This window comes from Palaemon carinicauda, unplaced genomic scaffold (assembly GCF_036898095.1).
Source record: "Palaemon carinicauda isolate YSFRI2023 unplaced genomic scaffold, ASM3689809v2 scaffold95, whole genome shotgun sequence".
NCBI lineage: Eukaryota > Metazoa > Arthropoda > Malacostraca > Decapoda > Palaemonidae > Palaemon > Palaemon carinicauda.
Window position 1 is genome coordinate 104,178 of NW_027172258.1, and position 144,179 is coordinate 248,356.

Below are 144,179 nucleotides of genomic sequence, written 5' to 3' on the forward strand. Positions count from 1 at the left end.
GTACTTGAAAACGAAATGGTCTTCCTTGGAGAGAAGCTGGCTGCTTCCTATTGAGGGGAAGACTTACCTTTACAACCTCTAGAAATCAAAGGATTAGAATTGTCATGAATGGGGTTAGGAGGATAGTAAGCTCCTTCTGTACGTGGTGTAGTTACTGATCTGTAACCTCGCGGTTTGATGTTGCTCAGGCATACACTTAGGCGATACTTTTTAAAATTCTCACTAGAGGTCTTCTTGCATCATGGAGGAGAAAACTCCCTGACCTGTAAAATCTGAATAAAAACACTATCTTCCCTGTTAATCACAGTTGTGGGAGGAGATGGAGACCTGATAAGATTCATCAAGGGTGGCGAGACCAATCTAAGTTGTAATGTCTTTCTCTGGTTGCAAAAGAGCTGAAGACACAGGATCTACATCACTGTGTATGATCTCGGGTTCACTAAGCATGATAGGTGATGACACAACAAAATCTTGAACAAAATAGCCATCTACTACAGGTAACGGAGTTTTGGGAATCTTCGATAAGGATGGATCTGAAAGAGAAAGGTCAGGAGTTGGGAATGAAGGTCTGCTTCTTTCTCTCAGCAGAGGAAGACGCAGAGGGGGAGCGATCACTCTTTCGCTTTCTTTTTCCAAAGACTATTTCATTTCTGCCATTGAGAGGGTGGCCAATCCTGGCAAAATTCACAAGTAGAGATAAAGGAGCATCGCTTACCCAAACACTCAGGAAGCAAAGGATGGGGATGTACCTCCATTCAACTCATGTGGGTGCCACAAGGACAGGTTTTGATATTCACTCGAGAAACTGAATCACAAATGTAGTGAGAGTAAAGAAAAAGATCATGCACAGCAGTCAAAGCAGCTCCTGATAAGATCGGCGACCCTGATAGGGCTAGTGTCTACCTCTAGAAAAAAATGCTGATGTTAAATGATTCAGTCGTTCACTAGAAGTGTTCGGTGTTTGGTCAGCTACACCCGGTTCAATAGACGAGTTAGTGCTTCCATATGCACACAAACCTTCCCCTGCCAAAGAGGGCATGTTGTCTTGATGACCCACTCGATCTTAGAGAGAGTTTTTTGCATTTGAAAACTGCTTAATTAAGAGTATCATGGTATCTCTCTTTTGACTAGAGGGGTGGAGGTACTCCCAACATATGACATGCACGAGGGTAGTTCGGAAAGAAACTGCCAATTACATAACACCTCCCAGTCACCTGAGCACAGGGAGGTTTTCCAAAGCCGACAACAAGGTGGATAAGATTTGTATCTTCATGAAATAGGATGCTACACCTGGATCCGAATGCTGACTAACAAACATTTGGAGACACAAACACAGATCCAAGTGAAAATAAGATAAAGAAATTAAACATTATATCATTTAATACAGTAAGCAAAATGACATTTGTGATAACCTGATATCTATTCCATATGAGACCCAACTATTGGTTGACTTTAGTAGCTGGAAATCATAAGCATGGGATTCAGGTTAGGTCTACAATAGGCCAAAAATTCAACAAAATTTGACTTAAAAACAGCTTCTTGGAACCAATTAAGTTTGAAAGTTGAGGACTTCTTATAATCATAAAGGATGAAGGACCTGGATCTAGGCCTACATCCAGACGGGACTGGTTCCTGTTTAGAAGTTCATCTGAAACTCTTTCCCTTCTCTGGGATCTAATTCCGTTCACGGTGAGAGATCGACTCGTGAGCAGAGGATAGTGACAGCAATTAGTCATCTTACATTCTGTAAAAAAAAAGATTTGTAATATAACCTTGAAGAAAGAAAGGGTTCAATTCCTCTCAACTAAGAAATGATGAAAATTAGTTCTGTGAAATTTAATATTTCTGAAATAAATGGGGGTTTTCCCAACTTTCCACTTGAGAATTACTTATATGCAAGATATGGATAACGATAAAGAACTAAATCCCCTTCGTTTAAGTGATGGCTGGTCATGATAAGAAGCAGGAGGGATAACTCTTGGAAAGGGAGGATATGGTTTTGCACTCTTTTTCTGATTATATATCAATATAAAGATCTACTGTAACATGTAAAAACGAAAATTCATTGTTGTATTCAGAAGGTTTTACCGATGAATGGCTGAAGAACTCAAAACAAGAGTGTTCCGTACAAGTACCTAGATGTGTTGCAGAAAAACTAGCGTAATGTAGCAGCACATTAAAAAAAAAAAATTGTAAAGTTGGTATGCCAATGTTCAGGTGACACACATACTTAGACGCGTGGGGGTAGTTTGTGGAACTGCAGACAGCGTTATTCTAACCTAACGCTAAGTTAATAAGACATATCTTATTGAATTTTCAGTAAAAAATAATATATTTTTTCCTGCAAGACAACACTTCTCTCCCTGTGGGGTAATAAGAAGGTATGTGAATAAGATTTTATTCCCTCAAAGACAATGTACTTGTAGGAAATATTTGTTACGCAGCCTTAAGATTGACGTTGTGTACTCTTTGGCATACACTATTGTGTAGCATTTGGACAGGCAAAACTTACTGGGTAGAGGAGAAGTCTCCTTGATCTGCTATATCTAAAACAAAGAGCTGATCACACGAGCTTAGCACACTCGGTATTTGCATCCAATGATACGGGATCAGATACATTCGGATCAGGGCTAGGAAGAAAGGGTATTGCTTCCTTTCTCTTAAAGGTTGAAAAGCTGCATAAAATAAAGAATATAAATTTATTAAGTATAATACATATATAAAGGCTGGGGGTTGAATCCTTCCAACCTCCTTCTACGTTCATATATCTTACCCACTGCGAACCTCAAAAGTGGAATTCACATGATACCTTTTTCACCTGCCTATAAAAAGAATGGTGATGAAGGTACCGCAAAGGTGACCTCAAGACCATCGCAAAATCTCACAAGCACTTGTTTAACACTCATTAGAAAAAGTCACGATCTAGGAACAAAGCAAACAGACATGTGATTACTACGGCGACCAGAAGCAAAGTGACACCAGCATCGCCTCGCCGATGCGTGGGCGGAAGCAGGATGCAACCATACATTGTTGCCACGTCCACCAGTTTTTCTTCTACATGGTTGGAACAAAAGTGCGCCAAGAATTTACCCATTTAAATGACAAGTGTTTGTAATTGCGTGAGAACAAATAAGTTTTTAACAATATAAAACCTTATGCTGGACATATGTCTGAAACAATGTTATACCGGTCTTCAACATACAAACATTCAGATAAAAAACGAATCCAGCTGAAATTATAAATCTCAGATATTGTATCAAAAAGTTCATACTGTAATTGAACATTATTTGTTGACATTTGTAGCTGAAAATTGTAGACATGTGTTAGGTGAAAAGTACCAAGCCAAAAATTTAACAAAATTAGATTTAAACAAATTCTTGGAACCTATTAAGTTTGAAATTTGGAGTTTCTATAGTTTCAAGATAATAAATACAAGAAAATGACTGGTTGAAATCAGTACTGATATCACAGAAATAGTTCAGATTATATAAGGCATTTCTCAAACAGCAGGCAAAATATCTGAATGTTGACACAAAAGTCTCAAACTTTAAGAGATAGAATAGCAGGCACAATATCTGAATGTTGACACAAAAGTCTCAAACTTTAAGAGATAGAATAGCAGGCACAATATCTGAATGTTGACACAAAAGTCTCAAACTTTAAGAGATAGAATAGCAGGCACAATATCTGAATGTTGACACAAAAGTCTCAAACTTTAAGAGATAGAATAGCAGGCACAATATCTGAATGTTGACACAAAAGTCTCAAACTTTAAGAGATAGAATAGCAGGCACAATATCTGAATGTTGACACAAAAGTCTCAAACTTTACGAGATATAATGGCAGGAAAAATATCTGAATGTTAACACAAAAGTCTCAAACTTTACGAGATAAAATGGCAGGCAAAATATCTGATTGTTAACACAAAGTCTCAAATTTTAAGAGATTAAATGGCAGGCAAAATATCTGATTGTTAACACAAAAGTCTCAAATTTCAAGAGATTAAATGGCAGGCAAAATATCTGAATGTTAACACAAAAGCCTCAAACTTTAAGAGATTAAATGGCAGGCAAAATATCTGAATGTTAACACAAAAGTCTCAAACTTTAAGAGATAAAATGGCAGGCACAATATCTGAATGTTAACACAAAAGTCTCAAACTTTAAGAGATAAAATGGCAGGAAAAATATCTGATTGTTAACACAAAAGTCTCAAATTTTAAGAGATTAAATGGCAGGCAAAATATCTGATTGTTAACACAAAAGTCTCAAATTTCAAGAGATAAAATGGCAGGCAAAATATCTGAATGTTAACACAAAAGCCTCAAACTTTAAGAGATTAAATGGCAGGCAAAATATCTGAATGTTAACACAAAAGTCTCAAACTTTAAGAGATAGAATAGCAGGCACAATATCTGAATGTTAACACAAAAGTCTCAAACTTTAAGAGATAAAATAGCAGGAAAAATATCTGAATGTCAACACAAAAGTCTCAAACTTTAAGAGATAAAATAGCAGGCAAAATATCTGAATGTTAACACAAAAGTCTCAAACTTTAAGAGATATAATAGCAGGCAAGATATCTGAATGTTAACACAAAAGTCTCAAACTTTAAGAGATATAATAGCAGGCAATATATCTGAATGTTAACACAAAAGTCTCAAACTTTAAGATTAAATAGCAGGCAAAATATCTGAATGTTAACACAAAAGTCTCAAACTTTAAGAGATATAATAGCAGGCAAAATATCTGAATGTTAACACAAAAGTCTCAAACTTTAAGAGATTAAATGGCAAGCAAAATATCTGGTAATAAGAAACCGAATTTCCAAATCCTTATACAAATTAACCAATGAAAAAACTTTAAAAAATTTCTGGTTGTTTAAGTATTTTCATTTAGTTAATTTCATCACAAACATCACACCCACACTCAGCAAAGGAACTCTTGAAATAGTATAACTTTCTTTTCAGTAAACAATGTTTTAAGATGAAAAAAATATAACTATAAATAAATTACTTTGGAAAAAAGAATTGAAAAAGAGTGGATAAGAAACTTTGAAGTAAAATGGAAGTAAAGTCATGTATGTACTGTTTTCAACAAGATTTTCATTTCAAATAATTTAATCAAAGATATAAGAAATGGTCGTATGTTTAGTTATTTTCTTCCGAATAAGACTTTACAATAATTTTCTATGAAAACAAACCTCTATGATGCATAAAAATCTTATGGTCTAGAACTTAAGACAATCAACCAAATGTTTTCTAATTTTGATCAAATGAGTTTCTACAGAAATATCCCAATATGTTTTAGTCATTTTTATTTTTCCTAAGTCAACAAACACAAGTCCTTTAACAGGAGTATAATTCAAGCAAATCTGGAAACTTGACTGATAAAAAAAATTATAATGAGGTGTCGGTAGATGCTAGCGGGTGAGAGAGAATCCCCGCCCACCACCTTTGACCTAAGAATTGCAAGTCAGTTCAGGCATGAATTATAACTTTGACTCAAGTTTGAGTACAGTTCTTTCCAAAAGTACAAAAAACCCTCATCCATTATCGGGAGACTTATCCTTAGGAGGGAGGAAGTTTCTATAACCAAACTTGTTGGTTTAAAATCCCTTGATGTCTAACACTCAGCCCTGTAGAGGTGCAACCGTTGACTGCAATCAACCAGAGAACATTTTCTTAGGTGATGAGCTAAGTTTCTGTTTATAGGGACAGTCAGGTATGAACTTATCCTTCCAGGACACACCGTCTGAAATGCATAGCTTCAAAAGTATCGAGGAGCCATACTTCTATGCTGGTCCCAAATCCAGATAAATGGCGAGAGTTGGCTGCAGGAAATGCATCCGCCTGTAGAGCAACCGGGATATACCCTGTTCATGTGAAGCCGGGGGCCTCACCTGACCCAGCCGAAAAATGGGCAAGGGTTACCATCTCAAGGACGAGCGTGGTTGAAGGCGGAAGTCCAAAATTATAGAATTGAAACCATGACCAGAAGTAGAGATGTGGCAGGTGTAATGGAGAGAATGAAAATTGTCATCTTGTGGGTGCTAGAGACAAGGTAGAAAGCAAACAAGGTAAGATAGATTGGCAGTCAAAGTAAGATTATATACAGAGGAGCCAATGAAAGGGGGAAAGATGTGGAGTGGGTGTTGTCCTTAGTAAGGAAACAGAAAAATGTGGTTCCAGAGGAAAGAAAGTTTTAGAATAATGAAAGTAAAACTGTGCTCTGGGGAACATATCTAAACGTAGCCAGTGTAAGAGGAGGAAATTAAGAATATATTTTGGAAGGAAATGACTGAAGTGGTAACATCAATAGTCCTGAAAGAAAGACTGGTTATATGTCGTGACCTAAATGGACACATTGGAAGTAGTCGGGGAAAATATTAGACTTCAAGGAGGTCATAGTATGGGGAATTTAAATGAACTAATAGTAGATTTTGCATTATCTTTTATTATTATTATTATTATTATTACTAGCTTAGCTACAATCCTAGTTGGAAAAGCAAGATGCTATAAGCCCAAGGGCTCCGACAGGGAAAAATAGCCCACTGAGGAAAGGAAATAAGGAAATAAATAAACAATATAAGAAGTGATGAACAATTAAAATGAAATACTTTAAAAACATTTGATATGGCAATAAACAACACCCTTTTTGCAAGTGCTGTAATGATTATAAAACATATAGTGATGGGAGACAGGAAACAGATTTTCTGCTGTGTAGAAGTAACCATTTGGCAGAAGTAAAGAATTGCAAAATCATAAAATGTGAAACTTTCAGCCGTCAACCCATCAACACAGGTTAGTTGTTTCAGATTATGATGAGAGAGAGAGAGAGAGAGAGAGAGAGAGAGAGAGAGAGAGAGAGAGAGAGAGAGAGAGAGAGAGAGATTCTAAGGAAGCAAACCTGCACAGCATAAGACTAGCAGACGATGTGAGCATCTGGTGGATAGAAAATAGCTCAATGTTATTGAGAACAGATGAAGAATTACTTGGGAAAACATCGGATTGAGAATCACTCAATAACAGAGAGAATCAGTGGAGGAACCCAGATACGCAACATAAAATAAAAATAAAATGAGAAGCAAAGATAGTGTATGAAGAAATGGTTCTGTCAAAAATGAAATAGCTTGGAAGAATGAAAATAAAGAACCAATACATATTGTAGGTAGAACAAAGGCAGAGGGAATGAATGAGTTGTTTGAGAATATAAAAACGCTGATACGCTTGGCTGAAGCCAGAGCGAGCCGGAGCACCGTCTTCTAAGTCAGGTGCCTGTCAGATGACTAGCGTACTGGTTCACAGGGAGAAGCCTTAAGATCCCTAAGAACCTGAACCATGTACCATGGAGGAGGTCTCACTTCCGACTGGGTGCAGGTAAGTTCGTAGCTTCGTATGAGCGAAGAAAGATCCAGCGAGGAGGAATTGTCTAACCTTTGAGCCTGAAGGCCAGGCTCTAAGGTCTGATCGAAACTGTTGTATCAAATTGACCGAAGTTTGTACGACAAACTTGTTCAGGGCTAAAAGGACGATGGTGGGTCGCCAGCCTTCAGGCGCTTCTTACAAGAAAGAGTCGTTTGAAGAACCTTGGAGGGAGCCGCCGACAACCCTTTGCCGATCCCATGGCATAGGGGCTCAGCGACACCGGATTCGCTGACAGGGGAGGAAGAGATGCTACGAAACGGGACACGAAACCCCTGGCTGATCATGGAGATCGTTCAGGAATAGGCCCCGAGTTGCTGCCACTTGAAGGCGCAAATCCAGGCATCCCCCCACTGGGGGATGCAGGTAGGGGTTGCCAATTCTAGCGTTTGCAGCCTAGGCCACCCCCTCTAAGATTATTGCCCTCCCAAGAGGGCTCCTCGCCCTTCGTCCCCGACAGGAGGAGGGAGGCTGCATAGACACCTTGTCTAGCTGCCCGTGCCGGGTCTGATGTCCTAGGCTGAATGAGGCTGTAGAAGTTGAGGCGCTGGAGGCTTGTAGGGACTGGAAATAAGCGCTTTGGAGGAGCGAATTGTGATACGATTCTCCCCACCTCTCAGTTGCTTGTTCCTTGTCCTTGTGCTGAAACAAGCCCCTTCCAAGGATGGAAGAGAGTCTGGGTTGCCGAAATCCACGGTAGGGACCAACGAGAGAAAGCCTCTCGGTCACTGCATCTCAATGCTTCAACATCGAGTTTGTCCCCAAGTTTGACACTTGGTGTCGGGAAACGAAAGGTGCATGTGTCCGAGAGGAGGAAAGTTCCATAACATTCCCGGAGCTACCTTGTATAAAACCTCGTGTCGCGACCGGATGGCCAGAGACTCAAGCTCGACGATCAGCCACGAGGTGGCCTGCCTGGCACCCTTCGCGGCTTCCTCCTGGTTCAAGATTCCCGAAGATGAAAATGTCACCTGCCCGGTGGAGAGTTTCTCGAGGGAAAAACCCCGTTAGGTCCGTTGCACGGAATGGTGAAGAGGAAGAGCTAAATCAGCCTACCCCATGATCTCGAAGTATTCCCGCTGTTGACGACTGACAGAGGCAGTGTCAGCAGCCACCGTTGGAGGGAAGGGAATCGGGCAATCCTGAGGAGAGGGATGATGGGGCCTGTCTGAAGAGGGAGAAGAATGTTACCCAGACTCTTCTGAAGATTCTTCACGGTTTATACATGTCATGCTCTGCGCTTACTAGGTGAAGATCGTGGCTATGATGATCTGAAAGTACGCGCTCCAGAAACACTCGCCAGGTTGCCCGTGTTGCAAAAACCCGACGGGAATCGAGGTCAAAATTGCCCTTGGCGCTCGCGCGATGGTACAATCGTTAGTTCGCACGCGGGTGAACATGTGTGCGCATGCGCGTGAGGACGCGAGGGCACGTGGGCACGGTTGGAAGACCGAAAAACGCGTAAGTGAGCGATGGTTCATTGCGGGAGATGGCGCGTCGGCGGGAGATGGCGCGTCGGCGGGAGATGGCGCGTCGGCGGGAGATGGCGCGCTGGCGAGCGATGGTTCATTGCGGGAGATGGCGCGCTGGCGAGCGATGGTTCATTGCGGGAGATGGCGCGTCGGCGAGCGATGGGACGTTGCCGAGCGATGGTGCGTAGCGACCGATCGCGTACAGGAGAGCCAATGCGCGGCCGCGTACGGCGATCTGAAGCGTGGGCGCGTTGAAAACGCTAGCGGGCTGGCGAAGAATCGCGCGCGATCACTAGGAGATCGCCGGCGCGTAGGAGATCGATGGAGCGCGGTTGCGCGGCCGGAAGATATCAGAGAGGGGCAGAACCAGATGGTGAGGTTGCGCAAAATAGCGAACGCTCGTGGGCGAGTACAGAAGACTTCTCGTGGGCGCGCGGGCGCTCAGAGACTCGGTCAAATCTATAGCACAGAAGATCGTTGGCGAGGAGGTGAAGGAATCAAGACTTTCGCCCCCACCCACATCTGTAAGCTCGTGGAGAACGCTGGTGCACCTTGCGCACATCAGGAAAGGGCGCAGAGATGTGTGCTGGTGCGCAGGTGATCGTGGGCGTACAGGAGACCGGTGGCGCCCAAGGCGCGTAGCAAAAAAGGGCGACCAGAAGTGCGCTGGCGAGCTGAAGAGGGCTGGCGCACAGAAGGACTCCTAGGCGCAGGTGAGCGCCGGCGCACAGGTGAGCACTGGCGCGCAGGTGAGCGCTGGCGATCAGGAGATCTACGCCGAGACTCAGCTACAGGAGATCGTAGGAGAGAAGTCTGGAACACAGCAGGTGAACGCGGGAGCGCTACTGCGAGCGAGCTCGCAGGAAAATGTGGGCGCGCAGGTAAAACCTGGCACTTAAGGGACTTACCCACAATGTGGAGTAAGCCCTTAGCCCCAAAGGGACCGGTGCTCGTAGGAAACGAGGTACGTTGGAGCCCACAGCGCATCTGCGTCCAGGAGAAGGTCTGGTAGGAGGATCCTCTGCGGGGAGGGTGAAGATGAAGACGACCACAGGCAGGAGCACCATCATCAGACCTCCGAAGAGGAGTCTCTGTAGTGAACTCCCCCAAGGGGGAGAAGCACTCGTAGGAGAGACCGTGGCATCAGCTGGCCCCGAAGGGGACTGAGCCCTCAGCAACAACAGCAGAAGGAGACCTCCGAAGAGGAGTCTCTGTGGAGAACTTCCCCCTCGGGGAAGAAACACTCGCAGGAGAGACCGTAGGGCTCAGCTGTCCCCCGAAGGGGACTGAGCCTTCAGCAACAACAGCAGAAGGAGTCCTCCAAAGAGGAGTCTCTATGAGTGTCCTCTCCCGCGAACGAGAGAGGAAAACTTCGTAGAAAAGACTGAAGATGGGGCCCAAGGGCCGAAGGGTCAGCCAGTGACCTAGGAGCCAACCTCCAAAGAGGCGCTCCTGCAGCTGCTCAGCCCCTTGAGCGTAGCTGCAGGTGAGACCGCTCAGCACCAAGAGCATAGTCGCACAAAAACTATGGTCCGAGAAGTAATCGCTCAGCCCCTTGAGCAAGGTTACAAAAGTGGTCGCTCAGCACTAAGAGCAAAACCGCCGGAGGACCAGGAACATATAATTATTAAAGGTAAGAGAAGTTTCTCCCAAAAGAGAAAGAAACTCAAACCTGGGCAGGTAACCTCCCTTGGAAGGGAAGGTACCCACCCAAGGAGGCGAACCTCCTGAGAGTTCTAACATGAACTGAAGAGCTGTCGGGTGCCTCAGGAGAACTACCGGGAGAAGGAGACTCGCCCCTGACGAAGTCCTATAGAGGAGGCCGCAACAGCCGACTCCCCGAGTCCCAACAAGACAGCTCTGCTTCGTTGTCACATTAGGCAAACGGAAAACAGATCGTTAACTGTGAAAATAAAAAGTAATTAGTTTACATTCATTCCCCGGGAAGACTCCGAAGAGGAAACCCGAGGGAAAAGAACACAAGAATTACATAACAGGCAAGAGCCCCAACCCTACCCACACTCACGGGAAGGGGGAAGGGCGAGAACTGTAACCAAAACTGAATTATAACAGTTATAAAAATGCAATTCATAAAGGAATGTTCACTAAAAGTAAGAACGAAACACCCCGAAGGGAAACGTTCTAGAAAGCTGAAAAGTTAATAAATACAATTAGCTTAAATAATGAAAATATAATTGAGATAAAAAGTACTGCGTAGCAACTCCACCCGAAAGGAGGAGCTATCGTAGAAACGTAGTAAAAGGTGAACGACCTCCAGAGAGAGAGAGAGAGAGAGAGAGAGAGAGAGAGAGAGAGAGAGAGAGAGAGAGAGAGAGAGAGAGAGACCGTAGTCAACTACACTCTCGCGATCCTACGCTGAACCCCACCTTCCCCGTAGGAAAAGAGGAGTAGAGGAGAACAGAATAATAAGTCCAGCGATGACGACTCCCCACGGCGCCCGTGGAAGGAGGCGACCGAAGGACCAAGGAAGAGATCGCGGACCATGAAAATACATCGTAGTGGCCTGACTGCCGGCGGCCACACGGTGATATCGTACACACACACACACAGCACGAACACTGAAAAGGAAACTTACTGATTTCTATATTCAAATATATACATAAACATAAAAATATGTTTGCATATATACATGAGTAAAGAAAGTAAGTAATTAAGTAAAGAAAAAACAAATGGCTGCCATGCGAGGACGGGAACAGTAGACATCCGTTCATTGTCAGAGCCATAAGCGAAGTGAATCAGTTCACCAGTGTATGAGGGGGTAGGGGTAGCTAGCTACCCCTCCCCTACCCCTGCTAACTAGCGCAGGGGTAGTTAACCCTAGTTTAAAATCTAATGGCTCACCATTTCAGCTACGCCGAAAGCAATACCCTATGTAAATAGCGTGGTTTGTATTTCGGTTACGGAACAAATCACAAATTTTTAAGTAATTTGTATTTTTCCTAACATACTTACCGAGAACTACTTTCTTAGGAGGTACCTGGAATCTCCACTCAACCGACCAGAGTTTTGTGTAGTTTACCCTACTTCCGTTTTCTGTGAGGACTACCCCAGGCGGAAGGATACGTGCCCTGAGGCTAGTCCCGAGCTAGGTCGCGTGTTAGCTTGGGCCTCGACCCTCACTAAGCTCTCTGGTCGCGTCGTGATACCATCCCGATGCTCTCCGTTCTCTGTGCGACCCTTTGTGTCCCCGACTCGCGTGTCCCACGTGATATCCCTGTACTGTACTTTCCCTTGTGTTCTTGCGTGTTCGCTTGATTCCCTTGTGCTTTCCCAAGTGTATTCCTTATCCTTTCCCTGCGTTCCTGTGTCTTACGGTGGTGTGTTGTGCATTATGGAGCATGCCCGCCGTTGTCCTGGGCCTAGAGCCGGGAAGTCGTGTGGAGCGTTTTTGTCCAAGCCGGAGGTTGACCCGCTTGAAGATCTCTTTGTAGTAACCTTCTTCGGCTACTCTACCGTTGACAAAAGTATTTTGCATCTGTGGCTTGTTTGAAGAACCTGTAAAAAAAAGAAAGGTTTGGAAAAGTGGCCGTATTTGTTCATTCAGTCAACTTCACTTATTATTAGCCAAACAGAACAATTCAAAATAAACAAACTAACAAGTAATTCTTATAAAACAGAGTAAATATAAAAAATCTATCATACTAAAGAATCAATCAACTACTGAAACTTCACCCACTACAATCTAACCTAAGCGAAACTTACGGAATTACAAAACATAATAAACAGAGGAGCAACACTCATAAAAGGTGTCCTACCCTGAGAAAGGATCACTCCTATACTAGTTGAATTACACTGGCTATTGAAACTAGAAAATTTTTATTAGATACTGTATGTGCAACAACCCATCAAGTTATCAGAGCCAGACAACCAAAAATCCAAAGGAATTTCTAAACGTTGTGCAGCCAATGAATCATGTGGACACAAAAATAGTTACCAATGGTTTTAAATTTACTGCAGGTCCTAGAGCTCTCAAACAAGTGGCCCCAAAACTATACAACAAGCTCTCCACTAGACATTCGAAAGACAAGATACTAACCCTTTTACCCACAATGGACGTAATGGTACGTCTCACAAAACTCATCCCTTTACCCCCCATGGACGTACCGGTACGTCCTTGCAAAAAACTGCTATTTACATTTTTTGCATATTTTTGATAAGTATGAGAAACTTCAGGCATTTTCCAAAAGAATGAGACCAACCTGACCTCTCTATGACAAACATTAAGGCTGTTAGAGCAATTTAAAAAAAAATATATTGCAAAATGTGCTTGAAAAAAAAATGCCTAGGGGTTAAGGGTTGGAAAGTTCCAAATAGCTTTGGGGTAAAAGGGTTAAGGCATTCAAAAGAAACAGAAGACTTTCGTGCTTTCTAGGTGCTCTGATAACGTGGATTTGACAATTAAAATAGAATACGCTGTGTGATACTCTAAATCCATAAGAATATATTCGACAAACAGATCCTGTAAGTCTTGTAGTGCGTAAGGTTCCCGCGTGCAAGTACCAGGAAAATAGTAATTAAATTAAAACAAAAGTAAAGTAAATGAATGAATGATCAGCAATTCAAAATTAAGACGTTTGAGATCACAATCCCATCAAACTAAAAGAGATCAAGACAACCAAAAATGAAAATGAGAATTTTGTTGCTGGACAATGCATGCCTTCAACACCTCAATAGGATTAAAATTGGATTAAAGAAACTTGGCCCATACGGAGTACAAAGAGGTAAGAGAGCAAGATGGGAGAAAGAAACGAGGAATATTTGTCCTGCAGAAGGGTAAGAATTAACCCTTTTACCCCCAAAGGATGTACTGGTACGTTTCACAAAAGTCATCCCTTTACCCCCATGGACGTACCGGTACGTCCTTGCAAAAAAATGCTATAATTTTTTTTTTTTTTTTCATATTTTTGATATTCTTTTGAGAAAATTCAGGCATTTTCCAAGAGAATGAGACCAACCTGACCTCTCTATGACAAAAATTAAGGCTGTTAGAGCAATTTAAAAAAATATATACTGCAAAATGTGCAGGGAAAAAAATAACCCCCTGGGGGTTAAGGGTTGGAAATTTCCAAATACAGAAGCCTGGGGGTAAAAGGGTTAAGTGGGGCTAGAGACTAAATGCATCAGATCCCCCAAAATGGAATAAGTTAACAGAAGCCATCAAAAGCAAGTGAATTAACAGATTGGACGGCAGAAGATGAAATTTATTCAGAGAACTAATTTCCCTCAGTCCAGTGTCTACAATGTACTAGCTGCTGAAAGATGTGCCATACCCACAACAAACAAGTATCTAAAATACTTTTAATAAACAACCAAATTGAATGGCTTGTTGATTGAGTTTAACCCTTTTACCCCCAGGCTATTTGGAAATTTCCAATCCTTAACCCCCCGGGGGTTATTTTTTCCCAGCACATTTTGCAGTATATTTTTTTTAAATTGCTCCAACAGCCTTAATTTTTTTCATAGAGAAGTCAGGTTGGTCTCATTCTCTTGGAAAATGCCTGAATTTTCTCAAAAAATTATCAAAAATATGAAAAAAAAAAAATTTTATAGCAATTTTTTGCAAGGGCGTACCGATACGTCCATGGGGGTAAAGGGATGGCTTTTGTGAAACGTACCAGTACGTCCTTTGGGGGTAAAAGGGTTAAGGTGCGATGCAATACATCTTCGCAATCCCTGTTTACCAACGGTTATATAAGCGGATGAGAAAACTTTTTGGTTGCGGAGGAAATGACCCCCTAATCTCAATGAAGTCACTGGCAGCAGGGTGACAGATATGGTTTAAGGCGAGAAAACTGTCTCTTCGGCTACTACTCCTGATGCCTGGCGGATGATCTTACTGGAATTAGTATTCGACCAGCAGGGGTCACTTGTCTTAGGAAGATAGGCACTACGCATCACAAGGAACCGGCTATCCTTTGATGAATCTAGCCAATGAATCCTCCGAGGCCCTTTGCGTCAATAGGCGTAAGAGAGGATGAGTTAAGTTATTATTTAGCCATGTATTGAAGGCACAAGCAGATAATGCATGGTTGAAATACAGTGATTATTTAAATAAAAAAAGCAGTATCAAAACTTGCAATACTGCAGTACTGACTGTTACTTGTGCATTGCAGTAAAGTAAATACAGTTTGAGTGTGCTTTAGCCAAACTTACATGTCCAAACCTAATGAAAACTCTCATTTTCAGAAATTTCCATTACGTGTAGTTAACGGGCACCATGAAAATGCAAACTGACAGAATGAGTAATGAGCAAATGGTTTTGTGAAGGCGGAAATTTAAGAGAAAATTATGTAATAATGTAAAAAGACATTATGACTGAATTAAAACATTTACACCTCCAAGAGCTGATCAGTTCAACTTCCCTTTCCTGCGAATGTCTTACTCAATTGGAGTAACTGTGTCGCTATTTATACCTACTGGGATATCCAAGGTACCATGACTCTGCCGACTGGCTTCCTGAAAACCAATGTTCTGACATGAACAATGCCCTCGTTTCAGGCTACATATATTTGTGTACTATAATATCAGCAGGTTTCCCATAAATCCTACATTCCATGTAGAGTAGGTTTATTCAATCGTGGTCATATTGTACTGAAAATTCTATATACTATATTACTATAATCTTTTCCATCCTTTTTACCACAGAATTTTTTTCTTTAATGGCTTGCTTATATAACCAATGGCAAACATGGACTGCTAAGATATACTGCCTAGTAGGAGATGAATGGAAAAGCATTGAACTAAAAGCTCAAGATAGAGACGACTGGCGAAACCTAACCTAGGCCCTTTGCGTCAATAGGCGTAGGAGGAGATGATGATGATGGTGAGTGGCTTGCTACAAATTCATGGGCTCCCCTGGTTACATATTGCTACTCACTACAGCAATTACGATGATTGACGCAACCATCATTTACAAATCAGACAATTCTATGAGTTCTCTCTAGTGCCTTTATAGCACTATCACACTACCACAAAGTAAATCGCAATTTGCAATGCACCTATCAAGTACAACGAGTACAGTATCTGATAATGTAAGTCCTTGTACCAAAATACAATACCTTATAAATCATATTCCAACCCAGAGACGTATGGGAGCACCGAAAGGGGAGAGGATGTGCAACGGCTCCTCACTTATCCTTCCCCTTAGTGAATTAGACTGGGTAAAGTCTATTTGGGGGTGCAGATATCTATGGTTATCTTAGGATACGTCCCTGATTATACACAATACCTACGGATAGTCATTCCGGGGGTTGGAACCCCATGATACCCGACTGTAATTCTCTTGTAATATCACTCACAGAAATATTATACAGTAGGAAGCAGCCGAAGGGAACTTCCATCAGGACGACATGGCTCGAGCCCAAAAATTATATTCCAAGTTTCCTATTTTACCACAAAAGATATTACAGTTTTCAAAGGGCATATGGCTGCATTAACTAAAGTGAGGAATTACATTACATAACCATCCATCCTTCCATATACCAAAGGCACTTCCCCCAATTTTGGGGGGTAGCCGACATCAACAAGAACAAAACAAAAAGGGGGACCTCTACTCTCTATGTTCCTCCAGCCTAACCAGGGACTCAGCCGAGTTCAGCTGGTACTGCTGGGGTGCCACAGCCCAACCTCCCACATTTCCACCACAGATGAAGCTTCATACTGCTGAGTCCCCTACTGCTACATAACAGCATGTGAAAAATATGTACTAAACGGTTAACTTCATGAATTTTGGTACACATCACGAGAGGTTAAAGACACATCCAGTCAACTGGAAATGTAAAAACGTTATCTATGGAGGGAGGCTCTGATTCCTGAACTATAGGCTCAATGAAATTTCTTATTCAACTATATCATACATCATCTTGGAATAAATATTCCAATACTATTCCGTAAAAGATATTTCTGTCACGAATATTACTACCTATATGGTAGAGGTACCAAATACATTTCTAAGCTTGCCATCATGTTTACTATAACTAAATCTAATAAAAATTAATGAAAATAGATTTTTAACTTAACAAAATCAATCACAATGCTATATACTGTAGTAAGTATAGTAATTTTGGTAGTTATTTTTAGTTTTTATCTATTCCATACTGCCTTGCTTATCAGAACTATAAGGGCTGTAGCAACCTGTTTTCCAAGAAGGGTTGCACCTTGGAATATCTTCAGCATTAGTAATAACTAATGGATGATTATAGTCGTTGGTTTGCTGCTGTAGATTTGGCAATATAAAGCCTCACTTTTCAACCCTTGATTGCTAGTGTTTTTTTTCTTCTAAGAAACCTTTCAAAGACAACATATTTAGCTGTATCTAGAGTGAAAAATATTTACACAGTCCTGCATTTGGAGTATTCTATATTAAAGGCATGGATGCAAGAATTGTTCCACACACCCAACGGTCATAGAAAGCACCGCTAACAGTGCCTTGAGTGAGCAAACTCCAAGATTGTTCTCTGTCCTCAGCATACCACACCACAATGGGCCCAAAGTGAAACCAATACCTTTCTCTAAATTATTCCTATTCCTACCACTCGCTTTCTACTCTGGACTTTGTAACCATTACTTAAATGTGTCTTCCCCTACTACTAAATGTACTAGAGACCAGCCATCCCAAAACTTTGCCTCTACCTTAAACAGATAATGCATGCAAAAAAACTGAGGCACTTTACTGAGTTACCTCCAATGCCTTATCAAAAGAAGAGTTCTTGAAATTTAATGTGGCCCCTCCACTTTAGGAAATGCAAGCTCTTGAGTGTTTATACCCTCGTGATGATAAAAGACCCGAGTAAGACTGCCAAGGCTCTTTTTTTTTATAAGGGTTGTGAAGAAAGTCCAACACCACAGAACATATTTCTGTACGATCCCAAAAACTTCAATGCAATGTTCAGTTTCAAAAAGACCTGTTCTCCAGGATCATCATGCATAATAACCTGTTAAGAAGGTATTTCTAGGTCCCGCACAGCCTATGAAATGATTTTGTTCTTGGCCATGAATTCGCAAAGCAAGGAGTAAACACCTCGAGTAGCAGAAAAGCCTTACCTAACCGTTGGACTGAGTAACTGACTTACTACCTTTGCAGATGCAAGGGCTACCAAGCATTGAATTTTGACCAGCAGATTGACAGTCTCCAAGCCAAAGAAGCCTTCCTCGTAAATTGGAGGTTCACATCCAAGTTCCACCGTGTTTTTATGTAGAACAGATTAACATAAGTTTTTTTTTATAGTTTATATATGATAGATCTGTTTTAATGTTGTTACTGTTCTTAAAATATTTCATTTTAATTTTTTTTATATCTTTTCATAGTTTGTTCATTTCCTTATTTCCTTTCCTCACTGGACTATTTTTCCCTCTTGGAGCCCTTGGGCTTAAAAGCACCCTGCTTTCCAACTAGGGTTGTAGCTTAGCTAATAATAATAATAATAACAGTAATAATAATAATAATAATAGCATGGCAGAGGGAAAAATAAACAAGCCAGCAAACTGTTTGGATAAGGAGAGCTTACATTTTTTTTTTATTTATGAGTCAGGGCTGTCTTTTCCAGAGGACGATCGGCAACAAACTTAGGGAAGATTCACTGAAATACCAAATGCATATGAATCTAGAAACGCTGGTTCCATAGAAACACACCATATGAATTTGCCTGATAATTTATCGGAGACTCGAGTACCAGCCCAAAACCGAGGTCCAGTAACTCGGTGACTTTGAGGCGGATATAGTTCAGTAGATCAGCCTGGATGAAACTGAAGTAAAATACTAAAAGCACACATAAGGCCTCTTTAATTCTGGGAAGTAGACATACAACACTGCTGCTATCATACAAACACCACAAACCCACCTAACCTAACCTAGTAGTTCCCAGGTCACTAGCCCTAGCCGGGGGCAAGCCCCGGACCCCCTTCGTAGGTCTCTCTCCTACAGAAAAATAGCGATGGGCAGCATTCTAAATGATATCTTAACCACATTGTAATAATAAAAAAGTTACTCAGGATTACCTTAATATTCGTAGTCACTGAAGTCTAAATCCTCGGGTTCTTGTGCCTTCAACCTCTTCCGGGGTGGAGGATTGATGCAGGACTTGAATTTGCGCGACTATAAAACAGTCCACCCGAACTAACCTTTCGTTTCCGTGCGCTTACATCATCACGAACGTATCTGTGGATACCTGTGGGTAGCAAGATGAAATATACATTATGTAGAAAAATATTCATAAAAATATACAAGGTACAATAAAGATTTCTAATTCCATTTACTGTCCCAGAGTAAAAACCAGAAGAATGTTCTACACAGAATAATCTTATATAATACAGTACAGTGAATATTCTGGGCACAATACTGTACTAAGAAAATAACAGCAAAAATATCTTTATATATTTCCATCTTATCATCTCCTCCTACGCTTACTGATGCAAAGGCCCTCATTAGATTTTACCAGTCGTCACTATCTCGAGTTTTCAAATCAATACTTCTCCATTCCCGATCTCCTGCTTCTCGTACCTGGTGGAGCCCAGTTAAACATTTGGCGAACTAATTCCCCAAACCATCTCCATCTACCCCTCATGTTTCCATCTAGTGTTTGAATATGAAACAGATTTATAAATTTGGGGCATTTGACATTGAACTGGCGTCGGAAAGTTAATTCAGAATAGGTTCGACTGGGCGAATCTCCCGCTGGTTAGACTGAAGTAAGATTAGGAGAGGTTGGATGGCACGATTCAAAAGAACTAGATAGAACAAAAGTTATATAGAAGACTGAAAGGTTCATCTAGCAATGCCCCCACTCCCACCTACGGGAGTACATGCCTGGTGATTGCCAGACTAGGGTTCGAGTCCCGCGCAAACTCGTTATTTCCTTTGGTCGCTGCAACCCCATCGTCCTTGAGAGCTAAGGATGGGTGGTTTGGGGGAGCCTATAGGTCTACCGGCTGAGTCATCAGCAGCCATTGCCTGGCCATCCTTGGTCCTATCTTGGTGGAGAGGGGGCTTGGGCATTGATCATATGTAGTACATATGCTCAGTCTCTAGGGCATTGTCCTGCTTGATAGGGCAATGTCACTGTCCCTTGCCTCTGCCATTCATGAACACCATTTAAATCTTTACATGTAGATAACACTAATAAATAAAGGACAGTGATGGCCGTTCTATAGCCTAGTAGCTGCTTTGATCATAGCTGTCAAGTTTTGAACCTAAGAAAATGTAAAAATTCATTCTCTACATCAGATATATAGAGTAACATCAAGCATGATTAAAAGGACTGTCCCTATAGTAAAAAACGTTTTACTCAACAGTCAGATATATAAAGTTAGGACAAAGTGGCAAAAAAAAAAGCTCATAATGTTTTTTATACATGTCATTATAATCATTATCATTATTATTATTATTATTACTTGCTAAGCTAAAACACCAGTTGGAAAAGCAGGATGCTATAAGCCCAAGGGCTTCAACGGGGAAAATAGCTCAGTAAAGAAAGGAAATAAAGAAATAAACTACGAGAAATATTGAACAATATAAAATATATTAATAACAGTAAAAACATAAAAATAGATCTTCCATTTATAGACTATAAAAACTTAAATAAAACAGAGGAAAAGAAAATAAGATAGAAAAGTGTGCTCCAGTGTACCCGCAAGCAAGAGAACTCAGAGGTTTGGACATTTATAAGAGATATTTATCATCATTTAATGTACTGCAGAGAGACATTTCAACTGATTTAGCTCTCAAACTATACTAACATACACTTACACATATGTCATTTACAAAACTTAAAACTGGGTTTAGGTTTAAAGGTCGCTCATGAATGGCAGAGGCAAGGGACAGTGACATTGCCCTATCAAGCAGGACAGTGCCCTAGAGACTGACCATATTACATATGATCAGCACCCAAGCCCCCTCTCCACCCAGGCTGGGACCAAGAGGGCCAGGCAGTGGCTGTTGATAACTCAGAAGATAGACCTATAGGCTCCCCTGAACCCCACATCCTTAGCTCACAAGAATGGTGAGGTTACAGCGACCAAAGGCACTAACGAGTTTGAGCGGGACTCGAACCCCAGTCTGGCAATCCCCAGGCAAGGACGCTACCACCCGGCCACCGGTGATTAGTTTGATATCACTTACTTGAGGCATGCAGATTCATACTAAGTACAGTAATATTTAGTCGCAGATAACGACATAGCATAGCTTGACAAAGATTTCCTCAACTGTGATTTTTTAAAGGCTAACTGAAAAGTTTAATGAGCTACGAAATTAAGAAACAAGTCTAGTGCATCTTTCAGAAGCAACCAGCATTATGACAAACCAAAATAATGCCATGAAAAAGTTTATCAAATAATTGCTACTGTTTTCTACACAAATTGAGTATGTTTCATAATAAACTAACTTTTTTTTAAGGATAATTGGGCTTTGGATAAAACACAAAGAGCAAAGTGTATTGCCTAATGTCGGATAAACAAACTGGGGTTCTGAATGTACTTTATGTAAACAATAGCAAATTATTATTAATAGCTAAGCCACAACTCTTGTTGGAAAAGCAGGATGCTATAAGCCCAAGGAGCTCCAACAGGGTAAATAGCCCAGTGGGGAAAGGAAATAAGGAAACATAGAATAGTGCACCTGAGTGTATCCTCAAGCAAGAGAACTAACCAAAGACCATGGTACAGAGGCTATGGCACTACCCATGACTAGAAAACAATGGTTTGATTTTGGAGTGTCCTTCCGCTAGAGGAGCAGCTTACATTAGCAAAAATCTCTCCTACTCTTACCAAGTGGAAAGTAGCCACCGAACAATTATAGTCCAGTAGCTAACCTGTGAGTGAAAAAGAATTTTACTGCACTATAATTGTTCAGTAGCCACTTTCCTCTTGGTAAGGGCAGAAGAGACTCTGTCGGTATGGCAAGCAGCTCTTCTGGGAGAAGGGCACTCCAAAATCAAACCATTGTTCTCTAGTCTTGGGTAGTGCCATAGCCTCTGTACCGTGGTCTTCCACTGTCTTGGGTTAGAGTTCTTTTGCTTGAAGGTACACTCAAGTACACTATTCTATCTAATTTCTCTTCCTCTTGTTTTGTAGTTTTTTAGTTTATATAGGAGATATTTATTTTAATATTATTACTCCTTAAAATATTTTTTTCCTTTCCTCACTGGGCTATGTTCCCTGTTGGAGCTCCTGGGCTTATAGCATCCTGCTTTTCCAACTAGGGGTGTAACTGAGTAAGTAATAATAATAATAATAATAATAATCCAATACATTATCCTACATCAGGATAAACGCAGATGCTGAAGGATCGTAATCCACAGCAGCATTCTTGGCCTCACTAAAGAGGGCAGGGGACACTACGTTAATAAATTCGTTCGCAAAGCTTTGGTCACCATCCTTCGGTACCGGAACTCCAACAACGAAGGATCGGACAAGGGAAGTTCAAGACTTGAAAAAGACATGATCCCTCTAAGCCTTCTTTTCCCTACAGCAGCTGAACTTCTCCCATTGCGAGGGCAACTACTCACTGCAAGGATCAAAAGGCAAATTCGTAAGACATCTATGTCGACTCTGCTCATGAAGGGGCCACAAGGGTGAACTTCAAGGCCCGGGCAAGTTGTCAAAAACACTTGCTTGACACTCGTACTATAGTCCATTTCTTTTATCGAGGCAAATTTGCACCGACTCGCAGCAGTGCCCTTTCAGCTTGTTAAAGTTTCCTGATCGCTGATTGGTTAGAATTATCTCGTCCAACCAATCAGCGACCAGGAAACTTTTCCGAGCTAAAAGGGCACCGCTGCGAGTCGGTGCAAATCTGCATTGCTAAAATAAATTGACTATACTGTAATTATAAAGAAAATATTGATAACACACAGCACTGTGACGATTAAATGTTATCGTTACAAAGAGCAGAGCTAGGCAGAGTGAGCACGCAGCCGTTAGTATCATGACACCGAAGTGCATGGTGGGCCCAAGAGTCAGCCATACCAGACCCTAGATAATTCTTCAATCTGTTCGTAACAAATCTGCGGCCAAAGGTAAGCCATATAAATGGATTAGGTTTGTATCTGCATGGCAACAAATTATCTTTTACACCCAGATTTATAGTAACAGGTATAATTAAAAGGATTGTTCCTACAGTAAAACCTTTTTTCTTTTAACACGCAGACGTATAAGGTATTCTAGAGGTAAAAATAGGGTCAAATCCTTTTAACGCATGCCATTACATAGGTTTAGACATTATGACACTGCAAGGAGAAATTTTACCGACACGCCTACCCAGACGTCATTTACAAATCTTAACACTAGAGCAGTGATTTATTCAAGATCGCTTACTTCAAGCAAGCAGTTCCATATCAAGTACAGTAATACCTACCGATAATGACATTAGCTTGATCTTTTTCTTAAAACTGTGTCTGTTTTTAAATGACAGTTAGTTCATGAGCAAGTTCCTGGATTAATGTTTTAAAAGACCCATTTCCCCTGCCCAATCTCTTTTCAGTTCCATCCGATACAAGAGGACGACTCCCCATGAGGGGTGTTCAATCTACACTACATTACATAAATTTTTGTAATATCATATGTTTCAGTATTCAAATATACAGTACTTATAGCTCCCTATGTTCTCTTAAATACACAGACATATAAAGGTTTAAAGGTCGCTCATGAATGGCAGAGGACAGTGACATTGCTCTATCAAGCAGGACAATGCCCTAGAGACTGACCATATTACGTAAGATCAGCAACCAAGCCCCTCTCCACCCAAGCAAGGACCAGGGAGGGATAGGTAATAGCTGCTGATCACACTGCAGATAGACTAAGAGGCTCCCCCAAACCACCATCCTTACCTCACAAGGACGGTGAGGTCGCAGCAACCAAAGGAACTACCGAGTTTGAGCGGGACTCGAACCCAAGTCTGGCAATCACCAGACCACCACAATTAAAATGTCAACAAAATTCGACTTACAAAAAACTTCTTTGAACCTAATAAGTTTGAAAATTGATGACTTTGTGTATATACCTTAATTCTGATCAAACAAATTAATGGAAACAGTGGAAATTGTCCAGAAATAACATTAAAAAAAGATTGTCGTATATAAATATATCAAAATGTTGGGTTTCATAATATTTTTACCTAATATATAAACTATGAAGACTTATTTGACCATCTTTCAGATTTTCTTTCAAAATTACTGGAATCCCCCAGATTTACTGGAATTCCCTAGGTAAATACTGGAATCCCCTACAATACCACTGCAAACCCTTAGGAATCGATAAGTAATAGTTGTTTTTATTAAAATACGTTATTTTTATGTTTTCAGCATCTCTATTTTTTATAAATTTGCAGGTAGAACCTTGGCTAAGGGTTGTGACCTGGGAAGAGGGTCCGGGGGCTTATCCCAAACTAGGGGTTGTGACCTGGGAAAGTTTGTTTCCTGGGAAGGGGATCCGGGGGCTTGCCCCCACTAGGGGTTGTGACTTGGGAAGGTTTGTGACCTGGAAAGGGGGTTAGGGGGCTTGCCCCCACTAGGGGTTGTGACCTGGGAAGGTTTGTGACCTGGAAAGGGGGTTAGGGGGCTTGCCCCCACTAGGGGTTGTGACCTGGGAAGGTTTGTGACCTGGAAAGGGGGTTAGGGGGCTTGCCCCCACTAGGGGTTGTGACCTGGGAAGGTTTGTGACCTGGAAAGGGGGTTAGGGGGCTTGCCCCCACTAGGGGTTGTGACTTGGGAAGGTTTGTGACCTGGAAAGGGGGTTAGGGGGCTTGCCCCCACTAGGGGTTGTGACCTGGGAAGGTTTGTGACCTGGAAAGGGGGTTAGGGGGCTTGCCCCCACTAGGGGTTGTGACCTGGGAAGGTTTGTGACCTGGAAAGGGGGTTAGGGGGCTTGCCCCCACTAGGGGTTGTGACCTGGGAAGGTTTGTGACCTGGAAAGGGGGTTAGGGGGCTTGCCCCCACTAGGGGTTGTGACTTGGGAAGGTTTGTGACCTGGAAAGGGGGTTAGGGGGCTTGCCCCCACTAGGGGTTGTGACCTGGGAAGGTTTGTGACCTGGAAAGGGGGTTAGGGGGCTTGCCCCCACTAGGGGTTGTGACCTGGGAAGGTTTGTGACCTGGAAAGGGGGTTAGGGGGCTTGCCCCCACTAGGGGTTGTGACTTGGGAAGGTTTGTGACCTGGAAAGGGGGTTAGGGGGCTTGCCCCCACTAGGGGTTGTGACCTGGGAAGGTTTGTGACCTGGAAAGGGGGTTAGGGGGCTTGCCCCCACTAGGGGTTGTGACCTGGGAAGGTTTGTGACCTGGAAAGGGGGTTAGGGGGCTTGCCCCCACTAGGGGTTGTGACCTGGGAAGGTTTGTGACCTGGAAAGGGGGTTAGGGGGCTTGCCCCCACTAGGGGTTGTGACCTGATAAGTTTTGTGACCTGGAAAGGGCGTCCGGGGGCTTGCCCAAGGCTTGGGGTTGTGACCTGGGAACTACTAGGTTAGGTTAGGTGGGTTTGTTAGGTTCTGTACCCTTTTATATATTGTGTAAAGGGTATATAGAAAATATGCTTTAAAATACACATTTTATTTAATTAACTTACTAAAAAATAACATTTTAATAAAAACGCTTATTTTTTATCGATTTCTAAGGGTTTGCTGTGACATTGTACGGGTCATTTATAAATATATCAAAATGTTTGGGTTTTATAACTATAATTTGACCAAATGTTCTGTACGTTTCTATAATTTCACCAAATATAAACACTATGAAGACCTATTTGACCATCTTTCAGATTTTGTTTCAAATTATCGAAGAATAATTCATACTTTCAGACAGCTGATTGTAAAATTAATATACCGAAGAGGAAATAAGTTAAATTTAATTCAATGTTTCTATTCCTGAAGGACAGCTATGGCTCCACCCCCCCCCCCCGGGCCACGCCTACCTTATACCTAAGTTAACTCTTTTCCTCCTAGCTAATCTATATGACTAATTAGCTAAATCTAATTAACAATGGCTAAATAACTTATGATTTTTGCACTGACTTGACAGACACCTTTGACCAATTGAGGCAAATTTAAATAAGAGGTGGCAGCTTCGAGCTGTCAGAATTTCGTACGAAGATTTTGAAATAACTTACGTTATGTTATCTTTGGCAGGGATTAAGTGACACAATATGATGTATCCTTTAAAATGGAGACACTAGGAGTCCTAGGATTAATATCCTACGTGTCTACTTCCTATTGGCGTCTGGTGAAATCAACTGGAGGAGTTTAAGTAAACACAGGGTGACAGGAGAGGACAGGGTTGCCAGATTTTCTAAATGAGAAAAGGCCAACTTATAATTAACCACAGCTTTAAAAGGCCAGTCCATTATTAGAAAAAAGGCCAAAAATATAGTATTTAAAGCCCACCTTTTTTATGATATTACTAAAGGCTAACTAATTTCTTAAAAAGGACATTTGAAATTTTTTGGCCTGAAAAAAAGGCCAAACTGGCAACCCTAGGAGAGGAGACGGACTGGAAGGCATTGTTGCCAGATGCTTTAGTGCAAAAATCCCCAAAACTCACGATTTAAAATACCAATTTCCACAAATATATTTAGCTTTTGATCATGTAGGGCTTTACTCATACAGAAATTACTCACCATACTTCATATAGAATGCAGTTAATTAATTGCAACAATATAAATATATACTAATTTTCGTTTCTTTATATAAATTTTTACTGAATATCCCCACCAGACACCCAAAAATACTCAAATTTAGGGATAAATTCTCAGATCTGGCAACACTGCTGGAAGGGCGATGTTTTTCAGTTTATCACTATAATTATTAATATTATTATTATTAGCTAAGCTACAACTTTAGATTAAATCTTCCATATAGTTTTTATAATAAGATGGAGAAATATATCATTGAAAAGAGGAATAAAAATCCCCTAATTGTGTTTAACAGAATTTTGATTTTCCTCTCTTTTTTCATGAAGAAAATCAAGAAAAAAATCATCAAAAAAAGAAAAAGGAAAATCGTAAATCTGTCACAGAATTATTCGAATAATAAAGAAGTTTTGATGGTATTATTTTCAATACAATTATTGTCATATTTGAGGAGAAATATGTATTTTTTTATATATAATTCTGATTTTTGCTAATAAATCAAAAAGTTTTTGATCAAATGACTTGAAATTTTTACATGATGAAGTTATTATATACATCTAAAACATATATAGAAATGGTGTATTTTGAATCATTAGAAAAAAATACAGAACGAAAAAAAAAATGTTGGTTAAAACCATTATGAAATTCATTTCAAAATGAACTTCAAAGCGTAGATATCCATAATACTGTAGTTATCATTGATGTAATAAAGAAAATGTGTTTTTTTTATGCAAAACGAATTAAATAGATCATATAGGAATATGACCGATACATTGCTACTCGCCAACCGATGACGAGCAACTGCTACTGCTAGTAGCAGTTGCTACTTGCTCGTCATATTCTGTAATTGTAATTATAGACGTCAGTTGAAAATCTAATTAAAAACTCAATGACGGAATGAGGGTTTGAGAATAACACTAATGAGATGATTAATATCAAAATGAAAGAGTGTAACTATTGACCATTACAAAATAGATTATGGTCATAATTACAGCGGAAATAACAATAATAAAGATACAAAGTGAGTGAAGACATGAAATTTTAAGGAAATTTTACCTCTGGGAGTGTATATCCCATGGAAATTAAATTATGATAAATGCTTCTGGCTGAGCAAGGATTCGAACCTATGCCCTGAGCCGCAACAATCCCTGCAGGGATGACTTTGCAAAACGTAAAGTAGTCCCTGCAGGCACTGTTTCGACTCATGGCATAGGTTCGAATCCTTGCTCAGCCAGAAGCATTTATCATAAATGAATTAAAAGGGGATATACATTCCCAGAGGTAAAATTAGATATTAGATGCCATTGTGGTTGATATTTACATTGATTAAAATCACGAGTGTTAGTGATACATATTCATAACAGCTTATGTCAACAAGATTACTGTATACCACGAGAGAGAGAGAGAGAGAGAGAGAGGAGAGAGAGAGAGAGAGAGAGAGAGAGAGAGAGAGAGAGAGAGAGAGAGAGAGAGAGAGAGAGAGAATTAGTAGATTGCTTAATGAGTTAGTTATAATGCACAAACCAGAAGACGATGAGCTGTAATGGTTCTTATGATAAGGAGCAATAAGGTTGCTTTCTTAAATCTGTTTGAAGTGGCATATGCCTTTTTTTTATCAAATTAACCCATCTTTTCTTTACTTCAAACTTTTTATCCCTCTTAGAAATAGCTCTCTCTCTCTCTCTCTCTCTCTCTCTCTCTCTCTCTCTCTCTCTCTCTCTCTCTCTCTCTCTCTCTCTCTCTCTCTCTCTCTCTAACCCTTATGTTCAACAATTCAAACACAACGACTCACCGTTTACAACCACCAACAGTGAGACATTTCGAAGAATAGAAAGAAAATACAATCTTCATTTAGAGGTCTTAAGGTAAGAGTTATTACAAAACACTACAAAATAATACTATGGACTCACCACCCAATGGCATGAAGCTGTAACGACTCGCTTGTCTTGTTGAAAGAGAAAAGACAAGATTAGTCTAATGATTTCATTACTTCTTCTTCTTTGTCTGCATCATTTCCCACTTTTATGTGGGGTCCATGTTTCTGGCCAGCTTTCTCCATCTACCTCTGTCCCACACTTCATCACCGGTTAATCCCTTTGATCGAAGGTCATCCTTGATACAGTCCATCCACCTTCGCTTCGGTCTCCCTCTCCTTCTCGTTCCCTGTACCTCCATTTCCATCGCTCTCCTCCCAATATACTGTTCATCTCTTCTCATGATATGACCATACCACCTCATTCTACTTTCTTGGATCTTATCTGATAGTTTTCTAACTCCTGTGGTACCCCTAATTACCTCATTCCGTATCTTATCTCTTCTTGCCACCCCACACATCCATCTCAACATTCTCATCTCTGCCACATCCAGTTTCTTCTCTTCTGTCTTCTGTCTAATGATTTTATTACAAATATACAAAATATCATAAGTTCATATGGTAGCCAGATGTGGTATATATGAAATAAATGACAAAAACCTTGTGAAATTCGGTATTATAACTTGTTCACATTATAATAATATATAAATAAAAATAACTCAGATATAAATAGTTGTTGGATGAAATTAAAAAGACAAAACGAACTGACTCAATGGTATGTATAATAAACTATTTCAAAAGTTCAAACTTGCAGCAAATGTTTTTATGTTGAACAGGCTGATGTAAGTCTTTTTATAGCTTATACATGAAATATCTATCCAAATGTTGTTAATGTTTTTAAAATACTTTATTCTAATTGTTCATTACTTCTTATATCGTTTATTTATTTCCTTATTTACTTTCCTCACTGGGCTATTTTTCCCTTGTTGGAGCCCCTCGGCTTATAGCATCTTGCTTTTCCAACTAGGGTTGTAGCTTAGCTAGTAATAATAATAATAATAATAATAATAATAATAATAATAATAATAATAATAATAATAATAATAATAATATCCCAATTTACAAGTTACACACAAACACTACGTATCAAGACTACAGTATCTTTGGAGAGTTCCTAGCCAATCTGTACATACTACAATTCCCAAATTGGTAAATATTTGAACATCTGAAACCTAGTCTACTGACATAAACCTCATGGCAAAATCTGTGGAAATTTGTTGGCCTTTCAGGGAGATACTGAAGTCAAACACTGGGGCCTGGGGAGGCCGTTCAATAGCTCTATGAAACTGAAGGAAACTCTGAGTCGCAGTATAAAATGAAGAAATTAAATGGAAACACTGTGTGTGTGTGTATAGGCAAAGGGAAAATGAACCATAACGAGTGAGAAGGATCCAATGTAACACTGGCCAAAGGACCCCCTAACTCTCTAGCAGTAGTATCTCAATTGGCTTTAATCTACGATGTAGATGCCATTACTACTGCTACTGCTACTCACAGCATCGAAGGCGTAAAGCCCATGGGCTCCAACCAGGAAAAATAGTCCAGTGAGGAAAGGAAATAAATAAACTACAAGAGAAGTAATGAACAATTGAAATGAAATATTTCGAGAAGAGTAACAACATAAAAATAAATCTTGCATAAATAAACTATAAAAACATTAAAAAAAAATAAGTGAAATAAGATAGAATAAAGTGTCCGAATGTAAATTCAAGCAAGAGAACTCTAACCCAAGACAGTGGAAACCCAAGGTAGGCTACATTGTATCATTATCATGAACTAAATCAAAACTTTTAATATCTGGTGTTTTCAGTAACCAATCAAATATATATTTGAAATTTAAACTTACATTCAAAGGATTTTTAGGTGTTTATAACTTGCTCTTTAAAGAATGACAGAGGCAGGACAACCCCTTAGAGACTGATCATATATACACATGATCAGCACTCGAGCCCCTTCACCCATGCTGGGATCAGAGAAGGCCAGACAATGGCTGCTAATGACTCGGCAGGTAGACCTATAGGCTGCCTCAAACCATCCCATCCATAGCTCTCAAAGATGGTGACATATACTAAATTTAAACAGCTCGTTGGGCCAGATGTTTTAGTGTATATAAGAGACATTAATCTCTGCAAGTTTTAGAGTTCCTGATAAAGAAACCCAACTACTTTTTACTCCTAAACTTTAAAGCTCCTGGTAGTTAACAGAAAGTATAAACATTATTAATTCACACCAATCTAACTATATAGTTTATTTGAATATCAAATTATACTAATGTCAATATTACATCAGCTGGGATAATTTTCAGATCATAAGATTAATCAACGGGTTTCATTATCTGTTTAATATTTGCCTAAATAGTATACTACAGCTTCACACACACACACACACACATACACACACACACACACACACACATCTAAGATCGTGCCCAAAACAGATAATTCCTTTAAATAATTACATTATACTTTAATTGTAACAAAATACTAACTAAAGCCATGTAGTTTATTCACCATCTAAGCTCATTATAACAATAATATCTATTGAATGTCCAATATTAGCGTTTTCAACACCTCGCTCAAACCAGCAAATAAAATTATTCAGTCATTTAACCAATGCATCCTACTATTGATGACGTCACTAAAACGTATTTTCTTATTAAAAACGCAGATTTAGTTTTTAAAATGTATCTTTTTGATAGATTAGGTTATATAAACATCTTATAAGGCCTATCTCTATATATTTTGCTGATATATATCTTTAATTTCCCATAAAATGATAAATCTTCAGCCACGCCTCTCCCAACTAGACATCGTAGCCAGACACAGTCTATTACCCTTTCGAATTTGACGTATTTATTTAACTTACGGTCTTTAATAAGAGCCTTTATTTGTTTAATTAAAGAATTAATAACTTTTATAAGCTTATTTTTGTAAAATCTAACTATCTGAGTCCCAGTTCATCTGATATACGTATATGTATTCCCTCCCCCCTAGGCCTGACACGTAATTTCATTCATAAAAATACAGTTCTATGACGTCACATATAACCAACAATCACAGCAAAACACGAATCAGCCAATGAGACAATAGATATTTCCCGTTAAATATACATAAGCCAAGAGGGTTCCTCTACTCTATGGACTGGTGTTGACAAACAAATAAATAGTGGTAAAGCTTTTTGAACTTTTAATGGAATAAGTAACTGGTTTCTCGAATAGCTCATAAATCGCAGGAACTCTCTCTCTCTCTTGGCGGGATATTCCATTCCCTCTGATTGGCTGTATCCTCTGAGCTGTGATTGGTTGTCACATCTGTTTACAAATTCCCACATACAAGTTGAACATCGTAGCCAAAACCTAGTTAATTATTTCTTCAAAAAAGACATATTTATTCAGCTTAAGCAATTGAACAAGATTCATTATCTATTTTAATATTAAATCAATTCTATCATAAGTTTGATTTTATGAGAAATATAATTTATAAGACCCAATTCATCTGCAATACGTATAGATATTTCACTCTTCTCGAGTTGAATTCATTCATAAAATACTACTGCCTGACGTCACATACAACCACTAATCACAGCAGAGGATGTATCAGCCAATGAGATGACAGATATTTCCCGCTCAAAATGCATAAGGTGAGAGGGTTCCTCCGACTTATGAGCTGCTGTTGACCAAAAAGTCAGCTTCACGTGAGCCATTTCGCGTAAACGCTCTAGCTAATGACGTTTTTTCATCCTATTATTGTTTTTCGTAAGCATTTTAATGTAGATTTACGGGTAATTGGGCAGGTTTCTCCAACAGCAACTCATAAGGCCCCGTAACTCTTGGTGGTACATTCTAGAGTTCTGATTGGCTGTATCTTCCACAGTTCTGATTGGTTATTGCCTTGTCTACTACGGTTTCACGCACAAACGAACACACCTACATAACATCGTAGCCAAAACAACAGTCAATTATTCCTTCAAATATATCTTATTTATCTAACTTACGACCTCTAATAAGATTTCTTATTTACTTTATTTTGAAATTAATAGTATTAATAAGATTATTGTATGTAAAATTTATTTTTTAAGCTCTAATTAATATGAAATACGTATAAGTTTTTTACGGCTTCACGCACAAACGAACACACACACATATATAATCGTAGCCAGAAAGTTAGTCAACTATTCCTTCGAATATGACTTATTTATCTAACTTACAGCCTTCAATAAGATTCTTTATTTATTTTATTTCAAAATTAATAGTATTACTAAGACTATCTTTTGTGAAATTAATTTTTTCAAGTCTGATTAATCTAAAATACGTATAGGTTTTCCATCCCTAGGCCTTATACGTAACATCCATTCATAAATATGAGTGTCTGACGTCACATACAACCGACCAATGAGACAGCAGATATTTCCCGGTATAAATGCATAAGGTGAGAATATTTTGTAATACCATATACGCAAAAAAAAAGTTATTATTAAACTCTTTTTGTTTAGTTAAAAGACATTTAATTAAAGTATTCTTACATTTATAATGCATACACCCTTCTCCTTTCTGTATTTAAGTAAATACAACGAGTGTGATGGATAATAACGTCATCAATCAAGAACCAATAAAAATCTCTATGATTAATGACGTCATTATTCAAGAACTAATAAAGAACACGAAAGTTAATGACGTCATTATCAAAGCAAGCAATCACAACACATAACCTTCCCACTAGACGAGCTTAACACTGCGGCTTATGAAATGCTATTGGGATATTCCCTTATCCGACCCTCATTTCATGAAAGATATATTTTACTTGTTAAATGGTTTTATGCAATGCTGCCATTTGAAGAAATTCTGGTGAAGCAATTTTGTCTCGAGACGCTTTGCATAGTAAATAAAATAACTCGTTTTGTTTTTTGACAAGAATGAAAATAGCAATCTAGCTGACTCATGGAACCTATTTCAAATATATTAGACATATAATAATGTATTAAGGAAAGCAAATACATTAATGTATACTGTACTATGAATATATAATGAATATATATGTCTATTATATGATTATGTGTATATACGTATCAACATAACTGTTTCCTATGGCACTGGAATAACTAAACTCTTATATATGGATTATAAATCGTATTTTAATGTTCTATTGGTCATTTATACATAATATATTGCTCATTTAATCGAAATAATAATGATTTTGGTTGATTTTATATTGTTTTACCTTTAAGCTTCGCTATGGAATTATGCCAGCCAGAACTAAAAAAAAAAGTAATGTCCTGTATATGGGAATAATATAATATAGCATAAATTTATGAAAATATTATAATAATTTAATTATTGTAATAAAATATAATATATATGGTATTAAAATAACCAACTTTATCATATTAAGGTAATAAATTAATTATAATATACTGTAAACTGCAATACAATACACAAAATGGCCGTTGTTGGCTGGCCCAAATAATGCCAGCACATGTATTAACATTTCATATTTCGTACTGTATTTTCAAATAACGAGGCACAAAACTAATTAAAATAGAACTAAAATTTATATATAATATTTTTTAAAAGTATGAAAACTCTTATAAATCATAAATAAGTATTTAAAAAATGAAAAATAAATTAAAAAATTGGAATAATTTTACTTTTCTTTCCGGTTTTGCATCCAGAGATGAATGTAAACAAAACAACGTTTAGTTGAACGTTTAGTGTAATCCGTATTTGAAAAAAAAGTATATTTTAACAAATAGTGTCTATTTTACGTAAGAAATTTATACGCAAGATTGATGTAAATGTTCGAAAAGTTTATAAAAAGTCATATATTACGATCATAAACTTAATTTCGCTGATTTTAGTTGAATCCTGGACCCAAAGGTCTTGTCCCAAAAAGGAATTATTAACAATTTGCTGTGAGTATAACATTTTAGTCTTTTCTCTATAAATATATAATTTGTATTGAACGTTTAATTTTACTTTCGCAGAACAAAACTATTAGTTCAGGCTTGATTGCAAATAGGGAAGTGTGTAATAACCACCAGTTTGCATGGCATACCTTAACCCTTTTACCCCCAGGCTTTTTGGAAATTTCCAACCCTTAACCCCCAAGGGGTTAATTTTTTCCCAGCACATTTTGGTGTATATATCTTTTAAATTGCTCTAACAGCCTTAATTTTTGTCATAGAGAGGTCAGGTTGGTCTCATTCTCTTGGAAAATGTCAGAATTTTCTCAAAAAATTTTTATAGCATTTTTTGCAAGGACGTACCGGTACGTCCACAGGGGTAAAGGGATGGCTTTTGTGAAACGTACCAGTACGTCCTTTGGGGGTAAAAGGGTTAAGTTACATGGCCTATAGGAGTCATTGCTATTAGGTGTAAGTTTAACCCCATAGCAGACCTGGTTTATTTGGTAAAGTTTTACTGTATTACAGATTCTCATTTCGAACAGAAAATATATGTTTTCCTGTAGTAAATAACGTGATTTGACCGAATTTCAACCGCAAACCAACAGAACAACCAATTCGACTAACTTTAAGTAGCCGAACTGGTTGCTGTTATTACCGATGAAATGAAGGTCAAATTTGGTCAAATCACGTTATTTACTATAGGAAAACATATTTTCTGTTCAAATGTTTAAATATAATGTCTTTTATTATATATATTTTGTTAAAATGTTTAGATATAATGACTTGTTAAAATTCCGTGTCACTTCACTCACGTATGTACTGCGAACGATAACATTAGCAACGTTATCAATGATACACAGCGTTACCAACGTTATGGTGGCATTGCTAACATTAGCAATGCTACGGTAATATTATCATGTGTATTTTAAAGAATGTTTCTGTATACCCTTCACACAATATGTAAAAAGGTACAAAAAGGGTACAGAACCTAACAAACCCACCTAACCTAACCTAGAAGTTCCCAGGTCACAAACCCAATATAATGTCGTTTGTTATATATATCATTTGTTCCATAACTGAAATACAAACCACGCTGTTTAAGATCAGATCAGATTCAGGTTGAGGCTTTGCCTTTGCAACGGCGCCTCTGTGTCTTTTAGTTTTGTGTGTTCCTTATTTTCACTAGTTTTTCTCTTTTCATCCACATTTGTTGTAGTACTCTTTTCTTATTTTCAATATTGTCTTCACAAAAAAGGAATTTTCCAGCTGTTTGTGCACTATCTTCTTCCTATTGTTGTTGGAGCTCAATTGCTTTTATTCTTATATCACTAAACTGTGGACAATATAACATAAAGTGGTTAGCATTTTCTTCTACATCACAGAATACACAGTTTATATTTCCATCTTGGTGTCTGTTTCTTATATTCAAGCCCAGTGAGTTTGTCCTTGCTCTGAATAATAAAATTGACGAAAATGTGTTGTCATACACTTCCTCCTCCTTGATTTCACTTTTCCAGTTTTTATACAAAATTAGATTCTCCTTGCACTCCATTTCACTCTTCCATTTGCTTGTGTCCCATTCTCTCGTTCTCTTCTTTATTTCCTCTTTCGTACATCTCTTGACTTCTCTCGTCACCATCCCACATTCCTCAGCATACTTCTCACATGCATCCACCACTTCCTCTCTTTTTCTTCCATATCATTGACTATTGCTGATAGTAAGTCCTTTTCTCCCTTATAAATGCTATTAAGGTACCTCAGCTTTCCATCGTTAAGTTAATTACGTTTGTTCCACATAATATAGAAGGTAGTGCTACACTTTTCCAGTATGCTTTCCCTATCATTATCTTATTACAACTTTTTTCTATGTAAGATTAGCTAGCTTTTGCGCCTTAACTATCATTTCACTTTTCTGTGTTTTGAACATATTCCTACTATCATCTACCTTGATACCTAGGTATTTAATATTGCTTACTACTCTTATTCCCTCTATATTATCTGGTTTCTCCTTCATATTATATATAAGTACACTACTTTTGTCTCTATTTATGTCTAAACCACACTGCTCTGCTATATCTATCACTTTCCTTATGTTCAATTCAGCATCCTCTATTCTCAGCAAGCACTAGGACACCATCAGCAAAAAATAATACTACTAGCTTTATAATATCATTTTTAAAACCATTACCTTCCTTTTCTACTTGTTTTATAATCTGATAAGTAATTAATTTGAATAATGTTGTAGAGCCAGTACAGCCTTGCTTTATTCCACTACTCACTTAGGTTAGGGAAAGGTCGTTACAATGCGTCGTCCGCTGAAGCCACGGCCAAGTTAATCGGTCGTAAAATTTCCTCCAAGCATTGTTTCCTGCCTGACTTATAATAACACCTGTTGGGCGGCGCGCTCATCGCCTATCAGCCGGTGGCGCAAGCTTGAACAGTTATCGATGTTCGGACTTATGTTTTCGCTAATTCCAACAATCGTCATTTTTAACCTCTTATTAAGATTGTTATTTCATTGGGACACGTCCTGAAATTATGCCGAATACTAATTTGTTATATATACAACCAAAGGTTAGGTTAGCCAACATCTAGTTAAAGATATTTCGGTAGATAAAGCCAGTGTCAAACAAACCAGCCTAACTAACCCTTTTGTGGGCCGCGTGATTTCAAATTTTTAATCCCCCCCACCCCACATGACCCAAGATTGACCTGGAGTCGATCCTTTCCAACTCTAACCACCATAATGGATAGACGTGTTGCGCATAGTTACTCTTTGAGCGATGTTGTTGAGTTTATCACTCATATTGATCAAATTGATTCGTTGAAGACAATAAGGTATTTACACCTACTAGACTTTACTCGAGTGTCCCCCGAATTTTTTCGTTATTTATTTCAAAAATAGCACTTAGGTGATTTTAGGGGTCCAAGTGAGAAGTGTAAGATTGGTGGCGCAAGAACCCGAGGATTTTGGTTTTAGCGACATCGAATATTAACCCTTTCGCCCCCAAAGGTCGTACCGGTACATTCTTGCAAATCACTGTTATTTACATGTTTTTGATAACTTTATGAGAAACTTCAGGCATTTTCCAAAAGAATGAGACCAACCTGAGCTCTCTATGACAAAAATTAAGTCTGTTAGAGCAATTTAAAAAAAAATATATAGCAAAATGTGCTCAAAATTTAACCTTTTGGTGCGGGTAAAATGGTTAAGGTAAGCCTGAGTAACTTTTTTACTATGACAATGTGGTTATAATTTGGTTATAATTTTGGGTGCTGCCCATACCTTTTTTTGTGTAGGAGAGAGACTTATGAAGGGGGTCCAGGGGCTTGCCCCCGGGTAGGGGTAGTGACCTGGGAACTACTAGGTTTGGTTAGGTTGGGTTTGTATGTTAGCGACAGTGGTTGGGAGGTCGCTGGGGGCGTTAGGCCCCCCCCGGTTAGGTCACGAGGAAGGTAAGGATATGGCTTGTAGGCCAGGGTAGGAGGGGAATTTTGGGTTAGTTGTCCATTTTTCTCGCACATTTCCGACATCCATGACCAGAGTGGTCCTAGTATGTAGATGTTGGGACAAGCATTTACAAAACTAGTGACTTTAACATTATTTCATTCCGTGATTATTCCCGTGGAAAAGAGACGATTTCGGACTTTTTTTACTCGATTTTCGGCCGGTCCAAGGGCTGTCCCCATAAATTACAAAGGCTCTGACATGGCTAGGTGGTGTTCTCTGCAAGCAGGGGTTTCCTGTCCATTGTTATACAAAGGCTCCAGTGTATGGTATGCGGAACTAACACCAATTATTCATGTATAGTCAGTCCTCTGTCATTGTTGGGGCTTTGGTAACATAGACCTTTGCGAAGAGCGAAAAATCACGTAATATTTAGCTCTAGGGCGAGTCTACACGTAAACCGCTAAAATAGCTGACCACTGTCTATGCTCGGTCGACTAACACCCTGAAGTAACTGTAATACACTGTTTTCACATGGTTTCTATCATGGTATTTTAGTTCATATCAATTTACAAAGGTAATTGTTTATTACAATGCATGGACACTACTTTACTGTTAAGGCAAGATGACTCAATTCGTACAAGGCAAGACAACTCGATGCCTAAGCGGCATTCCTACAAAGCAAGATGACTTAACTCCTAAGCAGCTTTCCTACAAGTCTCAACGACTCGATGCTTATACTGCTTTCCTACATGACAAGACAACTCAACGTTTAAGCGGCTTTCCTACAAAGCACAACGACTCAACACCTACGTGGTTTTCCTACAAGGCAAGACAAATCAACGCCTAAGCAGCATTCCTACAAGGCAAGATGACTCAATGCCTAAGCGTCTTTCCTACAAGGCACAATGATTCAACGCCTATGCGGCTTTCCTACATGGCAAGACGACTCAACGCCTAAGCGGCTTCATTACAAGGCAAGACAACTTGACGCCCAAGAGGCTTTCCTAGAAGACAAGACAACTCAACGCCTAAGAGGCTTTCCTAGAAGACAAGACAACTCAACGCCTAAGAGGCTTTCCTAGAAGACAAGGCAACTCGACGCCTAAGCAGCTTTATTACAAGGTAAGACAACTCGACGCCCAAGAGGCTTTCCTAGAAGACAAGACAACTCAACGCCTAAGAGGCTTTCCTAGAAGACAAGACAACTCAACGCCTAAGAGGCTTTCCTAGAAGACAAGGCAACTCGACGCCTAAACAGCTTTATTACAAGGCAAGACAACTCGACGCCCAAGAGGCTTTCCTAGAAGACAAGACAACTCAACGCCTAAGAGGCTTTCCTAGAAGACAAGACAACTCAACGCCTAAGAGGCTTTCCTAGAAGACAAGACAACTCAACGCCTAAGAGGCTTTCCTAGAAGACAAGACAACTCAGCGCCTAAGAGGCTTTCTTAGAAGACAAGACAACTCAACGCCTAAGAGGCTTTCCTAGAAGACAAGACAACTCAACGCCTAAGAGGCTTTCCTAGAAGACAAGACAACTCAACGCCTAAGAGGCTTTCCTAGAAGACAAGACAACTCAACGCCTAAGAGGCTTTCCTAGAAGACAAGGCAACTCGACGCCTAAGCAGCTTTATTACAAGGCAAGACAACTCGACGCCCAAGAGGCTTTCCTAGAAGACAAGACAACTCAACGCCTAAGAGGCTTTCCTAGAAGACAAGACAACTCAACGCCTAAGAGGCTTTCCTAGAAGACAAGACAACTCAACGCCTAAGAGGCTTTCCTAGAAGACAAGACAACTCAACGCCTAAGAGGCTTTCCTAGAAGACAAGGCAACTCGACGCCTAAGCAGCTTTATTACAAGGCAAGACAACTCGACGCCCAAGAGGCTTTCCTAGAAGATAAGACAACTCAACGCCTCAGAGGCTTTCCTAGAAGACAAGACAACTCAACGCCTAAGAGGCTTTCCTAGAAGACAAGACAACTCAACGCCTAAGAGGCTTTCCTAGAAGACAAGGCAACTCGACGCCTAAGCAGCTTTATTACAAGGCAAGACAACTCGACGCCCAAGAGGCTTTCCTAGAAGACAAGACAACTCAACGCCTAAGAGGCTTTCCTAGAAGACAAGACAACTCAACGCCTAAGAGGCTTTCCTAGAAGACAAGGCAACTCGACGCCTAAGCAGCTTTATTACAAGGCAAGACAACTCGACGCCCAAGAGGCTTTCCTAGAAGACAAGACAACTCAAGGCCTAAGAGGCTTTCCTAGAAGACAAGACAACTCAATGCCTAAGAGGCTTTCCTAGAAGACAAGACAACTCAACGCCTAAGAGGCTTTCCTAGAAGACAAGACAACTCAACGCCTAAGAGGCTTTCCTAGAAGACAAGACAACTCAACGCCTAAGAGGCTTTCCTAGAAGACAAGACAACTCAACGCCTAAGAGGCTTTCCTAGAAGACAAGACAACTCAACGCCTAAGAGGCTTTCCTAGAAGACAAGACAACTCAACGCCTAAGAGGCTTTCCTAGAAGACAAGGCAACTCGACGCCTAAGCAGCTTTATTACAAGGCAAGACAACTCGACGCCCAAGAGGCTTTCCTAGAAGACAAGACAACTCAATGCCTAAGAGGCTTTCCTAGAAGACAAGACAACTCAACGCCTAAGAGGCTTTCCTAGAAGACAAGACAACTCAACGCCTAAGAGGCTTTCCTAGAAGACAAGACAACTCAACGCCTAAGAGGCTTTCCTAGAAGACAAGACAACTCAACGCCTAAGAGGCTTTCCTAGAAGACAAGACAACTCAACGCCTAAGAGGCTTTCCTAGAAGACAAGACAACTCAACGCCTAAGAGGCTTTCCTAGAAGACAAGACAACTCAGCGCCTAAGAGGCTTTCCTAGAAGACAAGACAACTCAACGCCTAAGAGGCTTTCCTAGAAGACAAGACAACTCAACGCCTAAGAGGCTTTCCTAGAAGACAAGACAACTCAACGCCTAAGAGGCTTTCCTAGAAGACAAGACAACTCAACGCCTAAGAGGCTTTCCTAGAAGACAAGGCAACTCGACGCCTAAGCAAGGCAACTCGACGCCTAAGCAGCTTTATTACAAGGCAAGACAACTCGACGCCCAAGAGGCTTTCCTAGAAGACAAGACAACTCAACGCCTAAGAGGCTTTCCTAGAAGACAAGACAACTCAACGCCTAAGAGGCTTTCCTAGAAGACAAGGCAACTCGACGCCTAAGCAGCTTTATTACAAGGCAAGACAACTCGACGCCCAAGAGGCTTTCCTAGAAGACAAGACAACTCAAGGCCTAAGAGGCTTTCCTAGAAGACAAGACAACTCAATGCCTAAGAGGCTTTCCTAGAAGACAAGACAACTCAACGCCTAAGAGGCTTTCCTAGAAGACAAGACAACTCAACGCCTAAGAGGCTTTCCTAGAAGACAAGACAACTCAACGCCTAAGAGGCTTTCCTAGAAGACAAGACAACTCAACGCCTAAGAGGCTTTCCTAGAAGACAAGACAACTCAACGCCTAAGAGGCTTTCCTAGAAGACAAGACAACTCAACGCCTAAGAGGCTTTCCTAGAAGACAAGGCAACTCTACGCCTAAGCAGCTTTATTACAAGGCAAGACAACTCAACGCCCAAGAGGCTTTCCTAGAAGACAAGACAACTCAACGCCTAAGAGGCTTTCCTAGAAGACAAGACAACTCAACGCCTAAGAGGCTTTCCTAGAAGACAAGGCAACTCGACGCCTAAGCAGCTTTATTACAAGGCAAGACAACTCGACGCCCAAGAGGCTTTCCTAGAAGACAAGACAACTCAACGCCTAAGAGGCTTTCCTAGAAGACAAGACAACTCAACGCCCAAGAGGCTTTCCTAGAAGACAAGACAACTCAACGCCTAAGAGGCTTTCCTAGAAGACAAGGCAACTCGACGCCTAAGCAGCTTTATTACAAGGCAAGACAACTCGACGCCCAAGAGGCTTTCCTAGAAGACAAGACAACTCAACGCCTAAGAGGCTTTCCTAGAAGACAAGACAACTCGACGCCCAAGAGGCTTTCCTAGAAGACAAGACAACTCAACGCCTAAGAGGCTTTCCTAGAAGACAAGACAACTCAACGCCTAAGAGGCTTTCCTAGAAGACAAGACAACTCAACGCCTAAGAGGCTTTCCTAGAAGACAAGGCAACTCGACGCCTAAGTAGCTTTATTACAAGGCAAGACAACTCGACGCCTGAGAGGCTCTCCTAGAAGACAAGGCGACTCAACGCCTCAGCAGCTTTATTACAAGGCAAGACAACAAGGCAACTTGACGCCGAAGCAGCTTCATTACAAGGCAAGAAAACTCGACGCCTAAGCGGCTTCTATAAGGCAAGGCAACTCAACGCCTAGGCGGTTATTCTACAAGGCAAGATGATGTAACGCCTAAGAGTCTTTGCTACAAGGCACAACGACTCAACGCCTGTGTGGCTTTTCTTCAAGGCAAGATGACTCGAGGCTTAAGGAGCTTTCCTACATAGCAAGATGACTCAATGCCTTAGCGGCTTTACTACAAGGCAAGACAACTCAATGCCTAAGTGGTTTTACTTCAGACGACTCAATGCCTAAGTGGTTTTACTACAGACGACTCAATGCCTAAGTGGTTTTACTACAGACGACTCAATGCCTAAGTGGTTTTACTACAGACGACTCAATGCCTAAGTGGTTTTACTACAGACGACTCAATGCCTAAGTGGTTTTACTTCAGACGACTCAATGCCTAAGTGGTTTTACTACAGACGACTCAATGCCTAATTGGTTTTACTTCAGACGACTCAATGCCTAAGTGGTTTTACTACAGACGACTCAATGCCTAAGTGGTTTTACTACAGATGACTCAATGCCTAAGTGGTTTTACTACAGACGACTCAATGCCTAAGTGGTTTTACTTCAGACGACTCAATGCCTAAGTGGTTTTACTACAGACGACTCAATGCCTAAGTGGTTTTACTACAGACGACTCAATGCCTAAGTGGTTTTACTACAAGGCAAGACGACTCAATGCCTAAGTGGTTTTACTACAGACGACTCAATGCCTAAGTGGTTTTACTACAAGGCAAGACGACTCAATGCCTAAGGGGTTTTACTACAGACGACTCAATGCCTAAGTGGTTTTACTACTGACGACTCAATGCCTAAGTGGTTTTACTACAGACGACTCAATGCCTAAGTGGTTTTACTTCAGACGACTCAATGCCTAAGTGGTTTTACTACAGACGACTCAATGCCTAAGTGGTTTTACTACAGACGACTCAATGCCTAAGTGGTTTTACTACAGACGACTCAATGCCTAAGTGGTTTTACTACAGACGACTCAATGCCTAAGTGGTTTTACTACAGACGACTCAATGCCTAAGTGGTTTTACTACAGACGACTCAATGCCTAAGTGGTTTTACTACAGACGACTCAATGCCTAAGTGGTTTTACTACAGACGACTCAATGCCTAAGCGGCTTTACTACAAGGCAAGACAACTCAATGCCTAAGTGGTTTTACTACAGACGACTCAATGCCTAAGCGGCTTTACTACAAGGTAAAACGACTCAACGCCCAAGTCTTCGCCACGTCACCCTACATATGAGTAACAAGAAAACCCTTGTTTTTTATGTAACAATACCCAATGATAGTGCAATAAAGACAGTACAGTATTACTGTAATGTATGTACTGTAATATCACTACAGTACAGCTTGATTAGCAAAGGTGAGACAGCACATCTCATAAGTGATTAGTGTCTGCGGCAGGTTGACTCACAGCCCTACCATCTTGTTACCTAATACATGGCATGTATCTAAGTACAGTATGGTCTTTTGTATACACTACAGTAATTAATAAAATATATGGGAATACAATATGTATCGTAACCTAAACTTTAACATAAGGTATCATGCGGTGCTCGATCAAGGCCCCCATGAATCTAATTGTGAAGTACGGAGATGTATCTTAATTTTGGAGCTTATGATGGAAAGTGGTCCTAGTAGTGTTTTTTACTTTTAAGATGAGCAACAAAAGCTATTTATACATACAGTATAGTGGGCAGTGTGTTAAAGATTGGCTTTCCAAAGTACATACATACATATACCAAGGCACTCCCCCTGTTGTATTTGGGCCATTAGCCCCTCAGTTTGAGGCATAGCCTCCTCAATTTTCTCGTAATACTCAAAATTAAACTACGGGAGAAAGGAAACGACCTTTCCGTTTTCTCTTTATTTCCTCTCTACTACAGATTCAAACAACAGCTTGGGGGAGCACGCAGGTCCCATGGTTCCTTTTTGTAGAAAACTTCACATAAAAAAAATAGATAACATTGCGATACAGACAAGACAAATCCATTTAACCAGCAAATTACAAATTTATCAGTTTTATTCTCTTTAAAGCTTCCCCAAAGGTAAAAAAAATACAAATATGTGACGAAAACGGGAGAGGGGAAGTCCCGGCTCCCATCCACTCGGGAAATTAATACAGTTTTCACAATATAATCACAATTCACATGGATTACTCTTTATAATTGTAATGACCCAATCATAATAACATATCAACCTTTCAAATAAACATATTTTTCAATAAATCAACTATTTCGATAATGTCAACAAACTTGGGTGCGTTCTCATTGGACAAACACTACACTTACCAGCGTAAACGAACGTTGGGTGCGTTTTCATAGGACAAACAAACCAACATTTAACATCCTCCCCACCATAGGAGTGTCTCAACACTCCTATCATCATCAGAGCCTTCCAAGGCTATCTTATTACCTTAATCTACAAGTCAAGTTTAATAGGGACCTTAATAGGTCTTCCCTTTCGGGACTTACCAACATTAGACACTAAGGGTGATTCTACAGGCTCCTGTCTAAGATTCTCAAGTCTCTCCTCCTGGGAATTACTACCCATTTCACCCTTCAAATCTGTTATTTCTAGATTATACAAATTTTGCACAGGTCTGGATATAAATCCACGTTTGGTTTTAACCTCAACACTTCTAACAACCCCATCTTTTCCAGGATACAACTTTGTAATAACTCCAAGAGGCCACCTTAACCTTGGCACCCGTTCATCCTTTACTAGTACAACAGAACCCTCTTTAAGGTTACAATTTGGCTTGAACCCCTTCACCATACAAGGCAGGTTTCTAAGATACTCAGTCTGCCATATTCTCCAAAATTTGTCTAACTGACCCAGACGCACAGCTTCTCTTACACACAAATCCTTTGAGGATACACCACAGTCTGGATCATCTACTAACTCTAACTGAAAACCTGCAGAACGGCCAATTAGGAAATGGGAAGGGGTAAGAGGATTTGCGATATCAGGTTCCTCACCTACAAATGTCAAGGGTCTAGAATTAATACAAGCTTCCACCTCATGAAGTGTAGTCTCTAATTCACTCTTGGACAAAGAATTAGTGCCCAATGTTTTCCTCAGTGCAACTTTCACAGATCTAATGAGGCGTTCCCACCAGCCTCCCCACCAAGGAGCATTAGGTACAATAAACTTCCATTGGGGCGTCAACGAGCCATAATGTTCTCTTAACAGGTTGGAGACACTCACAAAGGTTCTAGCATTGTCAGAGTAGAACACTGTTGGAACACCCCGTCTAGCTACAAACCGTCTAATGGCCAAATTACAATCAACAACCGAAAGAGACTCGGTGAGCTCTAAATGAACAGCTCGAATGACAGCACAGGTAAAAAGAAGTATATACAATTTCTTGGATGGAAAATCAATACAAAATAAAGGACCAGCAAAATCCAGACCTGTAACCGTGAATGGAGGAGCCGACTTAACTCTCAACTCGGGAAGTGGCCCCACAGGCTGGGAACAAGCAGAGGCATCACAACGCCGACAAGCCACACATTCTCGACAAACCTTCTTTGCAATCTGACGAAGGCGAATGATCCAGTAACTGTTTCGTAATGTGGATACAAGTGTAGCAACACCAGCATGCTTGAGCAACCTATGCTGGAAACGAACTAACAGTAAAGCAATGTGGGTACCAGGAATTATTATAGGGTGCTTACTCTCAAAACTCAAGTCTGCATTCTCTAAGCGCCCTTTTATTCTCAGTAGCCCATCCTCATCTAGGTAAGGATCAAGTTTAATCAAGGAAGAACCCCTTGGGAGGGGGAGAGATCTACTCAGAGCATTTACTTCCTTTGCAAAGGCCTCTCGTTGCACAAAGTACAGCAGTTGTACCTTAGCCTTCGTCAATTCTCCATAGGTTAAAGGTCCACTTAATTTGCGGGACGAAGGTCTGCAATTCCCAACAAATCTCAGTACCCAACCTACTACATTAAGGGCCTTTGTAAAGGAACTCCATCGGGTGAATTCAAATAAGGGCGGCTCATTTTCAACTGCAACACAAACTGTGTCAGTATCACATATCTCTTCTGAAGGAATGTCCGCCCCCCTGCCTTCCTGATGAGGGAGCGGGGAGGAACAGAGCCAAGGAGGACCCTTCAGCCAAATATCAGACTGCAAAAGCTGCTCAGCAAAAACACCTCGAGAAACAAGATCCGCTGGGTTGTCCTTGCCTGGACAATGCTGCCAACATGAAGGAGGTGTCAAATGTTGAATCTCAGCAACCCTGTTAGCCACAAAGGTTTTCCATCTATTGGGGTCCCCCTTTATCTAAGCTAGGGCTACTGTGGAATCCGTCCAACATTGAACAGAAACCTCTTTACCCAGCTGCAAGGCGGACGTCACAAACACAACGAGTCTAGCACATAACAGGGCTCCGAGTAATTCAAGCCTAGGAAGGGAAACCCTTTTTATAGGGGCTACCTTGCCTCTTGCAACAACCAGCGATACCTTGAATTTATCCCCCTCAGGCACTCTCACATAAACACAAGCACCATAACCCTTTTCTGAAGCATCACTAAATGCATGGAATTGAACATTAGGAATTTCCTTAAAGGGTGACTCAGAAAACAAGTACCGATCTACTCTAAATGACTCAAGCACAGAAAATCCTACAACCCATAATTTAACTCTGCCTTGCATAGCCTCGGGTAATAGCTCATCCCAATCTAAACCTAATCTCCAGATTTCTTGAAACAGTATTTTTGCATGCATAACAAACGGACATATGAGCCCCAAGGGATCAAAACACCGAGCTATGAGGCTTAGCACATTTCTTTTGGTACAAACAATATCTCCAAAGGGGTCCAGGTTTTCAACCTTGAAGGTAAAACAGTCAGGGGAGGATACCCAGTGGAGGCCTAGAACCTTGACACTCTCTTCACTAGAACCTTCAGTTATAGTTAAAGTCTTACAATTAGAAGTACACTTTGACAATGACATACCAGCCTCCTGCAGGATACCATAGGCTTCTTCAAATCTTAAACTTGCTTCTGCGGGACTATCAGCCCCAGATAGCCAATCATCTACATAAAGATTCTCATACAGTTCAGAAACCACCTCTGTGAGAGGGTATTTCTTTAAATGAAATTTTAAGGTGGCATTTAATAAAAATGGACTACTCTTATTACCAAAGGGCATTCTTATAAATCTGAAATGTTTAACATTGTTCCCCTCTTTCAACAAAAACCTATGAACATCACGGTCCTCCCTTCTTACCTTTATTTGAAGAAAAGCCTTTGTAATATCAGCTGTTAAGGCCACCCTCCACCTTCTAAATCTTAACAACACCTCAACTAAATCAGGGTTGAGTGAAGGACCACTTTCTAAACAATCATTCAGAGATACTCCATTACTGCCACGTGCAGATCCATCAAAAACAGGCCTCACCTTGGTGCTTAGGCTCCCTTCCCGTACCACAGGCCGATGAGGCAAATAAAATATAGGATACCCACCTTCCCGTTGATGGGAAGGAATTTCTTCAATAATACCCTCCTTTTCATACTCATTAAACACCTTAATATACTGTTCCTGCAGACAGGGGTTTTTACCTAACCTATTATAGAGACCTTCCAATCTTCTCAAAGCATGATGTTCATTATTGATCAAATCTAATTTCATATTCTCAGATTTCCATGGTAGGGCCACTTCATAGCGACCATCTTTAAAACTTACCAAATTCTCAAATTGAACCAAGACTGGGTCAGGGTTCATCGCCTCAGAATGTAGTTCGTTGGGTTTTATGCCAACAGACTCTAGATCCCAAAATTGACTCAAACTACACTCTTGCACATTCTCAATTGCTAACAATTGTACACTTGCACCAATATTACCTTCAGACCTATTAAAGGATCCGGACAAAATCCAACCAAAAATTGTCTCCTGGGCCACAAGCCCGTCCTGATACATAACCTGGTTGGGGATCATCATCTTCCAATATAAATCAAGGCCTATCAACATATCAATATGTAAATTTCGATGGGATCCATACTCATCGATCAACTTAAGGTGAGAAAAAGGTTCTAAACACTTAGGGTCCACTTTGGACCTAGATAACGGAGGACAAATTACATCAATCTCAGCAACCTTAAAACTATAGTTGTGATCATTTGCCCCTACACTCATTATTTCATAAATACTACACAAATCTGCCTTAGAGGCTTTCCCTCCACCAAAGGCAGAAAATGATAAATACTCAGAAGTCAGCCACTTAGGCTTGACCCGTTTGACCAGTTCCCTTGAAATGTAAGACCGATCAGACCCTGTATCAAACATTACAGTAGCAAATGTGATACCCTGATGGCCTACTACCCTGACTTGGGCCGTCTGCAATACACAACACCTTGAATTAACCTTGTTTTTCACCTCACAAGGTGCTACCCCCACATGGGTCACAGAATTTGACCCCTCTTGCACTCCCTCTACTACAGGGTTATTTTCACTAGCTGTTACGGAGGGTTTCGTTTCAGATCTCCGACATACAAGGGAGTTGTGATTCCCAGTCTTGCACTTTGAACACTTAGCCCAACAGGCCTTGGCATAATGGCTTTTAGATAAACACTTAAAACACAAACGCCGATTACGCACGGCTTCTTCTCTTTCTGCAAGGGGGAGCTTAGTTATACCTAAACACCTTTCACTGGGATGCAGCTTTCCACAGAATGCGCAAAACGTCTTCGAACCACTTTCTTCTGATGAAGTTTGAAGGGCAGAGGCTGAACTGGGAGTGTGCTTTTTAGTCCGTCGTTCTACACTGGGTTCCTCGGATTTTCCAAGGCTTAGTCTCTTGATAGCCTCTGCCCTCTCTCTGCCTTCCACTTCTCGTTGCAAGAACTTCAGCAATCCGTCGAGATCTCCTCTTTTCCGTCCACTACGCGACCAGTCCAACCTTATGTCATGAGGTAACAGAGCAAGGATCATAGGCACCAAGATCCGCCCGTACTGTTCACCTCCAACTCCAAGGGCCTCCAAACTGCGCACATGGCCTACTAACTCATCCTGTAATTTCCGCAAAGAGGACGTGTGAATTTCAGTCCTTGCGCTCCTAGATGAGCTAAGTTGCATTAGGGCTTGAAGGTGAGCTGATATAATGTTTTCTGGATCGCCATACCTTTCTTCTAACAACTCACAGGCTATCTTGTAATTAGCTGTTGTTTGGGTGAGGCCCTGTAGTACACCCCTAGCCTCACCCTCTAAAACAGATTGAAGATACATAAATTTGGAAACAAGAGGCATAGGCTGATCGTCCACAAGTGCCATAAATTGGTCCCAAAATGGCCGCCACTCTGTTATTTTCCCGCCAAATTTCACTAGCTGGAGTTTAGGCAATTGCACACTAAAACCCTCATTACCGACTTCACTGCCTGAATTAATATCTTCACTGGACCTATTAGCAACCAAGTTTCTGTCCTTGCCCAGCCTCTCTAAGGTAGCTGCTGCTTCAGTACGGATTTTTCTTACCTCTTGAAGAAAATGGTGGTCTTTAAGTATTCTTCTCTGGAGCTCGTCAACATCCTCTATAGAATTCTGGTCTCGCTGAATTATTTCTTCCCAGTCGGCCTTCTTATTATCGTAGTCTTTTACGAGACTTGTAATTTCATGCCAGGTCGGATTACCGGCCATGGCTCTGGTCAAATCTTCTGAGGCACAACGCAGCCATATTGTTGCCTTCTCTCTCTGTAGCACTGCTCTCCTAAGTTGATTTATGTCGTTGGGGAATCCAGTAAATTCAGCCTCGCTCTCATCTGATTCCCGGGTCTGGGCACCATGTTGTATTTGGGCCATTAGCCCCTCAGTTTGAGGCATAGCCTCCTCAATTTTCTCGTAATACTCAAAATTAAACTACGGGAGAAAGGAAACGACCTTTCCGTTTTCTCTTTATTTCCTCTCTACTACAGATTCAAACAACAGCTTGGGGGAGCACGCAGGTCCCATGGTTCCTTTTTGTAGAAAACTTCACATAAAAAAAATAGATAACATTGCGATACAGACAAGACAAATCCATTTAACCAGCAAATTATAAATTTATCACTTTTATTCTCTTTAAAGCTTCCCCAAAGGTAAAAAAAATACAAATATGTGACGAAAACGGGAGAGGGGAAGTCCCGGCTCCCATCCACTCGGGAAATTAATACAGTTTTCACAATATAATCACAATTCACATGGATTACTCTTTATAATTGTAATGACCCAATCATAATAACATATCAACCTTTCAAATAAACATATTTTTCAATAAATCAACTATTTCGATAATGTCAACAAACTTGGGTGCGTTCTCATTGGACAAACACTACACTTACCAGCGTAAACGAACGTTGGGTGCGTTTTCATAGGACAAACAAACCAACATTTAACACCCCCCAATGTTGGGGGGGTAGCCGACATCAACAAATAAAACAAAACAAAAAGGGGACCTCTACTCTCTACATTCCTCCCAGCCTGACAAGGGACTCAACCGAGTTCAGCTGGTACTGCTAGGGTGCCACAGCCCACCCTCCCACATTATCCACCACAGATTAAGCTTCATAATGCTGAATCCCCTACTGCTGCTACCTCCGCGGTCATCTAAGGCACCGGAGGAAGCAGCAGGGCCTACCGGAACTGCGTCACAATAAAGACAATAGAGACAATAAAAGTGGGTCATATCGGTGATTGACGATAACTTCAATGAAGGTCAAATAACCATCACCAACAGCAACATTGTCAATGAATGTTCCAATTCAAGAACTATATAACCTTTTAAACAGTAGTGTACCAGTTTTGCCCCCCTTTAAAGGTTAACAGCCCCCTTGCCAAAATAGGACCGCTCTTCTACAAAAGACCTCTAATTTGACCTGACGGAATGTGGTACATCCTACCTCATCTGATCTGGTGTTGGGTGCCCTCCATACCTAACTTAACTCGGAGCGCTGTAAATTAGATAATGTAACATTCCTTAATCTTGAACTATTTGGATATTAGTATCTCCCAGCTCGGATCCTGCAGAGTTTTTGACCAGGCACTGTGAACCTGACCTATACAGTGCCATAAATCTTAACCCTTTTACCCCCAAAGGACGTACTGGTATGTTTCACAAAAGCCATCCCTTTACCCCCATGGACGTACCGGTACGTCCTTGCAAAAAATACTATTAATTTTTTTTTTCATATTTTTTATATTTTTTTGAGAAAATTCAGGCATTTTCCAAGGGAATGAGACCAACCTGACCTCTCTATGATAAAACTAAGGCTTTTAGAGCAATTTGAAAAAAATATACTGCAAAATGTGCTGGGAAAAAAATAACCCCTTGGGGGTTAAGGGTTGGAAATTTCCAAATAGCCTGGGGGTAAAAGGGTTAATTTTTTATCAGTATCCATAAAGGACAAATTCATGTTAACCCTGAGACTAGTTTCCCCCAGAGGTCTCCTGTTACTGATATCCAAAGTTAGGGCATTGTAAGGGGTTGCCTTTTCTATGTTGAAATCCGTATGAAAACCCCAATTTCCAATTTAGAGTAACTCATGTAGATATAGTTTTTAGAAAGGATGTCCAGTATATATGGTATTTTTGACACTTAGAATGGTAAAAATGAAGTGTTGTTAGGTCAACTCGACAGAGATGTCACATAGAGCATTCACAGTAGGTTTTTTGGTCTCGCATAACGTAAGGGGAATTATTAGAGACGATGATAGAACATGGAAAACGTTTAGCAGGATGCACCAGAAATGTTTTGAAACGAAATTGAGGTTATAAATTTCAAAGTCCCATACAGTATTCCATTGTTTTCTGATAGTTTTTTTATGCTAATAATGAACTTGATAATACAGTGATGTTCAATGGAAAAGGGATTTTGACAAAGGAAAAATCTATTTCTGGGGAGATACCTGTGACGCCCGGTGAAAAGGGACTTTGCCCAAGATCTCCGGCTCGTTCCGGCGCTCTTGCGCGCACTAGCCTACTTGTTAGCTGTAATTACCCAGAGGCTCCGGCACATATATACTTTTTGCTCCGACGCACGACGGAGTAGTTTAAATCTCACCAGTTTAGTAATTACAATGGGGCTCCGGCCCCTTTTTTAGTACGAACCTTACATGCACACCATATTCCTCCCAAACTCTCTATAATTTTCATGTTATTTTAGAGTCTCCGGGAGCGTCTTAATTTATTTAACCTTTTTATTACAGAAAGTCTGTTGTGCCGTCAAGGGTTGCTCCGCCTCCTTTACGGATCCGATAGGCCACGATGTCTGCCGATCCCACGCCCACTGTGCGATCTCCTTCATCCGTGAACCGGGCCAGGCCCCCTGCATGGTCTGGTTCCCGGAGGCTTGCACCTTGTGCTACGACCTCTCAACGGTCTTGCTTAATGATGATGTAAGATTTCTCTATTTCTACTGTTTCTTCTATGATTATAATATTGAATTTCAATTCAGTGTTCTATTATCAAATTTTGAGATGTATCTTACTGTTTTATATTTGGAAATACGTTAATTTTTCCCTTAGTTCTAATGTATTTTACCACTTCCAGGCTGATGAGGATGCTCTCCGGGCCGCCAAATCCAGCCTCCGGCCCTGGGTGTCAGGGTTTGGGAGAAACGCCCCCACCGGCTGCCCTTATCTCCTTGACGGTGACATGGCCTCCCGTCTTTTTCCTCGCTCCTCCTCAGCGGCGGTACCTTCAGCCCTAGCCGCTCCCATGATTGAAGCTATCAGGATGGCTATCCCTCTGGAGGAAGATAACCAGCTCTCAGGAGACGTCTCCACCCTGGATATCAACGTCGAACCAATGGACGAGCAGGTTAGTGGTGTTGAGTTGGCAGATCCCTTTCTCTCACCTACTCCTTCCTCTTCCTCATCTTTCCTCGGCTTTGATATACTTTTGTACCATACAATGAATGGGCAGTAGTCCCCAATTTCATGGTTAAAGTCCAAGGGTTGTCATAGAAAGAAATCCTCTGCGGTTGGCTGAAATATTCGAGTATGTTACTAGATAATATATACTTTATATCTGTTTATAAATATACTGTAAAAGTAACTTGTACCTTATGTTTAATTTAAGAATAAGAAGGAAACAACCCTGCGTTGTGGCCTAAATATTAACCCTTTTACCCCCAGGCTATTTGGAAATTTCCAACCTTTAACCCCCTGGGGGTTATTTTTTCCCCAGCACATTTTACAGTTTATTTTTTTTTAATTGCTCTAACAGCCTTAATTTTTGTCATAGAGAGGTCAGGTTGGTCTCATTCTCTTGGAAAATGCCTGAATTTTCTCAAAAAATTATCAAAAATATATAAAAAAAAATTTTATAGCCTTTTTTTGCAAGGACGTACCGGTACGTCCATGGGGGTCAAGAGTGATGTCACGTATACAAACAAAAAACTTGTTTGTTGTCCTTGCTTTGTCACAAATTATATATACAGTGAAATGTAAATTTTCAATATTAATCTTACCCGATGATCATGTAGCTGTCAACTCCGTTGCCCGACAGAAATCTAAGGTCGGGATACGCCAGCGATCGCTATACAGGTGGGGGTGTACACAACAGCGCCATCTGTGAGCAGGTACTCAAGTACTTCTTGTCAACAAGAACTCAATTTTTCCTCTGTCGTGCCACCGGCAAGACCTACTTGGATACGCTGTTGATTCTGGAGTTGTTTCTCACGATTTTGGTGATGTATTCGCTCTAGATTTTAGCCTTCGCTATTCAGGAAGCTTTATCATTAGCTTAGCAAGCTTTTGGATTTAATTTGGATTAATTGTTAACGAACTTTGCTAGATTTTGGAATCCCCCCTTGACTATTTCTACAATTCAAGATGTCTGACCAGTCTCAAGTCCCTAAGTACAGGCAGTGTAGTGTTAGGGCTTGTACTAGGCGTCTTCCGAAGGCCTCCATAGATCCTCACACCGTTTGTTCCAATTGTAGGGGTAAATCCTGTCAATTGGAAGATCGATGTGAGGAATGCGCTGGGCTTTCGGAATTCGATTTTAACGAATTCCTTAAAAATGCACGTAGGCTAGAGAAGGATAGGATCAGGAGGAGTTCTTCTCGCTCTGTTGATTTTTCCTCTCCCCATGCCCCTCAACCTTTTCCTTCCCCTGTAGTGGTGACTCCCGACCCTGCTACTAGTGCTCAGCCATCCATGGCGGATATGATGCGTGCCATTCAGGCTCTTGGTGACAGAGTGGAGTCATTGGCTAATGACCGTAATCAGCTTTTGGCAGATGTCAAAGAGCTGAAAGCGAAAAGTGCAGTGGGAAGTGTTGTTAGTGCAAGTGAAGTGAAAAGTGTCAGTGTCAGTGTTGCGCATGAGGGTACATCTGTTCGTGCCAGTCGTCCTCCCAGTCCGGGACCTCTTGCAAGCTCCCAAGCCCAGGGGAGAAGCAATGTCGAAGGACCAAAGGGTTCGGCAGGCCTTGATCAGCGTACGGATGTACCCTCAGTGGTTGCGGACGTATCTGTCAGAGATCGTCCCATCCACAAACAGACGAATGAGCCCTATCATTCCTCGTCTGTGGAAGAAGTTTCAAGGAGGAAACGATGGACCAAGGTCTTACGACCTCTCAAGCGTAAGGTCCCTTCCGAGCGAGTCCAACGGCCCAGGTGTAGCCACTGGGTCAGTTCGGACTCGCCGCAGTCTTCCGAAGACTGCACACCTCCCAAGAGAGGTAGAGTGGTTCCACAACAGGCTACTGCTCCGTCTGTTGCTGCTCCAACCACGGTAGACCCTAAGTGGTCCATGCTGCAGACTATGCAGTCTCAGCTTGCTGCGTTCATGCAAGAGTATCATGCTGAGAAGGTTGACACTGCACCTGTTAACCTTCAACCTGCCGCGGTTGTGCGCTCAGCAGATACTGCGGCTGCCTGCTCCCACACTCCACCTGTGAGAGCTCCACCACCGATGCGCAGTCCACCCTGCCAGACGCATGTTCTTGCTGCACCATCCGTTGACATGCGTGAGCTACCGCATCAGCAGTGGGAAGGTGCTGTAGAGCTGCCGTGTTCTGACACTATGCGGCATGCTCCGCAACCCATGCGGCATGCTCCGCATCCCATACGGCATGCTCCGCAACCCACGGCAATCCCTCCCACGCACCAGCACTCTGCTTTTGTTGTTGCCAGCTCGCAGGCTGACCAGCAGCGGCATGATGTTGGATCCGCAGCAGCTACGCATGCACCCGTGCTGCCGGATTCAGCCGTTCAGCTTTCTGCTCCGCCTTTGCCACTTCCTACTCAGCTTTCGGATGATGGAGTATCGGATGACGAAGCTGCACATTTGGATGAACCGCACTCCGACTTAGAAGGGCCCAAGTCTACGCCTCCTTCCTTAGACTTTCGTAAAGTCCTTGCCTTGTTCAGGGACTTGTATCCAGAACAGTTTGTGTCTGCAACCCCTCGCTCTCCTCCCTCCGAGTTTGCTCTGGGCATGCAGTCTGCTGCTCCTGCCTTCACCAAGCTTGTCCTCGCACGCTCATCCAAGAGAGCTTTGAGGGTTATGGGAGAGTGGTTGCAGTCCAAGAAGCAACTGGGAAAGACTGCTTTCATCTTTCCGCCTACCAAGCTTGCTTCCAAATCTAGCGTCTGGTATGCCACGGGAGAGGAACCCGGCTTGGGAGTTCCTGCCTCTGCCCAGGGCGACTTCTCAAGTCTGGTTGACTCTCCCCGCAGGCTGGCTATGAGACGATCGAAGATTTGCTGGTCCTTTTCTGACATGGATCATCTGTTGAAGGGAGTCTTTCGTGCTTTTGAGATCTTCAACTTCCTCGATTGGTGTTTGGGAGCGTTAAGCAGAAAGACTTCCCCTTCGGATAAGGACTCTGCCATGCTGATCATGTCTAGCATGGACAAAGCCATTCGGGATGGGTCTGGTGAACTTGCGGCTTCGTACACGTCGGGAGTGCTTAAGAAGTGAGAACATCTTTGCTCCTTCTTGTCGTCTGGGATCACTCCTTGCCAGAAGTCGGAGTTGTTGTTTGCTCCTCTCTCCAAGTGTCTGTTTCCGGAGGAGCTGATCAAGGGGATGGCTGCCTCGCTGATCCAGAAGGATACCCATGATCTGATGGCATCTTCCGCACGTAAGGCTAAAGCTTTACCTTCCGTGCCTAGACCTTTCCGTCCTGCAGCAGTGGACACACCAGCAGCTAGGTTCATCCCGCCCTTTCGTGGCAGAACCTCCAGCAGAGGAGGTACCCGTGCCGACAGTCACCGTGGCAAATCCAAGAAGGGTTCCAAGTCCGCAAAAGGCAGGATCTGACTGCCTTCCTCTCCAGACAGCAGTGGGAGCCAGGCTCAAGAACTTCTGGCAAGCTTGGGAGAGCAGAGGTGCAGACGCTCAGTCTGTGAAGTGGCTAAGGGAGGGGTACAGAATTCCGTTCTGCCGCAGTCCCCCTCTAGCAACATCTCCCATCAACCTCTCTCCCAACTACAAGGAGAAGGACAAGAGGCTAGCGTTGCAACAAGAGGTGTCGCTCTTGCTACAAAAGGGAGCGGTAGTCATAGTCCGGGACCATCAATCCCCGGGCTTCTACAACCGTCTCTTCCTGGTAGCGAAGAAGACAGGAGGTTGGAGACCGGTGCTGGACGTCAGTGCTCTCAATGCTTTTGTCACCAAGCAGACGTTCACGATGGAGACGACGAAGTCGGTCCTAGCAGCGGTCAGGAAGGAGGACTGGATGGTCTCGTTAGACCTGAAAGACGCGTACTTTCACGTCCCCATCCATCCAGACTCCCAACCTTTCCTAAGGTTCGTCTTTGGAAAGGTTGGGTACCAGTTCCAAGCCCTGTGCTTTGGCCTAAGCACGGCACCTCTTGTGTTTACCAAACTGATGAGGAATATTGCCAAATTCCTTCACTTGGCAGACATCAGAGCCTCCCTCTATTTGGACGACTGGCTCTTAAGAGCTCCGTCAAGTCGTCGCTGTCTGGAGAATCTCAGATGGACTATGGATCTGACCAAGGAATTGGGCCTCCTGGTCAATATAGAGAAGTCCCAACTCGTCCCATCCCAGACCATTGTCTATCTAGGTATGGAGATTCAGAGTCGAGCTTTTCGGGCTTTTCCGTCGGCCCCAAGGATCAATCAAGCCCTAGAATGCATCCAGAGCATGCTGAGAAGGAACCGATGTTCTGTCAGGCAGTGGATGAGTCTAACAGGGACACTTTCATCGCTGGCCCAGTTCATCGAGTTAGGGAGACTCCACCTCCGCCCCCTTCAGTATCATCTAGCTGCTCACTGGAGAAAGGACATGACGCTAGAGGCGGTCTCAGTGCCTGTTTCCGAAGAGATGAGGTCTACCCTGACGTGGTGGAAGAACAGCATTCTTCTCAAGGAAGGTCTACCATTGGCTGTTCAGACCCCCGACCACCGTCTCTTCTCGGACGCATCGGACACGGGCTGGGGTGCGACACTGGACGGACAGGAATGCTCGGGCACGTGGAATCAGGAGCAAAGGACACTTCACATCAACTGCAAGGAGCTTTTGGCAGTTCATCTGGCCTTGATAAACTTCAAGTCCCTCCAGCTAAGCAAGGTGGTGGAGGTGAACTCCGACAACACCACAGCCTTGGCTTACATCTCCAAGCAAGGAGGGACTCATTCGAGGAAGTTGTTCGAGATCGCAAGGGACCTCCTCATTTGGTCAAAAGATCGAAAGCTTTCGCTGGTAACGAGGTTCATTCAGGGCGACATGAATGTCATGGCAGATCGCCTCAGCCGGAAGGGTCAGGTCATCCCCACAGAGTGGACCCTTCACAAGAATGTTTGCAGCAGACTATGGGCCCTGTGGGGTCAGCCCACCATAGATCTATTCGCTACCTCGATGACCAAGAGGCTCCCGATGTATTGTTCTCCGATTCCAGACCCAGCAGCAGTTCATGTGGATGCCTTTCTGCTGGATTGGTCCCATCTAGACCTGTATGCGTTCCCTCCGTTCAAGATTGTCAACAGGGTACTTCAGAAGTTCGCCTCTCACGAAGGGACACGGTTGACGTTGGTTGCTCCCCTCTGGCCTGCGAGAGAATGGTTCACCGAGGTACTGCAATGGCTAGTGGACGTTCCCAGGACTCTTCCTCTAAGAGTGGACCTTCTGCGTCAGCCTCACGTAAAGAAGGTACACCCAAGCCTCCACGCTCTTCGTCTGACTGCCTTCAGACTATCGAAAGACTCTCAAGAGCTAGAGGCTTTTCGAAGGAGGCAGCCAGAGCGATTGCCAGAGCAAGGAGGACATCCACTCTCAGAGTCTATCAGTCAAAATGGGAAGTCTTCCGAAGCTGGTGCAAGGCGAATGCAGTTTCCTCAACCAGTACCTCTGTAACACAGATAGCTGACTTTCTGTTACATCTAAGGAATGTAAGATCCCTATCAGCTCCTACGATCAAGGGCTACAGAAGTATGTTGGCAGCGGTCTTCCGCCACAGAGGCTTGGATCTTTCCACCAACAAAGATCTACAGGACCTCCTTAGGTCTTTTGAGACCTCAAAGGAACGTCGGTTGTCCACACCAGGCTGGAACCTAGACGTGGATTTAAGGTTCCTGATGTCATCAAGATTCGAACCGCTTCAATCAGCCTCTTTTAAGGATCTCACATTAAAGACTCTTTTCCTCGTTTGCTTAGCAACAGCTAAAAGAGTCAGTGAGATCCACGCCTTCAGCAGGAACATAGGTTTTACATCTGAAACGGCTACATGTTCCTTGCAGCTCGGTTTTTTGGCTAAAAACGAGCTTCCTTCTCGTCCTTGGCCCAAGTCGTTCGAGATCCCAAGCCTGTCCAACTTGGTGGGGAACGAACTAGAGAGAGTACTTTGCCCAGTAAGAGCTCTTAAGTACTATTTAAGACGGACAAAGCCATTACGAGGACAATCAGAAGCTTTATGGTGTTCTATCAAGAAGCCTGCTTTACCGATGTCTAAGAACGCAGTTTCTTACTACATCAGGCTTCTGATTAGAGAGGCACATTCTCATCTGAAGGAAGAAGACTTTGCTTTGCTGAAGGTAAGGACACATGAAGTTAGGGCTGTCGCTACTTCAGTGGCCTTCAAACAGAACCGTTCTCTGCAGAGTGTTATGGATGCAACCTATTGGAGAAGCAAGTCAGTGTTCGCATCATTCTATCTCAAAGATGTCCAGTCTCTTTACGAGAACTGCTACACCCTGAGACCATTCGTAGCAGCGAGTGCAGTAGTAGGTGAGGGCTCAGCCACTACATTCCCATAATCCCATAACCTTTTATAATCTTTCTCTTGAAATACTTTTTATTGTTGTTTTTTGGGTTGTACGGAAGGCTAAGAAGCCTTCCGCATCCTGGTTGATTTGGCGGGTGGTCAAATTCTTTCTTGAGAAGCGCCTAGATTAGAGGTTGTGATGAGGTCCTTTAGTATGGGTTGCAGCCCTTCATACTTCAGCACCTAGGAGTCGTTCAGCATCCTAAGAGGACCGCTAGGCTCAGTAAGGAAGACGTACTTAAAAAAGGGATTTTGACGTAGGAAAAATCTATTTCTGGGCGAGGGACCTGTGCCGCCCAGTGAATAAGCTCCTATTAGCACTTATTCTTAGGTAATTTACTGCTAAATATACCAGAGAAAAAATGTAAAGGAGTGCTAGGTTAACTAGCTCGCTCACCTATTGGTGTCGGTATAAAATTGGGCGTATAATCCAGAGGTCCCGCACTATTTAGATTCATCCACGACAAAGACCCCAATAGAGGAGAGCCGTTCAACCTCACTCGGCACCAGCAACTCTGCATCCGCTCAGAACCCAACTCCTTAGCACCCAAAGTTTGGGGACTCCAAGGGAGAGGAGCTGGGAGGGTTCACTGGGCGGCACAGGTCCCTCGCCCAGAAATAGATTTTTCCTACGTCAAAATCCCTTTTCTGGGCTTGAACCTGTGCCGGCCAGTGAATATATACAAGAGAAATGTCACCAAACTTGCAAAATAAAGGAAAAACATAAACATAAGGGAAATACAAGTTGCTTTAATCAGAGATGAGTGCCAAAAACAGCTATAAGGGTATCTTAAAAAGAACATAAATCCACTTGGTAGAACAATTGACCAAAAAAGGTAAGGTATAATAATGCCGTGAGTGATGATATATACAGATACTCAGGAGTCAAAAATTTACAAATATAATAATAGTAATCAGGTGCGAAACCAACGAATACAAATAGGGTATAAATGAGGCAGGTAAGGGGGAGAGATAAAATAACAAGGAATTAACATATGAGTTACCTGGGGGTAACTACGCTCCCTGCAGCTACTGTAGGAAATTTAAGGGCTTCCAAATGTTTAAGGTAGTGTTTCTTGAACACTGAGGGTGACTTCCACCCTGTATACCTGGAAAGATCCGTAAAATTCATGTGGTGAAAAAAGTTCACCGAAGTAGCAACCGCTCTGATATCATGTGCAAGAGGAAAAGAGTCAGGGCTAGCTTGTTTAATAAAATACAAAATTTGTTGCCTGATCCCTTTAATGGTAATGGTACCGCCTTGTTCTCTAACGAATAGAGGCCCCGAGGAGTTAGAGGAGGTCCGGGATAAATAAGACCTAAGAGTAGTAACAGGGCACAGAGACGGATCTTGCGTGAGGGGAACAATTTTCCAGGAGGACCATCTGTTCTGAGGGTCTTCGTTCTTAGCTAAAAAGAATTTGTTAGGTGAAAGAAGGACCTCTCCCGAAGGAAGGAACTCAATATGACCCGGGTCTCTTGACAAAGCTGCCAGTTCAGAAATTCTTGCCCCGGAAGCCAAACTCACCAGGAAAAGTGTTTTCCTGAGAAGGGGAATGTAATCACAAGAACTGTTAATGGTATCAGAAGCCAATTTGAGTACATCATTAAGGAACCAGGTAACCGGGGTAGGACGAGTAACCGGTTTCAGTCTGGCACAGGCTTTCGGAATTGAAGCTAACAAAGAGCCGGTTAAGTCTATGTTAAAACCCACTAGGAATATCTTTTTCAAGGCAGATTTAATAGTGGTGATAGTATTGGCCGCCAGACCTGATTCTAATAAAGTTCTAAAGAAAGTGACTGTAAGGTTCAAGTTCATACAGTGTACGTCTGAGTCTATCAAAAATTTAGCCAACTTTTTAACCGCAGAATCATATTGGCGGATGGTGGAATCCCGTTTATCTGATTCTAGGAACAGGGTGTTTTGAGGATCGATATTGGCACCATGCATGGCCGCAAACTTCATGAAGTCCATAAAGTTAGGGCACTCTGAATGTTTGAGAAAGCGTACACAACGCGTGTTTGTACTATCTGAGACAGAACCGGATTGGGTATCGGGTGAGGATGTAGTCTCAACTCTCGCAGGAGAGGATACCAATTGCTCTTGGGCCAGTTGGGTGCGACCAAGGCTACTCGTCCCTTGAAGGATCTCAGCTTGTCTAGGACTTTCAGAAAAAGATTCACCGGGGGAAAGAGATAAATCCTTTCCCAGATGTCCCAATTCTGTGACATAGCATCTGTGGCGTAGGCCTGAGGGTCTAGATTGGGAGCCACATATACTCTCAACTTGTGGTTGGACTCCGTGGCGAAGAGGTCCACTTGGAGACCCGGAACCCGAGAGAGAATCCACCGGAATGACTTTAGATCGAGTGACCATTCCGATTCTAGAGGGGAGGTCCGGGACAAGGCGTCTGCCACTACGTTCCGGACTCCCGCCAGGTGGACAGCTGAAAGATGCCAACGGTTCGAGGCTGCTAGGGAGAATATGGCTACTAGAACATGGTTCAGAGGCCCTGATTTTGATCCGCCTCTGTTGAGGCAGCGGACCACCACTTCGCTGTCGAGAACCAGACGAAGGTGTTGTCTCGGGTGGAGCGAGACGTTTCAGGGTTAGAAGAACTGCCATGGCCTCCAGCACATTGATGTGAAATTGGCGGAATAAGGGAGACCAAAGACCTTAAACTTTCCTGAGCTGAGAATAGCCTCCCCAACCTGATAGGGATGCGTCCGTGTGAATGATTAACTTCGGAGGCGGAAATCGAAGGGGAACTGACTTTGACAGATTGTTGGCCCTTGTCCAAGGTAGAAGTCTTTCCCGGAGAATGGGAGGAAGGCGGACTTTCCTGTCCCGGAGCTTCCGGTTCGCCCTCGAACGCCAGACACGATTGATATCTTTCAATTTTGCCTTCAGAAGTAGATCCGTCACTGAAGCAAATTGAAGGGACCCTAGGATCCTCTCTTGGAGTCGTCTGGAACTTACTTTGTCTTTGAGAAAGCGTTTGGTGTTCATTGCAATCTCTAACCTCTTAGGAGTCAAACCCCAACGGGTTTTAAGGCTCTGATTAACCCTAGTAGCCTCTGCCAAGACTTCCTCCACAAGATCCTCAGGGAAAAGATTTGAACCCCAGCAAGAGGACCGAATAAGTTTATTAGGCTCGTGCCTAATAGTCGCCTCAGCCAGGACGTGTTTGCGGCACCTACGTTTGGCAATAGCAAAGTCATATAGATCGAAATATAACGACTGCAAAGTAGCCTTATTGAGAGACTTAAAGATACTCTCAGTATCATAAGTTAAGGCTATCGACTCCGTAGACGTGGCCAAGTTCAAAGTTCGACCAACACGTAGGCGGGAATCATACTCCTGTTTAATAAGGGATTCCGGGAGACGGGGAAGCCGTTCGCTAAACATTACCGACGCACAGTCGGCTGTTAGCTTGCCAGAAGTAAAGGTGGTATGGACATTGTCCCAACACTCATTACCTGAAGGAAGAAGGAGGGAGATCGGGTCTACCTCTCGGATGGGAGGCAAGGGCTTCTCCTCCAGAGCATATTGAAAAGCCAGTTCTGCAACCTTATTGACGCATGGAGTCACGGTATTCTTGTCCATTAAGAACATTGTGAACGAACTTTTATGAAGCGTCAACATGGTATTGGTGCAACAAATATCATTCAGAAACCTAGCCCAAACAGATTGGGCTTGTTCCTTTGGGAAAATGACAGTCTCTTTGGGGACCTTATCCAGCCGAACCAGAGCTTCCTCGGTAAGCCTGGCATAACCATGAAATGGAAATGCGAGACCAGGAGGAAAGAATTCAAAGTCCTCTAGGGGACGAGTGCCAAGACCTTCCAATGTTAACATCCCGTCTGAAAATGGGGAATGAAGAGCCATGCGCCAAGGGTTATTCTTGGTAAACGGCGGAAGCTTAGAGGCATCCGGGATGAGAGAGCTTTGAACTCGCTCCGGAGCACCCTGCTCTAATGCCCCAAGTCTCTGACCAATGTTAGAGAACATCGTGTCCATCTTGGCCTGCATTTCCGACACCAACTTAGCTTGCATCTCCGACACAATGCGAAGCATGGCTGATTCGGAAAGGCCCGGATTAGGAGCAGAAGTGGCGGATTGTACTCCCGGGTCGTGAGACTTAGAGGAGGAGCCGGAAGCCTTAGATGACGGGTTCGTATTAGACTTGGAACTATGGGAAGCCTTGTGGGGCTTACGAGCTTTTGGCAAAGTCCTAGATATAGACTTATCTTTGGGGGGGACCGGGTGTGATCGGTGAGACGAATCACGGTCCCCAGAAAGACCATGGAAAGAAGAGAGATCAGATGAAGAAGAAAGAGCGGGGCTGAGGATAGGAATCTCAGCGCCGGTAACACCTGCCTCACTTACCACCCTACCTGCATCCGGATCATCCAACAACATAGGTTCGACGTCCAAGTTCATGGAGGCAACATTGTCTTCCAGATCTCCGGGGGCATCCAACGGATCTTGTTCCTGGTCTATGAATCCCGCAATAGTGGCATCAATGTGGGCAATGATGGGTGCCGCAACATGCCTAGCCACAGCGGCTGAAGACTTGGCATTAGGGTAGATCATTGCGCAGTAGTCTTCAGACAGGACGTAAGGCTGTTTGGATTTCACATTCCGGGCAAATCCCCTAACCCACACTTTCAGTGTGGCCCGAGCCGCAGTCTTCTGCTCCGGGGATGCCTGAAATAATAGTGGGAATTAGCGAAAGGAAGATTCCAGGAGGTCCTTCAAGACCATAGAGATCTTACTAAATAGTGTATGTATACCAAAAAGAGGTAAAATAATTAGAAAGATAACATAGCCAATGGGACTCACCGAATCAGATCCGAGGGTGGTGATGAGGTCAAAACAGACCATACAATTATCAGGGTGCCAGACCACGATGTCTTCCAGCTGAACTCCGCAGAGGGCGTGAGACCTACAAACAGTATGGCCACAAGGCTGGTGAAGGACAGCCGCACAGGCCGTCGTCTGACAATGCACCATCTATAAAAAGAATAGTATATGAGAAACTGTAATTCTCTTAAGTAGGGGCGGGTCCGGAGGACCCGGGACTAAACATAAGTCTAACTTAAGACTAGAGCTTAACTGTAATACTCTTAAGTAGGGGCGGGTCCGGAGGACCCGGGCCTAAACATAAGTCTAGCTTAACTGTGATACTCTTAAGTAGGGGTGGGTCTGGAGGACCCAGGCCTAAACATAAGTCTAACTTAAGACTAGAGTATAACTATCCATTCCGGTCGAGCCGGGATCATAAAGAAGGATGCAACAAAGAATTAAGACACATGGTGTCTGATTTCCCGGAGCGAGGTTAAGCCCCGGGCCGGGAGATAAAAGTACATCCATAAACCAATATATATAGGAACTCCGGGATGGTGATCTGTCATATATAATCATATATAATCATAGAAACTCTTATAAACAAAGAGGGGGGCGGAACTGTAGATAAGAACCGCCAACAGAACCCGGAGGGTTTCGTATAACATAATAAAATTGTGATAGGTGAATATAAAATAGGGTGCACCGGGATCCTACTCTGTTGAAAGGTGGCCAACCCGTCTAGACAGAGACGAAACCGCCGGGACACCCGGAGGACAAAGTCCATAAACACTGAACTACCCCCTCTAAAAGGAGGGAAGGCAACGGTCCCCTAGGAGAGGGGGGAGAGAAGCCTAGCCACCAACCTAGCGAGAGGGGGAGCTTGGGGGAGGATCACGTGATACGGAGCAGCAGGGCTACCAACTGACGATCCCCAAACACTACCAAAACAGATCATACGGAGTAATAAGCACAAATATTCATTATAAAAGTAATAGCGTTGAAAAATATATGAATATACACATAAAAAATTAGGGCAAGGCATGCAACATAATAAATAAATCCCAAAGGACAGCAACCTGATGGCTTAAATAATAAAAATTGCCGCCCAGTAACGAAGGTCGGCAAGCCATCTATGATACGTAACTGATATCGGCCCTAAATATGAACCACAAGGGTTCTAAACGCTAAATAATGAATATCCACAATAAAACATATAAAAATTTAATTAATAATAAAAATAATACACTTAGTAACACCGCGAGTGAAACTAAAAGCTCTCAAAACAGGAGTACCAACCGTAAGCAGAATCAAGCAAGATCGATATGATCGAAGAGAATAAACTCCTATAATTTAAATATTAAACGATCTAGATTGCTCAAAACACAGCAAAACATAGCTTGGTACTCAACTTAGACGGTGTCTCCTGGGAAACCGATGAAGAAGCCATAATCCAAGAAAAACAAGGCAAAACACGAGAGCACAAAAAAGCGGGTTACCATACAGGCGTGCTAAAAAGGAGTTGGGTTCTGAGCGGATGCAGAGTTGCTGGTGCCGAGTGAGGTTGAACGGCTCTCCTCTATTGGGGTCTTTGTCGTGGATGAATCTAAATAGTGCGGGACCTCTGGATTATACGCCCAATTTTATACCGACACCAATAGGTGAGCGAGCTAGTTAACCTAGCACTCCTTTACATTTTTTATCTGGTATATTTAGCAGTAAATTACCTAAGAATAAGTGCTAATAGGAGCTTATTCACTGGCCGGCACAGGTTCAAGCCCAGAAAAGGCAGAGTAATGGTTCAAGTCGACTTCCTTACCAGGTACTTATTTATTTTATGTTTGTTATTTTGAATAACTGCTAAAATGAAATACGGGATACTTAGCTTCTAATGTTAACATGTATGCTGGTCTCCACCCACCACCCTGGGTGTGAATCAGCTACATGATCATCGGGTAAGATTAATATTGAAAAATGTTATTTTCATTAGTAAAATAAATTTTTGAATATACTTACCCGATGATCATGAATTTAAGGACCCTCCCTTCCTCCCCATAGAGAACCAGTGGACCGAGGAGAAAATTGAGTTCTTGTTGACAAGAAGTACTTGAGTACCTGCTCACAGATGGCGCTGTTGTGTACACCCCAACCTGTATAGCGATCGCTGGCGTATCCCGACCTTAGATTTCTGTCGGGCAACGGAGTTGACAGTTACATGATCATCGGGTAAGTATATTCAAAAATTTATTTTACTAATGAAAATAACATATTCACAAATATAGTAAGTTGTATTTGTATAAAGTAATGCACAGTACTTGCCTGCTAATTTATTTCTATTTTGACCCATATTTCCATGTTGAAAATTACCGGTTACAGTGTAGGTTCCATTTCTTTTTTTCCGTAAATAAATTTGATTTGGTATATGGAGGCTGTATATTGCAAAGCATATTAGAAAGTCAAGCTTGCAATCAAAATGAAATTTAGAAATAATATTCCATGCTGGTACTGTTTTAAGTTCGCCAATGCGTTAACTTTTGAAGTTTGATTTACCAATCTGATTCTTTCAAAGCTTAAATAGGATTGAAAGCATATGACTAAATACTGAAAATTACGGGTTATAATTTAGATTCCTCTGTTTTGTATCTAACAAGTTTGATTTGGTATATGAATTCAATATAAGGTAAATCATATCAGCAAGTTATCAGTGCATCTTTAATGCACAGCTTGAAAGAAACTTGAAGCTTAGAAATAAATTTCCTTGCTAGTACTCTTTAAAGATCACCAGTGCTTTAACTTTTTCATTTTGACTTTCCAGTCTGATTCTTTGAGAGTTTAAAATATTTTTATCATATACATTTTGCGGTGATCTGTAGCTCTGTTTTGGAAGGGGATTGAAAGCACATCATGAGATGATTGCTGAACATTCCAACGTTTGCTTTAAATTTGTTTAATGCATTTTTTTTTTTATTTCCAGGAAGATCCACCAGAATCCGATGATTCCGATGAAGAAATTCCACCAGAAGGCATTCGCTTTCCAATCGTTACCATCCAAGGTATGGAGTCGGGCGAGGAAGAGAACGGAATCGAAGAAGACAATTCTTCCATCGGATCAAACGGACCCGATATCGAGGTACGTTGACTTCGTGGCTGATTGAATATTGAAGAATGTCTTGTCTTGATTATGGATGATTCATTCTTGCTGTTGTTCAGAAGTTAAACTCGGTATCAGTCATCGACATATTTTTATAAATTCTTCTCTTTTGTTCTTTTCAGGATGCCCTCAGTGAAGCAGACCTAACAGTAAATGAAAAAGATGTAAGTAATTGATAATTTATGAGGAGTAATTCTTGATTTTAATAGTTATACAGTACTTGGTGATAACATAAGTAGGTATGAATATGTGATTGGTAGGTCCTGATGAAGGTTTTGAAGGTTTATGTGGTTTTGGTAGATATTGGTATTGTGCTGGAATTTGTAGCAAAATCACAAGACCTGTCTGCATGTAACCTCTGCCGTTCAGTTTTGAATGAAACATTGGGGGTTGACTGAGAGGATATGCTTTTGTGTCTGGTGAGGGCTCTGCAGTGTTACCTGAGGAGGACTTGACATCTCAGTTAGAACCAAAAAGGAGGTGTCAAAGAACTACCTGAAGAGGACTTGACATCTCGGTTAGAACCAAAAGGGAGGTGTCGAAGAACTACCTGAAGAGGACTTGACATCTCGGTTAGAACCAAAAAGGAGGTGTCGAAGAACTACCTGAAGAGGACTTGACATCTCGGTTAGAACCAAAAGGGAGGTGTCGAAGAACTACCTGAAGAGGACTTGACATCTCGGTTAGAACCAAAAGGGAGGTGTCGAAGAACTACCTGAAGAGGACTTGACATCTCGGTTAGAACCAAAAGGGAGGTGTCGAAGAACTACCTGAAGAGGACTTGACATCTCGGTTAGAACCAAAAGGGAGGTGTCGAAGAACTACCTGAAGAGGACTTGACATCTCGGTTAGAACCAAAACGGAGGTGTCGAAGAACTACCTGAAGAGGACTTGACATCTTGGTTAGAACCAAGAAGGAGGTGTCGAGAACACTCTTTATGCATTCGTGAAAGGATTGACCCTTTTACCTCTAGGTTATTTCGAATTTTCCAACCCTTAACCCCCAGGAGTTATTTTTTTTTCAAGCACATTTTGCAGTATTCTTTATACTTGGCAACAAAATAAACTTAATTACTAATCAAAACATATTGCTTTAATTTGCAAAGTGAACTCTTTTTGTTCTTTTTAAGTTTAATTATAAGAATCTTTACTTTGCTATTAAACACATGCTTTTCAAAGACATTATGACACAGGGTTACTTCAGCTAGATCGCAAAAGTTTTACAACTGAATCCCTTACGTTTGAAAATTACCCTTTTTGATTATTGTCTCTGCTTTTCTTGAAACTGCAACAATGATCCTCATTTGGCTTTTTTACGAGTTTATCTTTTATGCCTTCACGGGTCCTCTTTCTACTTTGCTTGTTTAGGAAAAAACTTGGATTCTGTGCAAAATCCAAACCTTAAAGTCATTCCTCTGCAAATAGAATGGCCATTATTTGTGGTTATTGAAAATACTGTGCTTTTATCTGCAACTTTTGGTTTCATTATATACTGTATTGAAGGTTCGTCATGTCTTTATCTTAGTTGAGTGTATCAAGTAATTCATTGTACTGTATATCTTAATTTCATAAGATTTTATTATTTTATGGTCTGCATTTTGCCCCCTGTGGCCGCGGGGGCATAAAACAATTAGAATAGCGCCAACGTTATCCCTGCGTGTCGTAAGAGGCGACTAAAAGGGACGGGACGAGGGGGCTGGGAACCCCCTCTCCTGTATAAAACTTCCTGTGAGACAGCAACAAAGAGATGGAGCTGGGGGGAGGGTGACTGCTCCCCGCACTCTAGTTTTGGGGTGTTTGAATGTGCGTGGATGTAGTACGATAGAGAGTAAAAGATGTGAGATTGGAAGTATGTTTAGAAGTAGAAGGATGGACGTATTGGCCTTGTGTGAGACAAAGATGAAAGGAAAGGGTGAAGTGATGTTTGGTGAAATGTCTGGTAGAGTGTCTGGGATTGAAAGGGGAAGAGCGAGAGAGGGTGTGGCTTTATTGCTGAGTGAATGGATGACAGGTAAAGTAGTGGAATGGAAGGAGATATCATCTAGGTTAATGTGGGTAAGGGTTAGGTTGGGTAGGGAATGTTGGGCGTTTGTCAGTGCGTATGGGCCAGGTAGTGAGAAAAGTGAAGAAGAGCGGAATGAGTTCTGGAGTGAATTAACTGGGTGTGTAGAAGGACTGGGTAGAAGGAATTATGTAGTTGTTATGGGTGACTTAAATGCTAGAGTGGGCGCTGGAGAGGTAGAAGGTGTCATTGGAAAGTATGGCGTACCAGGTGAAAATGAGAGTGGTGAGAGACTGGTAGATATGTGTGTTGAACAAGAGATGGTAATAAGTGCTAGCTTTTTTAAGAAGAAAGATAAAAATAAGTATACATGGGTAAGAGTGGCAAATGGAAGAGTAGTAGAAAGGGCATTAATGGATTATGTGTTGATATCTAAAAGAATGTTTGGAAGATTGAAAGACGTGCACGTGTTTAGGGGTATGGCTAATGGCATGTCTGATCATTTTTTGGTGGAAGGAAAATTAGTTGTAGCAAAAGAGTGGGGGAATAGAGTAGGTGGATGTAAAAGGGAGCTAGTGAGGGTTGAAGAGCTAATAAAACCGGGGGTAAAAAGTAAATATCAGGAAAGGTTGAAAATGGCATATGACGAGGTGAGAGTAAGAGAAACTGGTAATTTAGAGGAGGAGTGGAAGTTAGCAAAAGAAAATTTTGTTGGGATTGCAAGTGATGTATGTGGCAAGAAGGTTGTTGGAGGCAGCATGAGGAAGGGCAGTGAATGGTGGAATGAAGGAGTGAAGGTAAAAGTGGAAGAGAAAAAGAGGGCTTTTGAAGAATGGCTGCAGAGTAATAGTATAGAGAAGTATGAAAAATATAGAGAGCAAAAGGTGGAAGTAAAGCGCAAGGTACGTGAGGCAAAGAGGGCAGCTGACCTGAGGTGGGGTCAGGGACTGGGTCAGTCATATGAAGAGAATAAGAAGAAGTTTTGGAAAGAAGTGAAGAGAGTAAGGAAGGCCGGCGCAAGAATTGAAGAGACAGTGAAAGATGGAAATGGAAGGTTGTTAAAAGGAGAGGAGGCAAGGAAAAGGTGGGCGGAATATTTTGAAAGTTTGCTGAATGTTGAGGATGATAGGGAGGCAGATATAATTGCTGTTCCAGGTGTTGAGGTGCCAGTGATGGGAGATGAGAATGAGAGAGAGATTACAATAGAGGAAGTGAGGAGAGCACTAGATGAAACGAGAGTAGGAAAAGCATCTGGTATGGATGGTGTGAAAGCTGAGATGTTGAAGGAAGGGGGTGTGACTGTACTTGAATGGTTGGTGAGATTGTTTAATGTGTGTTTTGTGTTGTCAATGGTACCAGTAGATTGGGTCTGTGCATGTATTGTACCACTATATAAGGGTAAGGGAGATGTGCATGAGTGTTGTAACTCAAGAGGTATTAGTTTGTTGAGTGTAGTTGGAAAAGTGTATGGTAGAGTACTGATTAATAGGATTAAGGATAAAACAGAGAATGCAATCTTGGAAGTACAGGGGGGTTTTAGAAGAGGTAGGGGTTGTATGAATCAGATTTTTACAGTTAGGCAGATATGCGAGAAATATTTAGCAAAAGGTAAGGAGGTGTATGTTGCGTTTATGGATCTGGAGAAAGCATATGATAGAGTTGATAGGGAAGCAATGTGGAATGTGATGAGGTTATATGGAGTTGGTGGAAGGTTGTTGCAAGCAGTGAAAAGTTTCTACAAAGGTAGTAAAGCATGTGTTAGAATAGGAAATGAAGTGAGCGATTGGTTTCCGGTGAGAGTGGGGCTGAGACAGGGATGTGTGATGTCGCCGTGGTTGTTTAACTTGTATGTTGATGGAGTGGTGAGAGAAGTGAATGCTCGAGTGCTTGGACGAGGATTAAAACTGGTAGGCGAGAATGATCATGAATGGGAGGTAAATCAGTTGTTGTTTGCGGATGATACTGTACTGGTAGCAGACACAGAAGAGAAGCTTGACCGACTAGTGACAGAATTTGGAAGGGTGTGTGAGAGAAGGAAGTTGAGAGTTAATGTGGGTAAGAGTAAGGTTATGAGATGTACGAGAAGGGAAGGTGGTGCAAGGTTGAATGTCATGTTGAATGGAGAGTTACTTGAGGAGGTGGATCAGTTTAAGTACTTGGGGTCTGTTGTTGCAGCAAATGGTGGAGTGGAAGCAGATGTACGTCAGAGAGTGAATGAAGGTTGCAAAGTGTTGGGGGCAGTTAAGGGAGTAGTAAAAAATAGAGGGTTGGGCATGAATGTAAAGAGAGTTCTATATGAGAAAGTGATTGTACCAACTGTGATGTATGGATCGGAGTTGTGGGGAATGAAAGTGATGGAGAGACAGAAATTGAATGTGTTTGAGATGAAGTGTCTGAGGAGTATGGCTGGTGTATCTCGAGTAGATAGGGTTAGGAACGAAGTGGTGAGGGTGAGAACGGGTGTAAGAAATGAGTTAGCGGCTAGAGTGGATATGAATGTGTTGAGGTGGTTTGGCCATGTTGAGAGAATGGAAAATGGCTGTCTGCTAAAGAAGGTGATGAATGCAAGAGTTGATGGGAGAAGTACAAGAGGAAGGCCAAGGTTTGGGTGGATGGATGGTGTGAAGAAAGCTCTGGGTGATAGGAGGATAGATGTGAGAGAGGCAAGAGAGCGTGCTAGAAATAGGAATGAATGGCGAGCGATTGTGACGCAGTTCCGGTAGGCCCTGCTGCTTCCTCCGGTGCCTTAGATGACCGCGGAGGTAGCAGCAGTAGGGGACTCAGCAGTATGAAGCTTCATCTGTGGTGGAAATGTGGGAGGTTGGGCTGTGGCACCCTAGCAGTACCAGCTGAACTCGGCTGAGTTCCTGGTTAGGCTGGAGGAACGGAGAGAGTAGAGGTCCCCTTTTTTGTTTTGTTTCTTGTTGTTGTCGGCTACCCCCCAAAATTGGGGGAAGTGCCTTTGGTATATGTATGTATGTATTTTGCAGTATACTGTTTTAAATTGCTCTAACAGCCTTAATTTTTGTCCTAGAGAGGTCAGGTTGGTCTGATTCTCTTGGAAAATGCCTGAAGTTTCTCAAAGAATTATCAAAAATTTGCAAAAAAAAAATGTAAATAGCAGTTTTTTGCAAGGACGTACCGGTACGTCCCTAGGGGTAAAGGGATGTGTTTTGTGAAATGTTCCAGTACGTCCTTTGGGGGTAAAAGGGTTAATAGAGCATGTGCCTCGACCATTGAGGGGTCGAGGTACTGACTCTGACGAGAGCTCACAAAGTCCGGGATATCGGTCTCACTTTGGGTAAAAATCTAGCAGTCCTCCAGGTGATGGAAGCCAGAAGCTTGGGACAAATTTGTTCTTTGCCCCATGGAGGCCGCTGAAGTAGTTGTGTATCTTAACTGACACAATAGAAAACATCTTGTCTTTGGTAATGTGTCAATGTAAGTCTGGATGAAAGGTAAAAGAACTGGTGCTTCTGTTGCTTCCTTCCTTGCCATCTACTGCGGGTGAAGAGATTATACCTTTGCAGGCTTGATATGACATTGAAGCTGGTAAACTACGCTTCTGATCTCCATTGTTATTAGACCAGATCTGTAAGAAGTATCGTGAAATGAATACCAAACCAATTGGTCATTATGCACCTGGTATTTCCTCCCTAACTATATCTTCCCTTCGGCTTAGAAGGATTCCTTGATTACTGAGCACCAGGTACATAACCAAGTAGAAGCCAAGCCTATTCATTCCCATGATGGGCTTCTCGGGAGTTGCTGGAGTCAACTCCCTGGGCTCGTGTAGGGAACCAAGAGATTGGTATATATCAGGGAAGAGAAAAGCCAATCAGTTTGGTTCCAGCGGGACCTTCTCCCACCAATAAGTGAGTCTATTTTAAAGAACAAAAGGTTTGTATGTTAGTAGGAACCAATAAAGAATAAATAACTTCTATTTTTCCTAGCTCTACAAACCTGTGCCCTTTAAAGTTGAACTTTCCACTTCAAACACCTCTATCAGAGCAAAGTCTGATGGGAAGATGGGCGTGTCTAATCACCTGTGCTATCTCGTTAATGAATTTAATGGCCGTTCCAGTACTGCTGAAAATATTCCCCATTTTAAAGGACTATTTTGTAGCTAGGAAAAATACAAATTACTTTTAAGAATATTTTTATTTACATATTCACACTTGTTTACAGAGGCAATAATAGTAATATTCACATTTATTGAGACAAGTTTTATCATCGTTATATCTTCAGAATTATTGGTAATGATCTGTATTCAAATATTTGATTGTTATAGTTTTGGTTTTTTCATAACTATATTTATTTGGTTTACTTGTGTTTCCTGGTTCTGCCTCTCCATTTTTCATATAGCATTATTATGTTACCTTTTGGTATGCAAGGAAATGACATTCTGGCTCATTTCCTCGAAATGTAATTCATTGCTGTAACATGTTGATTTAAAACATACTCTTCTTTATCAAGTTTAATTTTGGTGGAATGAAACTAATGCAAGTTGTAACCCTGGGAAGAAAGCATGACTAATTTTACTTGGGGTAATGATGCATCTAGAAGCTTCTGTCATTTGAAGCCGCTGAAATGGTATTAGTATCGTGTAATCACGTGGGGCACTGTGCTATACCCGCAGACCGACAGCGACTCTTCAGTGCCCGACACCACCGTCGAGGAGGTCTTTGGTATTAAACCTTCAATCGAAGCACACAGGAACTGTCCCCCGGGCATCGTTTGCGATTCAAGCGCAGTCGACATATGCTTTCATCCCGAGCTAGAACTGCTGTCAGCTGCCACCATGGATAGGGAAATTATTATGTAAGTGATGTGGATTTTGGGAGGAATATTACTAGTATTTTCCTTTATAACATCTGTGTTCTTGGGATGTATAGGAACTATGACTAGATTATGGAATGATCTTCCTAATCTGGCAGTTGAATCTGTGAAACTTTCAGAAGTTCATACTTGCAACGAATGCTTTTATGTTGAACAGGCTGACATAAGTCTCTCTTTAGACTGTAGTTAATATATAACAAATCTATTTTCACATTGTTAATGATCTTGAAATATTATATATTGATTATTCATTACTTGTAGTTTATTTCCTTATTTACTTTTCTCACTGGGCTATTTTTCCTAGTTGTGTTCTTTGGCCTTATAGCATCCTGTTTTTCCAACTAGAGTTGTAGTATAGCTAGTAATAATGATAATAACGATAATAACTGTGATGATGATAATAATAATAAATGAAATTCAGTTTGTTTGATAGGTCCTATGAGGTTTAAAATTTGTTAGTTAAGTGCTTTAACAATGAATAAATTGGGCTTAAAGTCACTGCTTCATGAGAGGTTTATTATTACAGTACAGTATATTACTTTTTTTCAATATTAAACTTACCCGGTGATCATATAGCTGTCAGCTCTGCTGCCCGACAGAAAAACCTACGGACGGAATACGCCAGCGATCGCTATACAGGTGGGGGTGTACATCAACAGCGCCATCTGTCGAGCAGGTACTCAAGTACTCGATGTCAACACAGAACCAATTTTCTCTCTGTCGTGCCACCGGCAAGACCTACTTAATACGCTCTTGTTTTCTGGATTGATTTTCACGTTATTTGGTGAAGTATTCATTTCTGGTTATTAGCTATCGCTGTGCAGAAGTTATCTTCAATACTTCCTTGCATTCTTTTATTGGATTTTGGATTATTTGTTGACGACTTGGATAGATTTTGAATTCCCCCCTTTGACTAATTCAAGATGTCTGACCCTTCTCAAGTCCCCAAGTACAGGAAGTGTAGCGCTAGGGACTGTTCAAGGCGTCTTCCGAAGGCCTCTATCGATCCGCACACCATTTGTTCCAATTGTAGGGGTAAAGCCTGTCAATTGGAAGATCGATGTGAGGAATGCGTTGGGCTTTCGGAATTCGATTTTCAAGAATTCATGAAATATGCACGTAGGCTAGAGAAGGATAGGATCAGGAGGAGTTCGTCTCGCTCAATTGATTTTTCCTCTCCCCATGCCCCACAACCTATTCCTTCCCCTGTAGTGGTTGCACCCAACCCCCCTGCTAGTTCTCATCAACCTTCGATGGCAGATATGATGCGTGCCATCCAGGCTCTAGGTGAGAGAGTCGAGTCATTGGCGAATGACTGCAATCAACTCATGGCTGACGTCAGGGAGTTGAAAGGTAAAAGTGCAGTGGGAAGTGAAGTGAGTGTTAGTGCAGTGAAAAGTGTCAGTGTTACGCATGAGGGTGCGTCTGTTCGTGCCTGTCGTCCTCCCAGTCCGGGACCTCTTGCAAGCTCCCAAGCCCAGGGGAGAAGCAATGTCGTACGACCAAAGGGTTCGACAGGCTTTAATCAGCGGACAGACGTTCCCTCCGTGGTTTCGGACGTATCTTGCCTAGATCGTCCCACCCACAAGAAGACGAGTGAGCCCGTTCATTCCTCGTCTGCGGAAGAGGTTTCACGCCAGAAACGCTGGACCAAGGTCTCACGGCCTCTTAAACGCAAGGTCCCTTCCGAGCAAGTCCAACGGCCCAGGTGTAGCCACTGGGTCAGTTCGGACTCGCTGCAGTCCTCCGACGACTGCACACCTCCTAAGAGAGGCAAAGTGGTACCGCAACAGGCAGTAACTCCGTCTGTTGCCGCACCCGCTGTTTTAGACCCTAAGTCACAACAGGCAGTAACTCCGTCTGTTGCCGCACCCGCTTTTGTAGACCCTAAGTGGTCTTTGCTGCAGTCTATGTAGACTCAGTTAGCTGCTGTTATGCAGGAGTTTCGTGCGGAGAAGGTTGACGCTGCACCCGTTAACCTACAACCTACCACGGTTGTGCGCCCAGCAGACGCTGAGGCTGCCTGCTCCCACACTCCAGCTGTGAGAGCTCCTCCACCCATGCGCAGTCGACCCTGCCAGACGCATGCTGACGTTCACAGACGCACGGAACCCTCCATTGCCGTTCGTGAGCTACCACAACAACAGGAGGGTGGAGTTAAGCTGCCGTGTTTTGACGCGGTGCGTCAGCCTCCGCAACCCACGGTGGTCTCCGCTATCCTTCCACAGTCGGGAGTAGACGCTTTGCGCACCCACTCAGCTATGGTTGTTGCCAGTTCTCAGACTGACCAACAGTGGCATGACGTTGGGTCCAGTGCAGCCACGCATGCACCCGTGCTGCCGGACTCAGCCGTCCAGCTTTTACCTACTCCGTTGCCTCTTCCTCCTCAACATTCAGACGATGGACTCTCTGATGATGACGAAGCTGCACATCTTGACGACCAACACTCGGATATCGACGAACCCAAGACCACGCCTCCCTCCTTAGACTTTAGGAAAGTGCTTGCGCTGTTCAAGGATTTATATCCTGATCAGTTTGTGTCTGCAGCACCACGCTCGCCTCCCTCTGAGTTCGCTTTAGGCATGCAGTCAGCAGCACCTGCCTTTACGAAGCTCGTACTCGCTCGCTCGTCCAAGAGAGCTTTAAGGGTACTGGGAGAGTGGTTGCAGTCCAAAAAGCAACTTGGGAAGACATCCTTCATGTTTCCCCCGGCCAAGCTTGCTTCCAGATCTAGCGTCTGGTATGCCACGGGAGAAGTTCTCGGCTTGGGAGTTCCTGCCTCTGCCCAGGGCGACTTCTCAAGTCTGGTAGACTCTCCCCGCAGGCTGGCTATGAAACGCTCCAAGATTTGCTGGACTCCTTCGGATATGGACCATCTTATGAAGGGAGTTTTCCGTGCATTCGAAGTCTTTAACTTCTTGGACTGGTCTTTGGGAGCGTTGAGCAGGAAGACCTCCCCTTCTGATAAGGAAACTTCCATGCTCATTATGTCCTGCATGGACAAAGCCATTCGGGATGGTTCTAGTGAGCTTGCGGCTTCTTTCGTGTCCGGGGTCCTCAAGAAGCGGGATCACCTTTGCTCCTTCTTGTCAGCTGGAGTCACCCCATGTCAAAAGTCGGAGCTTATGTTTGCTCCCCTCTCGAAGTGTCTCTTCCCTGAAGAGTTGATCAAGGAGATTGCCGCCTCCTTGATCCAGAAAGACACTCATGACCTGGTGGCGTCATCCACACGCAAAGCCACCCCTTTGCCCTCCGTGCCTAGACCCAGGATGGACACTCCAGCGTCAAGGTTCATTCCGCCCTTTCGTGGCAGAGCCTCCAGCAGAGGAGGTGCTCGTGCCGGAAGTCAACGTGGGAGCAAGAAGAAGGGTTCCAAGTCCTCTAGAGGCAGAGTCTGACTGCCACGTTCTTCAGACAGCAGTGGGAGCCAGGCTCAAGCTCTACTGGCAGGCCTGGGAGAACAGGGGCGCAGACGCACAGTCTGTGAAGTTACTCAGGGAGGGGTACAGGATTCCATTCTTGCGCAACCCCCCTCTAGCAACAACTCCCATCGACCTCTCTCCCAGGTACAGAGAGGAGGACAAGAGACAAGCTTTACAGCAAGAGGTGTCTCTCTTACTACAAAAGGGAGCGGTAGTCATAGTCCGGGACCATCAATCCCCGGGCTTCTACAACCGCCTCTTCTTAGTGCCGAAGAAGACAGGAGGGTGGAGACCGGTGCTAGACGTCAGTTCTCTGAATGTCTTTGTCACAAAGCAGACATTCACCATGGAGACGACAAAGTCGGTTCTAGCATCGGTCAGGAAGGAAGACTGGATGGTCTCGTTAGACCTAAAGGACGCTTACTTTCACGTCCCCATCCACCCAGATTCCCAACCTTTTCTAAGGTTCGTTTTCGGGAAGGTTGTATACCAGTTCCAAGCCCTGTGCTTTGGCCTAAGCACGGCACCTCTAGTTTTTACCAAACTGATGAGGAATATTGCCAAATTCCTGCATTTAGCAAACATCAGAGCCTCCCTCTATTTGGACGACTGGCTTTTAAGAGCTGCGTCAAGTCGTCGCTGTCTGGAGAATCTACAGTGGACTCTAGATCTGACCAAGGAATTGGGTCTCCTGGTCAATTTGGAAAAGTCCCAACTCGTCCCATCCCAAACTATAGTATACCTAGGAATGGAGATTCAGAGTCAAGCTTTTCGGGCTTTTCCGTCGGCCCCCAGAATCAGTCAAGCCCAAGAATACATCCAGTCCATGCTGAAGAAGGACCGATGTTCAGTCAGACAGTGGATGAGTCTGATAGGGACGCTTTCATCACTGGACCAGTTCATCGCGTTAGGGAGACTCCACCTCCGACCCCTTCAGTTTCACCTAGCTGCTCACTGGAGAAAGGACAAGACGCTAGAAGCGGTCTCGGTTCCTATTTCCGAGAAGATGAAGTCTTCACTGACTTGGTGGAAGAACAACATTCTCCTCAAGGAGGGTCTGCCACTGGCTGTTCAGACCCCCGACCTCCTTCTCTTCTCGGACACATCGGACACGGGCTGGGGTGCGACTTTGGACGGTCGGGAATGCTCGGGCACGTGGAATGCGGATCAAAGAACGCTGCACATCAACTGCAAGGAGCTACTGGCAGTTCATCTGGCCTTGAGAAGCTTCAAGTCCCTCCTTCTAGGCAAGGTGGTGGAGGTGAACTCCGACAACACCACAGCCTTGGCGTACATCTCCAAGCAAGGAGGGACTCATTCGTTGACGTTGTACGTGATCGCAAGGGACCTCCTCACCTGGTCAAGAGATCGAAACATATCCCTAGTAACGAGGTTCATTCAAGGCGACATGAATGTCATGGCAGACCACCTCAGCCGGAAGGGTCAAATCATCCCAACAGAGTGGACCCTTCACGAGAATGTTTGCAACAGACTATGGGCCTTATGGGGTCAGCCTACCATAGATCTGTTCGCAACCTCGATGACCAAGAGGCTCCCAATTTATTGCTCACCGATTCCAGACCCAGCAGCAGTTCACATAGATGCCTTTCTTCTGGATTGGTCCCATCTAGACCTTTATGCGTTCCCCCCGTTCAAGATTGTCAACAGAGTACTGCAGAAGTTCGCCTCTCACGAAGGGACAAGGTTGACGTTGGTTGCTCCCCTCTGGCCCGCGAGAGAATGGTTCACCGAGGTACTGCAATGGCTAGTAGACGTTCCCAGAACACTTCCTCTAAGAGTGGACCTTCTGCGTCAGCCGCATGTAAAGAAGGTACACCCAAACCTCCACGCTCTTCGTCTGACTGCCTTCAGACTATCGAAAGACTCTCGAGAGCTAGAGGCTTTTCGAAGGAGGCAGCCAGAGCGATTGCTAGAGCAAGGAGGACATCCACTCTCAAAGTCTACCAGTCGAAGTGGGAAGTCTTCCGAAGCTGGTGCCAGTCAAAGTCAGTATCCTCAACCAGTACCTCTGTAACTCAGATAGCTGACTTCCTTTTATACCTAAGGAAGGAAAGATCCCTTTCAGCTCCCACGATCAAAGGTTACAGAAGCATGTTGGCAACAGTCTTCCGTCACAGAGGCTTAGATCTTTCCAACAACAAAGATCTACAGGACCTCCTTAAGTCTTTTGAGACCTCGAAGGAGCGTCGGTTGGCCACACCAGGTTGGAACTTAGACGTGGTACTAAGGTTCCTTATGTCAGCAAGGTTCGAACCACTTCAATCAGCCTCTTTTAAAGATCTCACTTTGAAGACTCTTTTCCTCGTCTGCTTAGCAACAGCTAAAAGAGTCAGTGAGATACACGCCTTCAGCAGGAACATTGGATTTACATCTGAAACGGCTACATGTTCCTTACAGCTTGGTTTTTTAGCCAAAAACGAACTTCCTTCTCGTCCTTGGCCCAAATCGTTCGAGATTCCAAGCCTTTCTAATTTGGTTGGAAATGAACAAGAAAGAGTACTATGCCCTGTAAGAGCTCTTAAGTACTATTTGAAACGTACTAAACCATTACGTGGCCAGTCAGAAGCTTTATGGTGCGCCATTAAGAAACCTTCTTTACCTATGTCGAAGAATGCAGTTTCTTACTATATCAGACTTTTGATTCGAGAAGCTCATTCCCATCTGAATGAGGAGGACCATGCTCTCTGAGGTTTGTTTACAGGAATGTGGGGTACCAGTTTCGAGCCCTGTGCTTTGGCCTCAGTCCTGCGCCTCTCGTGTTTACGAGGCTCATGAGGAATGTGGCAAAATCCCTCCATCTATCGGGGATCCGAGCCTCCCTGTACTTGGACGACTGGCTTCTCAGAGCATCGTCCAGTCTTCGCTGTCTGCAGGATCTACATTGGACGCTGAGTCTGGCCAGGGAGTTGGGACTTTTGGTCAACCTAAAAGTCCCAACTGATCCCATCCCAGATTATTCTATATTTGGGGATGGAGATTCGCAGTCACGCCCTGCTCGAAGTCCAACTAATGCTGAAACGAAACGTTTATTCAGTCAGGAGTTGGAACAGTCTCGTAGGGACTCTCTCATCCCTTGAGCAGTTTGTCTCACTAGGGAGACTACACCTTCTGCCTCTCCGGTTCCATCTAGCCTCTCACTGGAACTAGGACAAGACATTAGAGACGGTATCATTCCCAGTCTCCGAACCAGTAAAGGCATGCCTGAAATGGTGGGACAGCAATATCAGTCTGAGAGAGGGACTATCTCTAGCAGTCAAGAACCCAAACCACGTGTTGTCCTCAGACGCGTCGGATTTGGGTTGGGGTGCGACCCTGGACGGTCGGGAATGCTCGGGTCTGTGGACCTCAAGTCAGAAGAGCATGCACATTAACGGCAAGGAGCTATTAGCAGTCCACTTGGCCTTGATGATATTAGAAAGCTTCTTCGAAACTAAGTGGTAGAGGTCAACTCAGACAACACCACAACTTTGGCGTACATCTCCAAGCAAGGAGGCACACACTCCTTCACGCTGCTCGAGATCGCAAGGGACCTTCTCTTATGGTCAAGAATTCGAGGCATCTCCCTGTTGACGAGATTCATCCAGGGGGACTTGAACGTCTTGGCAGACTGTCTCAGTCGGAGGGGTCAGGTGATACCTATGGAATGGACCCTCCACAAGGACGTGGGCAAGAGTCTTTGGGCTACTTGGGGTCAACCCACCATAGACCTCTTTGCCTCCTCGTTGACCAAAAGGTTACCAATCTATTGCTCTCCAGTCCTAGATACAGAAGCAATCTACATAGACGCGTTTCTACTGGATTGGTCTTTTCTGGACTTATATGCATTCCCACCATTCAAGATAGTCAACAAGGTACTGCAGAAGTTCGCCTCTCACGAAGGGACAAGGTTGACGTTGGTTGCTACCCTCTGGCCCGCGAGAGAGTGGTGCACCGAGGTACTTCAATGGCTGGTAGACTTTCCAAGAAGTCTTCCTCTAACGGTAGATCTGTTACGTCAGCCCCACGTAAAGAATGTCCATCAAAGCCTCCCCGCTCTTCGTCTGACTTCCTTCAGACTATCGAAAGACTCTCAAGAGCTAGAGGCTTTTCGAAGGAGGCAGCCAGTGCGATTGCAAGAGCTAGGAGAGCTTCTACCATTAGAGTATACCAGTCGAAGTGGGAAGTCTCTCGAGACTGGTGCAAGTCAGCATCTGTGTCCTCGTCCAGTACCTCTGTAGCCCAAATCGCAGATTTTCTTTTACATCTGAGAAAGGTTCACTCCCTTTCAGCTCCCACGATTAAGGGCTACAGGAGCATGTTGGCTTCGGTCTTTCGACATAGAGGCTTAGATCTTTCCAACAATAAAGATCTCCAAGATCTCCTTAAGTCTTTCGAGACCTCTAAGGAACGTCGTTTGGCAACTCCTGGATGGAACTTAGACGTGGTCCTAAGGTTCCTCATGTCAGACAGGTTTGAGCCATTACATTCAGCCTCCCTGAAGGATCTCACCCTCAAGACACTTTTCCTAGTGTGCTTGGCTTTGGCTAAAAGGGTCAGTGAACTTCATGCCTTCAGTAAGAACATTGGCTTTTCTACAGAAAAAAGCCACTTGTTCACTTCAACTTGGTTTCCTGGCCAAAAATGAACTGCCTTCTCGTCCTTGGCCTAAATCTTTTGATATTCCTTGCTTATCAGAGATCGTAGGCAACGAACTGGAAAGAGTATTATGTCCTGTTAGAGCTCTTAAGTTCGATTTAGCTCGTACTAAGTCATTACGAGGTAAATCTGAGGCATTATGGTGCTCAGTTAAGAAACCTTCATTGCCTATGTCAAAGAATGCTTTGTCATATTTTATCAGATTTTTTTTTTAATACGAGAAGCTCATTCTCACTTGAATGAGAAAGACCGATGTTTGCTTAAGGTTAAGACGCACGAAGTTAGAGATATAGCAACCTCCGTGGCCTTCAAGCAAAATAAATCTCTGCAAAGTATTATGGACGCGACTTTTTGGAGAAGCAAGTCAGTGTTCGCGTCATTTTACTTGAAAGATGTCCAGACTCTTTACGAGGACTGCTACACACTGGGTCCATTCGTAGCAGCGAGTGCAGTAGTGGGTGAGGGTTCTACCACTACACTTCCCTAATTCCAATATCCTTTTAATCTGTCTCTTGAAATGTTTTCAATATTGTTTTATGGGTTGTTCGGAAGGCTAAGAAGCCTTTCGCATCCTGGTTGATTTGGCGGGTGGTCAAAGTCATTTCTTGAGAGCGCCCAGATTAGGGGTTTGATGAGGTCCTGTTGTATGGGTTGCAGCCCTTGATACTTCAGCTCCTGGGAGTCTTTCAGCATCCTAAGAGGATCGCTGGGCTCCGTGAGGAAGACAGACTTACAAGGCAGAGTAATTGTCTAAGTCAACTTCCTTACCAGGTACCTATATATTTTGGTTTTGTTATATTGATAACTGTCAAAATGAAAAAACTCTTAGCTTATACGCTGTAAACTTAATTAACTCTGGTCTCTACCCACCGCCTTGGGTGTGAATCAGCTATTATATATTCATTGGCTAAGTTAAATATTTAAAAATGATATTTTAATTATAAAATAAATTTTTGAATATACTTACCCGGTGAATATATAAATTAAATGACCCTCCCTTCCTCCCCAATAGAGACGCAGCGGGACGAGAAGAATTGAAGGGTTTGTTTACATGCAAGAGTGGTATCTGGCCGACAGTTGGCGCTGGTGGGCACACCCGCAACCTTCATAGCGATCGCTCGCGAGTTTTTTGAGTGTGTTTTCTGTCGAGCCGCAGAGTTGCAGCTATTATATATTCACCGGGTAAGTATATTCAAAAATTTATTTTATAATTAAAATATCATTTTATTGTTATTATTATTATTATTACAGATAAACTATATCCCTAGTTGGAAAAGCAGTAGTTTCATTTAATTCTTAATTTTCTTTCACCACTGGTGTATTTTTCCCTGTTGGAACCTATTAGCTTATATTGATACACTGGATCGTAAAAGTATTGGCGCTAAGGGATTTGATGTGTACTGAAAGAATTCATCTAAGTGCAGGTGTCGTGGGAGGGAACGGTTAGTATGCCTGGCTGTGGGTGCTTCGGAAGGACCGAATGTAGTTACTAAAAGTTAATGTCGGATAACAGGTGCATATGTCTGTCTGGTGTGATGGAAACATCACAGTCAGGACTCGAAGTCATTGTTGAAACACTACCATATACTGTATGTTAGTAAGGGGATATTAGCAGTAGTCGTTTTATGGGCACCCCTCGACATTAGACCTACCAAAGTTTGGGATGTCAGACACTTATATTTCAGTGACTTTCGTACTGTGGTCCAAAATATTTCATGCGAATTGGCACCGATAATTTTTCAATCCAGTGTATTTAGACTTTAAGCAGATGGTTAAGAGCACTCATAACTCATCTTGCAACTTTAAGATGTAATAGCTTATCTTATAAGAAAAAAATTTGAATTATGAAACCTCTTTATGTCTATGAATATGGAAATACAGATTATTTTGTTAAGATTATGTTTATAAGTTTAATTTTCATTGGAGTAAATTCTTGGGACATAAGATGACTTTTAATTGTAAACTTATTTGCTTTTTCTCCCCTCAGAGCTGTGCACCTCTACGCTCATAGATTTGTCGGCATTGTTGGGCAGCACAAAAGATTCGGTGTTGAGACTATATCGGTCTTCAATGATGGCATCTTTTTGGCTTCCTGTGCCATGGAAGACGTGATACCATGATGGAACTTTAGTTACCTGTATGATGTCGAAGTGGATGGTACATTGAAGGTAACGATAATTTTTTAAGTAATCATCATAGTTTCAGATATCTGTCTGTTTTAAGTTTGGCAAACTGTCCTAAAATATGGCTATTTATCCAGACACCTGGCTGTTTGTCTTCTGAAATTATTTTTGTTCCGGCGTAGATACAAACCCTCCGACAAATTTGTTATATTACTCTACTGCTGCTGCCTCCGATGCCGTAGATGACCGCGGAGGTAGCAGCAGTAGGGGATTCAGCATTATGAAGCTTCATCTGTGGAGGATAATGTGGGAGGGTGGGCTGTGACACCCTAGCAGTACCAGCTGAACTCGGTTGAGTCCCTTGTTAGGCTGGTAGGAACGTAGAGAGTAGAGGTCCCCTTTTTGTTTTTGTTTCTTTGTTGATGTTGGCTACCCCCCAAAATTGGGGGAAGTGCCTTAGTATATGATGATGTATGTATTCTAAAATTTGGCTACAGAACATCTTGAGATTTGGGCATTTATCATTCCAAAATAGGCGGTTTTTCATCCTGAAACCTAATGGTGTTTCATCCTGAAATGTAGCTATATTTCCTACTGAAATCTGGCTATCTATCTGAAAATATGTTTGTATATCTTCCTCCCTATTAACGCAAAGGGCCTCGGTTGGATTTTGCCAGTCTCGTCTATCTTGAGCTTTTAATCAATACTTCTCCTTTCATCATCCCCTACTTCACGTTTCATAACCCTCAGCCAAGTAGGCCTGGGTCTTCCAACTCTTCAAACTTGTATCTCATAGTAATTCTAATTGTTCATCAAAAGGCTTAACACTACACAGTGTTCTAGAAATTTCATTCCAGGTATTACTAGATTGTGGAATGAACTTTGGCAGTTGATTCTGTGAACTTCAGAAGTTCAAACTTACAGCGAAGATTTTTATGATGAAGAGATTAACAAGTTCTTCTTCAGAGTTTATAAATGACAGATATATTTTAACGTTGCTACTGATTTTAAGAAAATATTTCTTATTCATTACTTTTCATATATAGTTTATTTCCTTTCTTTCTTGTTATTTTCCCTGTTGAAGCCCCTGGGCTTGCAGCATTCTGCTTTTCCAAATGTGGTTGTAGCTTTGCTAGAAATGATAATAATAACTGAAGGGTTTTTCCCAGTTGCATTTGGGTACTGAAGGGTCTCTCAAGCCCCAGCACTGGACTATATAAACTAAATTCATAAATCCAATCTAATCCTGAGAAGAGATGTTTCAGAGAATCTCTATTATCGTGCAGTGTGCGCCACTTGTAAGTGGTGTCCCTCTGGGTGACGTGATTTAATAAAAAAAATCAATTCATCCTTTCTCAAACCTCATTGCCAACTCTATAAGTAGGTTCTCTAGCTCTCCATTTATTATTAGGAAGTGTTCTTCATTGATTCTTTTACCAACTGTGTATTATAAAGTCTGAATGCCAGTCTTACGTTTTAGTAATCGGAAAGCCCACTTACATTATTACTGTAGTAAATCTTCACGCCATACTTTTCTCCATTTATTATTAGGAAGTGTTCTTCATTAATTCTCTTACCAGCTGCGTATTATAAAGTCTGAATGCCAGTCTTACGTTTTAGTAATCGGAAAGCCCACTTACATTATTACTGTAGTAAATCTTCTCGCCATACTTTTCTCGTTATTTTTAGGAAGTGTTCTTCATTAATTCTCTTACCAGCTGCGTATTATAAAGTCTGAATGCCAGTCTTACGTTTTAGTAATCTGAATGTCCACTTATATAATTACTGTAGTAAATCTTCTAGCCATACTTTTCTCCAGTTATTTTTAGGAAGTGTTCTTCATTAATTCTCTTACCAGCTGTGTATTATAAAGTCTGAATGCCAGTCTTATGTTTTAGTAATCTGAATGTCCACTTATATAATTACTGTAGTAAATCTTCTAGCCATACTTTTCTCCAGTTATTTTTAGGAAGTGTTCTTCATTAATTCTCTTACCAGCTGTGTATTATAAAGTCTGAATGCCAGTCTTACGTTTTAGTAATCTGAATATACATTATTTCTGTAGTAAATCTTCTCGCCACACTTTTCTCCAGTTATTTTTAGGAAGTGTTCTTCATTAATTCTCTTACCAGCTGTGTATTATAAAGTCTGAATGCCAGTCTTACGTTTTAGTAATCGGAATGCCCACTTACATTATTTCTGTAGTGTCTTCTCGCCACACTATAATATAAACATAGCAAGGGAACTAGTAAAATCAAGCTGAAATTCTGTCATAGAACAGTCTTCTCTTGCCTTTTCGTATTTTCCATTTTCATATGAAGGTTACTAGGGCTCTTGCATACATTTTCGGGAGAACAAAAGTTCAAACTTGAAGCAAATCTTTTTATTTTGAACAGGCTGAGATAAGTTTTTTTTATAGTTTATATATGAAATATCTTTTTAAATATTGTTACTGTTTTTAAGATATTTTATTTCAATTGTTCATTATTTCTCAGGTTGTTTGTTTATTTATTTCCTTTCCTCGTCGGGATATTTTTCCCTGTTGGAGTCCTTGGCTTATAGCATCTTGCTTTTCCAACTAGGGTTGTAGCCTAGCTAGTAATAATAATGATAAAAACAATAATAATAATATTAATAATAATAATAACTGGCATCTTGTTGAGTTGCTGTGCCCTGATTGGTAACGTCTCTGCCTGGTGTTTGCCAGTCGGGGGTTCGAGTCCCGCTTGGACTCGTTAGTGTCATTAGTGTCTGCGATCTTACCATCCGTGTGAGCTAAGGTTGGGGGTGGGGGGTTGGGGAGCCTATAGGTCTATCTGCTGAGTCATCAGCAGCCACTGCCTGGTCTTAGCTTGGGTGGAGAGGAGGCTTGGGCGCTGATCATATCACATATGGTCAGTCTCTAGGGCGTTGTTACTGTTCCTTGCCTCTGCTATCCATGAGTGACCCTTTAAACCTTGTGGTTCAAAGTCACTTTTACTTTGATTGTAGATGCTTCCATATCCTAAGTGCTGGTGTACCTTTGTTGTCATGTCTTTTGGTACATACATATACCAAAGGCACTTCCCCCAATTTTGGGGGGTAGCCGACATCAACAATGAAACAAAACAAAAAGGGGACCTCTACTCTCTACGTTCCTCCAGCCTAACCAGGGACTCAGCCGAGTTCAGCTGGTACTGCTAGGGTGCCACAGCCCAACCTCCCATATTATCCACCACAGATGAAGCTTCATAATGCCAAATCCCCTACTGCTGCTACATCCGCGGTCATCTAAGGCACCGGAGGAAGCAGCAGGGAATACCGGAACTGCGTCACAATCGCTCGCCATTCATTCCTATTTCTAGCACGCTCTCTTGCCTCTCTCACATCTATCCTCCTATCACCCAGAGCTTTCTTCACACCATCCATCCACCCAAACCTTGGCCTTCTTCTTGTACTTCTCCCATCAACTCTTGCATTCATCTCCTTCTTTAGCAGACAGCCATTTTCCATTCTCTCAACATGGCCAAACCACCTCAACACATTCATATCCACCAGAATTTTTCCATGGTCAAATATATATATATATATATATATATCTATTTCTCTAGTACTGTACAATATACAATATGTCATATAAAAATTATTGGAGGATTATGGCTTTAGGATTGGAACATGCTTGCAATGCTGGATGCTTTTTTACATGATTATTATTATTATTATTACTAGCCAAGCTACAACCTTAGTTGGAAAAGCAAGAGGCTATAAGCCCAAGGGCTCCAATAGGGAAAAATAGCCCAGTGAGGAAAGGAAATAAGGAAATAAATAGATGATGAGAACAAATTAACAGTAAATCATTCTAAAAACTGTAACAACGTCAACATAGATATGTCATATATAAACTATTAACAACGTCAAAAATAGATATGTCATATATAAACTATATAAAGACTCATGTCAGCCTGGTTAACATAGAAACATTTGCTCCAACTTTGAACTTTTGAAGTTTTAATAGTTTAACATTTGGGAATATAAAGAGCTTGATTTATAGAATTATGGTGGGTTTGTAATACAGTGTTTTTTGGATTGGCAGCCATAAGTGAATATTTTATTAAGACTTGTTAAAATTTTGATAATTCCTTCCATGCTATAAATAGTAATGTTGTTTTGGTAATTTTATATTTCACAGCACTACGTTCGAAACTTGACGTTAGGGAATTATTAACAGTTACGTGTCGAGTTGAATTTGTAAGCATTTCATGCCATTGTTTTTTTCAGGGCCACAAGAAGCACGACAAGGGATTCAACCTTGAATCCTCAAAACGGCGGAACCGCTGCAATTTCTTTTCGGATGTTCCCGAAAAGATGGAATCCGATGATGAAGGGGGCCCAGTTGCAGGGCCAAGCCACACTACAGATTAATATTTCCGGGCCTTTATATTAAACTAACGACATATAGGTACAGTCTAAAGGTAATTTACAAAATATATCTTTTGTTAAAAGAATAAAGAATTTAGAGTTTGTATAGTGTACTTTCAAAGTCCTCTAAAACCAAATACTGTAGTTTTGAAAGGCATTAACCCTTTTACCCCCAAAGGACGTTCTGGTATGTTTCACAAAACTCATCCCTTTACCCCCATGGACGTACCGGTACGTCCTTGCAAAAAAATGCTATAAAATTTTTTTTTCATATTTTTAATATTTTTCTGAGAAAATTCAGGCATTTTCCAAAAGAATGAGACCAACCTGTTAGAGCAATTTAAAAATATATATATTGCAAAATGTGCTTAAAAAGAAAGGCCGGGGGTGGGGTTAAGGGTTGGAAAGTTCCAAATTGTTCATTACTACTTCTGTAGTTTATGTATTTCCTCTCCTCACTGGGCTATTTTTTTCTTCTAAGCCATTGTGCTTATAGCATCCTGCTTTTCCAACCAAGGTTGTAGCTTAGTACATACATACATATACCAAAGGCACTTCCCCCAATTTTGGGGGGTAGCCGACATCAACAAAGAAACAAAAACAAAAAGGGGACCTCTACTCTCTACGTTCCTCCCAGCCTAACAAGGGACTCAACTGAGTTCAGCTGGTACTGCTAGGGTTGTAGCTTAGTAATATTGATAATAATAATCGATAGTGCTCAACTAGAGGTGTCAAACTCTAATCTTTTCGAGGACCAATTAGGCACTTAGTTCTGGTCTCGAGGCACATAAAATATTGGTTATGCACTTTTTGGCAAGACTGAAGCTTTTAACCCTTTTACCCCCAGGCTCTTTGGAAATTTCCAACCCTTACCCCCCAGGGGTTATTTTTTTCCCAGCACATTTTGCAGTATATATTTTTTTAAATTGCTCTAACAGCCTTAATTTTTGTCATAGAGAGGTCAGGTTGGTCTCATTCTCTTGGAAAATGTCTGAATTTTCTCAAAAAATTATCAAAAATATGAAAACAAAAAATTTTATAGCATTTTTTTGCGAGGACGTACCGGTACGTCCATGAGGGTAAAGGGATGGCTTTTGTGAAACGTACCAGTACGTCCTTTGGGGGTAAGAGGGTTAACTTATATTACTAATCATACTGGTTTACCAAAAATACATTATTTGGGTTCATCTTAACAGTTTAGTTACATTTTCTTCAATTATAACAAATTATAGTAACTCGAAAAATATCTTCGTCTTGTGGGCCACTTAAGGCCATGACGGAAACTTCAGGTGTAAAAACCTGAACAATTTGTTTTAATCAAATTTGACTCAAAATACTGCTCATAATGCAAGGGTAGAAGATCCCTTATCATAGTTTTCCACATCACAAGGAGATTCCTTCCCATTCAAAGGAATCATATTATTACTTTTTAAGCTACAACCCTAGTTGGAAAAGCAGTGTTATAAGCCCAAGGGCTCCAACAGGGAAAATAGCCCAGTGAGGAAAGGAAATAAAAGAGCTCCAATTAAAGTAATCAATAATTAAATAAAATATTTTAAGATCAGTAACAGCATTAGAATAAATAGTTTGTATATAAACTAAAAACTTTAAAAAACATAAGGAAGAGAAATAAGATAGAATAGTTTGCCTGAGTGTACCCTCAAGCAAGAGAACACTACCCCAAGACAGTGAAAGACCATGGTACAAAAGCCATGGCACTGTCCAAGACCAGAGAACTATGGTTTGATTTTGGAGTGTCCTAGAAGAGCTGCTTACCATAGCTAAAGAGTCTTCTACCCTTACCAAGAGTAAAGTAATCACTGAATAATGACAATACAGAAGTTAACCCCTGGAGCGAAGAATAATTGTTTGGTAATCTTAGTGCTGTCAGGTGTATGATGTCGGAGGAGAATATAGAAAGAATAGGCCAGACTATTCGGTGTATGTGTAGGCAAAGACCAAATGAGCTGTAACGAGAGAGAGAGAGAGGTATCCAATGTAGTACTGTTTGGCCAGTCAAAGGACCCAATAACTCCTATAAGATTTTCCATAATACCTTCCTGTATGTAGTAGTGGGTGGGTATGCAGTTAATTCTAATAGTCGTGCCTCCATCATAAGATTCAACAATATACAATAATCTAGAAGTTTTATTCCAGCTGTGACCAGATTGCGGAATGATCTTCCTATTCAGGCATTTGAATCGGTGGAACTTCAAAAGTTCACACTTGCAGCGAATGATTTTATCTCTCATCATAGTTAATATATGACAGATCTTACTGATCTTAAGATGATTTAAATTCTTTGTTAATTATTTCTTGTATAGTTTATTCATTTCCTTATTTTCTTTCCTCACTTGGCTGTTTTACATTGTTGGTACCCTTGGGCTTATATCATCCTGCTGTTCCAAGTAGGGTTATAGCTTGGCTAATGATGATACATACATACATACATACATATACCAAGGCACTTCCCCCAATTTTGGGGGGTAGCTGACATCAACAAAGAAACAAAAACAAAAAGGGGACCTCTACTCTCTACGTTCCTCCCAGCCTAACAAGGGACTCAACCGAGTTCAGCTGGTACTGCTAGGGTGTCACAGCCCACCCTCCCACATTATCCACCACAGATGAAGCTTCATAATGCTGAATCCCCTACTGCTGCTACCTCCGCGGTCATCTAAGGCATCGGAGGCAGCAGCAGGGCCTACCGGAACTGCGTCACAATCGCTCGCCATTCATTCCTATTTCTAGCACGCACGCTAATGATGATGGTAATGATAAATTATTTCCTCTTTTGGGAAAGGTATATCTGGTAAGAAATCTAATTAATGTTTTGCATTCAAGTTGGGTATTTCTCAGCTAAAGCTGAACAGCTCAAGCTAATCTTTGTGATCTAAATCCTCTAATTCTGTGCCTACTTATTAAGTTGTCCCTTTTGAATCGATGACAAAATTTAATGATCCTCCTGTGCTTACAGCAGACCATGGTATGCAATAATTCATCTAATACGGGGCTGGATTATTGTATTTTCACTCCTGCCAGTGACCCGGTACATAGAGGTACATGACTGCTATCATTGTAGGTAAGTCTTTGCTGCTTTATCTCTTGGACCTGAATTTTTCTTAGCAGACTGTGATTGTTGATGTAAATTTAGACAAGTACTGCTATCTTTATAGATAAAACTTAGCAGCTTTGTCTTGAACCTGAATTCCTCTTACGGAACTGTTATTATTGATGTAAATTTAGAGAAAACACTTGACCATTTGCTCCCCTTTACTTCCACTTATTGTTTTGGTGAAAGAAGTATTCAGAATTTAATAACTGTATTGCTTTTCTTACTCCTTTTCTACTGCTATACTCAGCAATATCAATGCTTGCAATCCTCTGTTGGATGGTGATGTATTGATATTGAATTCAAAAAGTAAAATATTATATGTCATTAATGGAAGTACAATGGCAACTGCTGACCAGAAAAGAATGCAAAATAAAGGTTCTACTGTCAAGAATTACAAGACTTGAAATACGACTTATAACGCTACTCTAAATTACATTCCATTTGCATGGAATGAATATTTCCGACAGCTCCATTCCGTCATCAGTACCCATTCATGACCTGCAGTCATTTTGTTCTTCAACCATCCAGTTCAATTCAACTTGGAAAGTCTTGTCATCTGTACCAAAAACTAAAGAAACGCCACTCCTGTAACTCCGTGGTGCAGAAAAACATGTTCTCAGAAATGATACTAAGAATTCTACCGAGATATAGAAATTATGGTTTTTAGATATGATATACAAATGTTTCCTTGCAAAAGAGCAAAAGTATTTGTACTTTTTTAAGATATATAAGCTTGGTTCGTCTTTTATGTAACCAAAATTGAAGTTTCCAAATGAGAGGTATTTGGAGATAAATATGAAACCTTGCTGCCAAGTTTGTCCCTTCCCTTTGAATCAGATTTATGGGCTGCTAATGCAAGGTCATAATAGGAAGGAAACATTTAAGGTAAGTTTCTTGTTATAAGAATTTAGTGATGCAATATCTTCATCAGAGTCTACCGCCATCAAGGGAAAACGCATCATTGTTGAAGGTGTTGTAAGGGACTATTGCGGTTAGTATACCTCCTACATTGCATAGGGGTTGCTGCTTAGGGCATGTAATATAAAAACATGCTATTCAAGAAAAGACGAATAGTACCTGGGGTCAAGTACGCTTTTTTTTCTTAACTGGCATTAGCTTGCCAAGGACTTCCTAAATAGACTGCCAAATAATAATGTAGTCTTGGGCTGAGTACCTCCTGCAAAGCAATGACCACATCAGACATCAGACAAGAGTACCTCTTGCAGACAAGAACCAAACTACTCTTGTGGGCTATAACTTATAGTCTAACAGCCGCAGCCATAGAGACAAGTTCCAGGCAATCTCAAATGAGTGAATGCAGCATCCCTTTGTCTTCTAAATGCATCCACGTTTTGACCTCTGGGATCCACTTTCTTATATCTGCTCTGCTATTCAACTTTTTAACTTTTCCTTCATAGTTCAACTGCTGAGTTCTATTTCAGTTTAACTTGGGCACTGAAGGGCCTCCCAGACCCATGGGACAAGCTATGTATGTAGCCCAAATTTCATAGATAAATCTATGGTACCTCCCAGATAATACTTAAATTCTTTTTCAGAATTGTTACATATTGGAGATTTTATATTTTTAATAAATCTAAAGACTAATTAGTCTAAAGAGTTATGTACATACAGTAAGTTACTGTCACGGCTGCCCTTGTGTCGACTTTTTCCATCTAACTACTTTTGTTCCTTTCATCTTCTTCTCCCCAGTCCCTCCTCACCACGTTCATCCATCTGATCTGCTGATGCCCCACACTCCTCCTCCCCAACACTGGCATGTTCTTAGCTCTCTTAATCCTTTCCATCTCTCTTCTCATTACATGGCCATAGTATCTCGGGCAGGCTTCCATTGCCATGGCCTCTGCATTACATTATTATTATGATTATCCTTAATGAGGCCCTTTGCGTCAATAAGCATAGGAGGAGATGATGATGATGATTATTATTACTAGCTAAGCTACAACCCTAGTTGGTAAAGCACTGTGCTTCCCAAAGGGTTCTAACGGGGAAAAATAGCCCAGTGAGGAAAGGAAATAAATAACTATATGAGAAGTAATGAACAATTAAAATATGTTTTAAGAACAGTAACAACATTAAAAGATATTTCATGTAAAAACTATAAAAAGACTTATGTCTACCTGTTCAACATAAAAACATTTGCTGCAAGTTTGAACTTCTGAAGTTCTATATATTCTGCTTAGATCTCGAATATCCCTCATTTCTAGTAGTCAAATTTCAGCAATCCTTCTCACCATTCTCATCTCTTTATTTCAAATAGTTCTTCCTCTTTCCTCTTTAGCGCCAAACTTTTTAGTGATTTTTTTTTAATCATTTGGTCTATAAAATGCGAAAGTGAGAACTTTGGACTAAAAAACATGGAAAAAATGGTGGTAGTAGCATAAAAAACTTGGAACCTCCAAATTGTATCATCATCATGGACCCAGGAACAATAAACCAAATATATATTTGTATATTTAGGCACAGTAAATAATAACACGATGCAAGATGTAAAAATAATAAAGAAAAAAATACTTAATAGCAAAAGTTGCTCTGAACAGTATGAAGACCTTATTGACAAACAACAGTTGAGGCATTCAGACAAGAGTTAGAGCACTGCTAATCTATGTATGGTCCCCACTTATAGGTGGGAGATGTGGACATTAAACAAGAACTTGAAAAATTAAATAAATACAGCTGAGTTGTGATTTACACAAGATTGTCGAAGGTCAGATGAACTGAGAAAGTGGCAGATGAGTAGGTATTGAGGAGAGTGACTCAAGAAAAGGTCAATTATAAAAGTTATACAGAGGCAAATGGAATTTCTGGGACACATTAAAAGAGAAAAGATCAAACTTTTGTGCCTTAATGGAAAGATAGAAAGGAAAAGAACAAGAGTCTGGCAAATAAAAAACATCCCGGACATCTAAAGGGAGGTTGTAAATAGTAATGTAATAGCTGGAAATTTATACATAGAAGACAGGACCAGATGGAGGCCAGAAGATATTCTTTAGCTATAGTAAGTAGGTCTTCTAAGAGAAGGACACAACAAATTTCCAAAATCAAACCAGTGTTCTCTTGTCTTTGGATATTGCCATAGCCTCTGTACCATGACCTTCCACCGTCTGGGATTAGAGTTCTCTTACTCTAGGGTACACTGGGGCACGCCTTTCTATCATATTTATCTTTCTTTTGTTTTTGTTTTCAAGTTTTTATATATGAAAGATCTAATTTAATGCTGTTACTGTTCTCAAGATAGTTTATTTTGATTATATTCTTCTCTTGTAATGTATTAATTTCCTTGTTTCCTTTCCTCACTGGGCTATTTTTCCCTGTTGGAGCCCTTTGGCTTATAGCATCGTGCTTTTCCAAGGTTACATTGCCGTGTAATACACTACAATATTACCGACCTGTCACATAGGTTAGGTAAGGTAGGAAGTCTACTGTGACTGCTTTGGTTTGAGTATTTGCAGTGTTGTTCAAATTATTTTTTAACGATAAAAAATCTAAAAATCATAATATTTTCGCAGTCATTGACGTCTAAAAGTAGTTAGAAGACCCATATAATGTAATGGAGAAACTCCAATATGTAGCAAATATAATTTAGTCTCCCAATGAAAAGTTTTCTTTCCCTCCATATTATTCGTTTTCTTTATCATTTAATCATAAACTATTGTAAATTACTTTGGATTTCGATTTCATATCAGTTAATGTGTCGTATCCTTTAAAGTATAACACATTTGTATTCATAGGTGATACTTTATTAAGGTACACAATGCTTGGCTTGGTTTGGTTTTGATATTTTACTCAATCAAGTAATAAAATTGAGATAAACTTCGACGTTGAGACGTCCATTTTAGCATAGGTCCCAGGTTCCTCGTTGCTCTCTCCACAACACGTGGTCAAACTACTAGAAGTGTAGTAAGTAAAATTCATTATCATTACTTACCTCCTACACAGGCTGCACAGCTTACATACTTTTACTTCTAATCTCAAGGGCCTGTCTAATATACCGGGCAACATCTATAGCAGGTGTTTGGAAATTCCTTGTTCTTAGAGTAAACGGGAATTGAAATACAAAGGAATGGCCCTCATCCATATATTAGAGAAATCGGTATGGATAAGGCAATCCTGATAATAAAGAATTGGGAAAACAAAGTTAAAATGCTCAAATTAAAATAAATCATGGGAAAAATACATAGATGATGTTTGTGACCTATGCAAAGACAAAATAAATATTGCAGAACATTTATTTGCATCCCAAAATGAATAAAGTTAAAGGAACAGGATACAATATAAACCTAAATAAGCTGGGCCATGAATCTGGAAGAAGAATTTAAAGTACCATAAGGCCAAAACTGACAAAATGTTATATCCCAGCTGATTTCAAGGTACACTAGGAAAAGATTAAAACTAAAGATCTTTACTAAGATTTGCTTACTTTACAGGAAAATATCTCAATTGGATTACTGAATATAAGTTTAGAGGCTTTGCTCCTGTCAAACTTATTTTGCAAAGTGAGCCAGAGTATTAGATGTGTAGGTGCAAAGAGCTTTACTCTGCAGAAAGTTCACTGTTTTTAGTTACCTCTTACGAAGAGAGTACAACTTGTGTACTTCCATAGCAGCTCTTCTAGGAGAAGGACATTCCGGAAAATCAAACCATTGTTATTATTATTATTATTATTATTATTATTATTATTAAATGCTAAGCTACAACCCTAGTTGGAAAAGCAGGATGCTATAAGCCCAGGGGCCCCAACAGGGAAAATAGCCCAGTGAGGAAAGGAAATAAGGAGATAAGGAAAAATAGAACATTTTAGGAATAGTAACAATATTAAAATAAATATTTCCTATTTAAAATATAAAAACTTTAACAGAACAAGAGGAAGAGAAACTAGATAGAAAAGTTTGCCCAAGTGTACCCTCAAGCAAGAGAACTCTAACCCAAGGCAGTGTAAGACCATGGTACAGAGGCTATGGCACTACCCAGGAATAGAGAACAATGGTTTGATTTTGGAGTGTCCTTCTCCTAGAAGAGCTGCTTACCATAGCTAAAGAGTCTCTTCTACCCTTACCAAGAGGAAAGTAGCCACTGAACAATTACAGTGCAGTAGTTAACCCCTTGTGTGAAGAAGAATTGTCTAGTAATCACAGTGTTGTCAGGTGTATGAGGACAGAGGAGAATCTGTAAAGGATAGGCCACACTATTCGGTGTCTGTGTAAGCAAAGGGAAAGAACCGTAACCAGAGAGAAGGGTCCTATGTAGTACTGTCTGGCCAGTCAAAGGACCCCATAACTCTCTTTGTCTTGGACAGTACCTTAGCCTCTGTACCATGGTCTTTCACTGTCTTGGGGGTAGAGTTCTCTTGCTTGAGGGTACACTCAGTCACACTATTTTATCTTATTTCTCTTCATCAAGTTTTATTAAAATCTTTTATAGTTTAGATATGAAATATTTATTCTCATGCTGTTACTGTTCTTAAACTATTTCATTTTAAGTTTCAATTACTTTTCGTGTAGTTTCCTTATATCCTCTCCTCACTGGGGTATTTTTCCTGTTGGAGCCCTTGGGCTTATAGCATTCTGCTTTTCCAACTAGGGTTGTAGCCTAGCAAGTATTAATGGTAATGATAATAAGATATTTGGTACTATATCTGTTTTTTTTTATTCTAATTCTATGCTACTGCTTCAATTTTTTCTTAATTCTGTGCTACTGCTTCTAAATTTTCTTAATTCTGTGCAATTGCTTCTAAATTTTCTTAATTCCGTGCTACTGCTTCTAAATTTTCTTAATTCTGTGCTACTGCTTCTAAGTTTTCTTAATTCTGTGCTACTGCTTCTAAATTTTCTTAATTCTGTGCTACTGCTTCTAAATTTTCTTGATTCTGTGCTACTGCTTCTAAGTTTTCTTAATTCTGTGCTACTGCTTCTAAATTTTCTTGATTCTGTGCTACTGCTTCTAAGTTTTCTTAATTCTGTGCCATTGCTTCTAAATTTTCTTGATTCTGTGCTACTGCTTCTAAGTTTTCTTAATTCTGTGCTACTGCTTCTAAATTTTCTTGATTCTGTGCTACTGCTTCTAAGTTTTCTTAATTCTCTGCTATTGCTTCTAAATTTTCTTAATTCTGTGCTACTGTTTCTAAGTTTTCTTAATTCTGTGCTACTGCTTCTAAATTTTCTTAATTCTGTGCTATTACTTCTAAATTTTCTTAATTCTGTGCTATTACTTCTAAATTTTCTTAATTCTGTGCTACTGCTTCTAAGTTTTCTTAATTCTGTGCTACTGCTTCTAAATTTTCTTAATTCTGTGCTACTGCTGCTAAATTTTCTTAATTCTGTGCTATTGCATCTAAATTTTCTTAGTTCTTTATAGATAAATAAATGCTCTGTCATATCATAGGCTTCACTGCACAACCCACAAAGCATATAATTTTCTTTCCTATTTCTATAATTCTATTTTAGTTTTATTATAAGCAATTTTGTCTTTATTACTATGACTTCTTCCTAAAAGTGTTAAGCTCACGTATCTCTTCTAACATTATCATTCATAAACCTTAACTTTGTCATTTCTAAAGAAAGATAAAAGAATTTTAACAGCCATATGAAGATTAAAATAAGAAAATAATGTGAAATATCTTATCTAAGGAAGAAATATATCAAGAGTCATTTCTAAAGAAAGATAAAAGAATTTTAACAGCCATATGAAGAGGAAAATAAGAAAATAATGTGAAATATCTTATCTAAGGAAGAAATATATTAAGAGTCATTTCTAAAGAAAGATAAAAGAATTGCAACAGCCACATGAAGAGGAAAATAAGAAAATAATGTGAAATATCTTATCTAAGGAAGAAATATATTAAGAGTCATTTCTAAAGAAAGATAAAAGAATTTTAACAGCCACATGAAGGGGGAAATAAGAAAATAATGTGAAATATCTTATCTAAGGAAGAAATATATTAAAAGTCATTTCTAAAGAAAGATAAAAGAATTTTAACAGCCACATGAAGAGGAAAATAAGAAAATAATGTGAAATATCTTATCTAAGGAAGAAATATATTAAGAGTCATTTCTAAAGAAAGATAAAAGAATTTTAACAGCCATATGAAGGGGGAAATAAGAAAATAATGTGAAATATCTTATCTAAGGAAGAAATATATTAAGAGTCATTTCTAAAGAAAGATAAAAGAATTTTAACAGCCACATGAAGATTAAAATAAGAAAATAATGTGAAATATCTTATCTAAGGAAGAAATATATAAAAAGTAAAGAATAACTGCTCACTCCGCAAAATAAGTTTGCGGCTACTCAAGAAGAAGATGAACCGCATGAGTGCAAAGCTTCTTTAATAATGTAAACAAAGTCACGTGACTCACGTTTTGAAAAGTGGAAAAGTTACGGTAACTCGGTAAGCGTTATTTAACTTATTTTATGGTTATCATATAGTTTTTATTAATAAAATTACATGCATAATAACGTAGTATATATATTAAATAGGAATTGTAAGGGATATTATAACCAATGAAGCCATTAGACCTAATAATTGCGTCATTTCTACTAGACTGGGCGTGTGGAAGCCTCTGGGAGATAAATAACATTTACCTCATTACGTAAGATTTTTAGACATTTAGACATTTATTATAGACATATTAAGTCATTCCTTAACTGAGATAGCCCATAGATCCTATGCAATAAGTGATATTGAATGTGCATCATCAATAGCTGCTAGTAGGCTGAACCATGGACCTCTTAAAGGAATTTTTTACCTAACCTAACACCCCTGTTAACCTAAACTCCTCTAGTTTAATGTATTCAAACTCCTGATACCTTGAAGTACCTTTAACAGTCCATGGGTAAAGATTTAGGAGCCTTTGTATATCAGCGGCCATTTCCTCCCTCATGCATAGAAAATGGGAGAATTTTCTTCACGTTTTCTAGTTGTTGTAAAGGTGGGTTTCATCGACATTTGTTTGGAGTGATGTTCGAATGTGTGAATGGCGTATTTGGGTGTTCAAAGAAAGCCTGTTCTCCCCTGATTTTTGTGGGCATGGTTTTATTGTCCACAAACCTTATGCATTTATGGCTTTGACCACCTCTTTGAACCGTTTTTATCAGGCAGGTGCAACAATGGGGTTCGACAAACCGTTCGACTGTGTAAAACCCGCTTAACCCTTTTACCCCCAAAGGACGTACTGGTACGTTTCACAAAAGCCATCCCTTTACCCCCATGGACGTACCGCTACGTCCTCGCAAAAAAATGCTATAGAATTTTTTTATTTCATATTTTTGATAAATTTTTGAGAAAATTCAGGCATTTTCCAAGAGAATGAGACCAACCTGACCTCTCTATGACAAAAATTAAGGCTGTTAGAGCAATTTAAAAAAAAATATACTGCAAAATAAGCTGGGAAAAAAATAACCCCTTGGGGGTTAAGGGTTGGAAATTTCCAAATAGCCTGGTGGTAAAAGGGTTAAGGCATGACCGCTATGCTATAAAAACTGCTCCTTGTTGTGTAAAAACTCTACACAAGATCACCACCTGATTTAAACTTCCCAACCTAACCTAACCTAGAAGCCTTGTCTTATGCAAATTCCTTTTGCTGGGTAAAGTCCGTAACACTCGATAGTTTTAGATTGATTGGTTTAGAAAATCATTCACAAGTATCAGGCCGAACTTCGTACTTCGTCGCTCTTGGAGTGATGCGTTGCCATCCTTGCGTCTTGAGGGCTAAGAATGGACATCTCCGACTCATGCTTGATGCTCTCAGTACCCTGTTCAAATTTTTGAAATACTGAATTATTATTATTATTATTATTATTATTATTATTATTTGCTAAGCTGCAACCTTAGTTGGAAAAGCAGGATGCTATAAGCCCAGGGGCTCCAACAGGGAAAACAGCCCAGTGAGGAAAGGGAACAAGGAAAAAATTAATTGTTTTAAGAACAGCAACAATCTTGAAATAAATATTTCCTATATAAACTATAAAAACTTTAACAAAACAAGGAGGAGGAGAAACAAGAGAGAATAGTGTGCCCGAGTGTACCCTCAAGCAAGAGAACTCTAAGCCAAGTCAGTGGAAGACCATGGTACAGAGGTTATGTCACTACCCAAGACTAGAGAACAATGGTTTGATTTCGGAGTGTACTTCTCCTAGAAGAGCTGCTTACCGTAGCTAAAGAGTCCCTTCTACCCTTACCAAGAGGAAAGTAGCCACTGACCAATTACAGTGCAGTAGTTAACCCCTTGAGAGAAGAAAAATTGTTTGGTAATCTCAGTGTTGTCAGGTGTATGAGGACAGAGGAGAATGTCTAAAGAATAGGCCAGACTACTGTATTCGGTGTGTGTGTGTGTAGACAAAAGGGGAAATGAACCGTAACCAGAGAGAAGGATCCAATGTAGTACTGTCTGGCCAGTCAAAGGACCCCATAACTCTCTAGCGGTAGTATCTTAACAGGTGGCTGGTGCCCTGGCCAACCTACTACCTGTAAGAAAAAACCCTGTGGCAATTTCCCGTCAAGTGGGGTCTGATTGGGTCGTTTTAAGTTACCCCACCCTGCCAAATTGATCAAAATGTTCTAGGAACTACTGGAGCGAAAAAGTGCGTGTGGGCACAGAGCTCATTCTATCTGGTAAGTACTTACTTGCGGTATTTAAAACATTCTGAACAGTTTTTATTCGATACGAGTTTGTGATAGGGTTGAAAATAAGGGAGTTAAGTGGCTTGTGGCCATCATACATACACCACAAACTATCTAAAAAAGGTGCTTGGGTAAACTTATGTGAGATGTTACCACCAAATAACTTCCCTTGGCCCCAATGCCAGGTCCTATATCCCGAATTCCACATCGCACATAAGCGTATTAGTCACGGTTACTAATATACCTGGTGGGCTATGTTTGAATATTTTGTTACCTATTTTAAATTTTGTCTTAATATAACTGACCATTTATGCTTATTATGTGTAGCGTAGGTAAGAAAGAGTTACTTAGGGAGTTGTTACCACCTGTTATCTGTTTACGTAGCAATAAACTATGCTGTAATTGTCACTAGCCAATCTATATATGAAAGGAGACGCTATCAAAGATTATCATAGAACTAAGAACATTGGTCTAACTTCACTGTGCAGAGTTTAATGAACAATGTGTAAGAATGGGGCACCCATCCTAGTCAGGTTAGGCAAGTGGTGTTGCTCCCCTAGGTTGGGTTAGAAGTTTACCATGAGATTTCAGTTGTGCACAAGTAAAGATTGTTTTAGTAACTTATAAAAGTATAGAAATTAAGATGTGTTATATCAATGATGAAGGTTATATCTAATGGTAGATGTGGGTAATAGTAGCCAGACCTTTTGCAGTACATTAGCCAGGTAAGGTAAGTGTCTGGCTACTGGCATTCGCACCTGAAGATTTTTTACATGTTTAATGTGCTGTGGCAGTATTATTCAACTACAGTCCTATGGTATGAAATTGAAACCTCGTCAATAATATTGCATGGTTTTATGATACCCAGTGTAAAGTTTTGTATGGTGGCTGCTCTACATATTTAAATTGAAGAATTGAAAGAAATTCTTAACAATCATAGCCTTTTTCTTCATAGCAAAATGTGCTCTATTGCTACTGTTTTCTTATACAGTAATGCTTTTTATAAAGTGACAACAGCAGGCATAAATCCTTTCATTACTATCAAAGTTAAGAATAGGTTTTGGTAAATACTGTACAGTATTGCTTCTTATAAACTTACTTCGTTTGTACGGACAGTATACTGTTTTTGAGCACTGCTTGTGTCAGCTTGGTCATAATAGTTTATTTGATCTGAGGTATCAATGAAAAAACCAAACATTTTGAACATTTACGATGGGTTACCTGACGGGCGGGCTGTCAATAAAGTACTGTAAGTTTGTTTTGACTCGTATATTGTTACACAGTAGCCGTGGTAATGAAAATTACTTTTACACATCAGGGTAAGTAAATTATTTACAAAATGAAAGAACTTCTTAAGTCTGTTTCTTTTGGGTGTAAAGTGCATGAAGGAGATATATAGGCAAAGTGGCATCAATAATAAACAATAGAGTATTTCTTGGTGCAAAATAGACCCTGTAAGGACAGTGAGACGAGCTATCACCAACAACAACTGACGGTTTATTCAAACAGGTGCGAGAATATAATACAAGGTGCGGACGGCAATGTAGCATGCGCGCTGGCGCCAATCTGGCTTGAACCGCCACAAAATGTGTTTTTTCACACGTACAAATACTTGAAATACGTACAAGTTAATAGAAATACTGTATGTAGTGAAATGATAAATGCATGAAATTGTAGCTCTGAGGGAGCGGAACAAATATATAAAGTTAGCCACAGTGAGGCGAAAGGAGAATTTAAATGAAATGGAGAATTCGATGAGAATGCTGGACGACGGAGGGAGCGATGTCCTTACAAGTACTCCCCCCCCAAGACATCAGGCGGCGTAGAAGGCTGATGAGGTTAGTCTTCATATTGTTTCGTGCGCCGGAGGGTTCCTCTTGTTCTTGAACGAAGGGCGCGTCGGCGGTCGGCGTATGGATCGCTACCTCTCGTCGTCGTTTGTTGCTTTTCTTCTCATTGGGTGCCTTGTTTTGAGGTGGCACTGTGGTTCTGCCAGGTCCCGCGGAGGCAGTGTCGCTTCCTTCGAGAAACGCCGGTTTCACGCGGTCTATTGAGACCCAGTCCTCTTGGCCATGCACGTCGAGAAGGAAGGCTTTCGTCATTTTCTTGATTACTCGGTAGGGGCCTCGATAGGGTCTCGTTAGCAGCTGTCGATGGGCGTCGACACGGACGAAAACATAGCCACAGTTGTTCAGGTTCCTCGGCTTGAAATGCTTAATTCTGTCCTGGTAAGTTTTAAGACATGGCCTGAACTTCCTGGCGATGTCCCTAAGATGATCCAGCGGCGTGTCGTCGGTTGATGTGGGAAAGAATTCGCCGGGAACTGCGAGTGCCTCTCCGTAAACCTTTTCGGCGGGCGATGGCTCTCCATCTGCGCGAGGGGCGGTGCGAATGCCGAGAAGTACCCAAGGAAGTCATGATTTCCATTCTCCGTCGGTGCAGCTCGCCATCAGGGACGCCTTGAGGGCGCGATGAGTTTGTTCGACCATGCCGTTTGCTGCGGGGTTGTACGCTGTGGTGCTGTGGAGTGTCGTTCCCATCAGGTTTGCCAGAGCGAGCCATATCCCTGACAGGAAAGCAGGGCCTCTCTCCGTCGTGATGTTGTCAGGAATGCCAAATCTGCTCACCCAGCTCGACAAAAGGGCTTCGCCGCATGCTTGGGTTGTAGCTTCGGTCATCGGTAATGCTTCCAACCACCTCGTGGAGCGATCGATGATTGTCAGCAGGTAGCGAGCAGATCCCGAAGGCGGCAAAGGTCCCACGACGTCGATGTGGATGTGACCGAAACGTCTTTTAGTTGGGGAAATTCACCTATCCCCGATTTGGTGTGATGGCTGATCTTGCTCGTCTGGCAATTGATGCATGTCTTCGTCCATTCCTGGGCATGCTTTTTGATCCCTGGCCAGATGAACTTTTCAGATAGGAGGCGAGCAGTGGTGCGTCCCGAGGGGTGTGAAAGTCCATGGATGAAGTCAAATATTTTTCTTCTGCAGGAAGCCAGAATCCAGGGACGCGGGCGGCCGGTGCTGGTGTCGCAGAGGATAGTTACTCCTGCCGGCCCGAGGGGAATTGCAGTTATCTTGAGCACAGATGGCCCCGTCAGGTATTCTGTGCCTCTAGGTTGATACACTGCTCGGATGAGAGGTTGGCGTAGTCAATTCTCAGGTGGATTGCGTCGATTTCAATCCTTGAAAGGGCGTCAGCGTCTGGGTTTTTCTTTCTGGGAACGTAGCTTATGGTGCACCCGAATTCGGCGATTGCTGCGAGATGACGTTGTTGTCGGGAGGACCATGCGTCTGTCGATTTTGTGAAGGTGTGTACGAGGGGTTGATGGTCCGTCGCGATGGTGAAGGGTGTGCCCTCCAGGATGTGCCTGAAGTGGCGGACGGCGAGGTAGACGGCAAGGAGCTCCCTGTCGAAGGTGCTGTATCTTGTTTCGGCGGGTTTCAGTTTTCTGCTGAAGAATGCCAATGGTCGAGGAGAACCATCAACGAGCTGTTCCAGCACAGCCCCACAGGCGACGTTGCTGGCGTCGGTCGTCAGTCGCAGAGGGGCGTTGTCGTCGAAGCAAGCCAGGGTGGTGGCGTTTGCGAGGGCGCCCTTTGTCCGGGTGAATGCGTGTTGTTGTGGGGAACCCCACTCAAGTTTCTTCGCCTTTCCCTTCAGGACTTTGTCGAGGGGTGTCAGGGTCTGTGCGATGTTGGGGATGAAGCGCCTGTAGTAATTGACCATCCCCAGGAACTCCTGAAGTTGGCGGGTGGTCGTAGGTATCGGGAACTTTCTGATGACGTCCACCTTGGTTGTCATGGGTTTTACCCCACTCGAGGACAAGCGATGACCTAGAAAGTCCACTCCTTCGGCGCCGAACGTGCATTTGTCGAAACGTACAACCAGGCCATTCTCCTGCAGGTGTTTGAGGACGGCGCAGACTTGCCTCTGGTGTTCCTCCTTGGTCCTTGAGAATATCAGGATGTCGTCGACATAGCAGACGCAGAATGGTAGGTCACCCAGGATGCTATCCATTAGGTGTTGGAAGGTCGCCCCCGCATTGCGTAGACCGAAGGTTGAGTATGCGAAGGTGTAGGATCCGAACAGTGTCACAATGGCAGTTTTCGGAATGTCCTCTGGAAATACGGGGACCTGGAAGTAAGACTTGAGAAGGTCCATCTTGGTGAAGTATTTCGCGCCATGCAATGCATTCGTCAGGTCTTGCATGGAGAGCAGAGGGTAGTGGTCGGGTGTTGTGATGAGGTTGAGGCGCCTGTAGTCGCCGCAAGGTCTCCAGGTCCCGTCAGGCTTCTTTACCATATGTAGGGGAGATGCCCAGGGGCTCGATGCTTTCTTACAGATACCCATGCGTTCCATGTCCTCAAAGGCGCGTTTGGCGTCCCTCGGTTTCTGGGGCGGTAGGCGGCGGAATTTGGCGTGTGTAGGAGGTCCCGTCATCGTGATGTGGTGGTAGATCCCGGCGATTGGCAGAGCTCGGGCTTGAAAATGTCAGGAAATTCTTGCAGAAGGTCGGCATAGGGCTGCGTCTTAACAGCAGATACGGACATTGTGGCAGGGCTGGCTCTTAGGGCGCGGGACCGGTAGGTTCCTGTGTCGATGAGGCGTTTCCCAGCAACGTCGACGAGTAGTCCGTGGGGAGCGAGGAAATCTGACTGACGTCAGCAATGGCGAAGGGCCAGGAATACGAACGGCCCATGATAGATATCCTGAGGACCCTAGTCCCATAACACCGCATGGGAGACCCGTTGGCGGCTACGAGCGAGGGTGCGTCTTTGCTGGGACCACGGTCTAGGTCGGCTTGTGACGGCGGGAACGTTGACTGCATAGCACCGGTGTCGACCATGAGTCTATGGTTGGAGACGGTGTCGAGGATATAGAAACCATTCTTGCTTTGGTTTCCTGCAGCTGCGATGGTGTTAGGTGGTTTCTTCTGGCGTCATCTTCTAGGGAAATTGCATGGTGCCCCACATTTCTTGCCGTCGCTGCCGAACTGCTGATGGTAGAAACACCACGCTGGATTAGGCCTAGGGCTCGGACGTGTCGGTTGTGGTGGTTTCCTCCTTGCCAGAGCGTTGATCTCGTCCTCGTCGTCAGGAGGCTTTGCTGAAAAGTCTATGGAAGAGCAGCTGAAGGAGGAGAACGAAGATCGGAAGTGTGTCGGCGTCCGTCAATTGGGCCCTTACGTCCTGCGGCAGGCGTCGAAGGAAAATCTCGCGAGATAGGTTAATCTCGCGCCGTCGGACGTTGCTGTCGGTCTCGGGAAGCATTAGCAGGCCGGTCAACTCGTCCCACGACTCGACAGGAGAGGTGTCACCCATGGGTTTACCGGCCAGATCCAGGACTTTCTGTGCCCTTGCTGAAACGGAGCGTGAGTAGATACCGATTAGTTTCGTTCTCAGGTCGTCGTAGGAAACTTTGCCAGCCTGGCCGTCGAGCCATGGGGAAATGTCGAATACCTCCTCTGGGATGGAGGTGAGAACGATGTCGGCCTTGGTGCAGGAGTCGTTGAGCCTAGCGACTCGGAAGAGTACGTCTGCTCTCAGGAACCAGGAAGCGGTGTTGTGTTGAGAAAACGGTGGCAGTTTGACTTTGGGCGTGGAGGCGAGGCTGCTGGGTGTGATGGGAAGTTGAGATGTCGGTTAAGCTCATCCTACTGCCTTACAAACGCACCGAGGTGTGGGAACACCAAAGGCCGAAGCTCACGCCTAAGGTAACGGAGTGAAAGAAGGTAGCACGGCCGTAATAAGTCCGTTAATGGCAAAGCCAAAACCGCTGATGCTACTTCAACTCCGGTGTCACCAGTTGTAAGGACAGTGAGACGAGCTATCACCAACAACAACTGACGGTTTATTCAAACAGGTGCGAGAATATAATACAAGGTGCGGACGGCAATGTAGCATGCGCGCTGGCGCCAATCTGGCTTGAAGCAACCGCCACAAAATGTGTGTTTTTTCACACGTACAAATACTTGAAATACAAGTCAATAGAAATATGTAGCGAAATGATAAATGCATGAAATTGTAGCTCTGATTGAGCGGAACAAATATATACAGTTAGCCACAGTGGGGCGAAAGGAGAATTTAAATGAAATGGAGAATTCGATGAGAATGCTGGATGTCGGAGGCAGCGATGTCCTTACAACCCTTGAATACTGTATATGATTTTATATGACGTAGGATCTTAAAGAACACCAAAATGCAGATTTATTTTGTTACAAACCTCCATTATTAGCGGAGCTGGATACAGCTACTGTATTAAAATTTCAATGAGATGGCGGTAGTTACTGCTCACCCTACAAGCCACTAGGCTTCTATTTTGATTTTAGCTGCTGTAAGAGGGATATAAAGAAAGAAGCAACCCTCGTTCTTCTTCTAGCCCACTATATTCTCAGGACATTTCGGGGACTCCGTTTTGAAACACATTGAAAGAATCGCAAGGAGTACCAAGAACATTACCACTTGGGAAGACATTCCCACCTTGTACGCACGAAGAGGTTTCTTATTGGGAAAGTTTTCTTCCAAGAGAATACGTTTTGATATATGGTACTGGTGTTCTCACAATTGCTATCACTGCTTGGACTCGTATAAAACTGATCACGGGCACTGTTCTGTAGGATGCTGAGAGCTGTCCTCGTGCCTTTCCTTCAGGAGAAGTGTTCAATCTGTATTTGTAAGTGCCCTGTACTTGTCTGAATAAAGTCGTCTTAAGTTCAGCATCTTGTGTGTGTTGGAAACCTAAATGAACTAGCGTGGGTAAGTGCTTGAATGCCATAACCGTTTTTCTAGTACAGTATCTGGATAATTGTTAGCCTGCTTACTAACTCGGAACCTGAAACTATGTGGAGTTGAAAACTGTACAGTGATTCTGCCATGAAAATAAATAATATTCACTCGTGATCTACAGGATTTCACTACACTGGATGATCTACCCTGCTAGCTGCATAACGATCCTCAACGTGGGATCCCCTCACCTTTGGGAAGTCTGTTGTCTATAGACGTATCGGGGAGGCATGGGACGCCCACCTGAGTATCCAATCCGTCTCTGGGATATGATACACAGAAGAAACTCACCTGCTTTTTAACCTACCTGTTGCTACTTTGAAAGTTTTCCAAAATGAGTTTGGCAAAGTGCTCGGTATTGTTGATGAACAACAATGCTTCTTTTGAAGTAATTTGCATTTATCCTCACTATACAGAGCTTAGTTCTTTAACCCTTTTACCCCCAAAGGACTTACTGGTACGTTTCACAAAACTCATCCCTTTACCCCCATGGACGTACCGGTATGTCCTTGCAAAAAAATGCTATAAAAATTTTTTTTTTTCATATTTTTGATAATTTTTTGAGAAAATTCAGGCATTTTCCAAGAGAATGAGACCAACCTGACCTCTCTATGACAAAAATTAAGGCTGTTAGAGCAATTTTAAAAAAATATACTGCAAAATGTGCTGGGGAAAAAATAACCCCTTGGGGGTTAAGGGTTGGAAATTTCCAAAGAGCCTGGGGGTAAAAGGGTTAAGTTACATTTCCCACATCAACCCTCCTGTCTCAACCACTCCGAAAGTCCTAGGTTCAAAGTCCAAGTGGGACCTCAGCGGCCTGTCTAGTGGGCGGGGCTTACCTGCAACCCCATAGCTTTAAGGTTGAAGTAAGAGCTCAGTGTGCTGGCAGGTTGGCGGAGCTTACCCGTGATCCCGCTAACTCACAACCGCTATCTCGTCAATTTTTTAACAGCCGTATCCAGCTCCACTGAAAGCACACTGCAACGTCAGTCATGTTGAATTAACGACAATCACTTGCGAAACGCCTAACAAAATAAAAAACGACTTAGCGGGCAAGTCCAAAACAGAAGGATGACCTGGAGAACGCGAATAGTAGGTGTCGGTGTAGTCCAACTGTATTCTCTAGGGCCTGTCACGGCCCTCCCCTTTGATGAAGGGATTATCTAAATGGAAGACAGCCTGTGAATAGTGGTTTACACACGCCCTTGTTAAATACACGACACCAACAAGGTGTTCGCGTGAGGGTTGTAACCTCTGCATTCCATGCTTTTATCTTTCTCTAGTATATTTGGAAGATTTATATTAGAAAAGTGTAAAGAAGGACCCTTTTCACCGGGCGTCACTGGTCTCTCCCCAGAAATAGATTTTTCCTTCGTCAAAATCCCTTTATAATACCCAGATTTGTAAAGAAAAAAGCAAATTACTTGAAAATGTGCGAGTTTTCCTAATTGCTTTCATAATCATTATAAACGTGTAAAGTGTTTTGTAATATTTTCTAACCTATGTAGTATATATTTACTGGACTTGTTTTGTATTATTATTTTTTTACCTTATTTGATTTTGGATATTATACATGAGCATAGATTTATGTATTCTTTTTTATTCACAGAACTTTGGTTAGATTTGAAGAGAGCCAAATTGAATATATGGACTTGCAGTTCATCAGAATTTCAATATCTCCTGGTAAGTAGTGTAAATATGGTTTATTCTTAATAAAGTTTACAGAAGAGAAGTCATGGTGAAAAGTTCTAGTAAACCTTTCATTATTATTATTATTATTACTATCCAAGCTACATCCCTAATTGGAAAAGCAAGATGCTACAAGCCCAGGGGCTCCAACAGGGAAAAATAGCCCAGTGAGGAAAGGAAATAAGGAAATAAATAAATGAAGAGAACAAATTAACAATAAATCATTCTAAAAAAAGTAACAACGTCAAAACAAACATGTCATATATAAACTATTAACAACATCAAAAACAGATATGTCATATATAAACTATAAAAAGACTCATGTCAGCCTGGTCAACAAAAAGCATTTGCTCCAACTTTGAACTTTTGAAGTTCTACTGATTCAACTACCCGATAGGAAGATCATTCCACAACTTGGTAACAGCTGGAATAAAACTTCTAGAGTACTGATGGAGAAGGCCTGGCTATTAGAATTAACTGCCTGCCTAGTATTACGAATAGGATAGAATTGTCTAGGGAGATCTGAATGTAAAGGATGGTCAAAGTTATGAAAAATCTTATGCAACATGCATAATGAACTAATTGAACGACAGTGCCAGAGATTAATATCTAGATCAGGAATAAGAAATTTAATAGACCGAAGTTTCTGTCCAACAAATTAAGATGAGAATCAGCAGCTGAAGACCAGAAAGGAGAACAATACTCAAAACAAAGTAGAGTAAAAGAATTAAAACACTTCTTCAGAATAGATTGATCACCGAAAATCTTTAAAGACTTTCTCAATAAGCCTATTTTTTGTGCAATTGAAGAAGACACAGAACTTATATGTTTCTCAAAAGTAATACCTTTGGAAATTTTGTCATTAGAAGTAAGGTCAACATAAATTTGCTAGGCTACCAGGAAGCTGCCACGAGTGCAAGATGATATTGGGAACTGGGATGGAACAGAACTAGAAATTCCACATAAATAACCATGAATTCATTGGTGTAAAAAGGGGATTAAAGTTCTTCAGGATATGAACTAATGCTAGCTTCATGTTAGACGATTCATATGCGGTTTTGTTCGTGGGGGGAGGGGGGGAATAGAGCGTTATATCATTTTGTAAGGTGTTGCTGAAGATTTGTGTAAGGTAAATGCAAAATAGTTTCCCATATCTTCAGTAGTGATAGACAAGGAGGTCTTTCCTGCAAGTAATTGCTTCACCAAAGTCCATACATCGAGCATTGCGAAGTTCTTGTTCGGTTTAATCATAGGTGTCATAATACAGGAACCTTTAGTATTATGCTTACTCTTCTTAATCTAGCAGGATGGAGGGAGTTTCCCCTCTATGAAAAGTTTGCCATAGTTGCTTCATTTCACCCTAAAAATGTTTGTGAGGAGGAAGCCGACATACAAAGAAAATCTTTGAAAAAAGTTGAAAAGAGCACACACAAAAATATCACACAGAAGCAAACAAGTTGCGGAGAAGGAATGAAGCGACAGGGTCGTATGGGAGCACCGAAAGGTGGTAGGATATGTAACGGCTCCTCGCTTATCCTTCCCTTTTTCGGGGTGCAGATACCTGTGGTTATCTTAGGATACGTCCCTGATTATACACGATATCTTCGGATAGTCATTCCGGGGGTTAGAACCCTGTGATACCTGATGGTAATTCTCTTTTAATATCAATCGCAGAAATATTATACAGTAGAAAGTTGCTGGAGGGAACTTCCATCAGGACGACATGGCTATCTCACCCAAAAATAGATTTTTCCTACGTCAAAATCCCTTTTATATCTTTCCATTAGAGAGCTCCCACAGTTATTCAAGCTTCTCAGTCAGACCCACTTCAGATTGGCATCTGAAGTGCTTGCTCAGGCCTTATTTGTATTCATCCCAATTTTGTAGGGTATTTATTAGCTTATAATTCTTGTCATGTGTTTTCGTCCGAACTAACATTGACTAAACAAATTTGAAGAAAATGGTTTTTATGATATGAAACACTATTTTATTATTATTGCTGTACAGTGATACCTCGGTAGTCGAACGACTCTATACTCGAACAATTCGGAGTTCGACCAAAATTTTCGAGAAATTTTTGCTGCGGTGCTCGACCAAAAATTCGGTACTCGACCAGCCGAACACGTGACGACCGCATGGGCTTTGTGATGATCGCGCCATCTCGGCCACTCTCGCTTGTTCGGGAAGCATCAGTTCTCTCGAGAGCGTCACTCAGACAACGCGCGATCAGCATTCGTTGTGATTTAGTGATTTTCAGTGCTTTTAATTGCTTTTTTAGCTTTCATAATGAGTCCCAAGAAAGTAATGAGTGTTAAGGGGAAGGAGAAGAGGAAAACAGTGCGAACAACGATCGAGTTGAAGAAGGAAATTATAGCGAAATATGAGAATGGTGTACGAGTGTCCGATTTAGCGGTAGAATACGGAATGGCGAAGTCGACCATTTCTACGTTTTTAAAGCATAAAGAAATGATTAAGAAGGCGAATGTTGCAACGGGAGTTACGGCGGTAACTAAGCAAAGGCCACAAGTGATTGAGGAGATGGAAAAGTTGCTTTTAATATTTATTAAAGAAAAACAGTTGGCCGGGGAAAGTGTTAGTGAAGCGTTCATTTGTGAAAAAGCGTTGCATATCTATGAAGAATTAGTGAAGAAAAGTCCGAGTACCAGTGAAAGTGATTCATTTACATTTAAAGCGAGCAGGGGTTGGTTTGAAAAGTTTCGTAATAGAACAGGTATTCATCGTGTTACTAGGCATGGGGAGGCAGCTAGTTCGGATCAAATTGCAGCCGATAAATACGTGGGGGAATTCGATCGGTACATAAATGAACAAAATTTGATCGCACAACAAGTCTTTAATTGTGATGAGACTGGGTTATTTTGGAAGAAAATGCCAGCCAATACGTACATTACCAAGGACGAGACGAAGATGCCAGGTCACAAGCCAATGAAAGATAGGCTAACATTGTTGCTGTGTGCAAATGCAAGTGGCGATTGCAAGATCAAACCCTTGTTAGTGTACCACTCGGACAACCCCCGGGTGTTCAAACGAAATAATATTTGTAAAAGTGCACTACCAGTTATGTGGCGCTCGAACACTAAATCTTGGGTCACAAGACAATTCTTTACTGAGTGGATAAACGAAGTGTTTGCCCCTCAGGTTAAGGCTTACCTCATTGAAAAGAGCTTGCCAATGAAATGTCTTCTGGTTATGGACAATGCTCCTGCACATCCTCCAGGTCTCGAGGATGACTTGAAAGAAGAATACAGCTTTATCAAAATCAAATTCTTGCCCCCCAATACTACTCCCATACTCCAGCCCATGGACCAACAGGTCATTTCAAACTTCAAAAAACTCTATACCAAGGCCCTTTTCAGAAAGTGTTTTGAAGTGACCAGTGACACGAAGTTGACCCTAAAGGAATTCTGGAAGGAACACTTCAGCATCCTCAACTCTGTTAACATGATTGACCAAGCTTGGCGAGGTGTGACCTATAGGACATTGAACTCTGCCTGGCGTAAGCTGTGGCCATCATGTGTCACAGAGAGGGAGTTTGAAGGTTTCCAACCAGAGGCGGGTCCAAGCACTGCTACCCCTGTAATTTCTGATGACACTGATGTCGTTGAGGAAATTGTTGTCATGGGCAGGAGTTTGGGGCTTGAGGTCGACAAGGATGATATTGATGAGCTTGTAGAAAGCCATTCTACCGAGTTGACTGTGGAGGAATTGTTGCACCTGCAACAACAACAGCAGCAGGATCTGATTGTGGAGCAGGAATCTTCAGAAGAGGATGAGGTAAGGGAGGATGTTCCAAGTTCTCTCATCAATGAAATTTGTTCCAAGTGGGCAGATGTGCAGGCTTTTGCTGAAAAATACCACCCAGAAATTGCAGTAGCAAACCGGGCAGTGCATATGTTTAATGATAGTGTCATGTATCATTTTCGAAGAATACTGCAGAGGAGGAAGAAACAATTAACAATAGACCAGTTTTTCACAAAAGAAAAGAAAGCTGCTACATCAAAGCCTGTTTCTCCTCCAAAGAAGAGACAAAGAAGAGAAGAAACCCCTGAAATAGATCTGCCCACCCTTTCATTGGAGAGAGAAACAACTCCTGAAGGAGAACTACCCCGCCACATCATGGAAGGGGACTCTCCTTCCAAGCAGTAACCTCCCCCTTCCATCCTCTCCACATCCATCCCTGTATGCCATCGAACCGCTGCTCAAAGGTATGTTCACTACAGTACAGAAAATGGTTTAAAATTGTTTTATTTTAGTACAGTAAATGGTTTAAAATTGTTTTATAGGATTTTCTGACCAATTTCATACACATTTAGATAATTATTGTTGTTTAGGTACACGTTTTATTAATATTTTGGGCCTGTTCGAGTGCTTGGGAACGGAATAGAATATATACCATTATTTCTTATGGGGAAAAAAAATTCGGTACTCGAACAAATCGGAGGTCGAACACGGATCTCGAACGGATTATGGTCGAGTACCGAGGTATCACTGTATTTTATTAAAATCATTATGACTTTATTATAAAAATATCATATCCAAGATACGGAGAAGTGTAATGGACTTTGTAGTACAGTATTACCTTTGATTTGGGAATGTATTGCTTAGTTCCAGAAAATTATTATTATTTTAAGTGTTGTTATTATTTCCGGACGTTAAAATGGCTCACACGATAGATTTCATGTTAATTAAAGATGGAATAGCTAGCGAGATAAACTTTAAAAGTTTAGATAATCTGTTTTATGAAGATAAATTATACAGATAGGCTTAGTAAATGATCGAGATATTATGTTGAAGATAGACAAGTTCAGTAATGCATATTGCTTATACATTTATAGAATAAAAGTCTTGAATGGAACTTGAGAGATTTATAAAAACAGAATTTTAATGATAAAATTTCTAATTTCTATACTCACCTGATGTTCATGATACTTTATAAATATTTTAATTGTTAGTTATGTATGCTAGGTGATTGCATCATGTTCCGGATGACAGTATGTTTCTGCTCGCTTGCAAGTTCAGTTAGCCCTTTTACCCCTAAAGGACGTACTGGTACGTTTCACCAAAGCCATCTCTTTACCCCCATGGACGTACCGGTACGTCCTTGCAAAAAAATGGTATAAAATTTTTTTTTTCATATTTTTGATTATTTTTTTTGGAAAATTCAGGCATTTTCCAAGAGAATGAGACCAACCTGACCTCTCTATGACAAAAATTAAGGCTGTTAGAGCAATTTAAAAAAAATACACTGCAAAATGTGCTGGGAAAAAAATAACCCCTTGGTGGTTATGGGCTGGACATTTCCAAATAGCCTGGGGGTAAAAGGGTTAGTAGCTCATCACAGATTTACTTTGGGTAAATACTAACACTTACTTTTATTACCTGGAATGTGATTCAATTGGCCATCTTTAGCTGATACAGCAACAATAAAAAAAATATTTATAAAGCAATATAAATATCCAGGGAGGTTCATAGAGATGCTTATTACAAAAATTTCCCATATCTATTATTTTAAAATGTTTTCAAAACCATGGTTAGAATATTTAATTTTCTTTTTCAGATTACAGTATTGACATCCGCATGAAGTATTGACGACACCGCTGAAGAATTGTTTCATGGAAATAACTACTGCTCGTCTACAAAGAACGCCATTGCTTTTTGGCACATTATGACGACTAATTCTGTAATTTTTTTTTTGTGTATGATCGATGCATGATCGTCTGAATGTTAGTTAGTTCACTGATGATAGGTAATTATGTTGAGGAATTTATACATTCTTACATGAAAATTGTCTTTTGCTGCTCAATGACCAGTGACTGAATGGGTATATTAACTGAACTGGGTCTTTATATTGATTGATAGGTGCATTTATATGTTCGATATTAATTTATTCTTCCTTTCCAAAGATCTAAGTCTGTTTGACCTAAACTGTTCTGTCAATATCATTATTATTACTAGGCAAGTTACAACCTTGGCAAAAGGCCTCACGTCCAAGAGGGAAAAATGAGCTGGATATAATTAATGAATAAAGTGTTTTAAGATCAGTAACAACGTTTAAAGTAGATCAGTCATATATACAATATGGAACTATACATATCAACGTGGTCAACAGAAAAGCGTATCTACAAACAGCTTGTTTTTTGGTAGTTTTTTTAAGTTCAAGTGTTAGTTGAAGGGCCATTATTGGGTTTTAAAAATGGTTTCCCCAAGTTCATATAATTTCTTTTTTTTCAATATTTAACTTAGCCGGTGATTATAATAGCTGCAGCTCTGCTGCTCGACAGAAAACTCTACGGAAAAAATCCGCCAGCGATCGCTATGCAGGTAGGGGGTGTACTTCAACAGCGCCATCTGTCGTCCAAGTACCCAGTACTCATTGTAAACAAAGAACTCAATTTTCTCTCTGTCGTGCTAGCGGCAAGACCTACTAATTCGCTGTTGCTAACTGGATTTGTTTTCACAACTATTTGGTGAAGTACACTTTTCTAGTTTTGAGCTTTCGCTGTGCAGGCTTTTTCTTCAATAAATCCTTGCATTCTTTTTTTGATATCGGATTATTTGTTGATGACTTTGGATAGTTTTTGAATTCCCCTTTGACCAATTCAAAATGGCTGACCCTTCTCAAGTCCCAAAATTCAGGAAGTGTAATGCTAGGGACTGTTCAAGGCGTCTTCCGAAGGCCTCTATCGATCCTCACACCGTTTGTTCCAATTGTCGGGATAAAACCTGTCAATTGGAAGATCGATGTGAGGAATGCGTTGGGCTTTCGGAATTTGATTTTATCGAATTCCAAAAATATACACGTAGGCTAGAGAGAGATAGAGTCAGGAGAAGTTCATCTCGTTCTGTTGATTTTTCCTCTCCTCATGCCCCACAACCTATTCCTTCCCCTGTAGTGGTTGCTCCTAATCCCCCTTCTGGCACTCAGGAACCTTCGATGGCTGATATGATGCGTGCCATCCAAGCTCTGGGTGAGAGAGTTGAGTCCCTGGCTAGTGACCGTAACCAGCTCATGGCGGACGTCAAGGAGCTGAAGTGTAAAAGTGCAGTGGGAAGTGATAAAGTGAGTGATAGTGTTGCGCTTGAGGGTTCGTCTGTTCGTGCCTGTCGTCCTCCTAATCCGGGACCTCTTGCAAGCTCCCAAGTCCAGGGGAGAAGCAATGTCGTACGACCAATGGGTTCGAGAGGCTTTAATCAGCGAACAGACGTTCCCTCCGTGGTTTCGGGCGTATCTACCCAAGATCGCCCCACCCACACAAAGACGAGAGAGCCCATTTATTCCTCGTCTGCGGAAGAGGTTTCTCGCAAGAAACCATGGACCAAGGTCTCATGACCGCTTAAGCGCAAGTCGGTCCCTTCCGCGCAAGTCCAACGGCCCAGTTGTAGCCACTGGGTCAGTTCGGACTCGCTGCAGTCTTCTGATGACTGCTCACCTCCTAAGAGAGGAAAAGCGGTACCGCCGCAGACAGTTACACCGTCTGTCGCCGCACCTGCTCCTGCAGACCCCAAGTGGTCTTTGCTGCAGAACATGCAGTCACAATTAACGTCTCTGATGCAGGACTTTCGTGTGGAGAAGGTTGCTGCTGCACCAGCCTCTTGCCTACAACCAACCACACACTCGGTTGTGCGTCCTGTGGACGCTGAGGCAACCTTCTTGCGCACTCCAGTTGAGAGAGTTCCGCCACCCATGCATTCCAGTGTACCCTGCCAGCCGCATGTTGACGTTCAGCGACGCATGGAGCCTTCCGTTGACGTTCGCGAGACACAACAACAGTCAGAGTTGTTTTGTTTTGACGCGGTGCGTCAACATCCGCAACCCAGTGTGGTTGTCACTGCTCACCCGCATCAGGCTAGACAGTCTGGAGTAGACGCTGTGCGTCCCCGCGCTGCTATGGTTGTTGCCAGCTCACAGACTGGGCAACAGTTCCATGACGTTGCGTCGGGTTCCGTCACGCGTGCACCCGTGCGACCGGACTCGGCTAACCAGCCGTTACCTACTCCATTGCCGCTTCCTCCTCAATACTCGAATGATGGACTTTCGGATGATGATGGTGCCGCTCACGTTGATGAACCACATTCGGATCTTGACGAACCGAAGTCCACGCAACCCTCTTTGGACTTTAGAAAAGTTCTAGCTCTGTTCAAAGAGATGTTTCCGGACCAGTTTGTGTTTGTGGCTCCGCGCTCTCCTCCGTCAGAGTTTGTATTAGGTATGCCGTCATCCTCGCCTGCCTTTACTAGACTCGTCCTCGCACGCTCGTCCTACGTGTGGTAGGAGAATGGATGCAGTCCAAAAAGAGTCTAGGGAAGACAGCCTTTATGTTTCCCCCTGCTAAACTCTTCTAAATCGAGCGTCTGGTATGCCACGGGAGAAGTTCTCGGCTTGGGAGTTCCTGCCTCTGCCCAGGGCGACTTCTCAAGTCTTGTAGACTCTCCCCGCAGGCTAGCCATGAGACGCTCGAAAATATGTTGGTCATCTTCGGACCTAGACCACCTTTTGAAAGGGTTATTTAGAGCCTTTGAGGTCTTCAACTTTTTAGACTGGTGTCTGGGAGCTTTAAGCAGGAAGATCTCTCCGTCAGAGAAGGAAACTTCCTTGCTCATCATGTCCTGCATGGACAAGGCCATACGTGACGGGTCTAGTGAGCTTGCTGCATCGTTCGTATCCGGAGTCCTCAAGAAGTGTGAGAACCTTTGCTCTTTCCTGTCAGCTGGAGTGACACCTTGTCAAAGATCCGAACTTCTGTTTGCTCCTCTTTCTAAGTGCCTCTTTCCAGAGGACTTGATTAAGGAGATTGCTGCTTCTTTGATACTGAAGGACACTCATGACCTGGTTGCGTCCTCTGCTCGCAAAGCCACCCCTTTGCCTACCTTGTCAGCTAGACCAAGGATGGACACTCCAGCGTCCCGATTTATTCCGCCCTTTCGTGGCAGAGCCTCCAGCAGAGGAGGTGCTCGTGCCGAAGGGAGACGTGGAAAGAAGAAAGGAACCAAGTCCTTTAAAGGCAGAGTCTGACTGCCAGCTTCTTCAGACAGCAGTGGGAGCCAGACTCAAGAACTTCTGGCAGACCTGGGAGAAGAGAGGCGCAGATGCACAATCTGTGAAGTTGCTCAGAGAGGGGTACAAGATCCCGTTTGTACGAAAACCCCCTCTAGCAACGTCTCCCATCGATCTCTCTCCCAGGTACAGAGAGGAAGACAAGAGACGAGCATTGAAACAGGAGGTGTCTCTCTTACTAGAAAAGGGAGCGGTAGTCAAAGTCCTGGACCATCAAACCCCGGGCTTCTACAACCGTCTCTTCTTAGTGGCAAAGAAGACAGGAGGGTGGAGGCCGGTGCTAGACGTCAGTGCGCTGAATGTCTTTGTCACAAAGCAGACGTTCTCCATGGAGACCACAAAGTCCGTTCTAGCAGCGGTCAGAAGGGAAGACTGGATGGTCTCTTTAGACCTAAGGGACGCATACTTCCACGTCCCCATCCACCCAGACTCCCAACCTTTTCTGAGATTTGTTTACGAAAAGGTTGTCTACCAGTTTCAAGCCCTGTGCTTTGGCCTAAGCACAGCTCCTCTTGTGTTTACGAGGCTGATGAGGAATGTAGCCAAATTCCTTCATTTAGCGGACATCCGAGCCTCCCTCTATTTGGACGACTGGCTTCTAAGAGCTTCTTCCAGTCGTCGCTGTCTGAAGGATCTAAAGTGGACTCTAGATCTGACCAAGGAATTGGGTCTCCTTGTCAATATGGAAAAGTCTCAAGTGGTCCCATCCCAAACTATTGTGTATTTAGGGATGGAGATTCACAGTCTAGCTTTTCGGGCTTTTCCGTCGGCCCCCAGAACGAGCCAAGCCCAGTTATGCATCCAGAACATGCTGAAGAAGGAACGGTGTTCAGTCAGGCAGTGGATGAGTCTGATAGGGACACTATCATCCCTGGAACAGTTCGTATCGTTGGGAAGACTACACCTCCGTCCTCTTCAATATCACCTAGCTGTTTACTGGAAAAAGGACAAGACGCTAGAAGCGGTCTCGATCCCCATTTCCGAGAAGATGAAGTCTTGCCTGACTTGGTGGAAGGACAGTATCAGCCTCAGAGAGGGTCTGCCCCTGGCTGTTCAGACTCCCAACCACGTTCTCTTCTCGGACGCATCGGACACAGGCTGGGGCGCGACATTAGACGGTCGGGAATGCTCGGGAACTTGGAACTCGAGTCAAAGGACAATGCATATCAACTGCAAGGAGCTACTGGCAGTTCATCTGGCCTTGAAAAGCTTCAAGTCTCTCCTTCAAGGCAAAGTGGTGGGGGTGAACTCGGACAACACCACGGCTTTGGCGTACATCTCCAAGCAAGGAGGGACCCACTCTATGACGTTGTACGAGATCGCAAGGGACCTCCTCACCTGGTCAAAAGGTCTCAACATTTCGCTAGTAACGAGGTTCATGCAAGGCAGCTTGAATGTCATGGCAGATTGCCTCAGTCGAAAGGGACAAATCATTCCAACAGAATGGACCCTACACAAGGATGTGTGCAAGAGACTTTGGGCCACATGGGACCAGCCAACCATAGATCTCTTCGCAACCTCGATGACCAAGAGGCTCCCAATATATTGCTCACCAATCCCGGACCCAGCAGCAGTTCATATAGATGCCTTTCTCCTAGATTGGTCACATCTAGACCTATATGCATTCCCCCCGTTCAAGATTGTCAACAAGGTACTGCAGAAGTTCGCCTCTCACGAAGGGACAAGGTTGACGTTAGTTGCTCTCCTCTGGCCCGTGAGAGAATGGTTCACCGAGGTACTTCGATGGCTAGTGGACGTTCCCAGAACGCTTCCTCTCAGGGTGGACCTTCTACGTCAGCCACACGTAAAGAAGGTACACCAAGGCCTCCACGCTCTTCGTCTGACTGCCTTCAGACTATCGAAAGACTCTCGAGAGCTAGAGGCTTTTCGAAGGAGGCAGCCAGGGCGATTGCTAGAGCAAGGAGGACATCCACCCTTAGAGTCTACCAATCGAAGTGGGAAGTCTTCCGAAACTGGTGCAAGTCAGTATCAGTATCCTCGACCAGTACCTCTGTAACTCAAATAGCTGACTTCCTTTTATACCTGAGGAAAGAACGATCTCTTTCAGCTCCCACTATCAAGGGTTACAGAAGCATGTTGGCATCAGTCTTCCGTCACAGAGGCTTAGATCTTTCCAACAACAAAGATCTACAGGACCTCCTTAAGTCTTTTGAGACCACGAAGGAGCGTCGTTTGGCTACACCTGGTTGGAATTTAGACGTGGTACTAAGATTCCTCATGTCAGAAAGGTTCGAGCCGCTACAATCAGCCTCCTTTAAAGATCTCACTTTAAAGACTCTTTTCCTGGTTTGCTTAGCCACAGCTAAAAGAGTCAGTGAGATTCACGCCTTCAGCAGGAACATCGGATTTTCATCTGAAACGGCTACATGTTCTCTACAACTTGGTTTTCTAGCCAAAAACGAGCTACCTTCTCGTCCTTGGCCGAAATCGTTCGATATTCCAAGCCTATCAAATATGGTTGGAAATGAACTAGAAAGAGTCTTATGCCCTGTGAGAGCTCTTAAGTTCTATTTAAGACGAACTAAACCTTTACGAGGACAGTCAGAAGCTTTATGGTGTTCAGTTAAGAAACCATCTTTGCCTATGTCAAAGAATGCTTTATCCTATTTTATCAGACTGTTAATACGAGAAGCTCATTCACATCTGAGTGAAGAAGACCAAGCTTTGCTGAAGGTAAGGACACATGAAGTTAGAGCTGTCGCAACTTCAGTGGCCTTTAAACAAAATAGATCTCTGCGAAGTATAATGGACGCAACCTATTGGAGAAGCAAGTCAGTGTTCGCGTCTTTTTATCTTAAGGATGTCCAGTCTCTTTACGAGAACTGCTACACTCTGGGACCATTCGTAGCAGCGAGTGCAGTAGTGGGTGAGGGCTCAACCACTACATTCCCCTAATTCCATAACCTTTTTAATCTTTCTCTTGAAATGTTTTTTATTGTTGTTTTTGGGTTGTCCGGAAGGCTAAGAAGCCTTTCGCATCCTGGTTGATTTGGCGGGTGGTCAAATTCTTTTCTTGAGAAGCGCCTAGATTAGAGGTTTTGATGAGGTCCTGTGGTATGGGTTGCAACCCTTGATACTTCAGATCCTAGGGGTCGCTCAGCATCCTAAGAGGATCGCGAGGCTCCGTAAGGAAGACGTACTTAGAAAGGCAGAGTAATTGTTCAAGTCGACTTCCTTACCAGGTACCTATTTATTTTATTTTTGTTATTTTGATAACTTCTAAAATGAAATAAAAAATCCTTAGCTCATAATAATGTAAACATTTATTGCTGGTCTCTACCCACCCCCCTGGGTGTGAATCAGCTATTATAATCACCGGCTAAGTTATATATTGAAAAATGTTATTTTGATAATAAAATAAATTTTTGAATATACTTACCCGGTGATTATAAATTAAAGGACCCTCCCTTCCTCCCCAATAGAGACGCAGTGGACCGAGGAGAAAATTGAGTTCTTTGTTTACAATGAGTACTGGGTACTTGGACGACAGATGGCGCTGTTGAAGTACACCCCCTACCTGCATAGCGATCGCTGGCGGATTTTTTCCGTAGAGTTTTCTGTCGAGCAGCGGAGCTGCAGCTATTATAATCACCGGGTAAGTATATTCAAAAATTTATTTTATTATCAAAATAACATATTTTAACATTTCCAGAGACACATACAGTACATACTTGATTTTGTAATGTCAATCCCAGTTAGTTAGTTAGTTGCGATTCCTACATCACTGCGTGGCAGAGAGGCTTCTTACGTTAGGTCTTCACCATCGATCGTTCGGCTTGCCATTCAGCTGAAAGGGAAATTTCCCGTATTCCCCAGTCTCCGTTTATCGGCAGCATTTAAGGATGCCATCCAACACCCATTGGAATTCTAGACGTTTACTCCTTTGTGCCCATTTTCCTTTTTTGCTAATTACTCAGCAGTTAGTAAACGACATTGAAGCTTTGCATGACTCGGATCTTTTCCGATCGGCCACATGCCTATGTCATCCAGATCAGCTTTTTTCTTTCTTCGTCCATCAGGGAAGCTCGTCAGTCTTCATGGTAAAAGATTCTGCTCGCCCCTCAATACCAGTTTTTCAACTGGGAATTGGGTTAAGACTCCTCCCAGAATGGTCTACACTCATTAGGAGCTTATAGGGAGCTCAAGCTGCGGGAATCTTTCAGGAGTTTCCAGGTCCCTCAATCTACCTTGCTCGAACCCAGGTGACGAGCGGTAGATAGGGCTTCTTGCCTCGTGACTATCCTAGCCTTGACTAAGTAGGTAGGAGATTGTATATTTGGCCTGTGTCATAAGTCATTCTTGAGGATATATTATCTCGATCGCCTTGGTTCATAAGTTCGAGGTCAGTACCTAGAACCCAGCTGTCCGTGAGTTCAAGTGCATCTTCATCTCTTCCCTACAGAAAGCATACTGTTTCTTCATGACTTCGTAGGAAAGTAGTCATTGGAATACTTTGATATTTCCCTGGAAAGTAAATCAGTTAACCCTTTTACACCCAAAGGACGTACTGGTACGTTTCACAAAAGCCATCCCTTTACCCCCATGGACGTACCGGTACGTCCTTGCAAAAAAATGCTATAAAATTTTTTTTTTTCATATTTTTGATAATTTTTTGAGAAAATTCAGGCATTTTCCAAGAGAATGAGACCAACCTGACCTCTCTATGACAAAAATTAAGGCTATTAGAGCAATTAAAAAAATATATACTGCAAAATGTGCTGGGAAAAAAATAACCCCTTGGGGGTTAAGGGTTGGAAATTTCTAAATAGCCTGGGGGTAAAAGGGTTAATAGCCGCATCTATCTTTGCTGATAGCATACTCCTATTGAAGGGCTCAGGTTTGTATAGTAAGGTAAAATATAAATTGCTTTACAAATTTGTAATTTATTTTTATAGAAACGTACAGTACAGTAGTGCACAAATCGCAGTTTTAAGTATTTTAAAATTTCCAATGCTGATTAAAATTGAATCTGGAACAGAATTACATCTTTTAAAATTTCCAATTTTTCAAAATTTAAATGTTCTACCGGAAATTGAAGTTTTAAATGTTTTGAAATTTCTAATGCTAAATAAAATTTTATCTGGAACAGAATTACATCTTTTATAATTTGTGAGTTTTCAAAATTTAAATGGTCAGGACTGGAAATCGCAGTTTTAAATGTATCAATTTCCAATGCTTATTGAAATTTGAAGTTACAGTGTACTTCTGGTACTGTATTCACAAACTGCAGTTTTAAATATTTTTAATTTCCAGTTCTAATTAAAATTGAATCTGGAACAGAGAATTATATCTTTAAGAATTTGTGATTTTTCAAATTTAAATGTATATTACATCTATTGGAAACTGCAGTTTTAAATTTTTTAATTAAAGTGCTATTTGAAATTGAGTCTGGAATAGAGAATTAATCTTCAAGATACTCGCTTAATTAAGCTAGGTTGAACTGCAATACTTATGTGATGCATGTAGGCGCATGTGTGTGTGTGTGTGTGTGTGTGTATGTATGTGTGGGAGAGAGAAATAGTATTTGCTGGAAGATAGCATCATTGACATGCTTCTTTTTCATTTACCTTCTTTTGTTTGTTTAATCATTATTATTATATTCTTTTTACTTGCCTCTTTTTTCTTTTTACAGTGTGCCTTGAGCAGCCTAGAGATTAATTGTTGAGGAAGAACAAACTGCTCAGCGACAGAAATTTCTGACCGCCAAATTGCTTTGTTAATACATTTAAGCCTTCCACTTGAATCTAGTAGTTAGGCTTTTCTTTTCTTTCTCATGCTTGAGGGTACACTTGGGCACACAATTCTATTTTATTTCTCTTCCTATTGTTTTGTTGAAGTTTTTATAGTTTATATAGGAGATATTTATTTTAATGGTACCGTTCCTAAAATATATTTTTCCATGTTTCCTATCCTCACTGGGCTATTTTTTCTGTTGAGGCCCCTGCTTTTCCAATTAAGGTTGTAGCTTGTCACTTGATAGATAATACCAATAATATGGATTAATGACTGCCTGTAAATCTAAGTACTTGGATTGGTTTATCACTATCATCTTACTGCTTTGGCTTATTAACCAATTCTGTCAAAAATGTTTTGTTTAAAATGATGGTTTGTTTAGATGAGAAATGTACTGTATAAATTTTGAGAAAAACTTCATATTAGGCATACCTTCACTAAAGGTAAACTGATTTAGGAATAGTAGAGTATAAAAAAATTAATAATTATGGTATGCTTTTTTAATATATTTACAGTAAGTTAGATAATTCATCTTTGTGTAAGCTGTGTAGTATTCAGTTTGTGATTGAAAAACTAGAATTTTTAGAGAATTCAATATTATTTCTTTGAATCTCCCCTGATATTCATATTGCTTCTTCTCCAAAAGCCTGGGGTAATCGACACTTATCCGTAGAATTTTTAAAATGTTAGAATGTCTTTTACTTCAGACAATCCACTCCCTTAGCAAAGGAACAGAGCCCTCTGCTGTAAGTGGTAGGAAGCCCAGGTGGCCACCTTGGGCAATACAGATTTCATTTTTGAAGTCGACGTTATCCATCCTCTTCATACTCTTGAGTCAGTGGAGAGGAGGATGGGCATGTATGTGAACAGCAGGCGAGTATAGAATTAAGAAATTGTTATTAAAGTTCCTATACAATGCTTCCAGATGGCTCAAATCACTGGCAGTTCTTACCTCAAACAGCCTCTACAACATGTACAATGCTCCCAAAAGCCTAGAGTTATAGTGATGGGGAGAGAACACTGCCTTGACAAACTAATGATAATAACCTGAATTCTAGTCCTATATATTCTTTTATTTTGATCATGGCCACTCATTCTACTAAATTGAATGAATCCACTCCAGTCAAAAAGAATGCTTACTCTGTACCACTAGCATATAGATATAAATTCAAAGCTTTCCTATGAATTTCCCTTGGAGCTGAGCACAATTGAAGGAAAGAAAGGGATAGATTTTAGTATAAGCAATGCAACGAGATTAAGGTTACATACCTGGCCTAGATTATGTGTCTAGCTTATTTTGATAAACTATTTAAATTGCAGTTTGAAATACTGGATTTTATATTTTTTATCTTACCCTAATCCTCTGGCACCCACGGTATGCATAGAACCTCATTGATTTCAAGGCGTATGTCTCTTTCCTGTACCATCTCTCTGAGCTCAACCCAATTCTCAGATCCGACCTCCCTTTGCATTGTCATCAGCCATGTTTCTCTTGGTCGACCATGTCCTCTCCTGCCCACCAGCTTCCATTCAGGTACATCCTCCCTTTTCAAAATATGTCCCATCCATCTCCATCTTGATAATCTATCATTCACGTTTGGCACCCCTGTCATCTTGCTAATTCTGGCATATGTTATATATTGCTGCCATTTCATGAAAACAATCCTTCTCAATGCGTATTTGCTTGTTCTGCCCCCCTGTTCTCTCCTTGAATTCTTTAACTTGTGATCCATTGCTGGTAATGGTGGTTCCTAAATATTTGAAAGAGGTTCAAATAAGGCAATTCGTTTGATCACCACTTTGAATCTGCATGACCTATCTATCTCTGGTTAATTGCCAATCCAACCTTTCTCCCCTCCAGTACTAACCTATCAATCATCATCTACATTTCAGCCATTGTAGAGGCAATTAGAACTATATTGTTTGCGTATTCAAGATCACATAATCTCTGGTCCCATATCCATTGAATGATGCCATTCATTCCTTGCATTACCTTGTTCATATAATCAATCACCAAAATAAACAGTATCGGGGATAGTATTCCACCTTAAAGTACTCCAGTCTTGACTATGCGTTTCCATTATGATGTTTACAATCTTTTCTGGTATCCAATAGTGCCTCGGAATCTTTTTATAATATACTACAGGAAAAACTATCAAATGCTTTCTCTTATGTAATTGAAAATACAGTGCTGTACTGTAGATTGGCTTTTTAAGCAATTAGTTCATTATGCATGTTGCATAAGATTTTTCATAACTCTGACCATCCTTTACATTCAGCTCTCCCTGGACAATTCTATCCTGTTCGTAATACTAGGCAGGCAGTTAATTCTAATAGCCAGGCCTTCTCCATCATAAGACTCAATACTACGCAGTACTCTAGAAGTTTTATTCCAGTTGTTACCAAGTTGTGGAATGATCTTCCTAATCGGGTTGTTGAATCAGTAGAACTTCAAAAGTTCAAAGTTGGAGCAAATGCTTTTTTGTTGACCAGGCGGACATGAGTTTTTTTATAGTTTATATATGACATATTTGTTGTTGACGTTGTTAATAGTTTATATATGATATATCTCTTTTGACATTACCTTTTTTAGAATGATTTATTGTTAATTTGTTCTCTTCAGTTATTTATTTCCTTATTTCCTTTCCTCACTGGGCTATTTTTCCCTATTGGAGCCCCTGGGCTTATAGCATCTTGCTTTTCCAATTAGGGTTGTAGCTTGGATAGTAATAATAATAATAATAATAATGTGTTGAGAGTCAGCAATATGAACATCATGGGAGATTCATAGAAGTAATTAGAATTTCAGTAATATAATTTCTTATTTCTATAATCACTTTATGTTCATATACATGCCCACTCTCCATACTGACTAATAGTATTTAGAGGTGGGGTGATGTTGGTTTCAAAACTGAAATCTATTGAAGAATTTTTATCAAACCGTTTTATTAAGCCTTTTACCCTCAAAGGACGTACTGGTACGTTTTACAAAACTCATCCCTTTACCCCCATGGACGTACCGGTACGTCCTTGCAAAAAAATGCTATAAAAATTTTTTTTTATATTTTTTATAATTTTTTGAGAAAATTCAGGCATTTTCCAAGAGAATGAGACCAACCTGACCTCTCTATGACAAAAATTAAGGCTATTAGAGCAATTTAGAAAAAAATATACTGCAAAATGTGCTGGGGAAAAAATAACCCCTTGGGGGTTAAGGGCTGGAAATTTCCAAAGAGCCTGGGGGTAAAAGTGTCAAAGTATGAGGAGTCAGAACTATCTTCTTACTTTCAAGAAGGTGTCCCCCAAGGCAGAGAGTATGACTCTATTCGCCTTGCCACCATTGAATAGTCTTACGAGTTACCTACATCCTGGCATACAAGGATCACTATTTGTTGTTGATTTTCCAATTTATTTTAGTGGGTCATTGGTACTACAAGCAAACCAAAAGCTTCAAATTTCTATCAATGCTGCTTCTGCATTTGCTAATGTGTTCTTGGGTTAGAGTTCTCTTACTTCAGGGTGCATTCAGGCACACTAATCTATCTTAATTCTCCTCCTCTTGATTTGTTAAAGTTTTCATAGTTTATGTTTATATAGGAGATATTTATTTTAATGCTGTTGCTCTTCTGAAAATATTTTATTTTTCTTCGGTTCCTTTCCTCCCTGAGCTATTTTCCCTGTTGGAGGCCCTGGGCTTATTGCATCCTGCTTTCCAACTAGGGTTGTAGCTTAGCAAGCAAATAATAATAATTCTAGGGGATTTTGTATTCTCTCCTCAGAAGACCAAAGCCATTTTTTAACTTATGCTCGTAAAATAAAAGAGAAGAGATCTCCAAACATTTCTTAAATGATTGTATTTTGCCATATGAGAATAATGTCAAATTTCTTTTGGGGGTAATTTTTTGACAAGAAATTAACTTTTGGTCCCCATATAAATGACCTATCCTCCAGGGTTAAAAAATCGCTGAACATCTTGAAAGTCGTATGACATTTTGATTGGGTTGCTGATAGAACAGCTTTGCTTAGAATTTATACATCTTTGTGTCTGAGCAAGTTAGATTATGGCTGTCCAATTTATGGGTTGGCTACTAAGATTTTGCTTGGGAAACTTGATGCTGTTCGCAATGTGAGGCTCCGAATCTTCACTGGTACATTCAGAACATCGATTGGTAGTCTGTATGTGGATTCCGGATTGGTTGATGATAGTTTTCTGGCCTCCTTACATCTAAGGTCATTGACGCTGATATCATTTGTTATGAACAAATAATAAAAGGAAATTCAATTTAAAGCAATAAAAGTAAAGTTACCCTTATAAAAGTGAAATAGCTTTCAGGAGATCTGCTTCTGAAATAAATCTAAGAATATCGCTAGCATGGTATGACACATCATGTCCAAGAATCTCGGCAAGGACGAACCTGCCATCTCACCTCGAGCCTCGCACATATCTATTTCTTAAGGTACAAAAATTTGGGCATTCTGCCAACAAGTGCCTCACTGTCAAGGGTACCTAACAGTCATCAGAAACTTGTGTGTCAGTCAAGTGTGACCAATGCGGAGACGACAGAGAGTAGTCTCCCACTTTCGAGGCTTCATGTTATAACTCCAAGGACATATACAATTCGTTATTTCTCTTATTTCATTTTAATTCAAACTATCCTAATGCTGTTGCCAATTATTATGAAAATAATTCTTAATACATGATAAAAAAATTCTTACAGAGGATGGGATACCTTCCTGGCAGCAACTCAGCTGCATATTCTTTCCTAGTAAATCTGCCTTATCATTCCCAGACACACCTACATGTGCGGGAACCCAGTAAAATCTAATTGTTAAACCTCTCAGTCCAATAATAAAAAGCCAATCTAAATCTTCAAAACTAAAGTGTTAATAGAATTAAAAACTTCTAAAGCTTGTAAGACACTTTTTGCATCATTAATAAAGGTAAAATTGTCCTCTTTTAATGCTATTTTTTCAGTAGCTGTTAGTATGCCATATAGTTTGGCAGTAAATATAGATGTTAGAGAAAGTGTATCTCTACAGTTAAAAGCATTACTATATATTCCTAATTCAATAACCAGCATCAGATTTGGAGCCATCAGTATACTGTACATAAAAGTCGATTCTTTATGCTATGCAACATGTTCCATAAAAAGAGACCTGGCTTCTAAGTCAGTCTCCAAAAGTCAACCGAACTGTAGCCACCAGCTGCGTTCGAAGGAATAAGAAGCAGGAACGTATAGGGGCACTCGAGGGTGATAGGAGGTGTAGTGGCTCCTTACTTTTCCTTCCCCTTAAAGGATTAGACTGGGTAAGATCTGTTTGGAGTCCACACATCTATGGTTATCTTAGGATACGTCCCTGATTATACACGATATCTGCGGATAGTCGTTTCCGGGTTTGGAACTCCGTGATACCTGACGATAATTGCAGAAATATTATACTGTAGAAGTTGCCAGAAGGAACTTCCATCAGATGGCATGGCTATCTCACCCAAAATATTTAAAGAAAGATATCTCTGGTAATTTCCATGGAGGGGTTGATATCTTAAATGGAAGCACCTAGCTATATCAAGACTGTGTAGCAATTGCTTTACCAGAAAAAAACAAGGTTGAGGAGATTTTGGTTGCGACTTGAAGTGTCTACAATGCTTTACCAGTTTTGCAGTCTCATATACAAAAGAATTAGGAAGGCTTTGCACCCTAAACCAATACCCAACAATGGAGGACTTTCGGTAAAGGTCTCAAGGTAATTTTCCATCGTCAACAAGGAGGCTTGGGATAGATGAGGCTTTAAAGGCTCCTGTGGCCAATCTGATACCAGTATGGTGTATAGAATCTAAAATCTTTAATCGGCTTTAGGTGGCTGAGGAGTAAATTTCACTCCCATAGCTAATTTTTGAAAAAATCAAAGCCTTATATGACTTAAAAGAGTTTTGTAGTCTGGCCCCCATGATGTACAAAACTTAAAAGATACAGAGCCTGCAGACATTTTACTTTTAAGGCTTGTAAGTGAGGAATCCATTTCAGCCTGCAATCAAATATTAATCCTAAAAATCTAACTTCACTTACACATGGGATCCGTTGAACTTTGATGTACATATCCAGTTGTGGATGTACTCCCCGAATGCAACAGAAATAGACAACAGTTTTGCTTGTCGAAAACTTGAATTCATCGATATCAGCCCGCCGAATAATTTTGTCCATTGAGAGTTGTAGTTTTATGTCAACCAATACCATTCTAGCTCTAGCAAATGATATGGAGAGATCATCTACAAATAGTGTTGAGATTGATTGATTGATTGAAGGTTTTCTGGCATCCTGACATCTGTTGAGAGAACATCTTTTGTAATCACCCAGGATATCCCATTAATGGCTAATGCAGATAGTGTTTTGCGTAGCGCACTACCCTGGGGAACTCCTTCCGGACCTATCCTTCTCTGACAGTTTCACCCACTCTACCTTGGAAAAATGTATGGGAAACAAATTCTTGAATAAACAATTGTAGCTCTCTTCTCAATCCTAAATTATGAATGGTTTTAAGTGCAGTATCGTATGCCTTTTTAAGGTAAAAAAAAAGATTGTTCCATGGTGATGTTTGGAAGCAAAGGCTTCGCAAATAGAGGACTCAAGTTGTACCAATACATCCGTCAAAATCCATGCTGGATAGGTGATAAAATACCTTTTTTTCTCCAGGTACCACACCAGTCTTGCATTTACCATCTTCTCTATGATCTTACATAAACAAGATGTCAATGCAATTGTTTGGTAGTTTCCTGCTAAAAAACTTATCCTTACCAGGTTTTAAAAAGGCTAAAATATTGGCTAGTTCCCTAACACTTGGGTAACTATGATCATGCCATATTCTGTTAATAATGCTTAAAATAAACGACTAAGTATTAGCAGGTACATGTTTAATCATATATGGAATTCCATCGGGTCCAGGGGCTGTATCATTACATGTAGCAATTGTGGAATCAAATTCACTTTTGGTAAAAAGAGCATTGTAAGATTCCTCCTTTTCTGTTGTGAAATTTAACAGTTTCTATTCTTCAGTGCTTCTATAGTGATAACCAGGTGCTGTTTCACACTTGTATGAAACGATGGAGAAAGGTTGAGTCAAAGCATTGCTAACCTCAGTTGCTCCAGTCACATACTGTCCTTTTATCCTTAACACAGGTGGGTGGATTGGGGTAAATTTGCCAGCTATCTTTTTTGACTCATCCATACAGAAGATGGTGGTCTTCTACTATTAACTAAGGAAACAAATGATATCCAAGACTGGCGCTTAGCTTCTTTCATTGCATGACGGAACTGTGTCTACATTTCTTGTATGTAATTAAATCCTCAGTACGACATCTACGCAATCGAGTAAAAAATCTTCTTGTGGCTCTGTGGAGGGCAGTTAGTTCTGAAGACTACCAAGGAACTGGTTACCGTCTAAATAACCTGTTGTTTTGGGAATTGAATTGACTCCTGCTGTATGTAGAGTTCCATTCAGTAAGTCTATGGCATCATTTACACTTTCAAACTGATCTGCATTCCCTTTAATTTCATTTAGCTTCCAAAATCTATTCCTGTCTGCCTTGTCAAGTTTTCATCATGGCAATCTGTAAGGGTGGATTATTGTTTGTTTTTATAATAATTGAAGCATAGTTACTAGTATGCCAATCATCTAACGTTCTCCATTCAAAATTGAGAAGACAGTTGGAGCTTGCAATTGAAAGGTCAGTGCATGACAGGGTACCTGTCTGAACAGGAAAGTGTGTGGGCTGTATCAAGGAGTCCCACATCTTCTTTTTCCACAATTGATGATATAATATTGCCCCTCGTGTTTGCTAAAACATCGTTCCATAAAGGATGTCTATTATTCAAATCTCCAAGTAAAAGTAAAGGTTGTGGGAATAGTTGAATCACTTCTACTAAACTATCATACAAAATGTTATCATTTGGAGGCAAGTACAGAGAGCAAAATGTATATTTTCTCCCTATATCAGTCTGTACAACCACTGCCTGCAGAGGTGTACGAATAGACAAAGGTATTTGGGGAACATATCGAAGAACGTATGTAAGACTTCTGCCATGGCTCCTTACTCGGTGATCATATGGTGTCCTATAGCTAATATATTTGTGAGGATAAGGAATATTATCATCAAGTTTGTTCTGAAGACATAATTATGGGGCAGTGCTCATGAATGAGGAGCTTAAGTTCTTCATATTTGGTCCTTAAACCCTGACAATTCCATTGGAAAATGGAAGAAAAAAAATATTGTTTATTGTGTGTAAGACATCTTGGATGTAGTCTTCCCATTAGCACTATTCCCCGGGGGTTTTATTAGAGTCTTTATAGATTGGGTTTTGTGTTTGTGTCTTTCTTTTTATCCTTTCAATGTAATTGTTGAGGGGGATGTTGGACCTCAACTTGCATTTCTGATTTATATAAATTGTCTCCCGGTTGATCAGAAACATCAACAGACAAAACATCATATTTATTTGATGTCATGACTTTAATGTTTCTTATGGAAGGGGCCAAGAGAGATGCAATTCTCTCTTTTTTGTGTAAGATGTGGTGAACTAACAGGTTTTTGCCCCTTTCCCACTACAGGTGCACCAGGTAAGTTGGTTTTAAGTGGAACCTCCATTACATCGGGCAAGGACACGGCCTGAGAGAGGTTTGTACCATTGTTTTTTAATGGGAGACGAAGGTTGTACATTGAGATAGGCAATGTCCCACAGTTATACACCTTGGCAAAGCCTCAGAAAACAATATGTTTACCTCGTCATGCAGCGTTTTATTATTGTAGGGTGCATTTCATTTTCTAGAATTATTGACAGTACTAGGTGGGTTTGATGTCTCCTGTGGTAAATTTCCTTTTGATTTTAGAGTCAAACTGAGGAAAAGAAATTCCCCAGTCCGAAAGCCCTCTTACCTGCAACAAGGCTTCAGCACGGGAATGATATCCCATGCTGAAGCCCAAAGACTTCATCAAGGCATTCTCTTGTTAAGAGATTCTGGAATGCCTCCCCTTTCTATCTGAAGAGAGGAATTAAGTTTGAGGTTTTTATCTAGGTCTCTCAGTATGAAAACAATCCTAACAGTATGTTAAGCCTCCTTTAAATCAAGCTCCTAACAGATCTTGACTAGTAGGTTTGTTAACAGCACAGATAGGAGAGGAAAGATGTCCTAAGTGTCCCCTTTGGTGTAATCCACCTGTTTTAAGTTTTACAGTAGAAGGTAAAAATACCTTATTTAGTAAGGTAATGAAAAGCTAGTTTTTAAAATCCACCCTTCAGTGGATTAATGGTCATCTTGTCATTCTAAAAGTAGGAAAGATAACATGATTTTAACCAGGCCGCGTATTGGCCGTACACATGAACCCTCAGTTATGTAATGAAGAGGAAAGGAGACAGGTGGTCCCCCTTTGTAATAGCTCTCAGGTGAATATTGATTTTAAAAATATTTTAGTCGATTTTCCTGTTTTTAATCCTGAGAGGGGGACAAACCTTTAAGAAATATATTGGTGGAAAATTGTAATATCCTGAACTTGATTGAAGGTACACAGAGTATTGGGGTTTATCACAAGCTTCAGTTTTTTTAATTTATTTATTTAATATTTTGAATTCCTTACTTATTTCACTTTTAGACATTATACAAAAGTGATGTGATTGGTTTTATAGTTTGAAATAATACCAAAAAGTGTGAGTGTACGGATACGGTTGATTAATTCGTCTCATATAGTGCTGAATGGCCTTTGATACCCCAGTGCTTGGCTTGAGGCCTAAATTTTCTAATCCTATCCTATCCTGAGGTGACAACCTGTGCTTCCTACCACTTATATTAGGGGGCTCTGTTCCTTTGTTAGGGTCAAGTATTGTTTGAAAAAAAAGGAATTTTAATATTTTAAAAAAATTACGGTTAAGTGTTGATAAACCCTGGCTTCTGGAGAAGAATTAATATGAACATCAGATGAGTAGAGAAATAAGAGATTTTGTCATTAAATTTAGATATCAGTTCAAGGTTAATGTACAGTACAGGATGTTCCTTAATGTAAAACAAGTAGAATTAGTTTCATATGACACATATCATCATCACTTTGTTATTTAACCCTTTTACCCCCAGGCTATTTGGAACTTTCCAACCCTTAACCCCCACGGGTTATTTTTCTCAAGCACATTTTGCAGTATAATTTTTTTAAATTGCTCTAACAGCCTTAATTTTCGTCATAGAGAGGTCAGGTTGGTCTCATTCTCTTGGAAAATGCCTGAAGTTTCTCAAAAAATTATCAAAAACATGCAAAAAAAAAATGTATATAGCAGTGTTTTGCAAGGACGTACCGGTACGTCCATGGGGGTAAAGGGATGAGTTTTGTGAAACGTACCAGTACGTCCTTTGGGGGTAAAAGGGTTAAAAGAGAAGTAGGTCCTATTTTTGCCCGACAGTATTCGATTATTTTGATATTAGTATTGCTGTCTGTTTCCATTATCGTATTTGACAGGTTATTTCTGTAAACAATTCTAGGAAATAGTTACGGGCTCAGTTACTTCGTTTTTATTTCAAACAGGATTAAGATAAATCATGCATTGTGGCTTTTACTGCACAATATTCTTTATGTCAGCTCTTGATGTTTATGCTATGACTGTTTTTTCTTGTTTAGTTTATGGAGAAAACAGGTAGAAGACAACACAGCCCCTTATTATTTGATGGAGAATTGAATAGTTTAAGAATTCATGACAGTTATAGATGATACAATTTTTAAGAATTCATGATAGTGATAGATAATACGTTTAATCATAATAGTTTCCGCGTAGGTACAGGTATCGCCCGGGCCCTGTAAGTCAGAAAAGCTTCCCTTTAGGATTATCAGTGCAAGGATTATTAACATGGAGGCTTCCTCCTTTACTGTGGGTTGTTGAATTCCTTCAGGTTTCCAAACAGATTTTCACGGTCACAGAAATTACATCTGTAAAATCTATAATATGTTTTGTATTTCTTTTTATTACTGCTTCAGTGAGGATAGAATCACTTAAATTTAAATCAATTGTCGGTCAATAACCCTTTTACCCCCAAAGGACGTACTGGTACGTTTCACAAAAGCCATCCCTTTACCCCCATGGACGTACCGGTACGTCCTTGCAAAAAAATGGTATTTACATTTTTTTTTCATATTTTTGATCATTTTTTTTTTTAGAAAATTCAGGCATTTTCCAAGAGAATGAGACCAACCTGACCTCTCTATGACAAAAATTAAGGCTGTTAGAGCAATTTAAAAAAAATATACTGCAAAATGTGCTTGAAAAAAATAACCCTTTGGTGGTTAAGGGTTGGAAATTTCCAAATAGCCTGGGGGTAAAAGGGCTAATAGCTTAGAGTACAAAAATAGATTATTGTATCATAATCTGAATGATAATGCCATATATATTTAATCTCTTGGGATAAGTTAGTTTTTGGTATGGTTGCCAAAGTGCCGTTTGATAGTTCTTATTGGGCTTCTTACTTTTTATGTAGCGAGATCTCTGAGTTGGTTAGTTGTAGCTGCGGTAATTGACTCTTCAAGGTTTACAATGCTTAAATATTTTTATTTCATCTGCAGTTAGATTTGTTCCCTAGTTCCAACTCTTCTTATTTCAGTGAATCATTTCATATTTCATTGACTAACTTTTTTTTTGTGCTTCTGCTCGATGCTTGAAATTTAGGTAGTTTTTTTATGTTGCTTACAGTAATTGGAGTTCTTGCACATTCTCAGGATTGCTCCTGCACAGATATTGTTTTTTCTATTAACTAAGATAAACGTATTTTAATTTTAGTTTGTGTAACATTATCTATCTTTCAAGAAGATGCTAAAAAAGATATGATGTTGCGAACATTAAGCATTTTTTGAGATACATCTATAGAGAACTTGTTTATACATTTCATTTTTACTTTATGCTTAATTTTGTAGAATTTTAAAGAATTAACTTAAGTATTTATGTAGCATAATTACATGTATTAACAAAAAAGTTAGTTGAACATTTGTTGAAATTGCAATGTCATTTTGATAGTTATTAAGTTTAAGAAGTCAAAGTCTCTCAAATTCTCTTGCTATTTCCAAACTCCTTTGCAACCATTGTAAGATTCTTTAGTTAGGAATTTGCAAGTTTTAATCTTGGATCATAGCTACTCATTAGGAGTGTTTGTTCTTATGCGAGTACAGACTTGAGTCCTACAGGTAGGGAGTATGTTTTTAGCGCAAAGCTTGACGGCCGTTGAATCATTTAACAAGCAGTTAAGCCCGGGGGGAAAGCGAGGGTTTGGAGCCCTGCCTCCTTACCTATCAAAGTTTCTTCACAAAAGTTTCTTCACTTATGTTTTTGGCCACATCAAGTACAGTAATACCAGTGTACCTGTAAGAGAACTTTTCATTTTCTTTTTTAGAAAGTGCATTCTGGCTGTTGATCCTCAGAAGGTGAAGCAAGACACTCAATCATGAGAGGATGAGCTTAACCGGCTATATATAAACATTCTCACTGCTCCTGCTAGGGGGATGATTGTTTGCAATCGTCTCTGGTTGCCGACTATAGGTCGTGGCCTCCTTTGTGGTGTCAGGCGTATGCTTTAAGGGGGAGAAAGAGAGCTTTGCTTCTTCCTTTCGTTCGTTGGGTGCAATTGCTTTCGCTGCTCCTGTGCTTACTTTTCTTGCTCAATCCCCTGGGAGTATGTGTCAGGAGCAAGTCGCCCCCTGTCCTAAGTCGGCGATCTTTCCCGGTGGCATGTTGGGTTCCTCCTGTTTTTGTCACACCCCATTGGAGTTGGAGGCTCTTCTCCATTTATGCTACTGCTGATGACAAGTGTGAATGAACGAAAGTATTGGTGTCCTTAGGTCTTTCATTGAAGGACGTAGTTAGTGTCCCCCCGATGATGTCTGCAGTGATTGACCCTCCCCGGGGGCCTAGGTACTCGAGTGGTGGGACCACCCGCAACTTCTCGGAAGGAACTGGGGCATGCAGCTCTTCGTGTTACCCTACCTGTTTCTTCCAGGCAGTAGGGCGGCTGAAGAAGTGAAGAAGAGGGTTACGCTTTGCAGCATTCTCCCCCATCATACATCCGAGAGTAGGGGGAATTCCTTGTAGTGCCTTGGGCAATCCAGCATAAGCATAGGGCCGAACCTTGGGTTGTGTGATTTCTTCAGGATGGTTACTTACCAACATTTCCAGGCCTTTGCTCCCCCTCCATCTTGGTTATAGAGTACTTATCCATTTTTTAAACATCGAGGACCCTCACCTTTCAGATAAAGGGAAGAGGAATGTTGGAGTGGATCACGCTCAAAGAATTCCATCAGAGGAAGACTTCTTGCTTTCAGTAGATCTGAAGAATGTGTACTTTTATTACCTAAGTATCTGTCTCCTCTTAGTGACTCTTCTCCCACTACTTCAAAATATTAAACTTGCAGCAAATGTTTTTATGATGAATAGGCTGACATAAGTCTATTTTTATAGTTTATATATGAAAGATCCATTTTAATGATGTTACTGTTTTTAAAATGTTTTGTTTTAATTGTTCGTTACTTCTCTTATAGTATATTTTTTTTCCTTATTTCCTTTCTCACTGAGCTATTTTTTCCGTTTAAGCCCTTAGTGTTAGCTAGTACATCACATACATATACCAAGGCACTTCCCCCAATTTTGGGGGTTAGCCGACATCAAACAAATGAAACAAAAAAGGGGACCTCTCCTTTCTACGTTCCTCCCAGCCTGACAAGGGACTCAACCTAGTTTGGCTGGTACTGCTAGGGTGCCACAGCCCACCCTCCCCCGTTATCCACCACAGATGAAGCTTCATAACGCTGAATCCCCTACTGCTGCTACCTCCACGGTCATCCAAGGCACCGGAGGAAGCAGCAGGGCCTACCAGAACTGCGTCACAATCGCTTGCCATTCATTCCTATTTCTAGCACGCTCTCTTGCCTCTCTCACATCTATCCTATCACCCAGATCTTTCTTCACTCCCGGGTCCGGAAAAGTCGCCGTAAACAAGTTTACCGTAGGAAAACTCGCCTCAGGAATTTTCGCCTCAGGAAATTTCGCCCAATAGGAAAAATCGCCGCAAAACAATTTTGCAGTAAAACAAGTATTTGTGATAAAAGCACTTTGGTTTCTGAAGTACCATTTTATCTCTTTCAAACAACCAAGTTTGGCCTTCGAAGTTTCGATAAGTAAACAACCAATAAGGAAATCAAGTAATTTTTTTTTTTATCTTTGATTTTATCTTTCTAAAAGTTTTTCATATATTCGACTAGTTTTTTGTAGGCAGCCAGCCCAAGACGATGGTGTATCAAATGAAAACTAGTAGAGGAGGACTGAAATTAGTTGACGATCTTAACCCTTTTACCCCCAAAGGACGTACTGGTACGTTTCACAAAACCCATCCCTTTACCCCCATGGACGTACCGGTACGTCCTTGCAAAAAAATGCTATAGAAATTTTTTTTTTCATATTTTTGAAAATTTAAGAAAGTTCAGGCATTTTCCAAGAGAATAAGACCAACCTGACCTCTCTATGACAAAAATTAAGGCTGTTAGAGCAATTTAAAAAAAATATACTGCAAAATATGCTGGGAAAAAAATAACCCCCTGGGGGTTAAGGGTTGGAAATTTCCATATAGCCTGGGGGTAAAAGGGTTAACTATATTTACCGATTAGATCGAAAATACGGTGAGAAAACATATTGGAAATGTGATTATAACGAGTGTAAAGCAAGAGTGCTATTGAATGGAGAGTTACTTGAGGAGGTGGATCAGTTTAAGTACTTGGGGTCTGTTGTTGCAGCAAATGGTGGAGTGGAAGCAGATGTATGTCAGAGAGTTGGAAGATGATAGTGTATCTATAGGCAAAACAGTTGGCGAGCATTGCCATCCTTCTCGTCCATCTAAGCCTAAAGTTTACGAAGCAAAAACAAAAATGAAATCAATAGCCACCAATTCACAAGCCTCTGCACGGTCCGTAATTGCAGAGGTTGCATCTAGTTTAGATTCAAATGCATTGGCGTTGCTGCCCACTCAAGCACATTTGTCGCGCAGTATTAGAGGCTGGAGGCAAAAGGAAAATCAAGCTCCTCCGATCCCAACTGGAAGAAGTGGGTATATTATACATACATACATATACCAAGGCACTTCCCCCAATTTTGGGGGGTAGCCGACATCAACAAAGAAACAAAAACAAAAAGGGGACCTCTACTCTCTACGTTCCTCCCAGCCTAACAAGGGACTCAACCGAGTTCAGCTGGTACTGCTAGGTTGTCACAGCCCACCCTCCCACATTATCCACCACAGATGAAGCTTCATAATGCTGAATCCCCTACTGCTGCTACCTCCGCGGTCATCTAAGGCATCGGAGGCAGAAGAATATAAATTTCTTGAAAATGGCGATCAGTTGTTATTATACGATAGTGGGGAAGATTGTCCAGACAGAATTTTAGTTTTTGGCACAAAAGCTGGGCTAGACGACCTTGAGAAAAACAAGGACTGGGCGTGTGACGGCACGTTTAAATGCAGCCCAGAGATATATTACCAATTGTTCACATTACATATTGTTATAAAGAATATTAGTATACCACGTATTTTTGTCTTGCTACCAGACAAATCTCAAGTAACTTACAGCAGACTTTTCAGTGCCTTGAAGGACTTACGCCCATCACTACAACCCGAAACCTTGATGGTCGATTTTGAAAAAGCAAGTATTAACGCCTTTTCTGCTGTATTTCCAACAATAAAAGTAACAGGTTGTTTATTTCATATGGCTAAGAATATTTATAGGCACATTGTGGATCTCGGTTTAAAGTCGCGTTATCAAACAGACGCAGATGTGGATCTCGGTTTAAAGTCGCGTTATCAAACAGACGCAGATGTGGATCTCGGTTTAAAGTCGCGTTATCAAACAGACGCAGATGTGGATCTCGGTTTAAAGTCGCGTTATCAAACAGACGCAGATGTGGATCTCGGTTTAAAGTCGCGTTATCAAACAGACGCAGATGTGGATCTCGGTTTAAAGTCGCGTTATCAAACAGACGCAGATGTGGATCTCGGTTTAAAGTCGCGTTATCAAACAGACGCAGATGTGGATCTCGGTTGAAAGTCGCGTTATCAAACACACGCAGAATTCAACAACAAAATCAAATGTTTCTCCGCCTTAGCTTTCCTTCCTGTGCAAGATGTTATTGATGGATTTATCGAGCTATCAGATGATGACGATTTACCCCAAGAATTAGTGTCTTATTTCGAAACGCACTATAGAGGAGGAGAACGGGGTAGAGGAGAGCGAAGACGAAGAGTGGAGCCTACTTTTCCTATTGCATTATGGAATGTTTTTGAACTAGTTGAGCATAATAGAAGCAGAACGAACGACAGCATAGAAGGCTCCCATAATGCACTGCAGAGCTTAATGAGAAATATGCATCCAAATCTATGGAAGCTTATTTCGTATCTAAAAAAGGAAGAGATTTTAGCACGAAAGAAAAAGTGTGACTTAGACCGAGGAAATGCTGAAGGAATGAAAAAGTAATTGGGTACAATTCTGCACAGAAAAGAGACTATTTGCGTAGTATTGCGTGGAATCTGCACTCTTTTGAATTATTGCATTTTTTCTGTTTTCTTGTTTTACGTCAAAATTGTCTTGCGGTGATTTTTCCTATTAGGGGAAATTTCTCGAGGCGAGTTTTCCTACGGCAAACTTGTTTACGGCGAATTTTCCTAAAACCCTTCACTCCATCCATCCACCCATACCTTGGCCTTCCTCTTGTACTTCTCCCATCAACTCTTGCATTCATCAAAGAGGTGGAGCTGGAGGGAGAGTGTCTGCTCCCCGCACTCTAGTTAGCTAATAATAATGATAATACAGTTTTATGTACAAGTTAGTCCTCTGGGTGCTAAAGGGGTTACTGCTCCTCAGGTGTTCATTCAGATGTTCACATGGATAGTAACCTGGGGCCACTACAAGCGATATGTACGACTGTAGATGCATGTCTCGGGTGGGTGATCCTTGCCCCTGTGTGGCAGTGGCGACAAGATTGAGATCGACTTTCCACTTTCATCATGATCTGGGGATTGTGATAATCAAGGCAAAGTTGAATTGCTTACCCAAGCCAAGGTCGAAACACTCGGGCATGTGGGTAGCATCGGATTCAACTAATTAGGTAATCACATCAGCAAGCCTAAGGAGGTAGTGCGTATATTCTGTCATACAGAACTACCCCAGCGCTGACAGAATCTTCTCAGCCGCCTTTCTTAACTGGAGAAGCTCATCCTTCTAAGAGCTCCTTTGCTAAAGATCTCATTAAGCACTATTGGAAGAATCACTGGTTAGCGTTTAGGGATTGCCATCCCATCTTGTGCTGTTGGGATGGAAGACTTGGGTTGATCTTACCTTTTGACTAACAAGGAATTCCATTTAAATCTTTGACTCCTTACATGCAACTATGCTCAGGTGCATTAAAAGAAGGAAGGCTGGCATGCCCGAACAACTGAGGTGTCTCAGCGGTGGGATCAGCAGAAGCATCTACTCTAATGGCTTGGGTTTAGCAATCCTATAGTGCTGCAAGTCTTCCAAGAGCGTTGAGGAGGAATCCGACTGGTAGATGCGATAACACCACCTTATTGGCTTACGTGTAGTTCCGTAACCCGACAAAGCAGATGCTTTTCGGGGAGGCATTTCATGCTGGTGAGTTGTCAGCCAATCACATTCTGGGCAAGAGGAATGGGCTAGCAGACACAGTCACCAAAGGAAGTTTGTAGGGTCAGGTGGTTCCTACTATGCGTAATGAAGTGGGTCCTGGTTGGAGTGTTCTCCAGAAAATGACTTGTTTGCCATACAGCTAGACAAGAAGAACCCCGGGTTTTCACCCCTTCCTAACTCCATGATCTATGTTCGAAGTCACCTTCCAACACCCATGGGATCACTTGGATGGTTACACCCTGTCTCCAATGAAACCTGGTTTGTCAACTAGTCTAACGTATGAGATTACACCGGGACTCGGGATGATTTAGGTGGCTCCCAGATGGCCTCATCCCAAATGGTTTCCTGTTTTCCTTTGTCGAGATATGGAGGAACCCCCTTGGCCTTCACTCGCATGGTAAAGTAGGACATTCTCTATGGTGGATATCAAAATAAGGGATTCTTCTCAAGTCAGATCATCTGTAGACAAGATTGCGGAGTTTCACTTCTTGGCTGGGAGAAGCTCCTCTCAGTAGTGGCCATCAAGGCTACCACTCAGACTTGAACATTGTCTTTTGATGGAAGGGGATAGTTTTTCTCTACCGCATCCGAGCCTTTGAGAAGGTCTTGGTCTAAGTTAACCCTTTTACCCCCAGGCTATTTGGAAATTTCTAACCCTTAACCCCCAGGCGGTTACCTTTTCCCAGCACATTTTGCAGTATATATTTTTTTAATTGCTCTAACAGCCTTAATATTTGTCATAGAGAGGTCAGGTTGGTCTCATTCTCTTGGAAAATGCCTGAATTTTCTCAAAAAATTATCAAAAGTATGAAAAAAAAAAAATTTTATAGCATTTTTTTGCAAGGACGTACCGGTACGTCCAGGGGGGTAAAGGGATGGCTTTTGTGAAACGTACCAGTACATCTTTTGGGGGTAATAGGGTTAAGACTCTCAAGACTGTTTCTGCTGCCTTATAATCAGCAATGAGGTTATGTTGGTGACGTGGTCTCTCTGTCTTAGTCTCCCAATCTTAAGAGGTGCGTAGGAGCTACTTAGTGTAGTGCTGCGATGGTTAGCGGGTTGCGGTCGGATGTAGCACATAGATTGACTGTTCTAGATGCCGACCCAACTCTCACTGTACTATATTTAAGGAAATTGTCCCCAGAAAAGTCAGTACTATATAGTATGAGCACTAGGCACCAGCCCCTTGATTTAGTTCTGGGAAAGTGGACCTAACAAGCAATTGAGATCTTTAGGTAGATTCTAGTTTTAGACAAGCATATGAAATATTTCTGTAATTTAAATTTGCTCTACTATCTAAATAGTTAGGAATTGGTAACGCAATTGTTTGAAAAGAATAATCTTAAGATATACTGTACATACATACATATACCAAGGCACTTCCCCCAATTTTTGGGGGGTAGCCGACATCAACAAATTCGTCAAAAAACTAGAGTGCGGGGAGCAGTCACTCTCCCCCCAGCTCCATCTCTTTGTTGACGTCTCACAGGATTATATACAGGAGAGGGGGTTCCCAGCCCCCTCGTCCCGTCCCTTTTAGTCGCCTCTTACGACTTGAAGGGATAACGTTGGCGCTATTCTAATAGTTTTTATGCCTCCGCGGCCACAGGGGGCATAAGATATAAAGAAAAATATTTATTTGTTTAAAG

At 41.4% G+C, this 144,179-nt stretch overlaps 1 protein-coding gene and 1 pseudogene across 1 annotated transcript; one reads left to right on the forward strand and one right to left on the reverse strand.

Moving 5' to 3' along the window:
* The first annotated feature begins 34,097 nt into the window (after positions 1-34,097).
* On the forward strand, positions 34,098-88,780 carry LOC137637728 (WD repeat-containing protein 55 homolog). The gene is made up of 8 exons (XM_068369877.1): positions 34,098-34,300; positions 52,304-52,492; positions 52,647-52,916; positions 67,161-67,316; positions 67,460-67,501; positions 73,979-74,160; positions 84,244-84,364; positions 88,637-88,780. The coding sequence occupies exons 2-8, from the start codon at positions 52,427-52,429 to the stop codon at positions 88,778-88,780; spliced, it is 981 nt and encodes a 326-aa protein (XP_068225978.1). The 5' UTR covers positions 34,098-34,300; positions 52,304-52,426.
* A 14,778-nt stretch (positions 88,781-103,558) lies between these two features.
* LOC137637730 (uncharacterized) lies at positions 103,559-108,715 on the reverse strand (annotated as a pseudogene).
* Positions 108,716-144,179: the final 35,464 nt, after the last annotated feature.

Bases quoted from the DNA above. Each gene is read 5' to 3' on its own strand.
- LOC137637728 (XM_068369877.1), top strand. From the start codon at position 52,427: ATGGTCTGGTTCCCGGAGGCTTGCACCTTGTGCTACGACCTCTCAACG. The intron at 67,502-73,978 runs GTAAGTAATTGA...CTATACCCGCAG, and splicing joins TAACAGTAAATGAAAAAGAT to ACCGACAGCGACTCTTCAGT. The intron at 74,161-84,243 runs GTAAGTGATGTG...TTCTCCCCTCAG, and splicing joins ATGGATAGGGAAATTATTAT to AGCTGTGCACCTCTACGCTC.